Source organism: Maylandia zebra, linkage group LG11, assembly GCF_041146795.1.
Source record: "Maylandia zebra isolate NMK-2024a linkage group LG11, Mzebra_GT3a, whole genome shotgun sequence".
Classification (NCBI taxonomy): Eukaryota; Metazoa; Chordata; class Actinopteri; order Cichliformes; family Cichlidae; genus Maylandia; species Maylandia zebra.
The window spans coordinates 13,520,521-13,641,439 of record NC_135177.1 but is presented as its reverse complement, the minus strand read 5'-3'; the positions used below and the strand labels follow the sequence as shown (position 1 = coordinate 13,641,439).

The window sequence follows — 120,919 nt, the reverse complement described above, 5'->3', positions numbered from 1 at the left end:
AGGGTCAAATCATTGGCATGCATTGATAAAAGATAACATCTAAGGAGATGCAGAAACTACTAAAATTGGATTAAGAACTGTCCAACGCATTATTAAAAGGTGGAAGGGTTGTGGGTACCCAATCGTCTTCGAGGAAGAAACGTGACCGGAAAAAAATTGATTGTGATCGGATATCACTTAAACATTTGGTGAAATCTAATTTTAAAAAACAACAACAACAACAGTAGAACTCAGGGCTATGTTTAATAGTGAAAATAAGAGCATTTCCACACACGCAATGCAAAAGGAACTCAACAGATTGGGACTGAATAGATGTGGAGCCCAAAAAAAAACACTGATCAGTGAGGCAAACCGAAAAAAAAGAGGCTTCAATTTGCTAGGGAGCATAAAGATTGGACTGTGGAGCAATGAAAGAAGGTCATGTGGTCTGATGAGTCCAGATTTACCTTGTTCCAGAGTGATGGGCGCAACAGGGTACGAAGAGAGGCAGATGAAGTGATGCACCCATCATGCCTACTGTACAAGTCTGTGGGGGCAGTGCTGTGATCTGGGGTTGGGGTCTGTGTGTGTTTCAGGTACTGCCCTCTCAAAGACTGAATGAACCAGCATTACAGCCATGGGTCATTGTGAGCATCACAGGGAAGGTTGAAGCCGCCCACTGCACCTGTAAGGCCGGAGTCCCGGAGACCTGCACCCATGTCGCTGCTCTTCGGTTTAATGTAGAAGCAACAGTGTTGATCTGTGGCACAAGGACTGTTACAGATGAACCTGCATACTGGGTTTTGCTGGGTAATGTGACCAAGATACAGCCAGAGGTTGGACATAAGATAGACTTCTCCTCTTCAGCTGCCCAAAAAAGGCTCTTGATCAAAACATAAACAGACCATCCGTATTGAAAGGTAAAATAAAAAACACTATCATCATCAATACAAGATGTTGGTAAAAAAAAAATTATCCAACACTGAATGGAAATAAATCTTGTGACATTGCAGAAGCTCATTGAAATAATGCCACAGCGAATGCCTGCTGTAATCAAAGCTAAGCCAGGTAGTGTATCTTAGTAATTGTGAGACTTCTTCTTCAAAATGGTTCACTTATCTCATGGCCTCACTGGTCCAACTTCCAGTAGATTTGAATGAATCACAAGTAAGCCTGCAATCTGGGACAGAAGTACTCTATTGTGATAATATTTTAGTGTAAGGTCTTTAAGCTATGATGGGATTTTTCATTGTCATAACATCATAACTAATATTGGTAAGTTAATATCACAGTAAGTTGATAAATCTATGAATGATTATCTGTCTCTCTGCATTGGTCCTGTAACAGGCGACCTGTTCGGGGTGTCTCCTCTCGCTCTATGGCAGCTGGGGTCAGTTCCAGCCTCCCCGTGACTTTAAATTGGATAAACGGAAGAGAATTCCTTTCCACGTGTTCATCAAAGAGCACCTATCAGTATATTTATATCACTTTTGCCAGTTTCGCACACAAAGACTTCAAGTACAAATTTAATTAGAAACAGAGCCAGAGTTTAATTTGTCTTTCTGTTTTCATATTTGTGAGGAAGATAATTTTTTATTTTGCCCCTCATCAGCATTTAGTTCATTTCACCAGGAGATTTGTTTTTATTATTTTAGGGCTTTTTATTTTATTCACAGTACTCATCCTAACTTCATTGCATTAGGACTAACAGATCATTAACATAATCCACTTTAATTAATCCCCAGGCACGAACACAAACACTTTTAAAGGCAAAATGAGCTCTTTGAGACTTAAGTCTGATTTAAATTATAACCTTTTCTAGCTACCAGCTCCTTTGTCCCAATGCTAATCCCGGGAAAGCTATTTTACTTATAGTGGGCACAAATGAAAATGTTTTGGCTTTCTTTTGCTGAAATCCCACACTGGGTTGCACCAAAGGTTTGTAAAAAAAAAAGAGACATCCATTCTTTCTCTTCTGCAGTGATCAAATCTAACACTATATAGAGAACTGCCCCACCACCTGTGCCCTGAAACCATAAGATCATGAGACTGAAAAGAAAGCGTTTGAATTTCTTGCTGACATTGGAGGAAAACAAAGCTTTATTTGGAGTTTCACTGAATCTGTAGAAACAAATGATTTAATACAGAGAGTTAACCTTTATATATAATAAAGGCCGTTAAAAAAAGAAAAGAAAACATTTCTAATCTGTAGATTTAATATCTGCAGCATCCTGATGTTATTGTGTCTGCCACTGAAGTCCATTATGCAAAGTCAGGGAGACTCCCAGGTATCAAACAGACAACACTTTGTGCTTGTCAAAACCTGTTTTGCCCTTTTCACACTGCACACTGCAGCAGCCTGCCATGTTAGCCACTTTTCACCCAGTTCTCCCAGTTTCTAGCACGATCAAAGATTTTTGAATGATGTGTCACATTCAGTGTTGAGCATGGTGTGATATGAAACAACATGCTTTTTATTGTTGTGTCGTTTTTGTTTTTTTATTGTGTAATTTTATGAAGATTAGTTTGCAGAGGACACCTTAAGGGCACATTAAAAGTCTACAGATGCATTCATACAGTAACGCTCAGTAAAATTAAGCATTTTAACAGTACTTTAAAATACGAATGTCTAAATCCTAAGACACAGATTTTTCTCACTGGAAATATATTTAAAGGGTGTTATGTTTAACAGCTTTTTGTAATTTTTGCCTTTTAACAGTTGAAGTTGTTGGACTTACAGTGCTAAACAAATTAATTAGATCTCCACCCAGTGTAAGTTTAATGTCACAGAAGCCCTAAATTAACAATACTGGTAATTGCCAAAATCATTTTTAATGTTTCTGTAATGGGTTAATCCAGCAGCATATTAATCGAAATGATGTTTTTAGTGCAGTTCTCAGAGCACTGGCTTAAATTTAGTCATATAAACATGATTTATTGCAGACTAAATGATAATCTTTTTTAGTTTTAAACAAGTTTTGACTCATTGCTAAAATATTTGTGATTTCTTAGTTAAGCTCTGTATATCCACTGAAATGGAAATGTGGCATTTCCCATTGTTATACCAGACCTACTGTTTCTTCACTGATCTGTTAACACCAAAAAGCTAACATTGCATTTGTCAAAAACAACTTAACTAACAATGAATTTATGGTAACAAGCATCTGCTGTGTAACCAATGTCTAATAGCATTAGCAGATCGTGAGCTACTCATGTAACTTTAAGTAAGAAAGTACTGCCAAACAAATTAAAAACTCTATGCTGGTTAGAAAATTACAGTGACCCCATATTTTAAGAAATCAAAACACCTTTTTTCCATGAAAAAACTTTTTTTGTGACTCATTTTTAGTGATTACCATCCAAACCACAGAGAGAGTGAGGGACTAAGAAAGCACTGCGGGATGGACAAGCATTGCTACCTTTGGTCTTAACAGCAACACAGATATACAATAATGTGCCGTAAGTTTTGGATTGAAGTTTGTGGTTCGTAGATTGAAGGATATGTGCTGAGATATACTTCTCACTAAGTCAGCTCTGGTGGGCTGAGAGTGCAGTGTGAAAAGGGCTCCAGGTTTTTTAAAATAAAAACTTTAACTGGTGATGTTGGAGGTTTTGGGCTCAGCGTTCAAAGAAACAAAGCCGTGCCTTCAGGACTAGTATTCGTACTCCTCTGCACTACGCCGTCCGAAGTCCATCCAGCCGAGATAATCTCTGTCCTTTATCCTGTGGTTGGGGGGGAGACCACTGGCTCTGCTGCTGAGGGAGGATCTGGTGTGGTAGGCAGAGCCTAGAGGAGACATGGATGAAACAAACTAAACAAAAGAAAACATTCACTGCATTTCATAAAACTTATGTTGTTCTTCTTTTTTTTTTTAAACTACCCATACTGTATGATAATAATATACGGTCTATCTTCCAAATGGCACTGTTGATCTAACTCATGCTGACTCGCTGTGTTTCTATTTCTGTCCATGAGCTCAGCAGGTCTCGTAGTCACACAGCGTTTACTTGAAAGAAAAAAACCGATGCGCGGTGACAGAGGAAGCAGAGAGTGAGGTCAGGAGGTAGGCAGACGACTATGATAGAGGGCGCAGGCAGAAATGTTAGGGGAGTAGCAAGCGTGGAAAGATGAAGAGAGGAGGCCAGAGGGAGGTGGGAAATGCCAGATGGTGGGACTGAAACACAGCATGAATGAACGCAAGCTGCAGAAGGATGGATGTGAGGAAGAGGGAAATATGAGCATGTAATGAGATGACAAGTAAAGGGAAAAGGGAAAGGCGGTCATTTTATTTTCTCTTCCCATCCTTTGTTCTCTTATTCTGTATCGGCAGTCTGATCACACCTTTCCTAGAGATGAGTCTGGCCAGAAGCTGGTTCAGGCTGTCTGGAGTGTCTGCGTCCTCTTGGTGCTGGCTGTAGTTGATAAAATGCCCTGAGAGGGGCGCTGGAGCGGAGCGAGCCTGCCGTTTCAGGCTGGGAGAAGGGAGAGATCCGCTGCCTGAGAGAAGAGCCGTACTTTCAGCTGTCTGTGGAGAAAATGACACATTTATGAAATAACACATTTAAAAAGTAATAAAAACAAAACAAAAAAATTCAAATGAAAAAAAATATTTATCCTCCAGTGCAAAATTGAATCCAATTGTACCACGTGGAGGCAATTTAGACATTAAAGTTTGTAATCAGGGTCCTACTCCACTTCCCTTAATTGGCAATGTACGCGCTGTTTAGCTCTGTGTGTGTGTGTGTGTGTGTGTGTGTGTGTGTGTGTGTGTGTGTGTGTGTGTGTGTGTGTGTGTGTGTCTTACAATTGATTGTGAAGGCAGACTCAGGGAACCACTGGACAAAGCAGCCAGGATAACACAAACACAGATGCCTACATTCATGGCTGGATGGAGAGACAGGGAGAGAATAACAGTTAAACAAACTCAATAGCACATTTCCAGTTAGTCTTTATTTGCTCTTTACTGCCTCTCATCTGCCCTCTTCTCTCTTTCTGTCTCACCTCAGCTTGCTAAGGGAAAACAAACCAATGCAGGCAATATTGGCTTTGCAAAAAGCAGCAATAAATCAATTTAAGGTCATTTAAACACATCGGGTGAGAAAGAGATGATTCTTTAATGGTTCTGCCTCGAACTACAGCAAACATTATTTCATGTTTCATAAATACTCTCCTGCTCTGCCTGTGACAGAACGGCTTCATGTTTACACACAGACACATACATGTATATGTATGTGCTGTTTGGAGTTGCGGTCTCTATAGTCGAATGTTGATCTATGTGCTGTTTTTTGAACGGGGCTCACAGGACAGTCGGTGTCACACAGAATCAATACATGAAGTTTACTCACACTGAAAGCAGAGGCATGAAACCTTTTTAACCCCTCATGTAAATACATATAATATTATTAAACATAATAATAAATACATTTATAGATGTTTCTTATTAATTTGGTTAGAAGATCATTTTGATGATTTATTTATTTTATTTTGATCTTGAAGCCTGCCAAAGCAGCATATTATCTTTGATGAATAATGTTTTACTCCCGAAATTTATTTCCAAAGGAAAATGAGTTAAAGTGGATAATTAGATAAAACCAACAGCAAAAGCTGCTTGGAGGCTTTCAATCTCAGATAAATCAAAAACCCCACTGCCTCAGTCTGTCACAGTGTTACAGCGCTCTGCTGCGTCTCTCTGTGTTAATATATTTACTAAGACAAGGATGATCTTTTTACAGCCCATAAACACCAGAACATAGATATGCAGGAGAGCATAACTTTGCCATGGTTTCTACCTTTGCAGAACAAATAAAAAAATAAGTGTTTTAGATTTTTCATTTATTTTATGTACTGAGTCTTTGTTCTTAGTCTAGATCCTTTTGTACCGTTAACAGTCCAGAACGTCTTCTAGTCGTTGTTCACTGGTCAAATCATTACAGACGTGCAGGTGAAATCGCCCTCCTCTGCAGTTTTAAACCAACTGAAATGGAGAATTTCTTCTTGTGTGATTTTATCACCATAAGTCCAGTGAAACGTTTGGTTTGAATAATTTGTTTAAACGGACACAGCGGTGGTGTAAATAGCCATTCTGCTCATGCTAATATAATTCCTTTTAGCAGCTGGTCATTGTCTCTCAATCATTATGTAATAGGCTGGTAATGATGTGATAATGTAATGTATGTGACAGCTCTCCTCTCCTCTCCTCAGAAAACAAAATGAGAAAATAACACTTTTACCCATCACTACTTAGTTTATACACAGAGATTAAAAATAAAAATAAAAATAGCTCCTATGAAATGTGATGAGGAATTTCTTTCCTACTTTCTTTTAACTCCAACTCTTGGAATGATAATTTTATCCACAACAAAGGTCAAATGATGCTCACAGAACCAGCAGCTTCTGTGAGCATTTAAACACAAACACAGAGTTTTCCTCCAGATAAAAGTTAGGGGCAAAATTAAATTTCTTATGTGGTCATTTGGACACTCAGACATAATTCTCTTTCAGCTCAGCTTTCAGCATGGATCTATTTTTACTCATCTGTTACTTTTTAAAGACTTTTAATCATAAATATTGTATAATCTTTTAATAATTCTGTTTGGCTCGTGTATGAATATAATTTTCTTTCATTAAAACCCACCACTCACTTAAATAAAGAGAAGAAAAGATCCACTGTAATAAACATTTCATTTGTGCTCTAAAAAGGCAAAAGAAGAAAATGACATATAGATGGATAACTATCTATATAAATACCAGTCCAGTCTTTACTTGTCTACAGTATTCTCATTTTCAGTGTATAAATAACTGAAAATGAGGGGACATCCTCCTGTGACAGGAAAACAGAGAAATAAAATGAAGTTTTAAAATGAAACAAACTGCAGAGAATATTTTAAACCTTACCTGCAGCTGTTGAAGTAAACCAGGAGAGGCTGATTTGAAGATAGTGAGCTTTGCTCCACTGATGAGGCTGTGACTGAGTATGAGATTGAGAGAAGACCATACTTTATACTGACAGAGAGGGAGGGGGAGGAGCCTCGGCCTGTGGGAGGAGCCTGGTGCTGGTGCAGAAAGTGACAGCGCTGACGCCAGTGAAGACGCAAACATGCATGTAAACTTAGAAAGCATAATGAACGCTCACACACACTTCCACATGTACCCACGCCAATCTAGGAGAGAGAGGATTGGGACAAAGGTGGCAGCTTTAAATACACCTGTGACTGAAAATGAGGGGTTAGTATTTTGAATCCAGTAAAGAGACGCTTTGGGGATCTTTAACTGGTTTGCTGTAGATGATAACAAACTTGCAGGTCAGTGCCTTCGCCAGCTGCAGCGAGGCTCTAACAGCTTTAGCTGATCAAAAGCAGGGACACTGTTCATGTCTGACGGCCTGAAAATCATCCTGGGACTATCTTTTCTTTTTTCCACTGATGATCTCTGATGAAATTATGACAGAATGAAGTGGAGAAGAATGAAACTCTAACGAAGCCTTTTGGTGTCATGCACATGGATCCACTGTAATCTCGTGGATGTGTCATGCAATCAAACAGACGTGAGTGTTAAAGATCAGAAACACATACGGTACTTGCTTATATTATCTCCTGTCTGAGTGTGTACCTTCATCAGCGATGAATGTGTATGAGCTCTGTGTACAACAGCTTTTCTTTAAACAGTAAAAACATCCCCAGTGTCTTCTTGGCATCTTTAAATTGTTTAATTAAATAGAAGTGGGATCATTTTGTCAATCTATGAAGTACTTAATTAAAGAAAAAATCCGAATCACAGCTTGTGGGTACAGCACTTATACACGAAACAGTGATGCACTGGCTATGAGTGTGAATATGTAGGGTTTATATAACACATGTGGAAGTTTTGAAATAAAATTCTGCTTTTTAATGTTTGATTAAAAATAAATAAAGTAAAATAACATAAAAATTCAGTGTCTCTGAAGGCCAGAATGAAAGTAACAGCATGAGGATCCCTTTCATATATATTTTACAGATTCGAACGCTGGAATAATAACACCCTGAAGTGCAAACTGTGCTTTTAAAAGTTCATTAAAACCTAATGATCTATTTTAGCTATCATCAAATTGTCTGAGTCAAAGGATTCATTTTACAACGTTGTTGTTTGCTGGAGCTGAAACATACAGGACTCAGGTACATTACACCTGTTGGGTAGATATAAATGGCTGCTTGCTTGCAGCATTTTTGTGAATCCTGTTAAATTCTTCAGTAGTTCAGGTACCGCTGAGTTTACAGAAAGGTATTAAAGTACTTTTGAAACATATTTTCACTCTCTGGCTCTTCCTTGAAAATCTAACTCCCCTGCGGATGCATCCTGGACCTTTAAACATATAAAGTTCTTTATTGCAGCTCCCTTTTGTTATGAAATGTTGCTTAATGTCAGTAAAGCCAGTGGACCTGCACAAATTAAAATAAACTAATATTTGCACAATACTGTACACCAATCATTCACTTGCTGTATATGAACAATGGATTTTAGCCATTCTCTGTCATTCTCTGTTGCGCTGGTCTTCATTTCTCATTCAGTAACTGTGTCAGACTGTTCTTTTTCCATTTATTTTCCTATTCAGACTTTTTATTTTATTTTATGTGAGCTGTGACCTGGCACCGGGAGGATATTTAAAGTAATTTTTTTTTTACCCAGCAGCGCAGTCCCACCTCTGAAATGAGGAAAACGTATCTTTCAATTCAAACCTGCAAAAAAGAAATCAAAGATGTGTCAGAAAGTTGAGAGAGGATTGTGAGCTAGCTCCCTTTCACTCAAATTACACCAAGGTCTGACACTGTCAGATGTGGGAGGCTGCCAGTGGACAGTCTGAGTCTGTCCCGGGTGTGATTTAGCTCTTTAGCACTATGTTAATAAGGCTGCCATATGTCTGTCTCATAACACTGCCATGAACTTTTTGATCAGGCACGCACCTGTAGGCTGATACTCGTGCCCCTCTGCCCTCTGTCAAAGACAAACACCGCACTCACTTTGTGTTTTAAATAAGAATTCATAGATTTTGAGGTATCAAGTGGGCAGATGTCAAGAGACAACTGGAAGCTCACTAATCCACTACCCTCTCACAGGATTTCATTACAAAAGTCAGCCTGTAAGCCTCATCAGACAGGTTCTCTCTGTTATTGGGGAGGAAAAAAATGAATGTGAATTAAAAGCCAGAAAACAGAAAGAAAGTTTTTATGGCTTTTCTTCTCAAATATAGGAAAACAAACAGGGACTGCAAATTTTTAAGCTAACACTGACTTTTCAGACCATGTCAACATTTAGCAGCTGTGCAACACAAACCAGAATAACTGATTTCCACAAAGTAGAAGAAGATTATATATGTGTTTGTGATGTAATTAAAAATGACAGTCAACGGAAATAGTGAGGGTGAGGCCGAGGTCAGGAAGTGTTAAGAAAAAACATTAGGGCAACTCAAAATGCACCGTTTGACTGCAAAACATATTTCAGGAGCCCTAGCAGCCTTCTTGACAGCCACACTTCACCTGAGACCATTTCTGATGAGGCTTCAGTAGATGGATCAACAGAATGGCCAGATGTATCTCTGAGGTCCTGTGTCAATATTTGTTTTCTGCACAGCATGCCAGAATATAAAAGTCATAGGCCAACAGCACTTTGAGAATCACCGTGTTAGTGCAAAAATGCTATTTTATGTATTTTTCTGCTACCTTTGGCTTTTATCGTAGATTCAGTCAAAGAAATAGGAAAAATCTAACAGTGGGAAATTAAGTGGTTCTTTGCTGAGTTTTCTGTTATGTGCGGACACAACGATGAATGATCGTTGAGTTAGGTGATCCCTTGAGTTAGGTGTGTCATGTGTCATGCTAGAGTGATTCATAGGTCAGCGTCAACTGATTCAAGCAACAATAAAAAAAAAAATCTATGAAAATGATGAGGTAAAATGAGAAACGACTGCTCACCCGCCCACCTCTTAATGTGAAAACTGCAAATGCTACAACTAACTTTAGACCAAACTGTGGAAGTGGGTTTGTGTAATGAAGTGTTGTATTTACAAGCTCAGATTACCTCTTGTGCATCAGTCACACACAAAGTTAGAAATCGGGGTATTTTTCTGCCCATGCTGCAACACCAGGCCCAACCTAAAGGACCGCTCCGCCGACGACGGCTGAATCACTTCACCAACTAAAGTTTGCCTGTTGGTTTGAAGTTTGAACTCTTTCAGTTGCTTGCATGTTGGTGCCTGTGCTGCTCTGTGTCAGTCTGAGTGAAGGCATTTGCTCTCTGCTAACTAGCTGCTACTTTGTATCTGCCATCTGCCTAAGCCATGTGCAAATTTTCCATTTCTTCTGGTTCCCACTCTGCATGCTCATTATGGTGATTTATGCTGTGGTAAAATATAACCAGGCTGAAATGAACCCCGAGGGGTTCTTGCCTGCTTTGGCTGAATGGATGAGTGCAAACTTTGGTTAAGGGTTTATATTATGTGTTGGGCTTTAGTGATGTAAACGTAACATTAGTTTTTCATTACTCCCATCGTCATGTTTATGTATTTTTGGATTAGTCAATCAAACATTTCTCATAGAAAAACCTACAGCTTAGAAGTCGACAACATCAGTCAGGCATAGTTAGAGTCAGATTGACATATTATTCTTCATCTAATTTCCAACAAACAGCTCAGCTCCAGTTCTGTGGTTGATGCTGTCGTCACTCTCTCTGCCATTCTGAGCTTAAACACATGCATTCATGAGTCTGGCTCTATGAACCATTTGATAATAAGAGATTCTTTGCAGACTGTTTGAAATTCATACCTAGCATACCTGCTTCTGCATATTGGATGAGCTGCAATCTCATTGCAGTAGACAGACAGTGGATATTCTTCCCCGTGGTATTAAGTTCACAGGAAGGGGATGGCTACATAATGTCTTCATGGTTTTGGATTCTGCTTTGGTTATGATTGTATTTTTGTGGATCTCTGATGCCGTAAACTTGAGTTGATCCTGGACTTTAAATGCCAGCTCTTTATGGAACTTGGAGCATAATAATTACCACAGGAAAGACAAGAAAAAGCTATTATAACAGCATAAATATTGCAAAAAGCAGCATCCAATACCAGTTTTGGTACTGAACACAGATTTGTCCTGATGCCAAGTTCACTAAGAATCACTTACAACATGTTGCGTTAATCTTCAGTGATTATTCTGCCTTTTTAAAAAATAAAATACCCAAACAAGGTGTTCCACACAGGCCTGTGGCTCATAATGACATCACTTCTCAAAGGAAACATACATGCACACAGATTTTTTAAGGAATGTATTCATATTTATTCTCTCTGTCTCTCCTCCTGCCAGCGGGTACTTGATTTAATTGCACTCTTGTGGTGTATGGGTCACAAACCTCTTCAGTAGATGGACCCTCCATTCTTTAATTAACTGGTGCGTTTTCTATTGTTGGACATGAAGGGAAGGTTGGGTGCAGAGATGAGCACAGAGGTGGGGAGTGAGAGGGGGCAAAAATGATGATGATTATTAAGCATTAACTACATACACTTAAAAACATGCTGATTGCTGATGGAAACAGTTAGATGCTTTTTTTTTTTTACTGGTAAAGGTTTTTTTTGCAGCCATGTGAAGACAAAGGCAAAATAATGAAATAAAAAACTGGGAGCTCAAGGAATGAGCAAGAATTTCATCTTCTTCAGCATCTGGATAGTTTCAGTGGCTTTTTTTAACCTCCAAAGTCTTCTTCAAATGTACAGAAGTTTCTCCTTTTCTAAACTTTTAGCCAACTATGACCGAGGGTGTCATGATGAAGTATCTTTTATCTGGAGTTTAAACACATGTAATCCTGGAAGCCACTGGTATTGCAGCTGGGACAACATGAGCAAAAGCTTCCAGGCAGACCCAGCAAAATCATTTTTCACAGAAACAGGAAAGGAACAGGAAAAAACTTCAGAAAACTTTGGGACCATCAGGTGGGAACACTGCAGCACACAACTGGAGATCGTTTGTCTGCTATTTCCTCACTACAGGAAACAATAAGTTTGATTTCAGGTGATAGAGCTGTCTGACTGGGACATGCAGGAGGTATAATTCGAGATACCGACTCGCTTGCTGTGGATTGTGGTACCAGAGCTGTTCTCTCATTGGTACAATCAGACCGATGGGGGCCATTCAAGTTAAAGGCCATTAAATGTGGAGGTGCAGACGTGCGCTCTGCACATTCATCTTAATCAGTTCTCACAAAGCTGAAATTCATGTGTGAAAATGTCTTTAGTCAGGATTTTTCTCAGTAGACATCCTTGAGGTTCTTCTACCCTTTGACAAGGACAACAGCGTTTGTACATGTATTATGAGAACTTCTTATTTCTGGTTAATGTAAAAAAACATGCAGTTACACCTATCTCACTGTAGGGTATTAAACAGAGTATTTTTCTTCTATTTCCTTGTTTTATAGTTTTCTTCTTTTAAAATCTTCTTTTATCTTATTCATCTTCTGATATCTTTTATAATCTGCTTCTTCTTCCGTCTTTTTCTTGTTGTCTCTTCTTCTTTTATTCCCAACCTCTATTTCTTCTTCTCCTTTCAATGTTCTCCCTCTCAGCCTGTTAACAAGCTCACATTTTCTCGTTAACCTGAAACATGAGGGAATTCTGAATGAATAGTAAAACCTGTATGGGCAGGCGTGATATAAAAACATGAACATGTTTTTTGTTGTTGTTTTTTATTTTTATTTTTTTAAGGCAGAATTAATCTGCAGGAAAAAAGAAAGACATTTGCAGCTCCAAGATATGAGAAAGTGCAGTCCTGCCCTTCAGGCAAAGCCATAGTATTTTCCACCTACTGTAAGTTCTGTTCCCCAATACCAATGTTTTGCGACAGAACTGTGGGGGCATTGCGACAATAATGAACAGTAGTTGAGTTATTGTGCGCCTGTGCTGCTGTGTGATGTTATTTGTTCAAGACTGCTTTCTCAGAGGAAATAATCTTACTGAACTTTGCTGCTCTCTCTGATTTTCCACATCGTGGCATCGAAGCTTTCTAACAAACCTCTAAATCATATTTGTCATTTGCAGGATTGTCTTAATCTGGATAACATCTTGGAACATGGTGATTAAATTCTTTTTCCGATTTGGGGAATTATATGAAAAGCTGTAAGCTATTTGAATTCAAATGAACAATTTGTGAGTGCGGAGCTGCGAGGTCTTATTGAAGCATCTTAAAAATGAGTTTCTCAGGGGAAATAACGTGAGACTACATTCAGCTGCTTTTTTTTCTCTAATAGGTCCTTTAATCAGTACTAATGCTCCTCTCTGGGCCATAAAAAACAGTGTGTGAGTGTGTAAGTGTGTGCATGTGTACTATCCTGCAGTATCAGTTACATGTGTCGCCCTGTCTGTGCCACTGTGTGTGTAACAGTAATGGTAGAAAGTTCTGCAGCAAGTTAAACAGGGGAAAACTGTGCCCTGTTGATGGCAGAAATATTCATTCGGAAATGTTATTAGATTTTTTTGGGATGTGGGAAATATGTTTAAGTGTTTGAAATTACAGTATTAGCAGACAGGAAGTGCAAAATGCTGTCCTGGGGTGGACTCATTTTGTCTTACATAACCAGCAATAAAACATTTTTAAAAGATGACTGTGTGCTAAACATCACAATCAGGGATTTAGGGAAATATTTCAACCAATGTCTTATCTTATGATGTCACTAAGTTTGAGCAAAATCCTCAAGGCATGAAGCCATTATGTAGCCACCTGCTGTTTGTGTTCTATTATGGGGTCCAGCCAAAACTGAGCTTTGTGGTTTGTTTGCTCTTCTCCAGAGCTCAAACTGGTTCAAGTCAGATTTGTTATCCAGTTAATTTCCTTGATCTGCCTTTATGGTAAAAGCAGGATAGTAACTTCCTTGTGGAAAAATAGGAATTAGGAAAAATGAGGAAAAATAAGTGGTTGTCTGGTGATTACATTACATTTTGTTCTATTCAGGAACCAACTGGTCAACCAGAGGCTGAGCATGCAGCACCCTCGACCTCTGGGCAAACACTTTTGTTCACAAGAAGATTGCACAGTCATCTGTTGGGAGACTACCTGTCTCCAAACAACTCACTGCAATCACTCTCTGACAGACTGCTGAAGGTTTTCAAAGAACTGCCTTCTAATTAATAAACAGACAGATAACATGACAACATGTTGCAGTCAGTCTGAGTCAGTCTGCACCAGTGAGTGCAACTTGTCTGCAATGTGTCTCCTTGCAATAGGAGTTGACTCAACTGGTTGCCAACTGATTCTTTTCTGGTTGTACTGCTATATAAAATCAAGATTACTGCATATTTGCCCAGTTTTGAAATGAATTTGCCATCCTCCAGCAACTACATTACTATGCGTGGAAGAATTTCTAACTTCCAGTTTCTGGTTGTACAACAATGTCACTGGGAAATTTCTGTGTTTGTAGATTTGTGATTTTTGACAGTTTATTACAGTTAATCCATATTATCACAAACAGATTACATGTAATCGGCAGCTTGACCCCAGCCAATTACAAAATGATGAGCTGATTGCAAACTGATAGCAGATTGAGATGATTGCTGTCACGGCTGGGGCAGCAGTCGTGTGGTGGAGTTAAATGAGGACCCAAGATGCAAGAAACGGCTAGATGCAGGTGAGCGTTTTATTTACAAAGGGTGAAATATATACAGAAATGAGGGTGGCGAGGACTGCACAAAGACACGAACCTAAACTGGGACTGTTTTACAACACAAAACTCGAGGACCCGAACAGAGCACAGAGGACAGACACAGGTAGGGCTGATACAACACTCAAGCACTAAACACAAGAACCAAATCCTAAAAACTAAAACCAGAATAAACACAAAACACAAGGTGAAACCAAAAGGAAACACAAAACGCTGGGTCAAAATGACCCAGGATCATGACAATTGCCTTTTTATTGATGCACTAAAGTTTCACTGAATATGAGAACGGACACCGAGTGGTCGTAGAAATAGTTCCTATCTTCAAAACAACCGTTTCAAAGGCAATGAGCTTGGAAATTTATTGCACATTTTGATTAAATGTGCTTGTATCACAGTCTCCAACCACTGTTTTCTCTAATGTGACTGTTCTTCTGGAGTTATTAAATGCCTCCACCCTCCAAGGACAGGAGAGGTGATAATGGTGCATTTAAACCATGTGCAGCCAGCCCAGCCACCTTTTCAATCTTAGGTCTACCACAAAGCTGCTCTGCATGTAATGGCAACTGTGAGAGAGAATATGACGGTGGTGTTGGGTGCTGGGATAGATTTAAAATCACTTAGAAGCCTCACTCTGTTTGTAATGTTTATTCTGAATCAGCAAGGTAGAGAGAAAGGATCTCACTCCTCTATTCCAAACACACCCTCTTCATCGCACCCTCTTCTCTTCTATTTTAGACAATTGTATTGCCAGCCTGAGGCGGTCTGTCACTGGCAGGAAATTGAGAGTTTAGCTGGCTGAATGGAGAAAATGTGTTGAGAGAATTGTGGCAAGCCGCACACACACAAACAGCTGCAAATACTGAGAGAAATGCGGCGTTAACAAGACTGATAAACTGTAGAATACGTCCACATTTACACTATGTGAGGCACCGATATGCTGTAATGTGGAATTAATTATATTGTATTCGTGCTCGCATGTTAAGCTATGCTTAATGTCTCTGTGTGTGAGGGTGAACGCGAGGCTTTCCTGTTGACATCCGTGTTTCCCTTCAGATAACTGCGACGGCCCACACCAATAAAAACATGACAGACAATTTGAGCAATGACTGAAATGGGGCATCACACCTGTAGACGCCAACCAGAGCCTCACTGTTGTCACATCAGCTGCTCGGTCACTAGATTTAGATTAAAACATAAATAAATCCATGACTCTGATGTTTCTCGCTGGGCAGACGCAGCTCTTGCTCTGAGTCTGAGAGGAGCGGCTGTGCAGTATGTGGGTGGACGAGGTGAGGTGGAGTCAAAACGCATCCTATTGCTTCTCTCTGAGTGATCCACTGTTGTTAACTTTCTAACTTATGTGCATGTGTTGATGTAAGAGACCTGGAGCTTCACCAGCAGCTTTAGTGAAATGCAAAAGTAGCTACAATTTATGAGTTATCTCTGATATATGAAAAGAACAATACAGTGAATATGTAGCCGGCATTGGGTTGGTGGATTCCCACAGGCATATCTCCAAAACATGATGTTCACTGTCGTGGCTCATGTTTGTTAGTTGCGTTGCATCAGTTTTGAGCTGGCTAAATGGACAAAGACAGTGTGATGAAGAGCTGAAAGACTTTAAAACAGCAAAACACAATCAGCCAAATTCATATTTTTGTAAACTTCTGTGTACTGTACAAGGGTTATTCTATTCTGAACAGCTGAATATTTTTCTAGGATGTCCTATTTAAGAAGCTGAAAAACGTTCACGTTCCCATTTGTTTCCCATTTTATTTTATAGCAATGAAAAAATGATCCATGCTAACATTGGCCTAAATAAATCTGTTTTTCCCTTCTTATCTTTTGCCTGGTTGTGCTCAGCCCACCTGCTGTGAGCCCGCAGCCCTGCCCCACAGTTAGAAACACTGCTGTAAGGAAAATGAAACATTGTAAAAAATTGTATCTTACTCTTGATGCCATCATTCCCATAGAGGTTTCATTCCAAAGATGCTTTCTCTTTAGTGAAGATCATCCCAAACATTACTGAAATCTTTCTGCTGGTTTTTCATTTGAAGTCAGTCTGCTATTTTCTTCTTTTTTCGACCTTTAGCTTGTTGTAGGATGAACCCTCGATCAGCCAAGCCATCGTTTAATATCACTTCTCATCATTCTTGCAAAAAGAATAGCCGAGGCTTTTCATTGGGATCTCAGTGACAATTTGGATCTTTGCCCCATGTTTCTTTGTCATACACTCAGAAAAATAAAGGTGCCAACTGGAACCAAAAGTGGTTCTTTAGACTGATGCCATAGAAGAACCTTTTTTGGTGCCACAAAGAACCTTTCAAACAATGGTTCTTTGAAGAACCATTTCTTTCAGTGGTTCATTGAAGAACCATTAAAGGTGCCCCAAAGAACCATCAAGAAATGGTTCTTTGGGGCACCTTTAATGGTTTTTCAAAGAACCTTTTTAAAAATGGTTCTTTAAAGAACCATTTTTAAAAAGGTCCTTCAAATGGTTCTTTAAAAAACCATTTTAAATCTTTCAAAATAAAATGCATCATAAATTGAATTTGAGTAGGGTAAAATAAATACGAGCACAGCATAGACATATATTAATGGTTTATTGTCATTTTGTAGTATACCAAAAGACAAAAAGGCATTTTAACCCTCAGCACCACATCACTACTAATACATGTCACATATTAGTGTTTTAAACAGTAATAATTAAATATATTTGCTATACTATAAATAAATATATACAAATACTATAGCTACAGATAACACAACAAATAATACATGTATTGTTTAATTAATAAAACATCAGAAAGTGATAAAACACATTAGAAATAGCAATAGCTTCATAACAGACCAATAAATCAACACATTTTCATCAGCAGATGTTTGCATGTTCAATAAAAATATTTCAACAAGTTTATGATTAAAATGATCAATGAACTTCAGCCTTACGCTATGTAATGTACGTTTCATGTTGTACTCATGGTCCTTTGTTAGTCCAGTTTAGGACAATGTCTCTGACGTATGTATCATATCAAATATGTGTCATATCAAAACAAGCCCACACCTGCAGTTGTTTCAGTTTTTCACTGGTGTTTCCTGTCAGCTGGTCAACCTCACTCAGGCGGACATCCATATCAGTCAACCAAACGACAAGCTCCTCCCTTTGTGCTTCAAATCCCTCCCACTCTGAGACAAGGAGCTGAAAGAGAGAGAAAAGAGTCAATTATAAAGAAGAGAGAAAAGTGAAACCCTCCTCAGAAGGTCTGACTCACATACCTGCAGTTGACCTGTGATGGACTCCAGTTTGGCGTTCACGTCATCCCTTGTCGATGCCAACAGCCGAGTCTGCAGGGTGCCCTGGAAGAGCTGAGTTAATGTTCGACTCCTCCTGGTCAGGCTCTCGAGCTGGATGATCCGAGGTCTCCCCTCTCGCCGCTGCCTCTGAACACAGAAACACAAACTGCATCTGAAGCAGGAGGTGCAGATTTTTTTTGCTATTCTTTTCTAAATCCAGGCTAGATCAAGTGGAGGTATTTGGAAAACTTTTTTGGCCAGTGGACGACTGTTGTCTTGCAGAAAGTCAAATCAAACATATTCGATACACAATCAATTCACAAGAACACATTATAAAAAATAAGTCCAGTTCTTGCCTGATTTCAAGTGAAATCTGCATGAAAACAGGGTGACAGAAGTAAAACGAGTGCACAAAGCCTCACTTTGTACAAGCCTGCTATTAAAGTTCTCCTCTATGCAGACGACTTTCCTGTTTTCAAGGAACAACTTGGATCTGCTGTACGAATCTTATTGATACACACTAAATGAAACAATAGTGTGCATGACTCCAGATTCTGATCCCTCATCCTAATATGGTCCCAACATAGCAACAGCAATAAAGCAGATGCTGAGGCTTCAAAATACAAAGTCCATAAACCAATGGCTGACATGGGTTTTATCATAAGGGTGATAAATATACAGATTTCAGTCTGTCTTAGAGATTTGATGTTCATTTACCTGCAGATGCACTATACGTGCCTGCTCCGTGGTTTTTCACAACATTTTGCACATCACTATTAAAAACAGGAAGTAGGTGAACTAAAACAAGTCATCGTTCTTTGTGAGAGGACCATATTAATGAAACAAACCTCAATGACATCATAGGGATCCCTAAAGATGCTCCTGCTGCTTCTCTTCCTCCTCATCCTAAGCTTCCTTCTCCTTGTCCTCGCCTTCCATCCAATTGTAATTCAACCTAATTGTGTTTCTCCCCCTCCTCTTCCTCATTTTGTTGGAGCTGTGAACACAATTAATGTGAATCTGGATTAATTTGTGCAAACAAGAAAAATCTACAGCTTTTTGGTCAGAGGTGCTCTTGTGATTTAAGCCGAGTAGAGTAGATTTATGTGTTGATGCTACCTGCTTCAGCTCTGGCTGCTGAGTGATATTTACACCCTGGCTGGATTACAAACTTTAACCATGTGCTGAACTTTGGCCCAGCGTTGATACCTCTTGTTAGTATAACGACTTCTTCTTAGCTTGTATGTATGATGGTGGATAAATGAAATATACAAAGAAAATTTAACTATATTACAAAAGAACATCTATCTTGGAAACATCAAATGACCAGAGCATAACTTGTCAACTAGTCCGAAACTAAGTTATGCAGGAACAGTCAAAGACACACCTTCTCATGTCACATTTCTATTCATTTCTATATAATTCGATTAGACAATAAAGAGTTATCTAATCTAATTATTCATTCAAAACTCTTATGCATAGCTGTATTTTATACAGCTCATACAAAATTCAAAGTACAGGTTCATGTGAGTATTTAATGTACGGCTCAGATGTATAGAATTTGAGAGTTTCTAGAGCAGACACAGAGCTCACGCCACAACAGGCTTCAGGCGCCATTTTACTGACTTTAACAATATATTAAATTTTAATTTCGGTCTAGCTGACATTAGGTTATGTACACAGCACGCAATTGAACCACATATTTTAGAAGCCAAAAGTTCAAATTAGCTGGGAGCAGCTTCACTTAATTATAACAGTGGTTTGACGTCAACGGCTAACGTATCTAGCTAATCGCTACTGTTAGCACAACATTAACAGCAAGCTACAATGACGAGTAACAAAAACAAAACAGTAATAAGGTTTTAATGAAAATGTTTTACCTTTTCTAACAGTCCCAGAATCCACAGCTTCAAAGTCCAGCAGGTACTGAAGACTGTTATCCGTTTCGCTGTCACCGTCCGTGAGTTTTTTTTCCCGAAAGGTCAAGGCCCGCCGCTCGCACACTCTGTCTGCGCATGCGCATCCCAACGACTGACCCCTCCGTCCGCTCCCGGGAGGTTATAGTATGACGTGTTCTGACGTCACTCTCTCTCTCCCTGTCATTTATTTGGCTCGAAACACATATTAACAAATTGCTCAGTGATGAACAACTACTCAGATCATTTACCTAAGCAGTGCGCTTTGTCAAAACGAAGTGTGTTCATTACACTGACATTCTGTTCTGCAATTGTTATTCACTTGTATTTTATAATTTGACTTTACATACTGCTGGGTGGTTTGTAAAGTTTACAATAACTAGTATTATCATTATGCTATATTTTCAAAAATATATAATAATCTCAAAAGTAATGCCTTGGAGTAGAAAATAGTAATGCTTTATTAAAATGTAAAACTAAAGTACAGTATTTGAATGTGTGTATTGTGTCTACTGTTTGCAAATATTTCTAACTTTTATTTGAATATTCAGTTTCCTACCATCTTCTCTTAAAGGGTAATTGCCAGGTATCCCGCCCTCCCCCTTCGCACACACATGCACACAAAGAAAACACACAGTATAATTCACAGCCTCATTATAGTGAATAAATATTTATGCCATTTACACCATCAAACTTAGATTGCTAAGGATGAAGAACCTTTTGTTCTTTAAAGAACCATTTGTAATAGCTGAAGAACCATCCACAAAATAAAAAGGTTCTTTGACGTATGATGGTTCTTTAAAGAACCATGAAGACATCTGAAGAACCATTTAAGAACCATAATTTTTCTGAGTGTAGGCAAATGTTAATGGGACTCAAATTAAAAACATGTCATTTGTTGGCATTGTTAGAACACAGTACAAATGCTACCTGTTAAGATGTTAGTAACACTGCAGGACTGACTGATCTCTGTGGGCTGGCTCAGTAGGTGAGCCATCATCAGCTGGATAATGAAATAACAGCATGGACACATCACTAACTCGCACACACACAAACACAGTGTTGCTGCCTTCTATCTGTTCTTACAGCTCAACATGTGTGCAAAATCGATATGAGTCCCAGCACCACCATAAGGTTCAGGAGGGAGTGACTTTAGAAAGATCACACCATTCTGTGATTAACCAGCAGTGGACGGCTATATTGTCCACCCCTACAGTGTGTGTGACGCGCTGCTGTGTGTGGGTGATTCTGTATTTTGCGCCACGGTCTTTGTCTGTGTGTCCGTGTGGTCCTCCAGGCAGCACGGCACCAATAAAAAGGTGACAGAGACAGACCGTTTAAAAGATGGATTGAAAAGGGGAAATGACGGCATCGCACCTGTGTGCGCCGGCCGGGGGAAGAAAGGGAACGACAGACATGCGATATTACAAAGTGCGTGAAGACAAGCGTATCACTGTTATTGCCGCACTTTCTTAGAAATGTTGGGTTATACACTCTTTTGTTTCTTATTTTCCAATAACTGTGGTGAGTTGGGGCAAATAGAGATGAAGCTGAAAGCGCATCTCTCTTATAAGCTGGTGTAATTAAAGTTCATGGCTGGTGGTTTTCCCCCCAGAGTTCTTCCTCAGCGTGTAGCACTTTCTTAATGCCCAGAAACTTTAAGGTGGAATTTGAAGCTCCAAACTTTGCTGATGGAGCCACAGACAATGATGACATCCAGATGAAATCTGAAATTTCATCATTGTTTCAAACTGCCACATGCAATAATGTAGTTAGACAGTTGGTGCTTTTTTAAAAGATTTGCTCGTTTTTTTTAGATCGCGCTGGAACACTCGACGTTCAGTGTTCAACAGATTTATTTGTTTTAAGAATGATGAGCATTTGAGGTTTGCATGTTTGTGACTTTTCCTGTGATGCTTTGGAGGAAGTCAGAGGAAGCTTAACACAGACTGTGCTGTTTTTATTCAGAGCCCTGAAACACAACAAGTCCTCCAACCTGAATTACCATAGAGGCTGCCCCTACATTCCCATGTCAAAGTCTAATGTCGCTTTAAGTCTCCTGATTACAATAGTAACAGATTACTGTATTTCACTGTAATACACAAAAGCTCACTCTATTTGTTTCTTTGTCCATCAGCTCATCCTACACCATCAGGAGCTGAACAACCAAAGTTGGCACACAAGTCCATGAAGGTTCATATTTGTATCAGATACCATGATGTTACCAGGCACCCTTTCATTCACCCAGCAACAGACTAAAATAAAGCACTTGTGCAGCTATAACATATTAGAAAAGCATTGTAACAACTTTATCCATTAATAATAACATCCCGTCCTTATAAACAAAAACTGAATTATGTATGATATGTTACGAAACCATCGCCTAGTAAAAATCACCTGTTGTTTTTTGTTTTCCTGCATTTTTAGGCTTTATTGGACAGCAACAGTAGAGTAGACAGGAAAAGCAGGGAGAGCGTGAGGGAGACTGACGTGCAAGCAATGTCCTTTTTTCAAGCCGAGGCCCCTGCAGTCTTTTGGCATATGGGTTTGCTGCTCAACCAAGTGGGCGCTGCTAAACAAAAAAAAAAAGGCACCTATTTTTAGTATAAATCATGCTTATCTAACAACCACCTAGAAATGCACTAAAATGACCATTTTAAGCATATAAACAACATCTACCAACCTTATTTAACCTCCTGGCATCCATGTATGTAGACATCATATTTTGGGATGTCTAGAGCAAAATAATACATTTTGCTCTACAAGGGACTGATATCCAGATATGAGGACATTATACTGCCACTGTTCTATCAACATTTAAAACAAATGTCCTTATATGTGGATGTCATTTCTCTCAGAAACAAAAATCAGGTAAAAAAAATTTTTTTTTAAATCTGGAAATTCTTTGTTTTTACATTCATCAGGTCCCAACATGCCCAAATATCAAAGAGAAATTAAAAATGCATGCTGTGGAAGAGTTCAGGTCTTAGGAGGTTAAATATGTCAGTTTGCCAGCTGCACAACCAGGCAAAGCAATACAAAGAAACACGTATTAGTATCTAAAAAGGTATCCCCAACTGACATTTTTGAAGTGGTCAAACTGGCATTCTTATAATAAAAAAACATATACACTTAATATATACATGTGTAACAACAGTTAAACCCACTTCTTTAGGCTGTGGAGAGGTTCTGCAAAAAGGATTTAAAGCAGAACTTTTTTGCAGACGAAAGTTTCCTGTTTTTTACACACACATCTTTACAAACTTCTGGTTTGTTTTGATGTAATGCTGAGAGCTACCACTAGGAAAAATTGGCACTTTGAGTGGCAACACTCTCCGTGTAAGATGTCATAATACAGAACAAGAACCGTGCTAATATAGAACAACGACCTGTTCTCTTTGTTGTTTTCCTGTCTTGCTCTATGTACTTTAATGTGAGCAAACATAGTAAATTAAACAATGTTACTATATTCAAATTATAGCACATAGTGTTGCATTTATAGTCCTGTCGGTCTTATGTAACACTGTACACTGGTACTGTGTTGTTATTGAGTAGCTTTGGCTGTATTCTTAGGACAGTGTACACAATCAGGGTTTCTCTCCCTTTAGCTTAACCACAGGGGTGAGATATGTTTGTAAAAGGACTGCAGGCAGGAGGCACTTCATACTTTTATTTTATGTTCACACACAAAAAATCTAACAGTGCTGTCACCAGTGTTGGTTTAGTGATCAGTCTTCATAATGCAGACGACCCTTGCGTGTGAATCAGTGGATCAACAGGCTATTGTTACTCTGGTCTCTATGTAATTTGATACAGAGCAGCTGGATCAGTAGCGCAAATATTCCTCAATGATCCCGCTCTCTTATGATGTATTGATTTTAGTAATAGGGACAGTGGTTTCTCATTTACCATTTAACCTCTATATTTTATCTCTGGGTATCCCTTCTTTTTCACTGCAGTGCTATATTTAGTCAACAGTTTGGGCAGCGGATTTTAAATGTAGTAATCTATTTTTAACAACTCTTGGTTATCAGCTTTAATAGAAGTAAATATCTGTTTGGCATTTTTGGAACTTTTGCATTCTAACTTTAGAGAAGTCGATCAAAAATTATGAATGCAATACGAATTGCAACAAGCTAATTCATTATGGGACAACTACACAAGTACAAATTGGCACCAAATTGCCACTGTAGTCATACACTGGACACTGGATGGCATTATAGTGGCAGGCAATTGCAATTTAGCAAATATACTTTGTTAAGCAACTTCATTTATGAGTTTTTTCACAAGTTGTAACCATTTGAAGTTGAATAGTGAATATAAATTAGTCTTATATATGTCTTTGGCATTTCGTGTTTTTTTCTGATCAAACATCAAATAAAATCTTTTACATTTCATATAATATTTGTACATCTATTGAATGTTGCTACAAGTATCATAGGTTAGGTATAAATGACAGCATTTCTACACATTTTACCATTATTAAAATTGCCAGAGGAGTAAGGTAGAAGTGACAAAAAAGATGGTACGTCCAGTCTTTAAGTAAATGCACAGTAAAGACATATAAAGATAAAGTAAGGTGGGTGACTTTCTCCATAAGTTACTACTATAAGTAACATACTGCAAACTTTTAAGCAAACTAAACTGTAATGTGTACATTACTTTTTTGTATAATAATGCTAACTCTGGTGTTCGGTGAATGTTAAAGTGCAGGAACCTGTGAAGAGCTAATAAAAGACAAGGACAGTTCACTTTTTAACAGAATCTAAATCAGTCCAGCTTTTATATGAGACTAAAGACATATCTTTTATGTTTGGGACCCCAGGAATCAAAGCCTTCCAAAGATGACTGCCGTATAATTGAAATAAAGAATAAATAAAGAATAAATGCTGTTTTTAAGCAGCAGGTATTTCATAGGCAAAACAGTTGAAGCTGATCAAAAATAATAAGTTGAACTAACTCAAATGAAAGAAAATGTTAGATGAACTCAAGATATTTCACTTATTTGGACTGTTAAAAAAAGATTACTGAATTTATTTAATTACTTGGATTTACTTGTATAACTCCATAGGCAGGCGGAGGTAACGCAGACATCAGTGGATCATTTGTCATCATGCAAACTGTTGTTTCAGACAGTTTCGTAATTGATCCACACTCGGGAGCTGACTCCTGACGTCAGCTTATATTAAGAAGACTTTTTTAAAAAGTAAAAATTAAAGAGCTGGGACTTTGAATCTTGATCGCTGTGGGCTAAATTGACAGCATCTGGCTTTTTCTCTGATCAAAACAGATTTACATATTTGTGTCACGACTGGGAATGCTTAATCTCCAGACACGGATGGGCATCAGGTACTCAGCTGGTATGTGCCTCAAACTCTATATGCTGCTCATTCTCACAGTTAACCAAAGGCTAATCAAACCACTAATGCAGTTTTTAATAAGCCAAAATACTCTGTTTTTCTCACACATTTGTGAAAGAGGGTCAAAGAGGGGAGATTGCAGTTAAAGCGCACGTCTGAGGTCGTGATTGGAGAGACAATTGGTTGGGGAAGGCTTGAAGAATAAAGGCACTGTTAGATGGTGAGAGGCTTAATTGGGTCTGAGTCACTCTGCAGAGTCATTTGTGTTTCACCGAGATCAAAGAAATGCTCATCTGACATACACCCTGACAGTGATACTCATTTATAAGACAAACACTCTCCGGTGTAATGGCTGTGCTGCCACATTCAGTTGGAGTGTTGTGTGTTGACCTTGTCTGTCTTCCAGTCTTGCTAACAATCTCTGGGATTGTTTAGGCGGTTTGTAAGAGAATTACCCTTGAGCTCCCAGAAGGGGTAAAAGTTGTCAGATTTGGTTTTCAGCATTTTGGGTCAGATTCCGTTTTCATTCAAATCATCCGTGACTGATGAGCTGATTCAGTGGATACAAACAGAGCAGCAGGAAGGGTGTGAGTAATGAGGAAAATAGGAGGCTCACTGTCAAGAACACAACAGAAGTGACCAAAAATAATCAAAAAAGTACAAAAAAACAATGGAGTAATAAAAAAAAAACATGTTCATCTTGAAAAAAGTCAAAATTTCAAGATTAAAATCTAAATACTATTTTGAGAATAAAGTTGAAATGTGTAGATTACAGTTGTTCTTTCGAATCCAACAACTTCTACAGCTGCTGTACCCTCTGCAAAAGCCTTGTGTGGATGAGTTAGTGAAACAACCTGATCAGCTGTCCTATGATGCACGGGGGTGTTACCATCAAAATCCTTGCATCGGTGTATTAATTTTGGCCAACTCTTTTAACTTTGTGTTTTTTCCATCTGACCAAATACATCTTTCTGCACCATCTCTTCAACATCCTTATACAAATCACCTGACTGTGTTTATCTGCTAAAAGAGAAACCATTTCCTTGCTACTAAAACCGCTTTTGAAGTGCGATTTCACGAACTCATCTACACAATGCATTCTGTAGATTGGGTTGTAGCCGTGGCAGATTTTGACTTGTAGCGGCAGCTTTAGTCTTCACATTGTGACTTTATTCTCAAAAATCGAGTACTCAAATAGTATTTTAAGTTTAATCTCTTTTCTCAGAATGAACAATAAAGTATTTTGTTCTTACTCTGGCCATGACATTCCTTTGTAGAAAACTTATCTATGTTTTTACATCATTAAGGCTAGCACAGTGACAGATTATAATCATTATATATGTTACAAAAAATTGTATTTATAGTAAGAGTTCAGAGTCATTGGGAAAATTATCTGGGAGGGAATGAACGCATCTTAAAAAAGAATTTAAAAAAATATTTTGATCTGATGTTGTCGGCACAAAACAAACTGCCAATCCATGTTATAAGTTTTTGCAAATGTCATTGTACATCAGAGGACTTCACTGATGGCAGAGTAAATGTACTGGCATGACGCACAAAATGAAAGACGTGTCAGTATCATAGCAACTTAAATGCACCACAGGAATTTTAACAATGTTAATGTTAGGGTTAACAAATGAAGACCGTTAGGGGTTTTTTCTCATCAGTACAGTAAGATTAGAAAAGAATATTTGGATATAGGTGCCACACATAGTCCACACTTCAGCCACCATCTTAAAGAACAAAGACACTGAGTGTGACAGATTTACAAAGATTGTGGGCCCCAGGCTCTGAAATACATTTCAGCTGCTATTCAGGGAAGTATGTATGCACAAGCATCAAACTCCTGAAGAGGACATGGAGGAAAATCAGATGTGTTTGAGTTCCCAGAGCAAATCCGAGGAAACAGCGTTTTAGTGGAACCCACTGTTACAATACAAAAATTGAAAACTCAAAAATCTCCAGTATCACAGGTAAAGGAATGATCAATATTCAAAAGGCAAATTTTATTAAGATTACAAAAATGCAAACAATATCATTAATAACAACGCTATTTTAATTTAAAAAAATATAGAAATGTAAGGTGTATGTACATTATATATATATATATATAAACACCCAGCACGCCCCTGCGGGCGGTTTATCCTTCAAGCTCGGGTCCTGGGAGCTTGAGGGTCCTGCGCAGTATCTTAGCTGTTCCCAGGACTGCGCTCTTCTGGACAGAGATCTCCGATGTTGTTCCCGGGATCTGCTGGAGCCACTCGCCTAGCTTGGGAGTCACCGCACCTAGTGCTCCGATTACCACGGGGACCACCGTTACCTTCACCCTCCACATCCTCTCGAGCTCTTCTCTGAGCCCTTGATATTTCTCCAGCTTCTCGTGTTCCTTCTTCCTGATATTGCTGTCATTCAGAACCGCTACATCGATCACTACGGCCGTCTTCTTCTGTTTGTCTACCACTACTATGTCCGGTTGGTTAGCCACCACCATTTTGTCCGTCTGTATCTGGAAGTCCCACAGGATCTTAGCTCGGTCATTCTCCACCCTTGGGGGCATCTCCCATTTTGACCTCGGGACTTCCAGGTTATACTCGGCACAGATGTTCCTGTACACTATGCCGGCCACTTGGTTATGGCGTTCCATGTATGCCTTGCCTGCTAGCATCTTGCACCCTGCTGTTATGTGCTGGATTGTCTCTGGGGCATCTTTACACAGCCTGCACCTGGGGCCTTGCCTGGTGTGATAGACCCCAGCCTCTATGGATCTTGTACTCAGAGCTTGTTCTTGTGCTGCCATGATTAGTGCCTCTGTGCTGTCGTTCAGTCCAGCTTTGTCCAGCCACTGGTAGGATTTCTGGATATCAGCCACCTCCTCTATCTGCCGGTGGTACATACCGTGCAGGGGCCTGTCCTTCCATGATGGTTCCTCGTCTCCCTTCTCTTTCTTGGGTTTCTGCTGCCTGAGGTATTCACTGAGCACTCGGTCAGTTGGGGCCATCTTCCCAATGTATTCTTGGATGTTCGTTGTCTCATCCTGGACTGTGGTGCTGACACTCACCAGTCCCCGGCCCCCTTCCTTCCGCTTAGCGTACAGCCTCAGGGTGCTGGACTTGGGGTGAAACCCTCCATGCATGGTAAGGAGCTTTCTTGTCTTTATGTCAGTGGCTTCTATCTCCTCCTTTGGCCAGCCTATTACCCCAGCAGGGTACCTGATCACGGGCAGGGCGTACGTGTTGATGGCCCGGATCTTGTTCTTACCATTCAGCTGACTCCTCAGGACTTGCCTGACCCTCTGCAGGTACTTGGTGGTTGCAGCTTTTCTAGCGGCCTCTTCATGGTTCCCATTCGCCTGTGGGATCCCCAGGTACCTGTAACTGTCCTCTATGTCAGCAATGTTGCCTTCTGGTAGTTCAATCCCCTCAGTTCTGACTACCTTCCCTCTCTTTGTTACCATCCGACTACACTTCTCCAGTCCGAACGACATTCCAATGTCATTGCTGTATAGCCTGGTAGTGTGGATCAGTGAATCGATGTCTCGTTCACTCTTGGCATACAGCTTGATGTCATCCATGTACAGGAGGTGGCTGACAACTGCTCCGTTCCGTAGTCGGTATCTGTAGCCAGTCTTGTTAATGATCTCACTGAGGGGGTTCAGGCCTATGCAGAACAGCAGTGGGGACAGAGCATCTCCTTGGTAGATCCCGCACTTGATGGTGACTTGTGCTACGGGCTTGGAGTTGGCCTCTAGTGTTGTACGCCACATCCCCACATCCCCATTGAGTTCCTGATGAAGGCTCTTAGGGTCCCATTGATCTTGTACAATTCTAGGCATTCCAGTATCCAGCTGTGGGGCATTGAGTCATAGGCCTTCTTGTAATCAATCCAGGCAGTGCACAGGTTGGTCAGTCTGGTCTTGCAGTCTTGGCTGATTGTTCTGTCTACCAGTAGCTGGTGTTTTGCGCCTCTGGTATTCTTGCCAATTCCTTTCTGTGTCCCGCTCATGTATTGACCCATGTGCCTGTTCATCTTAGCCGATATGATGCCTGACAGGAGCTTCCATGTAGTACTGAGGCAGGTTATTGGTCGGTAGTTGGAGGGGACCGGTCCCTTCTTGGGGTCCTTGGGGATCAGGACCATCCGGCCTTCAGTTAGCCATTCCGGGTGTCTCTCGTTAACTAGCAGCTGGTTCATTTGTGCTGCCAGACGCTCGTGGAGTGCAGTCAGCTTCTTTAGCCAGTAGGCGTGAACCATGTCGGGCCCTGGTGCTGTCCAACTCTTCATACTGGAGACCCTTTCTTGGATATCTGCCACTGTGATGGTTACTGGACCCTGTTCAGGGAGGTCGCTGTGGTCTATATATATATATATATATATATATATATATATATATATATATATATATATATATATATATATATATATATATATATATAATTTAAAACATTTATATTTTGGGATTTTTTTGTAATATTTTATAATATTATTTTCTTCTACTCAGCTGTTATAAATCTGAAGCTAAATACTCATTACCCGTGAGTAAAGAGTCCTGCCAGTGTTTCTTTAAATAGATTTACTCTATTAATCCATCTGTGTGGAACTAATCTTTAGGGCAGTTGTCATCATCATCAGTATACCCATTTGTGCATGTTTTTACTATATTAATCATCTGTGCATCCATTTATAGCTTCCGTCTTAGCAAAGCCCCATAAAGCACATCCAAAAATCCAACACGGAATTACATAGACTGAAATGATGCCGGTTAAAGCAGCCAAAAAGTGCTGTTCACTCCCCTCAGTGGACATGTCTAATGAAATCATTTTTCTTATTTAAGCCAAAAGGAGACAAACACTGATCCTTAAATTCTGCTGCATTATACTGAAGTTTACCCAAAACTCTTTGGGTAAACTCATAAACTCACTGGCAGAAGAAATAATGAATCGGAACAAACATTTGTTAAGCATAGATAAGTTGAAAAGTTTCTAAAATATGAAAAAGAAGATCTGATGTGAAAAGATAATTTTTTAGTTTCAGTTCTTCTACTGGCTGCTGTCAGCTCAGATTTCAATTTCAGCCCAACATAAAAGAAACTTGTTTCACTTACATCTTTGACCTGAGAGTGGAGCCACTGCTTTAGTCCATCAGACACCTCTGCCTTCGCTAGCAGCTTCGGACACATTTAGACACCATGACTGCCAGTATAGGTTTGCTCTGCATGTTCAGCTGTGTCTTTGATGTGGCCTCAAGATTTTTATTTTGTTTTCAAAAATGGAGGAGTGAACCAAACTCTGTGGGGACGGAGAGGTCATAAAGAAAGTAAAATCAAAACACAAGAAAAGACAAACTCCAGAAACATCATGAATTTGTATAACTTGTATTGTATGAAATCTAACCTTCAGGAAGACAAGGAGATGTCACTTCACAGAGCAAACAGTTAGTGGTATCTGTTAAGGCCTTTATCTATAAGTTATGAGATGCATCGGGATCTGTGCAGCATAACACCTCTGCCTAGAAGTCCTTGAAAATGTCGTTGAACTTCTCAGGCTCAGAAAAGTTCAAAGTCTGTCAGCCTAATCATTTCAGTATCCCACACAGAGACAAGTTTCAGGGTGTTGAATCAATATGCAGTTTTTAGTTTTTTCCTAAATAACAACCCAACTTTAAAAATAACAACTGTTCAAAACAGCCAAAGTATATTAATTTGACATCATCTGAAGATGTGGGAAACACTGACATCTAAATGTTAAAGCATTATTTAGACAAAACACTAAGCCAGCATAAACACTGTTTTCTATGGTTTAAAAACTTCTGTACTGAACAAAAGTGACTTCAGAGTAAGTAACAGAGTAGGAAGCAGAGCCAGGTAGAGTTATTGGCACATTTGCCGTGAGTTTCTAATCAACCTCATCCTCCGCCAGACACACTGAGACTCACAGCTGATAGGCTGTGCAGCAAATTAGGAACACAATCTTCCCGAGTTGCTGTGGAGCACACGTGCTTTCAATTGTTATCAAGTGTGTGTGTGTTTGTGCACGTGTGTGGATGTGTAAGTGTGTGTGTACCATGTTTATATATTTGTGGGGACCAAAGATTGGAAGTTTACTATACTTGTGGGGACCAACAGTCCATATGGGGACAAAATCCCCGTCCCCACGAGTTTGAAGGCATTTTTGAGACTCAAAATGCAGTTTTAGTGTCAGGGTTACAATTGGGTTAGGGTTAGGCATTTATTTTTGATGGTTAGGGTAAGGGTAAGGGGCTAGGGAAAACATTATGTCAATTAGATGTCTCCACAAAAATATGAAAACAATATGTCTGTATGTGCTCAACCTGTCTGGTCTGAGAAGAGCTCTCAGGTTTAAGAAGTCTCTGCTACGCTGAAACCACTAGCAAACTTAACTGATGCAGCCTTTGCATTAAAAAAAACAAACCCGCTGCTCAAGCCCAGTAGGGGGTCAACTTAGGTGAGGTTTGTCCTATCAGGGCCAACTGGTTGCAGCAGATGACTTCCCTTCCCTGACCCTGGTTCTGCTGGAGATTTCTTCCTGTTAAAAGGGAGTTTTTCCTTCCCACTGTCACCAAGTGCTTGTTCATACTCGGGTCATCTGATTGTTGGGGTTTTTTCTCTTCTTTCTTGTTGGGTCTTTAGCTTAAAATCTAAAGAACCTTTTTGCAATTAGTGCTATATAAATTTAATTTAATTTAATTTAATTTAATTTAATTTAATTTAATTTAATTTAATTTAATTTAATTTAATTTAATTTAATTTAATTTAATCGCATTGAACTGAAATGCAACCCTGGCAGAAATGATGGGTTTATGTATCTCAAGAATAAATTAAGTTAAAGTCTTGCAGCAGCAGCTCCAGCACAGGTTGGGCTGGAGCTATCAATGATTGATATCTCATCTGCTGGTAAGCAAATATAACTGAAAGCCTGCAGCAGAGAACACGCTATCATTCACTAAACCGATTTTTTTCTTTAATCTTTGATCCTTTTGATGCGTATGGTTATGAGCTCCCATTAATAATCACAAGCACTGCCCTGCTGACAAGAACAAACCCGCTGATCGATCAGGGAGCCGCATGATGGAGTCGGGTTATTAGTGGCACAGGTGAGTCGTAGATCACATTATTGATGTTGAAGATTAATGATAATTGTGCAGAAAAAAAAACAACTCCAGCATGAGTGTTCAGCTCATGTAGCTGTATATCTGACAAGATATCCACTTTGTTTTGACTAAATGAGGTGCCAAGATTTCAAAAAAGGCTTTTGCACGCACATCATGGTGACTGTTGTGTTTATTATAGGGTGTATTTTGTTTGAATTTTAGGTGTAAAGAGTGAAAAATATATATCCACTTGATACCAAAAAACAGGTCTCTCTATCACATGTCAGATGTTAAAGTTTCACTTCATACAGTCATGCTTGTAATTCATATAGTGAGTTTTGACTCTAGAGTCTGACGCTTCAGTGGTGTGTCTTTTAACGATTAATTTCCAAATGATATTAAAATTCAAACACTCTTCACTGATCTGAAGTATTTGGATACTTCTGATTTAAGGGCAGCTCCCCCAAGAATAACACTAATGAACATGTTTGATTAAACCATGAGTGAAAAATATGCAGCTTCATAATTTGCAGAAGTACAAGAAATTCTGCTCACCAGTGCACAGAAAGAAACAATAACACTCTCCGGGTCATACAAAGTGAAGCCGTGCAGTGTAGCAGAGACATAATGGGAGAGCCTAATGCAGACTGTGGTTTTTGACCCACCCTGTTTTGCAGTGACAGATGGAGATGAAGAGTCCACTCATGATCCGAGCAGTCCTGATTAGCAAAATGGCGTGCCTTTGCATACTAACCACTGTCATGAGCTCAAAGTCAAGTGGTCGTACTGAAGAGTGAAAGCAGCACAGGCACACAGAAGTTTGTATTTGTTGTGACTCACTTTCTTTTCCATGAGCGTATTATTTTATAAATGTAGGAATTTGCTAATCTGTGTATATACGAATGTATCCTTTTACGATGCCTGCGTGAGTGTGCTGACGTCTGGTCCTTATGAATTGCGTAGCAGATGATGTCATGTGTGCTGTGACGAGGACACACGTTTAAATAAGGGCCTGAGTTTTTTCTTCGCTCTTGTAGTTTTGAGGATTTCTGACTAAATGAAAGTGGAAACATTTTTTTAATGGTTGGATACACACATATTTGCACAATCTCTTTAAAAGAGGAGGAGGTATTTCTCTTAAGGGGAGGCCTTAAATTGATTAGGCCTCCCGCTGCTCAGTAGTTACTCTTTGGATGTTTTTTATTCGATATGTCGCTTTAAATTAGATTCCAGTGTCCTGAAAATGCAAATCACAATGCCACAATGCATCAGGCAAATACCGCAACAAGGGCTGCAGAGCCCAAGAATTAATATAGATGTATAGGTCTTGGAGCTATTGCCTTATGCAAAGAAAAAACTAAGCCTCATATCACAAAATGCAGAATAGTGTGTGTTTCTGGCATAGCAATATATAAGATGTCAACAGACTCTTATTAAAGTGAATGGAAAGGTTGCATTTGGATTTCAAAGAATTTTTTGTGTTTTGCTATTAGCTCATTAAAATCAGTGCAATGTTAAAAGCAGCATTATTCAACATTTGTAAAATTAAAAAGTAGCACTCTATAGAAAATAGATTAGCAGTGTGTGTGTATTTTAGGCACACAATCTCGTCTTCCTTCCATCGGGCTTTCCTTTTGTTTTTTTGTGCGTTGGCTATTGAAAGTGGCCATAAAGACATTAGTCAGCAACTGCAGAAGGTGGGAATCATAAAACATCAGTTCAAATGAGTAAGATGTGGCCCCAGTGTGTGTAAAGTACACAGATCAGCCAGGCCCTTTTGATATCCAGCTGGCCATAAAGGTGAACAGATAAGAAAGCCAACAAGCTTCATTCATAAATGTGACATACAGATGGTTGATATGAAAATCTGTGTGAGACGGTAGAGTAATAATAAAACTATCACTTTGTCATTGTTGATTTGTTATATTAGGCACTATGCTGGCCTCGCTGCAAGGTAAAAGGAAAGCTCGTGTAGTGGTGTGCTAATTATGTTTACTTTAGTCAGCAAGCCGAAAATACATTTTCCATTAAGAGTGATTTCTGATAAATCTTAATAAATATGCACTACCAGTCAAAAGGTTGGACACACCTTCTCATTTAATACTTTTTCTCTATTTTTACTACTTTCTATATTGTAGATACACACTGAAGACATTAAATATATGAAGCATAATATATGGAATTATGCAGCAAAGGAAAAATTGATAAATAAATATGTCATATAATTTAGATTCCTCAAAGTAGCCACCTGTTGCTTCATAGACAGTGCTGCAAACCCTTGGCCTTGTCTCAGTGAGCTTCATGATGTAGTCACCTGAAATGGTTTTCACTTCACAGGTGTGCCTGGTCAGGGTTTGTTTCTGGAATTTCTTGTCTTCTTGATGGGATTGGGACCATCAGTCATGTTGTGCAGAGGTCAGGCACACAGCTGACAGACCTAATGGACAACTGTTAGAATTCATTTCATGGCAAGAACCAATCAACTAAATAAAGACAAACGACAGTCCATCGTTACATGAATTGAAGGTCAGTCAGTCCAGAAAATTGCTAAAACTCTAAATGTGTCCTCAAGTGCAGTCGCAAAAACCATCAAGCACTACTATGAAACTGGCTCACATGAGGACGGCCCCAGGAAAAAAGAGCCCAAGCGTCACCTCTGCTGCTGAGGATACATTCACCAGTCTCAGAAATCGCAAGTTAACAACATACCACAGAGCAGAGCCCAGATAAATGCAACACAGAGTTCCAGTAGCAGACACATCTCCACATCAACTGTTCAGAGGAGACTGTGAATCAGGTCTTTGTGGTCAAATAGCTGCTAAGAAACTACTAAGACAAAGCAACAAGCAGAAGAGATTTGTTTAGGATTAAGAAACAGACGGAATGGGCATTAGACCAGTGGAAATCTGTGCTTTGGTCTGATGAGTCCAAATTTGAGATCTTTGTTTCCACTCCCTGTGTCTTTGTACAATGTAGAAAAGATGAATGCATGGTCTCTACATGCATGGTTCCCACCGTGAAGCATGGAGGAGGAGGTTTGATGGTGTGGAGGTGCTTTGCTGGTGACACGGTTGGAGATTTATTCAGAATTGAAGGCACACTGAACCGGCATGGTTACCACAGCATCATGCTATCCCATCCAGTTTGGATTTAGTTGGACCATCATTTTTTATTTTTCAACAAGACAATGAGTCCAAACACACCTCCAGGCTTGTAAGGACTATTTGACCAAGAAGGAAAGTGATGGAGTGCTGCGCAAGTTGGCCTGGCCTCCACAGTCACCTGACCTAAATCCTATCAAGATGGTTTGGGATGAGCTGGACCACAGAGTGAAGGCAAAAGGACCAACACGTGCTCAGCATCTCTGGGAACTCCTTCAAGACTGTTGGAAAACCATTTCAGGTACCTTGTGAAGCTCATCGAGAGAATGCCAAGAGTGTGCCCAGCTGTAATCAAAGCAAAGTGTGGCTATTTTTAAGGATCTAAGATATAAAACCCGTTTTGATTTCACACTTTGCTGTTTGTTGCATGTTGGTGCTGATAAAATGATTTAAAAAAAATACCATTAAGCTCTTGTTAAGTCCATTTGTGATGTACAGTTTAGATCAATGTGAAAAACATTATGCACTGGGAAACAATGACAGCTTGTGAAAGCTCAGAAACTAGCAGGTTTGCCTATATCAAGTAACTGCTGGATACCTTCGAGTTTATGTTTTGAGCAACATACAGCCGACTTTGATCTCTCAGTTTAGTTTTATTTATATAGCGCCATATCACAATGGTTGGCTCAAGGCTCACCCAGTGAAACTCCTTTTCCTGTCAGTCTAAAGAAGCTCAACTACAAACTGTAGCAGTTACATTGAGATTTCTTAATATAAGGAATAGAAGATCAATTTCAATCATACATCCCAGTTTTTCTACATGATAAAGAAATGCTGCTGTAGTAAGTGAAAGAAATCGGTCAGAATTACTCAGTGGGGTTAGGTTGAAAGAAATATTGCAGGAATACTGCCGGCAGCTCAATGCTCAGATTGTCTGTAAATATAAAATGAATTTTTCTTAATTCCCAACAGTGTTTTTCTTACTGAAAACGTTTTCTGTCATTTCATTATGTTTCTGTTACTTAATCAAGTTGCATAATATGACTGTAGCAACATTTCAGAAAATGCAGTTAAAAGGCTAAAATTTGCGCCCTCCTTCATAAAGCGATTCAGTGGGGTGGATTGGAGTCTTTGCTGGTCAATTCTGGCCCCCCAGCCTTATGTTTGACACCCCTCATTTAAATGATCAATATCCTGACTTTAACAGATTTCCGTATAAATGCATTACATTCTGTAATGTCTCGTTCTGTGTGAAAACAGAAAAACTAATGATCATGTACAATCTTACAGGAGAATATGGTCATTTTTATATCTGATCCTGTAAGTTCCCACTACTTTATTTTGCGCACAGCAACGTAAAGTAATCTTTAAAAAATACAGCAAGAAACTGTAACAAAAATACGGCAACGTAACAGTTTCACAGTAGCACAGTTACAGCTTCCTGAGGTTTAATTTCAAAGGCATGAAACTTGTTTTACTCTGATTTGAGTCAGTCCTGCAGACTTGTGTGCAGCATCTATAGTGTTTATTTTCTTTTTTGTCATATCAGACTTGTGTAGCTGCTGCCAAGGGACATCAATGTGACCTGGCAGTCTTGTCATCATACTGTAACAGCAGACGCTAATGTGTGACCTTGGCTGGGTTATTGTGGGACATTTGCATGAGAGCCATAGAGACAAATCTTGATGGTTTTTACCAAAGGGGGGGAAAAAACCTCCTTCTGAGACTATTTAATATTAAAAGTTTATGTCTTCATGTGTACTTGAAAAAATGCAAAGCACATAAACCCATAAAACTACGTCGCAATGATTAACAAGTGTTCAAGTGTAAAAAGGAAAGAAAAGACAAGTTAATGTGTTTCACTTACTCTAAATGTGACTGCTTGCATATTGCTGCAAATACACTTATGTTTATATAATGCTGGTACTGATGCCTTTCTCATAACTGTTCTGTCAGATTCACTTAAGATGCAATATCTTATTTTTGCATGCTTCCTCCACACAATACATATTTATTTTTTTAGGCACGGGCAAAAAGCTTCTTGCATTAACAGACCAAAACTGAATTTCATTTTTCAACCTTTCGTCTGTATCCCACTTTAAGTAGTACTGTATTTAATAAATGTCTAAATCATTCTGACAAACATAATCCTCTTCACTCACGCACAGAGATGCACACAAATAAATAACAGTGCCATCTCCTTTTTCATGTCATGTCATCTTGTTCTACATCCTTCTGATGACGCAGGTGATACGAGCAGGGTCTGCTAAATATAGCTTTGCACTGGAAATGTCACCACTGTCACATTCCTAGATTAAAAACCTCATCAAGTTTTCAAACATAAACCAGTTACATCCTGGTGGCCCAAAGTAAACTCGTGAAATCAGCTTACATCCTCGCTGTACATCAGCATGAATCATCTTTCCGTTTCTTACAATTGCCACCCGCGGTGTGTTTTGCTGAATAACGCCTGCAATACAAAGTTTGCATACGTGAGTGCATGTAAATGACAGATGTCAAATAAGCCATGGGTAATCATGACTCAAGGGAAATGTAACATCAGTTAACAAGTAAAGCAAAGAATCAGTGCTGTGATAAAGCTAAAAAAAAAAAAAAGATCTGACCTTCTGACGCAATTTATTAAAGGTCACAGATAATGAGTAATATTTGTTGAACATAAATAGTTATGGGCAATCTTTATGAGCATTTGTTTGCTACTGAATCAACATTAAAAGAGGTTTTTTTTTCTGACACATCTCTTACAATTATCAAAATCAGTCAAAATAAACAAAGTTTTGGCTCCTGTTCTCTCTTTGCAACTGTTAGATATTTTAGACGTTTAGGGACATTACTTAAACATGCATAAACCTAAATATTAATAACTGATAACTAGCCATTATTTTTATTTAATCTGTAAAGTCTCCTAAGCAGTCGGCTTTGGAGACTTGTGTCAGTCGGCTCTTTAATGTGTTATGGACACATAAGCATACTCTGTTTGGACAGAAGTACCGGGACACCCACACATTAAACCTACAGAAGCTGCTCAGCTGCCGGGTGTGTGTATGTTGCTTACCTGGGAATCAACAACAGGATGCACTATGAGAAGGAAGCATGCCGGGGATGCATGTGGGCAATGTTCAGCTGGGAAACCTTGGATCACATGTTAAATGCACCTTGGGTACTTTTAACATGTGAAATACACATTTGATTGTTGCAGACCATGCACACCCTTACGGTATCTGTAATGTCCGTGGCCTCTTTCAGTAGGATAATGTCCCCTGACACAAAGTAGAAATGAATCAGTAATGGTAACTGTCACGGACCCGGCTCTGGAGGACTCGGGGGTCCGTGAGCAGTTTTGACTGTTGTTGTTGTTATTATTATTATTATTATTTGGTGATGTGTGTGTTTTTCTGCACAATGCTGTGTTAGTCTGTGTCCCACTCGTATGTATAGGCGTATAGGCAGGGTGTGGATGTGTACGTGTGTATGTCTGCGGGTGTGGCTGGAGGATGGAGCACAGCCACCTGCAGGCCTGATGGGTGTGGCCCTGCGAAAGGATTGGCCACACCTGAAGTTCCTGCCACACCTGTTGGTGATCAGGGCTCGTCGGGGGAGCTACTTAGGAGAGTGTTGGAGCTCCCACTGGTGTGGGATTATTGAGTTATTGTACCAAGTTAGTGTGTCAGCATATGTCTGTGCTGTTTGTATATGCCCGCTGAGGGTTAGTGTTGACGGCTGCTTCTATGGTTTCCCTGCAGGAGGAAGAGTGGTCCAGAAAGGCAGCACGCACGGGGTGTGCGGAAACACAACAGCGGGGAGCACGAGCACGAGCACAGACGTCGGAGGGAAGCACGCACACGGGGTTCAAGGGAGCAACGGGGAGTTATTGTGTTTACAGCCTTTCACTGTAAATAAAGAGCACTGTTGGCATCGCAGAGTCTGCGTTTTGGGTCCTCCTTTCCCCACATCCCCATGGTCTGCCAGCCAGACCGTGACAACAACAGAGAGTTTGAGTTGTTGACTTGGCCTCCAAATTCCCCAAATTTCAATCCAATCGAGCATCTGTGGGATGTGCTGGACAAACAAGTCCAATCCATGGAGGCCCCAAGTTGCAACTTGCAAGACTTAAAGAATCCCTTGCTAAAATCCTGGTGCCAGGAGTCTAGTGGAGCCCATGCCTCAACGGGTCAGGGTTGTTTTGGCAGCAAAACAGGGTCCAGCATATATAGGTGGCGACAACAAGACTTAAATCACTAAAATAGTTTCAGATTGAGTAAATAAAAGTTGTGTAAATTTCCACTTTATTCCCTTGCTTTCTGACTTTGTAGGTTTGACAAAATCAGATTTTTGCAAATGATGTTTAAAGATTTAGCCTTTTTTTTTTTTTTTATCAATGCTGAGAAATGTAGGCCGATTGCATCCCGGAATAGAGGCTTCAGCATGACACGGACGGTGGCACTCTATCATGCTTTTGTTTAGGTGTTGTGTCGCTATTTAATTGTGATTCAGTCTTTGTGAAATCATTTTTGTTGTGCAAGCATTCAAAGGGTGTCAGGAGTAAATGTCAGCTAGCGTTTGTGTCCCAAGCAGACTGAGAGAAATGCAATTCTATTTCATTTGAGTTGATTCAATTTGCTGTCTGGCAAATTTTAATAATATGATTTAAATGTTGTTAAAGTTAAAAATGTCACAGTGAAACTGTAATAACTGGTGCAAGCAAGGAAGAAGACCTGCCTCACACAGAAGAGGAAGACATTAACCCTCATTTTGTTGTTGCCTCTGGATCAGCTGCTAATCACATGAAGGATGCTGCTGGTGAACAAACGGAGGGAAGATATTTTGTGGTCATATTCTCTCAAACAATACGAATATTACAGTGATTACATAACAGTGTGGAAATACTCTAAAAAGATACAGCAGTATGATTGTTATGATTATTAATATAGCAGTTATTGCATACATAACGTTATCAACCTAAATAAATGAAGCTAATGTCTCAGCATGTGTCGGACAGAGCTACTATTACAAAGACTCTACATAACCTGGACCGGGGTTATCACGAAACTAGAATTCCAGACTACTGATAATGCAGGAAAATACTTTTCAACACCACAGTGGGGAAAATGACAAATTTAAGAGGCTTTTATTTAAAAAATTAAGTTCTTTAGTATCTCCAGATTTCTAGTCTTTAGGTTCTGGTTAAGTGCCTTCACTGTGTTCCCTGTTATGTCTGTGCCTGTTTCCGTGTCCCACAGTTCTTGTCTCTATGTCTCAGTGTCAAGTCCATGTCTCTGTGTTATGCTTCCTGTTCGACTTTGACAGTCTGTATTTTTTGTCATTGTGTTCTGCTTTGCTTCCTTTGTCTCGTTAAGTCTGATTAGTCCCAGCTGTGTTTCCCTCCTGTTTCTCACTCCCTTGTTACTGCCTGTGTATTTAAGCCCTGTCTTTTCTTCTGTTTGTTGCTGGTCTGTCTGTGTTTCTTCTGCTTGTTATCCCGCTATGTTTCATTCATATTCCAGGCTCTAGGTTCCTTGTTGTCTGTCTTTAGGTTCTGTATTCAGGGCTGGACTGGGACAAAAAATTGGCCCGGGCATTTTGACTAGAGACCGGCCCACCAGGATAAAGATTGAAAATGTGACGTCATTCAGGGGTAAAACCGCAAAGGATTCTGGGAACTTGTGGCAAGAGGTACTAGCGATAAAAAAACCCCCAAAAAATGCCAAGAAGCTGTTGTATTATTAACTGCAATAGCTGGTCGCATGACAGCCATGGAAAGCCGACGGGTAAAGAGATCGTTTTTTTTTTTATCGGATTACGTAGTTGAAGAGAAATTTTTTAAGCCATGTTTCCGAAGTAAGAGCCGACGGATGGTCTGGATATACCAAATATAACGTCCCAGAACACTCCAGCTCACATGTTAGTCTGCTCCAAGCATTCCCACAAAGATCAGAGTTTTGTAGTAGTTAATACGTCCTTTTTCTTAACATAATTGGTGATATAGGTTACAAGTCTGGCGCTGAACAGAAATTGTCGCGCTATGCTCCTTTATTTATTGTGCATAAATAGTAAATTGTCCTGACACAATATTGCGTTTCGCTTCTGTTATTATGGTACATTGACAAAAACATATACTTTTATTCACAGGATAAAACAGTTGTTTTGTATCACTAATTGTCCAGTGCGATTACAGCATACAGTATTATTGTCACTGCTACATTTCTGTAATGCTGCCAGAAATTATTTCCACTACTAATTAATTACCGTTGAGCTCAAAGGTTATATTAATAAACGGTTAACGAATGTGTATTTATGACGACAATTTGTGAGACTGGTAAACTTACCTTTGTTCGTACGATGGTCTTTCGTTCTACTCGGTGCATTTCAAGGTCCTGCACCCATCCGTCGGTAAACTGTACCTGGGCTTGTTGCAGTGACCTGAAGTTACTAAACTTCATGAGTGTATGCACTCACTCCAAGAACCGTATAATTATAAATCTGAGCGTGGTGAAAGTTGGCCAGCACGCTAACGTCTTTTGTCCACTCTGTGTGCTCGTAAGGGTCTGACCCTTTCACTCCTTTGATTTTTCCTCGTATCTTTTCTTTGTCTTTTCGTCGAGTCTGTCTTTGTACGGACCGGCATTGTTCTCCTTTTGTTCTGTACATTCCTTTTTTGTGCGGCAAAGAAAAAACAAGAAGGTATTGGAACCGGAGAATGAACGTTTTGCGGTGCTGCAAACGCTTGCATTTGATGCGGTACTTGGATTGTTTTGCCACGAGTTCCCGGCATGCAATGCGCGAAAATCACGTGATTGCTAAACAGGGGGGAGGGTGCATCCGGCCTCCTCGGCTGTAATTGGTCCAGCCCAGAGTCAATCATGACCAATTGGCCAATCCAACACCTTTCATTATATATACCCTTCCTAAAAAAAAAAAATCCATCGGCCCATAAAAACAAAAAATCGCCAGCGGCCCACCGGGCAAATGCCCGGTATGCCCGATGGCCAGTCCAGCTATGTCTGTATTCTATATCTCATGTTTTTGTTCCTCTGAGTCCTTTTATTTTCTCCTAGTTTAGGTTTCTGCTTTAGTCTAGTCATTGCTATGTTCTGCTTGTGTTTGTTTCTCATTTCCTTACTGTAAATAAATGTCGTGTCCAAATTCATGGGCTGCATCCTCCTGAGGCCGCATTTGTAGACCGATTACGTCACAGCGACGCGCCGAAGGCTGTCCAAATTCGTAGACCCCTCCGAATGCAGCCGACAAATGCGTGCTCCTTTTTCCGAATTTGAAGGATGGGTCGGGTGTGTCCTTCGTGGCCCACCATATCCCAGAATTCATAGCGCGGCCCAGCCAAGCTCCAGTTTCCAGCTAATGGCGGCCGCTACTAAGTTTTAAAATTACTCTTATTAATCTTTCTGGGTCACAAAATAAACTTTTAACATATTTTCAGGCGAGAATGTGGGTGTGTAAACTTCAAATATCTGCTTTGTTTGTCAAGATATTGCATATTTGCAAAAGTGCATGGAACGTTTTCGGTGACGTCTGTCACCCCACCGGCTCGATAGCTTGCCAGCCCAGAACAACTTCATTCACGTAACGATGGCGGCACAAGATAAACCGGGAGACGAATACACTTTTAAATGTAAGTATGTGAAAATATGGTGGTACAAAAGTTACATTTTTATAGCGGTTATGTTGTTAGGGTTGTGAATTTGCATAGACTTGTAATATTTATTTAAACAATCTTCATAAAGGTTCACTCGCAATAAGTCCTTTGTCGGTGCCTGCACTTGGGTCCTTTCTCTCACCTCTCTCCACGACTGCTGTTGAAGCCGTGACCCGTTTATGTCATGTGCTTTTTAAACTTGGTGCCACATTTCATTACCTTATCTTATGGAATTGGTAAGGTAGGCTTCAGTGCAGTACTTTAAGAGAAACATAACACATTCAAACACAAAAATTCTGTTATTCTGCTAATTTAACACTTCCTAGTAATATTACAGATGGGCAGGAACCACATTAACCTCATCATTCTGACACTGTTTGTTTGTGTCAGTGCTGTTCCAAACTATTATCTAATCTAATGGTATTTTTGAGTAATGATTAGTAACCTAATATGAGACTTTTTATATTACTAGCATATGTACTTAGCGTACATATGCTGCCTACAGTACCTACTGTAAACAAGCAAGTAGCAGAATTTTGGTAACTCACAGGAAGAAGATCTGGCAAGCTGGAGTCATTTTGACAGGTTCACTGTCAGTCCAAATAGATGCATATTAGGTTCATTTGTCAACAACATGTCATAACTGATGGGACCATGAAGGACAATTTCCTGCCATCACTTCACAACTTAAAGCTAAAGCACACTTGGGTTATTGGCAGGAGCACAATAACCCAAAACACACAGCAGGGCGACTTCTGAATGGCTAAAAAAAGGGGTTGAAGTGAGGTAGTCAAAGTGGGGACAAACCATAAATGAGCTTCAAAACTTGCCACACCAGGTAGGTTACCACTGTTTCTGTCTAGTTGCTGTTATACTTTTCTCAGCTTCAATCTGGAACTTTAAGACAAACACATACACAAATATTTGTGTATAAATTTCTTTCCCAGTAACTGTGAAAGACTCGTTGCCAGTTATCACAAATGCTTGATTGCAGTTCTTGCTTCCAACTCATCACTGTGTTAATGAGAGAGAGAGGAAAGCACCAGACAATTAGCAGCCTGTGAGTGCCTGCATGTAAACACAGTCAACGGAAGTGGGTCACATTCCTGCTGCTGGTGACTTAACAGGTGCCTGGAGGGCCTTATTTTTCAAACAGGAAACACAAAGTTCTAAAGTGAAAGAACCTGGAACAAGGGATATGTGGAGTGTAAAATTAGTGTTACAGTGCAGACAATACAACCCAGCACCTGTACAGATGTGGTGATCAGACTAAGTCGTAACAGGAAAGACATTAAGATCATACAGCAAATAGTTGCTGGAGGGGGGAAATCAGCAAATTAGTTTAAGGAGTATATTTCTAAAGCGGAAGCGAAAGGATGGATGGAGTATATTTCTGCAGCATATTTACAGAATTAGAAGCATTACACTTTTGTGTCCACACTCTGCAGATATGAATATGAATGAGGGACCAGTTTTGTCTCAGGTTAATTAACATGAGTCATGAGAGGAAACTACTGTGGAAAATGTGGCGTGAAACAAAATGAATTTGAGAAGAGTTTTTAAAAGAAAACTTGGCTGACTGGTGTCATAGAGTCAGTTGTTGCATTCTGTGATTCTGGCTCAAAGTACCCAAAGTCAGTGATAAACATTTAGTCAGGCAACAGAGAGATTAACTTGTATATGTGTCTTCTTTAGAGTGTTTGAAGGTCTTTGACTGAGGTACTCAGTTTACTGTCTAAGCTTTGCAGCAAGGTGCTATGTTGATGAGCCCAACTTACTTTCTTTCAATGAGGAACTCTTGCTCAAATAGTTCTGCAGGCTTTCTGAAGGTCTCTCAAAGTTTTTCTTTTCACATTGTTTTTCACACATTTTCAGTCCATGCCTTGTATTTGATCATTTTCAGTAGTTGCTTTTTTTTTTTCTTTGCCTGCTTGTTTGTTAAGTCATATAACAGTGGCCTATGAATGAATCAATCATTAAAAGTGCACCTAACTCATGGGATGAACCAGTGTTGTGTCTGCAAACGACTTAACAAAGAACCAAGTATCTTTAGACACTTTGTTACCAGCAGCTTTTGAGAAAAATACATAATTAGTTCCAATTTCTTAATTTGTACATATAAAAGATACCAAAAATAAAAGTTTAAAAAGCATAAAAGAGTATTTTTATAGCAACAAGATAATTCCAAAAGAGTAAGTAAAAAGAAACCAAGCGTGTCAGCATGCTTGGTTTCCTTGAAAATTTGAGTAAAGTGTAGGACAAGAAAAAAGGGGAAGGCCTGAAAAGCTATCCACGGCAGATGAAAGTCTCAGTCATTTCTTTAAGAAACAGGAAAACAGCGAGTAAGGACCTGAGAGTCTGAAGCCTCATCAGAAACTGTCTCAGTTGGAGGTTGGCTGGAAGCAAAGGGATAAAGTGAGTGATGAAACCAAATTTGAAATTTTTGCTGGTAACTGTCATGATTTCCGCTGCATTTCAGACAGTGGTGTTTGGATCATATCAACACTGATGGAATGATGAAAGCAGAATAGTACGATTTTGAACCACCATGCAATACCTGGATAGAAAAACACAATTCCCCACATTCCTAGATAAAATGAATGGTGGCACAAGACCTTTGCCCAGTACTGTATATCATATCCTATATGATATAGTTACAGTTAAGCCTTTTGTGACAAATGTGATGTTGAATGTGCTGTAAACATTTATGTTAAATGATATATTTTTACAGCAATGCCTCTGCACCCCAAGGGCATACACTACACTTGTGGAAAAGGTGCATGCTTGTACAAATTCCCAGCCAGTGAAAGTGTGAGCTAAAAGTCAGTAACTCAACACCTCTTGGATTCATTTTCTTCCAAATTTAATTTGGTAGGGGAAGAGATGAAGCTAAGTAAGTGGCCCGTATCATTTTCATCACAAATCACACAAAAAAATATTTATCTGATTTTGTAGTGTTTGTTTGAGGTTTCTGGAAGAGGCCTGAGTACTCTGCTTTCTGTCACAGTGGAAAAGATTGGAGTATTCACCCCATCGGGATTCGCCTCTTGAAGCTACGATCACATGAACTGTTGCTGAAGTCGAGGTTCTTACCGAGCTGTTGTTAATTACACCGTGATTGAGTTGGAGATGTGGCGCTACTTTACATCAGGACAGATTCACCAAGTCAGTTTGAAGAGCTGCCTGCATCTTTACTCGGAGGGAAGCCGGGGTTTTTAGGAGGTGTTTTGCTTTCTCCATCATTTCCACTAAGTTTGCAGTAACTTTGATCTTCCTCCACAGATGATGAACTGTAACCAACTATTGTTAATCTAAACTCAAATATAATCACGACACAAGCTTTTCTTATCTTTACTTTTCCATCTGTTCATGTTCTGGCTGACTCAGATCTGCAGAATGCTCTCATATCCTCTGTGGGAGCGCGCACACAAACACACACACACACACACCGGCCATTGCTTCTCCAAGCATTAAAGCCCACCTCACAACTAACCGGTGCTCCCCATCCATCTGTGCTCTCTTTTCATTCAGTGAGCAGGATTGCTCTGTCTCGGCTGAGATCCCTCCACCATGATCTTTAAGAAATCATTACGTTAACATAGTCACATTTTCCATCTCAGTTTGGATCATCATATTTACTGCAGGACACCCGAACATGTTCCTTTGGCTGCTCTAATATTCGTTATTACTGACGGTGTAACTTATTATGCTGGTGTGTCTGAGCATCACTGAAGCAGCCTTAAAGAAAGAAGCCTGGGAGAGATCTGCTGATCTTTATCGAGGCCAAGAGGAGCACATGTGGGTTTACTAGACCTTCACTTAATCTTTGATTGCTGGTTTACTTTCTTTCTGAAGGCTTATTGGCTTGGCTGTGGTTTGTGTTTATGCCAGCTGTCCATTCTGGGTCTGAGAGACAGCGCCACCCTGTGGAATACAACTGTAAGTAGAACCAAAGCTGTAGAAACTCAGTGCCATCTACTGTTCTTTGGTGTTCATTTATGGGGAGAAATGCCCGCAGTAATACTTAAATTAGTAAACAGGTGGATTGCTTAAAAAGTAGTTACAATGAAAGGGCTCCACCCCGTTGACTAGACGATCTCTAAGGTGTTACACGTTTCGTGGCAATATGCTCGCTCATTTGTATAAAGAAGAAAACGAGGCAGCAGAGTCAAAGGAGTGCAGCTGTTATTTTTTGAGTGAAGGGTCTGGCAACTTAGGTGTGGAGAGAGATGCATGAGAGAGGCCTGGACCAGCTGTTGTAGTCCAAGCAGGGGGTGAATAATTCTGCATAATTTAGTGGGTTTTGGTGAGATTTTGTAGTTGTACTAAAGTTAAGTAAAGTTATGTGTCGAATTGAGCTTTTCACTCCCAGGCTGCTGGCTTATGGTTCTTAGGGTATTTAAAAGTAATGGGAGGCAGAGGCCTCAGCTTTTTTTAAAACCAACTCCCAGTTTGGATTCAGGAGACAGACACCCTCTCTGCTTTTAAGATTAGGCTTAAAACGTTTATTTTTGACAAAGTTTGTAGTTAGGGCTGGATCAGGTGACCCTAAACCCACCCTCAGTTATGCTTCAATAGCCCTTGGCTCCTGGGGGATTCCCATGATGCCCTGTGTTTACACACCGCTCTGCATGTAGTCATTATTTATTACTAATTTCTGGTGGCTTTGTCTCGCCTCCCCTCCCTCAACCCCAACCAGTCCCCAAACCACTAACACTCAATATATGAAAATATGAAAGGTGATTTTTGTTTTATTAAGTAAAATGTGGCCATTAAAATGTGTTCAGAATTTGCAAATTGATGATCTCATAAATGATAACGCGTTACTCTCCCCTACACCGCATCCATCAGCCTTTATAGGTAACATTAAGTATTAGTGTCGGTAATATTGGCTCTGTATGTACTTGGTATTTGCACAATCACACAGCACTACTCTTCACCTTAGAACGTCGAGCAGCTTGAAGTGACTTATTGTGATTCGACACATAAAAAAAAAAGTGTACTTTTAATGGAATGAAGCAAAACAAAGTCTTTATTTATTTATTTATTTATTTGACAGTACAGTCAGTTCTGTAGAATAGAACTCATCAGTTTTCCTCTCTTTACCCAAAAATAAACAACTCAAATGCCTCTTCGTTTTTTTCAAGTTAGCATGACTATCTGTGTTGCATACATTTACAATGCAATAATAGTTCCCTTTCATGAGGTTAACACAAACGGAACTTAAATCAACATACTGTACACAAATGTATGGCCCTACAGCGGATTACTGTTTGTCATAAATTACATTCAGATGAATTGACACACACACACACACACACACACACACACACACACACACACACGCACAAACACACATACGCCATCTCCTTGTTTCTTCAGTCTTATCATTTGTTTTTTTAAATACTGAAAATGGTCTGATTTTGACAAACACCTTGCTCTGCCATGAAGCATTGAGCAGCATCAGTGTACTGTCGGGTTTTTACCCACTGTTAGAAATGGAAATGTTTTTAAGATTTTAATATAAGTGCCAAAAAAACTGATTAATATAATGAATGAAAGGATTCCAAATGCTTTTATGAGATTTCAAAATAAATAAAATCCTCAAAATTCCTTCATTTAAACAGCTGTCATGACAGATGTGCTTACTTTTTACAATCCACATACTTCAATGATTGCTAAGTATCCGTTTCCCCCCCCTCCACCAAAAAAAACTTTTGCTTGTTTAGTCATTTAATCATCAAGAACCACAGCAGGTCAGCATCCATTCATCCCACTAAACACTCACTGGTCCAGGTGCAATGCCCAAACTCGAACTCTAATGGAAACAATGTGCACAACAAAATGTCAGAGTGGCAATGAACAAAAGAAAGTCTGTTTGACAAATCGGATGGGTGAAAATATGACAGTTGATGTGCTTAAAAATCCCCCGCTTCATAAGCGAGCATCAAAGTGTGAGTTCAAACGGCAGCAACTGGACCCGGTTCAGTGACACCAAACCATCAGCAGGAAACTGTTGCAGACGAAACAACAAGCTGTTAAAACCAGCGTGAATATTTCAAGTCGCTCCATTTTTTAAAAATCTTTTTTTTTTTTTTTTACAGTTAGATTCAGAAATCAAGTCTTGTTTAATATTGCTTTAATCCTTTTTTACTCCCGCGCATGCTTGACAGAATAAATAACAAAGGTGTCAGCATGTATGCAAATTATTCTGCTACAAGGGGCACATGCAATATGAGCAAAAAAAAAAAAAAAGAAATGAAGGAAACTAACTTCAAGCCTGCACGACAATGGTCCCTCCCAGTATTCACCAGCATATAACTTTGGTTTACGGTGAAAGCTCAGCGGTTAGCATGTTGCAGAGGTTTTTGCAATGTGGCAGCTTCCATCTGGATTTTGCAGGACTTAAAATGTTATCGACCACTTCATGCATCGAAATCTCAATCAAATCACCCAACATTCATTGTCGTCCTCCAGCTGACTAGACAAATACAAAAACAGAGGTGAGCCAAAATTGTGTGGGGGGGGGGGGGGGGGGGGGGGAGTACTCGTGTTCTCTGCAGGTCTGTAGTCACAGTGCTTTAGCAGATGTCTGTATCTAGACCTGGTCTGTATCCCCCTTCACATGTGCATCAAACGCCCCCCAATTTTTTTAAATGACAAAAACAGAGCCACAAACACCTTAAATTGGCATAGGTACATTTATGTACCCTCTCTACTGCATACCGTACAATAATAATAATAATAATAATAATAATAATAATAATAATAATAATAATAATAATAAAGGCAACATAAAATATGAAGTAATCAACTAAAACAAACGCAGATCCATATTCTACAGACATACAGTATGTTTGTTTTTAGGCACATAAGAAAATTCAGTCACAGCAAGAGGACATAAAGCCCCAATCTGGATTCTCTCTGAAAGTATAAATTACAAAGAGGGGAGGGGTTGCTGGCAGAAAATAATCTCGATCTCTAGAGCCATGGCCACTGCTACGTAGCATAGCTTTCAGCTAACTCCACTGCATTGCAACACACACATAATGCAGGAGTAGCATTCATAAAATGCAGTCTGGACTACATCTGTCACAATTAGAGACAAGCACGATCTGAAAGGTTTTAATAAAGACATTAATAGGACCACTGTTTGTATGTTAGTTTAGTCAGATTGCCTTTGTCTCTAACCGCGACTTAAATATCGAGCAGATTACATTTAATGAGTCGTCACTGCAGAAATCACAGTCATTCAAAACTTTTTTCTTCCAGTTCCTAAACTGAAGCTCTTCTAGTTTCGCTTTGGCTGACGGTCTTTGGCAACACTGGACTGGACACGACAAACACTCCTTGGCTGCACATCGAGTTAAAAGTTAGAAAGCAAAGCCAAAAACTGGAGGAGTATCTTGTTTGTAGTATCAGCAGGTTTACATAGGACATACACATTACATCTGGTGTATGGCCATGTGTAATCTTAAAAGTAAAGATTACATCTGGTGGTGTGAATGCACCGACTGTGTAGTCCAACAGTACAGTGTAGAACCCCAGTTTCTGCATAAATCAAGAAGAATTTGTTACATTTTTCTGCAAAAACAGGTAACGTGGGCGACACGTGCACCAGATTGGGCCTTTAATATTATACTATATGACACAGTATACTGTATGTCCAATATACTGGGCAGTTACAACAGACAAGAAGGCAACATCATTAGTCTGGCCTGACAGAATATGAGTATAACACAGTGTAACAGTTCTTAGCCAGTATTTCCATCCCAGCTCACTTATCATGACTGTTTAGAAAGATGAATAATTGTAGTTGGACTGTGTCACTCATCTGTTTTTTAACCTTTTTCGTCCGGGAGAGATGACTGCGGTGTAGTTGCTTATGCTGTTTTGTTTTGTAAATGAGTGTGTGTGGTTGTGCACGTGTGGTCGTGTCATAAGTACTGTACTGCTCTGTAAAATACGCGAGACTGTGTGTTGTAATATGATGTAATACGCTTAATGCTTCCATTATGTCCCGGTTTCTTCATCGTTGTGTTGGTCGTGTGTGGTCGAATCCCCCACCTCGCCTTTTGGCCTGGTGTGTCTCTGTATTATCGTCTGCGATGTGACCATTTCCAGTGCATTTAGAGTCTGTGGTACGTGCACGCCTTTTGTGACCAGTGTCTTCTTTTTTGTTTGCACTTTGCCCGTTTCCTGTGTGTGCGCTGTGAGTTGTTGTGTATGTGAGGTTTGCATCGTATGCGGTATGAGTATCTCTGTGCTGGGGGGGCCTCCTGGGTCTTTCATCACCATGCTGGCCCCCACCATGGCGGGATAGCTTCGATTCCTCCTCAGTCCTGGAAGCCCCCCACCCAGTGCGCTGTTCCCCAGTCCAGCAGAACCAAAGGGGCCTAACAGAGTACTTCCAGATGAAGCTGAAGCAGAATGTGGGGAAAGGGTGCGAAAACTCTTCAGTTTGTCCACAAGCCGCAGATTGATCATCTCTGTTTGGTTGTCATCGTCCACCTGGCCCTCCTTCTCCCTTTCTGCCTCCCCCAGCACTTCCCTCAAAATTGTACGAGCCGGCTTAGAAGCGAGGAAGGTATCGTAGAACGGCGGGTCGTCATCGGAAGGGCTGAACTGAAACATGGGGCCTGTAGCGATCGAGGAAGCCGATTTGGAGTGAGGTGAGCTGGGTGGGCTGGATGGCTGAAGGAGGAGGAGGGTGTCTGGACGTTTTCCCAGGTGCTTGACTCCACCCTGCTCCGGTCTCTCTGTGCACCTCTGTGCTTGAACCCCTCCCAACACTGCCGAAGCATCCAGCCCTCGGTCCCAGCTGCGTGGGTTGTACACTGAGGCAGAAATTCCATTCTCCAGCAGGAGGCGCACCAGGCCTAGAGAGGTGCTGGTGGTTTTAGTGGAGTCCCTAAGGTTGGTGGAGGACTCGGCGAGGGAGAGGGAGAGGGAAAGGCGGCGAGGTGTGCAGCAGGGTGTGTAGGAAGGCGTGGGTGGGGCTGAGAAGGGTACAGGGGAGGCAGTAAGGGAAGGCGTGCCCGGGCAGGTACTGCTCTGACACGCAGCCATGGCTGGGCTGGAGAGGAATGGAAGGACAACAAAAGAAAAATGATGAGTAAGCATAACCAAAATTATACAGACACCACCAGCCTTTAATATGACTATTAAATCTTATCCTGTTCTGGAAGACTGAGCCGTGCACACAAGTTTAAGCTCAAGTCTGCACATTGATTTGTACTCTTAAAACTCAGAAACATCAAGTCTGATTGACACATTGTTCACACATTAAACAATTTAATCACACAGAAAGTTAGTTAATCAAGCCCCGTATACATGGTGAAGAAACATTAAGCACAGCAGTCCAATTTGTAGCCCTTAACCGCTCTGCAGGGAGTACACCGTCACGTGACATTTATCTAATAGGAAAAGTGCCAGAAAAACTGAGACTGTAAACTAACTGACTCCAAGATGAAAGCTGACCTTAAGCATTAAAAGTGAGTGATCTCCTTTCAGCCAATTCTCAGAACACTTTGTTCAATCAAAAAAAAAAAAAAAAAATGGACCTCTTTGCTTAGTTTATTTCCACCGAGTATAACACAGTTAGATTTAATCAGATTGGATCAGTGATTGGATTCCTGGATGTCAGGTTTGTTAGTTACAAAGCGGCTTCCTAACAGGGAAACTTATGAGGCAAATAAGAAGCACACTGTCCAGTGACTAACTAGAGGACACAGCTTTTAAAAATGACATGTTTGTGTTTGCAGAGCTTTTTCACAGTTTAGTGCTTGTGAAATTTGCCTCACGCAGCTGCCCACAAGTCGCTGCCCACTAAGTTTGACCAGACAAAAGAGAGACGGTGCAAATTCCCCAAAGTTATTCTGCTTCACACACCAGCAAATCTTTAGAAATGCACTACCATGCATTTCCTCACCCATGCGCACACTAGTAGGTGCACTCAATGGGTCTGCTCTACTTCGGCCATAACAACCATGTGATACAACTCCAGTTCTTCTTCCTCGTCACATGACCTGTTAAGCCAATCAAGACATTGAGCGTTATGCGCCAGGTCTACGGCAACACAGAAGCCCTGTCTGGAATGAAAATCAGAGAAAACCTGGCTCGTTCAATTACCTACTACTTCAGGTCTGCCATTTAGTACAAAACAATATGTCTGACTGCCAGCTGTTGTTTATCATTACACAAATCAGGCTAAAGACAAAGGTTTATCAATGAAGTATTTAAGTGTTGATGTGTTTATTTATTCTTTACCTGGGGGATGCAGTGGTCAGCTGATCAGAGGGGTGGAGAATCCTGCAGGTGGTGAAGGTATATGTGGAGCTAGTGTGGGACATACACTTCCCTGGGAAAAGAACTGGAGGAGAAAGGAAGGGAAGGAAAAAAAGAAGAGAGGGGAAGATTTTTAGTGTTGACACAAAATAGACCAAACACAACGAGGCAAAAAAAATGTTAACAACAACGTGGAGAAAATAGACCGTGGGCATAGTACAGGACCCGAGCGAAAGCCCCAGCTAACATTAGCCCCCCCAGTATACTTGTTTCTGTTAGAGAAACTCGAAGTCTATCCCAGCTAATAGCCTTGGTTGTGAAAATGTAGTTGCTAAGGGTGAGCCTCGACAACAAGAAGCAGCAGCTGAATCAGTCACACACTCATCTGATGTGACTGAATATTCAGTTTGTATACCTAAAGCATAAAGATGCGTTTATTCCACTTTGATCTTTTATAAATTATGAAACACTTAGATGAGGTAGAAGAGTTAAGTTATGAGGCAGATTTTTCATTGCAGTGGTATTAAAGTTACAACCAAGGCCACACGGGGCTGATTCACTGCAACACTTTAACTTTTTAGTGTTAATAAAGAGATCCATGCCTCTCAAGTTGTGCTCTGCTTTTACATTCATATTAATTACAGTTATAGCACTACAAAGTCTGCGCCTCTTCTCCATTTTAAATGGTACCATGTTGACTTAATAAAAATAAAGCTTTGGGTTTTAAATTCTCTCTCTCATTTTTGGCTCGTAGCCGTAAAGTTAAAGCCACCCACTCCCACAAGATTTGTACTCTGGGACAAGAGAATATCAATGGCACGGCAGTCCTCCACACCAAAGCTGCTCAGTAGGCTCCAATATTAGCTAGCCGCAAGCGCTACGAGTTCATGTGACTCGAACAGCTGCCCCAACAGCACTTGACCTGCCAAATTTCTTTCTGTATCTGCGTGCTTGTGTGCTACAAAACAGTATAGCTTAGCATGAAATATTAAACCCTCCTGCTCCTAAATAGTGTCTAAAATGTTTTATAGAATATACCTAAAGATACTAAAGACTTTGCAAAAGATGAAAAACTTTGAGTGTAAGCGTAATTGGCTGAAATAAAGGAAAAAAAGTGGCAGCAAAAGAAAGTGTGAACTGAGAAGAAAGGCTGCAGATGGAAAATGACGGAAATGAAAGAACAAAAATAAAAACATGTACTCTGTCTCGTTGCCGTTCGCTGGCTGCATACACGGGGACAGCTCCTGGGGTGGGTGCGTGTGCAGGTGTGTACACATGAGCGTGATCATGCAGGATGGGATGTCACGTGTCCAATGAATCCTTTCTCCTGCCCCTAAACCCGCCACCCCTCCTGTTCACCCTCGTCCCCTTTATCCCCATGCTCCAGGTCAAACATGAAGGTGTTATGGTTTGATGCAGTGCTGTAACCCCAGCTAAGAGGCTCCCTCACCAGGCATGCGGTCCACAGTGTTTGGCTGTAAGGTTTGGCGCTCTTTGGGGTCCACATGCCCGTTGATCTCGGGAGAAAAAGGCAGCGGAGAGGAAGGGGACGTGTTGGAGAGAGGAAAGGGCATGCTTGCAACATGTCCATCATTTCCCTGAACTGCTTCTGCCGCCGCGCAGATCGTTCCATTCAGTGCGTCTGACTGGCTGATTTCTTCAATGTTGCCATTTTTGTTGCGGCAGACTGCGGGAGTAGAGGTAGAGCGAGGCAGATCCGTGGGAGCAGGGCTCTCCCCTAGCACGGCTCTAAATGAGTCACATGATAGTTCATCCTCCTCTGGTTGGTCCAGCTGCCAGCTGTCCTCCTGTTCCTGTTCCTGTTCGTGCGCCAAAGTGCGGAAGCCCTTCGTGACCACACCGGGCCGATGATCCAGCAGAGCACCCATGTGAGGCTGAGCCAGCTGCTGCCATGCGTGGAGCGTAGCAGAGCCTAGGAAAAAACACATCTTCAAGTTACACGAAAATCAACAGCAGCTTCAGCTATTTTTAACAAGTTCGTGACCTCCTTTAAACAAGCATACAGAAAAAGTACCACAAAATCTGTGATTATCGATTACAGATATGTTCTTATCAAGTTTTCAATGATCACAGGTTAAACAAACTACATCTGTTTAAACTCTAAAAGCACCTGATTATTGCAGGTGAACACGAAGACGTCACTTATGTTCAGTAGGTGTTGTTTATGTGTTGAAATGTGCTTGAAAACTAGAAAATTATTGTCAGTACGTTATATATACACATATATAAACTAGGCTAAGCTCCAAAGTAGAGACGAGAACGCATACATATGCAACAAATGCACATTCTTAGATTATAACACTGTCACAGCGTTTCTTTATGCAGCACACAGAGACTCTCGCACACAGCACTGAGGGTGGATGTCACGACAAAGGAGGAATGTCTATAGGCCAAAGTGTCTTCGCACACCGGACTGCTTGAATTTCAAGTCTAGAAAAATGGTTTTCTACTAGAGATGCATTTTGAGAGATGCCAGTGCAAAAGAACAAACGCAGAAGAAATGAGAGAAAAGGAAAGTGGAAAATGATGAAGACTTTATTCAAGAAATCATCAAAGAAAGCAAACAAGGAGAATAGAACAAGAGTAAAGTGCAAAGACCAAAGTGAACTGAAAGGCCAACAAATGACGAGTGGAAGAGGTGGACAGTACATACAGCATCATGACACTGATGAAAGGCTCAGAAATTTATGAAGACAGATGAACATTTAAGAAATAATCACCTGAGATTGTTTCTACATTACTTCTTATTTCTGCACCGCTGTTAGACTTGAAATGAAACATTTCCATCTCTTTTTGTTTTTTACATTTTCATAAGTTCACGTGCTTGGAGAACACATTTTTGTCCTATGACGCAAATGGTTGCAACTTCAAGTTTGGACACTAGGTGGTGCCATCGTACAAGATGTAAGGAAGCTTTCAGTTCCACTGGACAATACTGAGAGTGGATGGATGATTGAAGAGGTCACAACAAGTACATGTTAACAAAAACAGGTTTCTGAGATTATAAATATAGTGATAACTGCTCTGTATCTACAATCCAACACTAAGAATTCAATAAATAATAAATAAAGCTCCTCTATTAGAACAAGGCATCAGAAACATGTTCAGCATGTGTTCAAAAATACAGAAAGTGCGTTTCAAATACCATACAGGAAATCACTCACTGCAAATGTGTCAGTGAGCATGTGTTGTTATGTGCTAGGTAGGCTTTTTAACACATTATGGCTATGCACAACTTTATAGTTTGAGACACGCTCCAATATCCAAGTACAACACTTGAATAAAATATTAGGAAAAGAAATCATTAAATCGACTTTGTATAAGTTACTGTGTGCACAACGTTCATTGAACTATTCTCATTCTTAAACTGCAGCCTTCGAACCAGTGCACTGCTCCACACACAGCAGGCTAACCTATATTTCAAAGCTGCAGCGCAACTGCGTATGTCTAAAATAAAAGGAGTGCTGCAGATTTAAACTACCATCCTGTTGCACCAACCTCTCCAGCAGACCTGTGGCTACAGCCAGCGGAGGCTGTGAGCTTGAGAAACTGCTCAGCTCCATCAAACTGGAGCTCCTTCGCAGCTTGTTAGGATCTGGTGAGGCGCTCAGAAAGATCTTGGACTGATTGCATTTGTGAAAAATCAGGTATTGATTCTCACTCTGAGTTGCTTGACTTTGGGTTTCACAGCCCTGGCTGCATGCTCTGGGAGGAGTGAGGCTGGAATTTTGCACCTGGTTCTGATTTTCATTGTGTTTTTCCTTCAAAATCTCATTTTCATTGCGAAAGGCTTTTTCACTGCTGAAATTCTGATTTAGTTTTTCATCATGTGGAAGATTCGAGGACTTGTGACTCTGAGAGGAATAATCACCTTCTAGCGGCTTTACAATCTGCAGCTTCTCCGGCAGGTAGGACCTGGGTGTGAATGAGTACCCCGACCAGATGCTTCCAACTGAGGTATGTGAGGAAAGCGAGAACAAGCTTTCCGTTGGGGTTCCTGGTCCTCCTTTTTCCTCCTCTTTGGCCAGGTAAGCCAGCTTTCGCTCCCTCTCCTCCTCGAAGAATCGTTTTTCTGAGAGGTAGTTGTCCCGGCGGAGCGACAGGCGACGCAATGCTGCCTCCAAGTCCCTGCTGCCCGGAGTCCCAGGGGTACCAGGGGGGCGCTTGTTGGAGTCCTCTGACCTGAAGAGGGAGACAGACAGCGGTACAGTTTTTTGCAAAGTTAATCTCTATTTTGAGATAATAAAATGATCGTTTAATTTAATTCACTATCAAAAGGGGGAAAATAAGAAGAAACCTTAAATAATTGTGTTATTTCACTCTTAAGTGTATAAAAAATCCTCACAAGTCATTTGGAAAAATAATCCAAACGTTTGAATCAGAGAAGAAACTAAGTTTTTCAACTTACTGTCATATATGACAAATAAACACGGGAAATTATTTGTGAAACTGGAACTACAAGGTGTTTGCCAAACTTTGAAATGAGAACCTTAATCAAATTTCAAAACAGCTGCAAATGAGCACTCTGTTAATTACCTAACTGGGATGCTTCTAAATTAAATACATTTCATCAGGTCATTATGCTTCATCATTCAAATCTACGGTCCGTAGCGGGAGCGATGTCCATACCCGTCATCAGGCGTCTCCAGGATACTCCTAGTCCTGTTGTCTAGGATGATCCCACTTCCTGTTTCACTACCATAAATGGAGTTGGAGCGTGGCGTGCCCACCCTGCTGGAACGCCCTGAGGTGAAGCATGAAGTCTGATTGGAGCCTGGGATGTTGAGAGGAGAGGGGGCTAGAGAAGAACGCTGCTGACGCATCAGATTGAGGTTTTTCACCGTTTGGAAAACTCGCTTCGGATGCAGTCTGCAGACACACAAACATGGAGTTGATGGATGACTTTTAGATTATTACAAATGATTAACATCTGAATCAGATCATACTGTGGAGGAAAAAAAAAAAAAAAGGATATGTACCTCTGCTCTTCTACGTCTGGATCATCCATTTGGAGTTCCTTCCTCATGGTGCCCTCTATTTCTGCTGCCAGTGAGTCCTGGAGAAGAAACAAATTGCTACTTGGGAACTGAAGATGTTGTGATGCAGACAGACAGTCTCTCTTCTAACTACGTACATTTCTTTTGCATTGTAAAAACCCTTAAAAATTTAACTCCATCACTCACCATCGGGAACAGGCCCAGGGAATGGAAACGCCTCGCCGTGCTGAGCGGGAGAGTTTTATTTCTCAGGTTCTTCAGTTCCTCCTGAGCTTCATGCAGCATCTCCATACACTCTGCATACTTGTCTTGCAACTCCTGCAACTAAAAGTGAAGAAAGGAGGAAGAGCTTTACAGAGAAGAAAATGAAACGCACTGAAGCAGAGTGTTTCACCTCCAGCCTGGAGGTCATTTGTCTCCTGTTTATCTCTCAGTTACATTTAAACAGTGACAGGACTGATTTTCATACAATTTGCTTCTCGGAGAGACTGAGCTTTGCATGCTGTTTTATTATGATATAAAATATGTTTTTAAAAAGGACAATATACTGTGGGTGCTAAATTTGGTGATATAATAATATGTGAAGACAGGAGAAGCCATCAGCAGCATCTCTACTGGACCAATAACATGTGTTGATGGAAGCATGTGGAAGATGATTACTTTATAATTAGCATCCTAATAATAAAGTAATCATTTTTAAAATCATAAAATCTAACAAAAAATACAAATCTGATGGCAGGAATATATATAACTGTCACACTACAAATTTGCCTCATCTGGCAGAAGCTGGCAATGCAGAAAACACAGTGCTGTTGCCATGGTGACCAGGCCCTGGACTGCCCTACCTCAGCAGTGAGTTGTCGCTGGGCGTCTTTGGCTGCACCCAAGTGCTGAGTCAGCTCCTCATTTTCCAAAGCATACTGACAACACGGCAGACAAAACAGGACAACAGGTGTGAAACCGACTGCATTCAAAGTATTTTTAGCGTTTAATGTAATCTGAGACAGAGATCGGGACTTTCGTACAAGCTTGGCCTTCTTCTGGAGGTCGACTATCTGGGAGAGGAGGTGTGTGATCTCCTCCTGCTGTCTGGAGGCGTCCTCAGTCTTCCTAGCCAGCTCTTCAGCCAGAGAGGAAATCTGCAGGTTGGCATCGCCTGGGAATGAGAACAGGTGTTCAGCAAAATACAGCTTATGGCCACACTGCTTCTAAAGAGTGACTGTGATTGTGTGTGTGTGTGTGTGGGGGGGAACAAATAAACAAAAAAAGCCACTCACGTATTTCTTTGACACAGTCATTGACAAGTTGCTGCTCTTTTTCCTCATAGGAGATCGTTTCTGTCTCCAAATGACTCGCCTGGAGGGAAAATGAAAATAACTTCACATCACAGCAAAGATAAGATCAAGCTTATAATTCATATAAGACTTTCTTATATGAATGTTTTTTATAGGGAATCTATAAGATGGTAGTGAGACCTGCTATGATGTATGGTTTGGAGACACTGACAAAAAGACTGGGGGCCAGTTAGAAGATTTTCAATGGAAGTGACCAGAATGGACCAAGTCAGAAATGAGTATGTGGCAGGGGTGTGGTTTTTGGCTCAGCGGGCTCGAGGGGCAGTGTCAGGGAGGCTGAGGTCCAGGTGAAGGGAATTAGGCTGATGAACTCTCTTTTCCCTTTTAGTGATGTCGGGGACCGGCAGTGTGAGCGTGGAGCCAGCTGGAAAACTGGCCATGGCTGAACTAGCAGTGCCGATCTAAACACATTGGGTGTGTGACATATAAATAAAAGTGACTAAACAGTTACCGAACGCCGTGTGGGTCTGAGTCATTCACTGAGTACTTCAGACTGACAGCTCAGCTCAAGTTGAATATTTTGGAGACAAAGTTAAAGAGGCAAGGCTGGACATGAGCAGAGGAGGGACAGTGGATATACTGGACAAAGGATGCTGAAGACGGAGCCGTCAGGCAGGAGGAAAAGAGGAAGATGACAGTGGAAATTCATGGATATAGTGAAGGAGGACATACTGAGTAGTCAAAAGAAGAAGAAAAGTAGTTTTCTAGTGCATGCGCGTTAGACTATCATGCAAAAAAAACCAAACCTCAGATCGCAATGATTTATTCTCTTCCTCCAAATCCTTGAGTTTCTTCTGCAACGACTCCAGGGGGAAAAAGTTTGGTGATGACACACTTGGTTCACTGGGACGGACGCTGTGAACACACAGGAAAGAGTTGTGCTTGTTAGTTTAAGTCATTCAACAGACTTTATATATTTTCATTAAAAAACCTGTTAAAACCCAAAGAACCTTAAGTTAAAATGTGATATTATTAGAATTAATTTTTTGTTTTTGTTTTTTTGGAACAATGAGGAAATATACTGAGCAGCAAGGAAAGGAGGTAATAAAAGGAGACTTACGGTGTAGAGGTAATCGACTCGCCGTCGCTTTCTTCGGCTGCATTGGTGTAGAACTGTAACAGCTCATCTTTCATGGACAGGTCATGGCGCAGCTGAGACACCTATAAGGAGACGACTGACGTCAGAAGAAGATGGGGGGGGGGGGGCATGCAGGACGTTCAGCTCATCACAGACATACATTATTACACAGTTCCCACCACCAAATACTGAAGCACTGATGAGCACACATTCGTTGTTTACCTCCTCTCGTATGTGCTCCACTTGCTCCTCCAGCAGTTCATTCCTCTCACTGAGGGCTTTGTTTTTCTTCAGCAGTGACTGTCCGATGCGAGCCGCTAACTCCAAGTCACGCTCTTTCTGCAGAGACAAAGCTGCGTTTAGCAAAATGAATTTCAATAGTTTAAACATTTGCAAAGACCCGTGTTAGTAATTTCCCCCTGTTTCAGGTCTACGTAAACTAAACCCCTCAACCATTAGCCTAGTTTAATATATAGATGCTTGTTTCAGCTGCTCCTTTATTAGAAAAATGGGTTTCAAGGATCTGTATATTTGATTTAACACAGTTTTTACACCAGACAACCCTTCTTAGCGTGTATCAGAATTACTAAAACCAGCTTTAAATGTTGGGTAAATTCAAATACATCAGTGAAGAAAAGGACAAAACAAAAGAGAGTGGCAAAAGCAACACAATATCCACAAATCACTAAATATGAACCTCAAAAGGAAACCTTTGTACATCAGCCGCACTGGAAAACTCCCGTCAGTCAACATGAGGCAATAATTAAAAGCTTATTGTTAACTAGCCACTCCTGTTTCTATCACTACATCAACAGGACTATTTATTGTACTATTAAAAGCTACTAGCAAAGCAAATACTGCAATAGTTTCATGTGCTACAAGAAATAAAAATAACTGACATGATCAGAAATATACAGATCTGACATTAATTGCGTTCGCAGTAATGGAAGTCATGTGTTTGGTGATGGTGCTGTTTGTCTAAGCCATGCTTTCACAATGCTGTCCGGTTGCTCAGGTTCATACTTTAACAGTGACGTCACCCTGTTTTCCTCCCTGCTTTACATTCTGTTGGTCAGCGCAGTCAGCTGAGGAGGATGAAGTTACATTTGAATATCAGCCGATGGAAACAGCTTTTATGACGTTGCTTTCTTTGTCGCAACCCTGATAAATCCGCCCACGTTTTGACTATGACATAACACCATGTGACCGAATGGCCTTGCAGACCCTCTGACAGTGTCCTGGGTTCCTGGTTATTCTACTTTATTGAATTTTACCTCTTCCAGCAGTCGAGTGACAGCGTCAATGTCGCTGTAGGTCTTCGTCATCTGGCCCACTCTGTCAGCACACAACACTGCAGACACAGAAACAGTGAAAGCAACTGAGTGCTGAACATTTCCAGAAGCTTTAACAGTTCTTTTTTTTGACTATAATATAAATCATGTTATTAAATCATAATCTAGGCTGATTTCATGTATGCTTTCATATCATTCAAGCCAGAAAAAAGCACTATGGGCAGCTTTTTGGGCAATTTATTGCCTCTTTAAAGATTTTCCATTTTTGTCATACATGCAGATACCGCCAAAGAAAATTAAATATAACATTTAATATAATAGGAAGAGGATGGATGCTTTAAGGAGTTAGTTTCTATTTTTATACCTGACAAACATGACCTGTATAAAAGTAAATACTTATAAACATGTCCAGTTTTGGGATTTACTTACCTGGATGATTGAGCATGCATTAAGACATTTGTACAATAATGTGTTGGAAGAAAAGGCCTCATATACGGCTCATAGTTATAACGGGTGTGGGCTGTGGGTGTGGAGTGCATTAGCTTTATTTATCTACATGCATATGCCCGGTTTTACAGCCCTGTGCAGCACACAGCGCAGACTGGACTTGACAGCACTAAAGTCATGAAAGCATAAATACGCCAACAATGACCCTCTGCATAGCTCAGGGTTTTTGTTCCTAGCAAATGACTCAGAAAAGATAAGTTATTGAATAGTGACACAGAGGTCAAAGTGAAGGGCCACGCCTCAGCCATGCTGCTTATTATTAACTCCCTCAGTCCTCAAACAGAGGAGTTTACATCTGTATGACTTCATAGTTTAATTTGGAAACGATTCATAGACAGATAACCTGCATAAAACAACAAAACCAGCTTGTCTGTTCCTTGATACCAACTTGTTTCATTCAAATTGATTTAAAAAAAAAATTATAGCAACCTTTTTAGAAAGTATCTTCACTTGTGAGTGCAGATTTTATTTTATTTTTTTTAAGTTTCTACTGCATGAAAAGTGAGACTTTCATAAATGAACATTGCTATAAATTCCTGTGGAAATGCACATTAACAGCAGAAACTCGGGGGCAGGGAAGAATGCTTTCACACCAAGTTTCAGCCTGAAAGGACTGCAGTTCACCCCCATACCCCTGCTCAGGCCCAGGGGAGCCTTTAAAATGTAAATGTTGTAAGCTATACAAATGCAAATCATAGTAGTATGGAGCCATCAAGCTCCACTAGTTACACACATTTCTAAAAAGGTACCAACTCCATTTTAAGATCATCTCTTTTTGATCAGGCTTATTTTAGTTGTAATCCCATAAATTGTCACTGATAGATTTGCAATATGTCGGTAAGCTCACCAAGATAAATTATGTTATTTGTAACCAATAATAAATTGTTAATAAGTAATTTCATCAACATGCTAAACTGTGTGACGTTCTGGCAGAATGCAAAAGAGAGCCGGCCAATGTAAACAACAGATTTTCATGTCCTTGTGTGGTGCAGTCCTCATATGACTGCTGGAAACAAGGAAAAGGATGCTTGATGGAAATAGAAGTTAATAATGGATTAAATCCTTAACTAAGTAAGCTAACAAAGGTAGGAAACGTTGAAGCACTACCAAGGCATTTTATTTGATTAAATAAGGGCACCTTGGCTTGTTTGCCCTTTACTTTTTGCCAAAAGTTTCACGGGCAATTTCAAATCAGGTCTTTACCTAAACCCTGCATCTTATTTCTATTTATTTTTTATTTATTTATTTTTACTGTTTTTGTCGTTTGTGCCTTTTGTGTCATTTTTTACAGAGACAATGATAAGCGGATAGGTTCAGTACATATAATGTTAGGACTATTACCAAACCCACATTTGTCTGCTAGCACTACAAGTTTATTATAAGTTAATTAAACACGGGATCTCTAAAGTCAGGAAGTGTTGTTCTCTCACGATCCGGATTGCTTGGGTCACGTTTCAGCATAAAAGAAGTTGTTGAGTTACAGATATGGACTGAAACCTCAACTGGCCTTTTTGTGTGAAAACGAGCCGGTTGAGAAGGTTCAGGAATGTTATGCTTCCTTCTGGATGCCTCATTTTGGAGGTTTTCCAGGCATGCACATGTGGAATCATGCACCTGCTGCATCTCATCTCTATTGAGAGGAGTCTTGGGATCTCTCTGGAGGAACTGGAAAGTGTAGGGAGAAGAACGTCGAATATCCTGCTTTGCCTGCTGTGAGCTGACTTGCATAAGTGGAGGATGGATGGATGGCACTAGTGCACTGACATGCCAATATTCAAGCTACCTTGATAGTAATACTAAAAATAAATGGAAAAAAAGAAAACACAGTCCCACTTCAAAGAGGTTGATCACAAAAGGCTAACTATCTGTCAGACACAAGTGTGTCTCACACACACACACACACAAAGAGAAACATCCACGCTCAGTCTTTTCTCATGTTTGCGTTGCTGAACCACAAACTTACTGGAATAATTTGGTATGAGGAAACCTGTGTACGTGCACTCACGCACAGACACAGAGACACAACACCCACAAGACATTTATTTACTTGATATCTGGCCTAATAGAGGACTCTGCTGCGGATAGTGAGCGTGCAGCCTGTTTACCTCCCATCTATCAAACTCTCCATGCTGACTTGGTTCCATGGTAACACTCCACCCAGGTCAAACGGCTAAGCTGAAAAAAGTGAGGATGGTTTGACTAACAAAAGCTGATCTGACTACAGAAAGTCTGTCTATTACTGACTGACTTTAATAAGCCAGTCGGGTGAGAAACAGGCATTAAAGACAAACGGCACAGGTTAGAGAAGGTGACTGTAACCTGGATTATCAAAGAGGAAGCGTAACCTAATTCTGAGAGGTGAGCAGGATGTTTTCTTGATATATTATCCAAAGTCTGGGTAACTTAAGACACGCACACGCCATCTCTTTCTATTTATTTTGCTCCAAGACGATGACAAAGGAAAGGGGGCATCAGACAAGTGGTCCTATTCAGCAGCTGTGAAAACTATGTGGGTTTTGGAGATATGTAGGACTAAAGACAATCACCTTAAACACAGATATCTGATTTGGTGACTCTGTATTTAGAGCCATAATGTAATCAAACCTCCACGTGAGCACACCCTCGTGGCCTTCGGTTTTGTGTGTGCAGCAGAAGTAGTGGGTGCGCTTGAAGTCTGGAGTTACAGACATTATAATAACCTTAATTGTAGCACACAGGTTCATAGAAAAGAAAAGAAAACAGAAAGGAAGCCCTGTTATTGACATTAATACCCCAAGCACAGCCTGTGTAGACCATTAAATACCACGTCTTTAGCTGGAGCAGCACGTATTTATCTTAACAGCCACTGCAAAACATATCCATGTAACAGCAGCCGACGTAAACGCGCTGACCAAACACTTCACACATTATCGAACATTAATGCGAAGAGACTTTTTTTTTCTTGCTTAACAAATTGGCATTAGAGTGTATGTGCAAATCCCTCATGATGCACATCCTTCTCCCTCATCTCGTTTTAAGGATCCCTGAAACAAACCCTAGAAGGATTAAACACAGAACGAGCGCGTTTGCAGTTCAAACTGCAGCCTGCTGGCTCTTCATATCAAAAACAACAGTCACAGCTGAGATGAAAAGCCAAGCCCATATTTGAACTTGTCAGCCCAGCAGTCAGGTGAACCGTGCTGTGTTGAAGCCAAACACACAAATAATCAACATCAGGGAGAGTACCCGCTGGATGAAACCACAGCCACAGGAGATATGATAGCCTACAGATGCCTACAGGAAGGTTAAATGGCGTCTGTTATTTTTATATAGTTCCAAATCGTATAAACAGGTGTCTTACTGCACTGAGTGATAAGGATTAACAAAAGTAACATCAAGAGATTTAGTCACATCTCACTGCTACCTTCACACAGAACTTGCTGCTCTTCATCCATTTCTTCATCCCCTTCGGACCTTCCATCACTGGGAAAACTGGTATATTCTTCCTCCTTCTCCTTTTCTTCTTCTTCCTGCTCTGTGCTGTCATGTTTTGGCAAACAAAAATATTCTTTATCCTCGTTCTGCAAATCCAGATTGTCCTCATCGCCATACAAGAAGAGTGCCATCCTCTCCCCTGATGCTTCAGCTAACCAGATACAACGCCATGGTTTCTACCTGTGTGTGTTTTAATCTCCTAGTCTGTGTGTGTGTGTATGTGTGAAAGTATGCAAACAATGCCTGACTGACTCTGAGTTTCTCCCTAAATGTCATGTGCCTCTCTGTGCACTCCATGGTACATGTCTGGTAAAGCCTGTGTGCGTGGACCTGCTTGTAATTGAATTTCTAAGCGTGTGTGTCATTTCTATGGCAGCTCAGTGAGACAACCAAACTCCTCCCCTTTTTCTCTGTGGCCAGTCAGTGAATGGCCTTCTCCACTCTGCCACAAACATCGGGTAAACTGGCACACTCCCTCAGGTCAACAATGTAACAAACAATTTAACAAAAAATAGGTTAAAACAGATTTAATCAAGCAGATGAGGGCATTGAAAATGCATAATATTTATGCCTTTAAGTCTCATCTGTGTTATCCATCCAGTGGTTTACTAATGTGCGGTCGCTGTGGTTCAGACCAACAACAACAGAGACAACCAAAAGAGAATTCTCCTTGAACAATTCCCAACAAACACCAGTCACTTTACAATCCCCCCCCCCCACCCTTAAAATAACTTGGTACAGTCCTGCTCAGCTCTATGGTGACAATAGGGCAGGGCATAAAATAACACACAACCTGTTTCCAGGGCTGGGCCAGACACACAAACACACACCTTCACAGGTGAATGTTTTTGCATACTATAGTTAACGTGCAGACAGTGTTATCAAGAGAGTCAAGAGATAAGCAAGGGCACTTTGAGCTGAGCTGCTTAGAGATTTTCCATGAAGTCAATCAGAAGAAATACTGAAGAATAAACTCGTTTCATGAGACAGTGCATGAGACCTACTTGTACAGCCATACAAATTGACCCTACAAAACACAAGGCACTGTGAACCCTAATCTTGCATGAACTGCATTTACAAGGTGAGCTATAATAAAGCTACTTTGGGTTGTTCCCCTTTTCCCCAGGGGTCGCTACTGCGGGTAGCTTCTCATGTTTGATTTGGCAGATTTTATACACCAGATGCCCTTCCTGATGCAACCCCAAAGGCATCTGTGTCTCCTTCTGGCTTGTTAGCCCAGTGTGTGATGCAAAAGCAAAAATATTTCTTTTCATTGAATGGGGACATACAGGAAGTGGATGACTAAGACACAACGACAAAAGAGTTTGCAAAGAGTGGACAGGCAGAGTTTCAGTTTGGCATCAAATCTCATGCCTCAAGTTCCTGAGCAACAAGACAACCGCTGACATGAAACAAGCCGTTCAAAAACAAAACAAAGCTTCACAACATTTCAAGAGTTTAATAAAGACCAATAAATAGTTTGATGGCTTAAATTAAACCACAAATTAACCAGTAAATTTGTGACATCAGCTTAATGGTAAATTTATAACCTTTATCGCAACATTTAAATAGTTGCGGTGGAAGAGGTGAGGTAAAAACATAAACATTTGAAAGAAGATATTACCATAAGACACCATAATATTCATTGCATGTTAACAAAAAAGATTAAATATATATATATGATCTATGTCAGTGCCACATGTCTGAGCTGAGCTGTTGAGAGGGGCCAGTCTTCAAAAATGACACATGAAAGAAGCTCCGTCTTCTGCTCATTCGTCCGCGATCAACTGTTATAATTATAGTAATTGGTCTAGAACACTGATGACAGCTCAATACTGTCCCACATGCCTGAGTAACTCCGCTCAATGTTCCTATGGGTGCTTCACAGCAGGCAACAAAAGAGCTCTGGACAAACACCACTCAGTGTCTCCAGGCAGCGTTTACCTCCCCCATTGTTTTATGGTCGTGTTGACTCTTAATGCTCCAATAGTTCTCACACTTTAGCTCTCATGGAAACATAATATATTGTTTTGCAATAAGCTCTGAGTCTTTTATTCAAAAACCAAAAAACTTTTTGTTTCGGAAAATGTTGACTTTTGTTGTTAATCCACTTAAATGGTGCATCAAATGTACATTTTATATCAAATTAAGTTAAGAAAAACCCTCCCGAGAAATTGATAATCTTCAATAAGCAAACGTAAGACTTTCACACAAACTGAAATATGTAAGCTGAAAATTTTCAGCTTACATATTTCAGCTAGGGACCGTAGACAAGGTACATGGACGTAGCTACTGTGATATGAGAATGGGCGGGCTTGACCATTTCGTACCACGGATAATCCTCCTGTTTGAAACACCAACATTTACAAAATAGACTTAATTTTTTATTCAATATGACCAAAAATGACTGACTGAGCTCATGAACTCAGCAGGAAAGTTCATGAAGTCAAAACTGAGCACTGTTTTCACATAGACTTCTGTAGGACAAGACGTCTTTTTGCAACCACAGTAGGGCTGCCACGATTTGTCGACTAGTCACGATTACGTCGACGATCGTCGACGACTGATTTAATAGTCGACGCGTCGTTTGAAGCTTTGTAAGATCCCAAAAGACGCAGGAATAAGTAGCAGGATTTAAGAGTGTAATAACGGACTGAAACAGAAGATGGCAGCACTGCATGTACAAGGATGCCAGCTGCCGTTAAACCCCGAAGAAGAAGAAGAAGAAGAAGAAGAAGAAGCAGCTGTGTCCCAGAATTCATAGCGCGGCCCAGCTTAGTTTCCAACAATGGCGGCAGCTAGTTAGTTTTAATATTACTCTTATTATTCTTTCTGGGTCACAAAAATAAACGTTTAACATATTTTCAGCCGAGAATGTAGCTGTGTAAACCTCAAATATCGGCTCAGTTTATCAGGACACCACATATTTTCAAAAGCGCTCCGACGTTTTCGGAGACGTCTGTTACCCACTAGCTCGATAGCTAGCCGGGGGCTAGGTCACTAGCGCGGTGAGAACACCGGACTCCCGGCAAATTGTTTTCAAACCCACCGCCGTCTTTCGCTACTCAGGTTAAATACCGGTATATATGAGTCACTTAGATAAATTAAAAATGTTGTTGTTTGGCTTTTTTTTTTTTTTTTTTTTTAGTATTTTATTTGTTCCTGAGTAAATCGGTTTGTCTGAGAATAAAGTTATAGTTTTTACACAGCTGAATAAACTTCAAGCAGACAGCTGATTATCAGAAGTGTGAGATGCTGGAGAATATACTCCGTTGTCCTGTTATATTTTAGATAGCAAGGAGTTTATTAAACTTCACCGAAACAATCTGCAAATTTCATTAAAATTGAATAAACTATCATCTTGTCTTTATTTTTAGTTAGCACCTTAAAAGCTTAAAGCTGTAAGCTAATGATAGTTATATAAGAGCAGATGCTGCTGGTGCAATAAGCTGTAGTTTTACGTCCAGTGGATGATGATCTGATTAGTCGACTAATCGCATAAATAATCTGTGACTAGTCGACTATCAAAATAATCGTTTGTGGCAGCCCTAAACCACAGCTATCGCCACCTGGTGGCCTTGAGACATAATGCAGGTTTAAGGTACTTCCATATCCAGTCTTTAAGTCTGACGTCATTAGCTGTGTCCGGGTCCAAACTCCTCTTCAGGTCCCAAAGTCAAACAAACACTGCGGCATCACTGAGAGTTACAAACTGTCTGAATTCTTTCACCTTCAATAAAATGATCTGTGTGGCTACCAGGTGTAACAAATTTCCATCTAAAGATGATATACCAGGTTCTGACTGAGGGATTTGTGAAAAAATTAAAACGTAAAGCTCTGCTATCACTTCTGACATAAATGAAGACAGAAAACTAAACAGTAGTGACGTTTGTATGGTTACTGAAGTTGGGCTAGCTGGTATATAACGATGTGCTACGTGGTGGCTAGCTACACAGCTATGTTAGCGCGTTAGCATAATATAAACATACTGAAGCTGGAGGGTGAGCGCTAACTTTTTTCCACTCGATAAAAGTTAATGGAAGGTTCCCAATGATTAGGGACGAAGGTGTCTGCACGGTAGGATGCTGTAAACGGACCAAACTTCAGTCAGGAGAACAACTGAAATAATCTACCATCTACCGTACGAGGTTAGTCATTAATATACTGCTGCATGGGCTGGGCTGTAGTTACATCGTAAGGTTTTAAAAACTGAGCTTTAAAATAGTGGTAGAATAGTGGTAATAAAAATTGAGAGAGGCCGACAGTGATCACCACCTTTTTTTTTTTTTTTCCCTTTAGGGGCTTGTTCAGATTAAATAGGACAAGATACAAAAGCATTAAGAAACGTTGAAAACCCAACAACCTTAATAAACGCAGAGTAATTTGGACTCGGAAGCAGGGTTTATCACGTTATCACTTAAAGATTGGATTGGCTTCATCTTTTTCTGTCATCTGCGGCAGGCACACAGGCCCTCTGAAGTAGCTGACGTTCACAACATTGAATATCACTTTATGAACCTGCAATTTGTCAAAGCTCCAATTTGAATAACACTGAGGTATTAAACAAACATTGACGTTATAGTTTGCATTGTTTCTTTTTGTCTCTCCCCTCACACACACACAAAAAAATGGTATCCAATATCAAGTATTTTTCTGGGATTTGCTGTCGAGCTTGAAATTCAAATATTGTTAGAACCATCTCTTACATTCCCAATCGAAAAACAGGGCCCTTTTATTTAGCCCCAGCCCCAGTCTGAGCCCAGCTGTCCTGGTTGTCCTCTGTCCATGAAGCCATTTGTTTGAAGGCCTCTGGAAGTGCCAAAAAGTCGTTGTCAGGTTGATATCAACAAGACTGGCTTGGAGGAGCATGCAAATCATTGGGCTAAATATAAGCCAACCTACTTCCTCATCCCTCCCCAACATAAAACCAGCTGCGTATCTATTTCTGCCTCGACACTCCATGAAAAGCTTTATCAAAGAAGCCGTGTGTCCCTTCTCATCCAGCATTTAAACATTTTAACACAGTAAACCTACCGTCAGTGTCTACCAGGCAATATCAGTTCCTAAAAAAGACTGGAAATAAAAGCTATACCAGCTGGCCACATGTGAATAACATTTAAGCTGCGCAGCTCGAACTGGGAATCCATCTCAAACTGTTATGTAAGAATGCATAATATAGGACAATGAACTCATTTCTCCTCCAACATCCATATTAAGTGTGCAGTTTAATGATGTCAAAATACAAAAAGTGCACAAATATGTGCATGCGAACAACCAAAAGCAAAGCAATTACTATAGGTGAGAACTACACGTATAGCATGAAATCAGTTACATCCCACTTTAAATAAAGGGACCATAAGCAGGTGCATCATAATTAGGGAGCAAAAAGGACCAAGACGAGAGTAGAAAGACGGACATGTTTGTGAAGAAAGAGTAGGAGCTAAAAAGCACTAAAGGGTAACAAGCGAGCCACTACTGCACCCTGCTGATAGTGACACCTGTCACATGACCATGTGGATCAATCTGCAGATTCAATCTGGTATTTAATCATTTCAAGTCACACACTAAAGCTACTTTGAGACAATACCACAGGATGTTGTAACACACTGGAATTCAATACATAAAGGATCATTTTATAACGTTGCATTAGTTTAAGCTTGTTTTGTTTTTAGGTCTCCAACAGGGGCTGATATCAGCTAATATCAGCTCTTCATTAACGCTCCAGCAGCATTTTCTAATAAAACAAGTCAGCAACCTACAGTGAGGACACCGCTTGACTCCACAGCACCATCTGCACAGTGCACTGCTACATGTGCTACAGTGAGACCTCAATGTACAATAACGACCGAGTTGGCGCCGCTCTGCTGGACAAGCTACAGATAAAAGCTTTCATTTTTGTGCATATGAGCAGAAACATATACATGGATGCAAACTTAGCTAAGACAGGTCACAGATCGCAGCAAAGATCTAAACAGCACAGATCTAAACTCGAAACCTTATTTCTAAGCAATTACAGGTTTCTTCTAAAAAATCCTGCTCTTTGTTATGAAATTATCATTTACTGCAGTTATGTCATTGAGACTAGATTATTGTAATTTGTTACTTTGTCACCATCTCCACAACATAACCTTTATTCATTTTATCGCTATGTGCTAATGCCAGCTACCCGCTGCATCAGCAGGAGGGAGCTGGCGTTAGCACAACAAGATCTCTAGTTGTTGTCCAGAAACACAGGAACCACCATAAAGTCCAGTCACACCGCCAACACCTAACACCCACAACTACTACTTGGCTCTATATTAGGAGCCACTGACTCACCTTCCAAACACCACCTATTACAGCACCTACTGTTTATAATGCTGCTCCTCTCGGTCCTTTCCACAACACCTACCTTCATGGTTTTGCTGAGAATGCCAAGCCACAAGGTGACATTCACGTGATTTAAATAGGAAAGAAACTAGCATACATTCAAGCGGATCCCAAGAGTGAGTTACTTAAAAGACAGTAAATGTATATTCAGTGTGCACGACTTCCTCAAAGCACTTCAAATATGTGTGAAATTGAAGCCAAAGAATTCCCAGCTAACTTTCCAGGAAGTCCTCCATGCCTGTGCTTTGAATTGGTTTCTTTTTAGATAGATTGCAAACAATTTGACATGTTGACGTATGTAAAGTGCAGGAAACGGCTCTCTTTCTCCATTGTAGTTGCTCTTATCCCATTTTCAGTCTCAACTGTTCTGTACTAATAATGTCTTACTTGGATACAATCCCCACAACAGCCGTCTAAGTAACAGTCTTCCACTTGAAATCAGCTATCCAATAGAAGCTACTTACTTGCTACATAAAGAAATTAGCCTCTTTCCAACTCCAGGAAAGTGTCTGGCTTTTCAGCTTGTACATGTTAATCCACACTGAAGTGCTCTCTTACCATCAGTGCACTCTTCATAGTACCAGTCCAGCTCGTAGTAGTCTGCCTTAACAAACCTCTGGCCTCTGGTCTGGCCTCGTCTCTTCATCCTCACTGCTCTGACAGACAGATGTGCCAATGTCCCAGCATACTTAACTGTAGCATCCCAGTATGGTCAGAAACAAGCATCTGTCACTTTAACTGGTTTCCAGTAGAGTCTGGTGGTCAATAGGTCAGCATCTCAATTCTTCTTTCTCAGCATGCTTAGCAGATACCAGAATGGACACGGTTACTTTAGGTAAGAATCTGGTTCTCATGATCAGATTTCTTTTCTGTTCCACACTGAGTAACACCAGCCCGTTGCTGTGTTATGCTTAATTTAATGCACTGCTGGTGCCATTTTTGGATTTCATCAGTCAGAACCCATTATTTGCGTCATCAGCTGTCAGCTGGAAAAAACACCGAGTCACTTATTTGTATTTTAGTCCGTCAGGTAGTCTTTACCATTTTCAGCAAATTTTCCATCTTCTGCCAAATATGTCCCTCATCTTCCTTATTTTCTGTCGTCACATTTCCAGAGTCACTCCAAAACAAATCAGAGCAAATAATCAGGTCCATCCACTTATAGCTTCATGTCAGGCCACCTTCGGCTGCTGTCAGCTGTTACTCTGGCCATGTTCGCAAAATGACCTTTTCCTTCCCTTTTGTAACATTCTTTAGCTCAACACATGGACAACCGCATCTCCAGCAATGACTCAATAAACACAGAGATACAGAGAGCAAGGCAGCAGCAGCAGTCACGGGTTTTGCAGCAGAAATGATGAGAATGACGACACAGTGGGATGGGTGGGCTAAAAGGATGTCTGTAGCCAATGAGGGGGGGGGGGGGGGGGAATTTCACCAGCTTCTTCCCGCCCACCATTCACATGTCAGCATTTCGCCCTCCCTCCTCTCCTCTACTTTGTCCTTCTGCGTCGTTGTTATGGAAACAGCCTCAGACTCCAAAGCCTACGGCTGAGCAGCATGTAGATGCAGAGAAGGCAGTGTAGCGTTGGCAGGGGTGACGTGGCTAACTCAAAATGAATGAACCAAAATGGGGATTCTGGGATTTGTCATATAGGGAGTGATGAAGCGCATGCATGGGAGGCAGAAAGCACGTGAGAGGAACCAGTGAGAAGCACATTATGAAACTACAGCGTAAAGCAGCTACATGCTCACAGGATGGGCTAAGACAAGGCTAACAACATACTGTGAACCTGCTGCTTGCTAAAAACAGCCAGTGTTTCTTACAGTGTGAAAAAAAGCAACTGCTGCTAACTAAGTGACATGCATGGTTTTATGCTAATGTGCCAGTAGAGTCATATAACTGCTTACTCATGTAATGTAGTAAGGTTGCATAAGACCCCATTACAGGATCAGTTAGAGCTGCTTGCCAAGTGAGCCTGCACATTAATACATGTATTATCATTGCATTTATACGTATCTGTGCGCTGCTATTTGATTTCAGGTATGCAGTTGAATCAAAAGATAAAATAATAGGAAACAACGCAATCCCGAACATACAGCTATTCTAATTAAAACCTCAGTCTTTTTAAAAATGACATCTCCTACATGTTATCTGTTACTCTGTTGACAAAATATCCATCACCAGCTGAGGCTGTGAAACAAATTTACCAATCAGACAGTCTACAGTCTTTGTTACGTGTGCATTTTATGTCATCACAGCATGGATTTGCCTTCGATCGGTCAGCTGCCTCATGTCACAACCTCCTCACACTCATCCTTCTCAGGCACCAGATCGAATCAATGTTTACTCGGATGATGCAACAGCGTGTACTATATCCCCCTCCCCCACAGCGCTCCTGATTAAGATGCAAGTTGGGCTGGACTTTTCATTATATAAATGCTTAAAAATGGTAACACGTTGGCACTTTGTGATGGTCTGTACAATCAGACACTCAAGATCAGTTGAGCTTTACCATTAAAGATCTTAGCTCATGTATCACTCCTGCTTAGGGTGCCGATACAGAGCCATCTCCTTGAAGCAGATGGGGATAGCTAGTAAAAGTCCAAGTGGAGATACAGATGATGACAAATCACAGTGATGGTATTGACTGTACAGCAAAAAACTATTTTCATGATTTGTAATAATGGCTCTTCTGCCCCCTCGCTATCACCTGATAGGCTGGTTCTCTGTGATGAATGTCAATACTAAATTGAAGGTGCAGGCAATGGGGCACCGGGTGTATTTGCAGCTCTTGATTAAGCCTATTTATAAGATGCTTGGTTTATTTTTAGAACATGTTTTACCCTGAGTTACTATTCCAAGTAGACATGAGTTAGATATTAATAATTAATTGTGAAAAAAAAAAAAACACTTTACACTCCCTTGGTTTGCCATGTGCAGTGTTTGCACATGTTATCACGAGCCTGTGCATGTTTGTTTAATTCAAATTGTGTGTATGTGGGTCTGTACGTGCGCAAGCTGGCACATATTGCAATCAAAAGCCACAGTTTGATAAGGCAAGTGCTGACGATGGTATAAAAAAAAAACCCCACACAACATGCGCACTGAGTGCACGAAAAAGTAAAACATTAACCAGAGTGAGATAGACAGCAGTTATTAATTTTGTTTTGGCAACCACGGTCACTTGGTTCACCCACACTAACGGAGACATCAATGGAGTCAACACCCTCTCTCATTTCCACAACATTAACGTTGCCATAACACTCAGATCTCTCATTGTCACTCTCCAACAACAGGACACGCGTGTTATTATATTTTGAAAACGCAGCATAACGAACTTACAGAAGTATTTGAGGGTCTCCTCAATCTGTTCAGTAGTCAGGTCAACGGCAGTGTCAGGGCCCAAGAGGGGAGTGTGCAGCCAATCATCTTGGTCATAACCGAAGATGGTGTCAGCCCTCAGCTTGTACACCGGCAGTTGTTCTTCCAATAAGCTGATAATCTCGAGCTCCGGCAAATCAGTATTGTTACACACATCTGCACAAGGAGAGAAGACAAAGTGAAGAATAACTGCTGCTTTCTTTGGAAATATTTACTTTCACATTTTCATCAAGTTAGTGGACACAGGAAACACCAGAACTTCTGAGTTATTCAATTTAGTAATCAGGACAATATATTTCATTTAGTACACTCATGCAGTCTTCTGAACCGGAGGGTGTATGAGGCCCTCTAGTGGCCCACTGAGGAACTGGTTAGGTTTTAATTGCAGGAAAAAGAAAACCAAAAAGGAGACCAGCTAAAAGTTGAGTTGGTATCCCTAATTAACCGTAGCTTTGCGATTGTAAAGGCTTGAAATGAGCTAGATGTCAGACATTTCTAATCATTTTTATAAAATACTGGCTTGCCAAACAGTTTAAATTAAGTTTGAATCCAGTGTTGTGCCACATCCTTATCTAAGACAATAAATAATTTCTCTGCCATAATTAAGCCCATTATTACCCCGAAAGAGATAAAGATGCCATGCATACCAAACAAGATAAAACAAAATCAGGTCTCCAGTCTCTCTGCAGCCAACTGATACGAGATTAACCTGCTCAGACATAATAAATAAACAGATGTAAGTAGGTGTCGACTAGCTGCAGGGCTTCCCTAGTAACCTGAGATCAACAGTCTTAATTTTTTCCTATATTTTCCTGTGAAAAATAAAAATAAAAGATGTGAAATGTATACATCTCTTACATAGTTATAGCCCAAATTGGGATTGCTCTCTGTATGGCCTCTTTCTTTATCATTTTAATAATTACTGGGTGTTTTCAGCCCTTGTATGACAGCTGCAGTGATTAGAGATAGTAAAGGGAGATGGATGGATGACATTACACGCCACAAAAGTTCCAGTCAGCTGGGATTTAAGAGGGGACTGAAGGATCGAGGCACGTGAGCCCTAACCACCGAGCCACTCAGTTGTGCTCTCTTTTTTCCCCCTGCACAAAATCAACAGCAGCCTTCCTCTGTGAACCACTGATTCACAATTGTGCTCTGCTGTGCAAACTTAAATAACCTTACCTAAGCTTTCAGCTATGCAGCTCTCTGTTCACACATCACTTTAGTGTGCTATTAAAAGCGTCATCCATTTTTGGCTCTATTAGAGAACACATTCTCTCTGCTTACACACAAATCAAGTTTTTTCTTTTTCCCTCCTCCACAAATATAGAACAGAGAAGCTCTTGGACTGACAGAAGGAGACTAAACATGGGAATTAACATACAGTAAAAATAAAGTTCTTTGTTTCTTTGTTCTGTCTCTCTATCTGCCCGTCTGTCTGTCTGTCTCCCCAACAATGCGCTCTTACAGTTTTTCTAATGCAGACTGAATGACTGACTGTGCTGAAAAGGGGAACACACACACTCACAGCAGAGGCTGGGGAAACATTTAGCAAGCACAGCCAGAGAAATTTCAACACAGATGTAAGTGCTGAATACCCAGTTCCATCAGAACAAGTGACATTTCACAATTTTCTGGATTTTGCCACTTTGTGCTGCCTCTGGTTTGTGTAAAAGTTCTCTGAGTAAGATTATGATTGATTAGCGCATCTCTGGCAGATCATTTGGTTTTACGCAAAGTACAGCAGCAAATAAAATTATATTGACACTGAAGTTTTGTAACTGAAGTGTATTAAAAGCTTTCCTGCAGAGCACAATCTGACATTATAGGAGCATGAATTCAATATACCTAAATGTACTGCAATATTTGGATTCTGATATGAAACATGAACAGTAAACTGGGTGATGTTTAAGAATGGTAACACTGCAAATATCATCCAACAAGGTTTTGAGCTTTGTTTAAAGGCAAAAAGAAAGGCAGGATGAAATATGCGTGTGTGTGTTTTCTGATATTAACCTACATAGAAAATGTATAAATGTTACAGCCATTGCTCCTCCTCTCTCTGCAGCTGTAGGTACCAACTGCCTGTGATTTGATACTACTGAGCATTTAGGCTCAGACTACTTTGTGTCTCCATGGTGTGGTGGTTTACACATTCGCCTAACAAGAGAAAGATCCAGGTTTGATCCTGGGAGGAGAAAAAGTCCCTTTCGGTTGCATCAGGAAGGGCGTCCAGTGTAAAAATTGAAACAAATGGGGCTCCCTCTTAGAATAGGTGAGCAATGAAAGCAGATCACCTGGACCTCTTGGGAAATGCAACAATTATACATATAAAAATATTTTTGAAATTATTTTTTCATGTGACAGAAAGAAGATCACACAACTGACCTTTACATTTACTATGGACCATTTAAAAAAAAATCTGTATTTTTTTTTGTATCGCACCGTCTCTTCATAAGAGAGTGGATAGTAAAACCTTTTGAAGTAAATACAGAGGAGGCACAAAGCACACAAGCTGTGAGGACACCACAACAAGAAAGTTCAAGTTCAAATGTAAAAATAGGCCTGTCACACAGTCCGTCTGAGCGATAAACACACCGCCTAACACAGCGAGCAGGCTACGAAGACACAGAGAGGGTTTTATCATATTAAAGGAAAGCTACTGACTGACTAGGATCAGCTGAAATGTTAGCAGTCACGAGTTGTTTGTGTCAGACCGTTCAATCTCCCAGACATGACTTTCAAATCTTTAACTAGAGAGCATAGATCTGAAATGCAACATGGCTGCCTCCTGTTGACCAAAACAATGCACTTCTGCCCCCTGAGGTCAAGGCTTGAAAAGCCAGGGTTTTTTCCCCTTCTTCCTAAAACACACTCACTGACAGGCTTTTAGCCGTTTAAACCTGGAAATCTTATCTTTTACTATAAAACTGAACCCACATGACGACATGTGACACTTTTGATTTTTCACAGATTGAAAGAATTCAAACATAAAAACATTTCCTTTGCAAAGCCAGCTCTTTAACACCCCTTTCAATATACAAGGTTAAAAAGACAAGAAAGCAACAGTCCCCGACAAACAGATAACAAAAGGGATAGCCAGAAGATACGGCGAGCAAGCTGTCCAGATGTTAGTCAGACTGCTCATAACTATCACTAGAGATGAGCTGAAACTGCTAGAAAACCATTCTCCACACAGCGTACTCACTCATGGTGCCCGAGCACGACAACCACTGCCCCCCTCTTGCCCTCCAATTACATTTTCCAGCGATCCTGGAGAGGGCAAGGTCGCAGGAAATAACACAGAAAGAGAGAGAGGTGCCGGGAGGGTGGGAAATGGGAAGAGCAGAGTACTAAAAGTTTTAGAGGACAGTACAGAGTGCAGGAGACCAAAAGAGAGGCGGAAAAAGAGGGAGGGAGGAGCGGCCGGAGCCAACCAAACTGGTCCCATCATGCTTGACATGCCAATGACGAGAGATCACATGGACCGCCCCACTCTCTCACTTTTCCACACTCTGGCAGCCAACAAACCCAGCTGGGCTCTGCACACAAGCTGAAAGCCACACACACACTACTTTCCCTATCCTGTATAAACCAACTGTGGCCACACCAGGTCTGATGCTGCTCAAGCTCCATTACTAAAACACTAATATCAAGAGATTGGGCCTTTCAAGATTTTAAAAGTGTGAGTGTGCGTGTGCTTCGAGGTGTGGTGAAAACACAGCCTGAGCCAAAAGATAATAAACTCAACATAAAGGAGATTTTGCTATATTAGAGAGCAAGTGTTAAACTACCACAAAAACAGACCAGCGGAAAAGGTTTCTCCTCGTTACAGCAGTAATCACAGTGTGTGCGCGACAGGAGCAAAGCTCCAGCAGAAAACCTGCCAAAACACCACTCAAGATTTTTCCCTGTAATCCCACAGATCCCAGCTTTTGGCACCAAACAAAGCTCGATATGATTACATGTTATCCTAAGCTGATGCGTAATAGTCTTGGAAGCAGACTAATAGCTGCACTAATCAGTTTAGAATCACTAGTTACCAAACTTCACGGTAATGTGAACGATTAGGGTGGTGCACAAAGTAACCGATCTTTGAGATGTTTCATTTTAGAAATGAGGTAATTTCAAGTAAAAGGAAGTACAGAAGTTGGTGGGTGGTTTGATGCAAACTATAATCCACTAACACTTAGAAAATTGCCTCCATTTAAGTTGTAGTGCTGCTCTGTGGAGTTGCAGCAGAGTGTTATCCAGATTTAGATTGCAGCACAAGCAGCTGCTGGTCACAGAGGGTGCACTCGTGAAATAAAGCGCAGTAGTACGTCAGTGTTATCAAATGTCACCGGCAGCTCACACATCTACACGTGGGTGGCGAACCAGGGTTTTCAAATGTCACTAACCCTGTGAATCTGCGCCTAGTGTGTTTGCTAAGGTGTTATTTTCTTTGTAAATAAAAAGTTTATTACTAATAAAATAAAATCCCTCAAGTCCTACCTGACAGGTTGAAAGTAAACATCTTGAATGACAAACGTAACATGGGATTGGCTGTTGGATTTCCCAATAAATCATTACAATTTCCATCAAAGAAGGATTTAACTGTGGATTATAAATCACAAATATTTGGTCAAGTGACTCCCACTCTTCCAGGACAAAAACCATGCAAAATTCCACACAGCAATGCTTCTCGTTTGGTTTGTGCAGTTAGTACAAAGAGATTTTTTTTTCATGTGCATATATTTTCTGTGGTTGCCTACTATACTTCTGATAACCTGAATCACAGAGCAAAACCAACTTCCTTTGTGTAGAGCTCAATCGTGCCTACTGGTCAAGGGATGTTTGCACGAGATCTGTGGTTCTGCTGTGGGGTCTGGCACCGGATCATTTGAGTCCTGTGGGATGAAAGATAGTGGTCTCTATCGAAGGGGCTTGTTCCGGGGCAAGCTGAAGATGCTGCATCAGATTGGGATCAGCGCTTTGGTGTCTTGGTTTCTGAAGCTGTTTGTGAACTCTCCAGCTGGTGGAGGAAGCAGCTGTCGGGGAGTGCCGGTGATGTGTGTCTAAGTAACATCCACGAATGTTGAAGTTACACCAATCTGTTCTTAGTAATAGTGCGCTTAAAAGTAAGAATCCACATAATACAAATCTGTTTACTTGGATACAAATGTGAGCTGGCGATTTTGATTAGTTGGTCATCCTGTGGAATGACACGGCAACGCTGCATCACACCGCAAGCGACATGGCAACCAGAGACCACAGAGAGTCAATCCCGTTCGGTGACTTCAAGCGACTATGGGCAAAATATTCGCTGACGAGACAAAGTAGCTGTGACTGGAGATATTTTTTCAACTTATATATCTATACAAATACAGATGCAGGCAACAGGAGTCTGGAACGTTCACAAGTGACCAGCCGTTGGCTACAAAGCGATGCACGACAAGCCAATCGTTTCCAGTGTGGACGCAGCTTAAAGGACAGCTTTAACAGACAAGAAATGGAGGGCAAAGGAATACTTTTCTTTAGACATTAAAATACATAAAATATGTAAACGCTTAACCCTAACCCTTAATATCATCAGCCAGAATAGTAAAGAGGCATCAGCTTCACAGAACATCAGATACAGTATGTAAATATCTGAAATCACTTATTTGTGTTCCATTTGTTTCCAGATGAGATCATCTGTCTACATCTGGCACAAACTCAGTGCATATTTTATAAATGTTAAATTCAGATTCAACTCAATGTTAAATATTTTTCAAGTCCACAGAATTGATAAAATCCAAACGAATGAGGTTCAGTTTGTTCTGTAAAGTGTGCAGTCAGCCAGTTGTTCTTGCTGGATTATTCATAGTTTTTTTATGTACAAAAACATTGTAGCCATAGCAACCCTCAGTTTATGTGTATAGCAGCCCCTCCCCCCCTGTCAAAATTTTCCACTCCATGATTACACTCCCTCAAACAGTGACTGCACTGGTCAGACTGACTAGCTCACAGAGGCTAATCTCCACACACAGTGTTTTGAGTGCTTTACTGAGGCTCTGGTGGGTCAGCACAGGTCCAAACTCGTCTTTGTGAAAACACAAGAAGAACCCTGCACTCCTTTGAGAAAAAACAAAAATAGCAGCACAGTGGATGTTTCTGCGTGCTGTGACTGGGTGAGAGCCAGAGGACCATACCCATCAGATCAGATTCAAACTCCGTTTTTCCACTTGCCATAACTTTGCCAGCCGCTTACCAAAGTTATCCGTCCTCTGCCACTTTTCTATGTGTCTGTTTGCTCCCAATCGTCCTCTCCACATCAGACATCCCATAATTTCACTGTTACTCAACTCTTTACATCATCGGAGGCTGGTAACCACGGAGAATTCATCTCACACCCAGAAACTGCCGCATGGCAATGAGCTGCTCTATTCAGCTCATTGTGTTCATTCATTCGCCCGTACCCACTCCCACACCAGCTCTCTCTTTCTGTGAGAGACTCAAAGAGAGAGTTGGAGAAGCAGAATGACAGACGGAAGGCTGAGAGAGGGAAACATGAGGACACAAACAAAACAACTGCAAATTTGAACACAAACCAGCAGGTGGCAGCACTGTCCTGAACACCTCAGCCAACTTTAAAACTGGGCTGCTGTAGATCCTACCACAGCTTTGATTTTGTAAATACAAGTGACCTGTTAAAGAATGAGCCTGTCAGCCTGAAATCAAGAACTGGGTTTCACGTATATGTTAAAGAAAAAGAAAAAAGAAAAAGAAAAACACCATCCTTTGATTCAAACAGCATGCATTAATTATGCATTAAAGCCAACAGTTAAAGGAAAATTAAGTTAAGTTAATAAAGAGCAATAATATTATAGATTTATAGGGCTGTTTAGGGTATAACAGACTACCTACAAAAGTCGGACACTGACTTTTAGCGAATAAGCTGTCATATGAATGTACACAGCACTGTGGGGTTTCAGTCTTCTAAAAGTCCATACCAGAGAATCACCGATAGAGGAATGGGTGATTTAAACATCTGATATATCGGCAGATATTTTCTACTTTAGACACACAAAGCATAAACATAATCCTTCACTTTTATTATGTGAAGTAATTTATTAGTCCTCACTAAGATCGCATTACAGTGCAGTTTAAAATTAATCTTTCTTTAATTATACAAGTCAGGGATTACTCGTTTACGCTTACGAGCTGCCAGCAGGGAAGTGATAGAGTGCCCTACATAACACTCATGACATGGTTAAAGGGCGTTTCTCCCATCTCTCTCTCTCTTTTTAATTTATAGGTGATTGTAAATGCTGATACTGATATATCAATAAATGGCTGCTATTGACCCCCATTGACATCGGTCGGGCTCTAACAGTAAATATAACACTTTTCAGACATGCAGTTCTTTCCATTAATTCTTCTTTAAGCACTTCGGCCTGTTTTCCATGAAAGTTTAGATTTCGCAACATTTATGTTTCACTTTCAAAATGATTGCATGTTTTTCATGGGATTTGCTCAGCTCTCTTAAAAACATGATTGTTGGGCAGAATACACTAAACACCAGTATCGTCAAATTCATAACAATTCACAACTTTCCATTCGGTTCATTCAGTTTGTAGTGGATCTCTAAAGGAACAAAAACTATCATCCCTGCTGTAGACCAAGAATGGCCCTGTTCTCTAGAATGGATAATATGAATCGCCATTTATATTGGGTGGGTGTTAATTTACTTTGGTGGCCTGCCCAAGTAAATTCTATATATGGGGAAACCCTACACTGCACCAGCTACAGTACATGTGTGTACCTGGTCACCAATAAGCCATAAGCGCAAACCTTTGATTTGGTCATGCTGAACGAGCAGAAGTGCTCTGTCTGGTGAGCTGGCAGTCGATTTGACTCTAAAAGTGTAACTAAATCTAAATATGAGTATGACTTTCCTACATGACCTTTTTGGTAACATAAAAATAAGCGAGACCTTGCTGTTCAAAATAATACAAGGAACTGAGATCATGCCCAAGGGTGGAAAAAGAATGTCTTTGGGAGGGTCTTTTCCTGTTGCTCCTGTGAGTATGAACGTTACACACTATTGTGCTGTATAAGTGCTTGGCATCATTTATGAAGTGCTGAAGTAGCTTTTTAGCCAGGTTCTACTTAGCTCCCTCTCCCTCCCTAATGATCCGCAGAATCCCAACCTCCTTTAATCTAGACTTCTGCATGATTAGCATAGCATTTTGTATGTAATACCAACTCAATTAAAAGTGTCTGGTGGGTGTTCTTCCCAGACTGTAAAGAGAAAGGAGAAGGGCCAGTGCACAGCAACATTTTGGACACTAGTGTCATCCTGCTCTATTGAGGAAACAGTCCACTGAGAGCTCTTCTCTCTTTCACATACTGGCTCACACACAGCTGAAGTCCCCTGGAGCTGCTTCACTGACAGGATGTTACATTAGAGAAGGGTCACAGAAAAGGGACAGTTTCTCACAGCTCCAAAGGCCTCACTCTCATCCAAACCACCTCCATCAGCCTGCAGTCTTCCTAACACCTTACTCCAAAACCATTAGAGACTGGGGGCTGGCATTACTGTAAACTTTTAATTGGGTTAAATTGTGCTGTACTGTGTAACTTCTATAATACATTAATGCAGCCAAATGGACTTGTAAAGGACCAAAGGAGATCATTTCTGACAGATGAATTATACACATGTCTGCACACAGTGCTGATACAACAGCGCCAAATGGGTTCCAGTAAGTTTTGTCTGCCAACAGTTATAACATATGCATGCAGCAATTACCAGTAATGGTCTCAGCATCTGTGTAGGTGGCCGTGAACTTCTGAAGTGCAGCCTCACTGACATACTCCTCCTCTTCCTCCTCCTCACGGGCCAATCGGCGCGCTTGGCTACGGAGCTGGGATGCGTGTATGTGTTCGGAAGGCTGTTTAGGGGGCGGGGAGCAGGAACAGGTGGGGGGAGTCTGAGCCCTCGGGTCCAGCTTGGCGCTGAGTGATTACCGATTAAAAACAGGACCGGCCATGGACCAAACTTGGACCCGCCGAAGCAGAAACTGAATTAGAAGTGTCCTGAGCGCATTTATTTGACAGGGGAGGACGGAAATGGTCAGGTTGTCTCACCAGCAAGGCACAGACGGGGCAGCTGCGAAACCAGACTCCTGTGATCGTGCAGAGACAATGTCTGAAAGACAGGACAAAGAATTACATTTAGCAACGCTTATGTTAAAATCGCAGCGTTTAAAAAGCAAAATCATGTAAAACAAAGCACAACATCTCACCAGCTCAAGTTAAAACTGTGTGTTTTTAAATATTATTTAGTTTGCCCTGTGAAAACACATTTAGATCCTCTCTTTTTCTCAATCACACAAGGGCAAGCTGTAGTATTTATGGACATGGTATCACACTTCTCTGCACGATGGATGATTGGCTAAGAAGCAGTGCACATGCTCGAGTGTAGACAGTGTCATAGACATGACTTTAACCTGTCTTATCAGCTGGTCAGGTATACCGCTATGACCTAATGTAAACCAGTTAAATTGGCATGTAACTAAAATTATGCCCGAGGAGGTTATAATTAGGTTTTTATTTTTACTTTAACAGGTTGTGACTCGTGGGTAGATAAATAAATACATGGATTAAATGAAATACTAGAAAACCCTCTCAGTATACTGTCAACGCCATCCAGAGCATCACCTCAAAAAAATGCTTCTAAATCACATACTCCAGTATAAGGAAAACCAATGTGCCAATGTGACGCAGTGGATAACTACCATTAAGTCACTGTTTAATTAAACTACAACAATTCAGCCACAGCATCTATGATAAAAGGAAACCTGGGAAACAAGCTAAAAGGCAGACACAAGTCACATCACTCTCCAGGCTGCCAAAGCAAGAGGAACTCATCTACGTTTCTCTTTAAGCCATTCAAACACACTCACTCCTGATCATCATTAATTAAAAAAAACAAAAAAAACATGGAGGTGTGGTTTTAAAACTCCCTTTCCCTCCCCTGTATTTCCCCACACTCCTCCTTCTCTTTCTCACCATCTGTCTTTTTTTCCACCAAGGCCTCCTCTCAGAAGTACTGAGTAAGATCTCATTGTGGGAAGCAGAATTTAGGTCACAGAGTTTCCATTATTTAAGGGCAAATGTACATCATAAAAGGCCTAAATATTGTTGCTAATGACAACAGTCTCTGCAAAACATACACCAAGCCACAGTTTGTACTGCAAGTCAAAACCTAAATGTTTTAATTAATGTTTGAATTTTAAAAAAAGTCTTAATTTAGTTATCACAACTTCTAAAGAAATTAAAATTGTTGTAAATCAATGCAAACACTGCGTCATGCATCTTTATTATTAGCAGCTGATGCTAATACCAGGTGATGCCAATATTGATATTTTTATTATCTTTGTTTTGCTTTTGATGCCATTTATTCCTCTTTTTTTCGGTTTTATGCACTGGACCAATACTTAAATGGCACTTTTCTGTTCTTATTAATCACTCAAAACCTTTTTTTTTTACGTTTTTTTCCCCCTTTTAATGCCTCGTCACACTGTCCTAGAACCACTAACCAGATCAACACTGATGCGGCACAAAAAATAAACGCCTGTCATTCTATAAATGTCATTCTATTTGCCGATATTAGTCAACAAAAGCAGAAAAACAAAGCAACGCTGTTATTAAATAGTTTCATTCAAGTGTTTTCCTTTTGAGATAATTGAACTGTGTCACATTTAGCAACCTGAATGAAGGATGTGTCATTGCTATACAAGTGTAATGCTGACCGAGCACTACTGTACTTTGAAGTTAAGTTTCAGTAATAACTAGGTCAGCAACACAAGGATCAACTATGTTATGGCCACAAAATTCCACATGGTGGGAACAACATATCATCGTGCTGTGGAGCCAGGGCTCAAGGACAAGGTGTAGTTTCCACCAACTTCATCGTTTTCATTATGTCACAGGTTTTGCAACAATGATACAGTAAGGTCAAGAAGTTTTTGGACGACATCGCTTTCGTATTTTTCTGTCTTTACATCCCCTCATAGGATCTTAAATCAATCAAACAAACATAAAATTGAAAGGCAGATTTTCAGCTTTAATTCAAGGGGTTTAAGAAATGATTGCATTAACTGTTTCAGAGTGACAGTCATTTTTATATGTAGTCCCCCATTTTCAGATGCTTAAAAGTAAATGGACAAACTAATATGGGTGGATAACAAGGGTGTTGACATGTTAGAATATTTTAAGCATGTTCTCTAGTTGTAGTAGACAGTGGTTTAAGGAGGTACAAAAAACTACAAATACCTGGACAGGATTGATAATGCATAATATTATATATAATAATATAATAGCCATAACAATGCTGTCATTAAAACCTGTCCTAAGTCGGAGTCAGTCTGCCATCGTCTGTGATTGAATGGGATCAAGTTGGGAGTAGGGCTGGGCCATATCATACCGTTCACGGTAATACCGGTATAATTTTGGGCAACGATAGAAAAATGAAATATCGCGATAGAATATGGGTAAGACGCGCATACGCAGTGCCTTTGTTTTCATACGCACACGTCGGAAAAAGCATGGCGGCGAAAGCAAATCGTTGAATGAAACGCAACTTCAGTGGTGTGGAACTGGTTTAGCTTTCGTCCGTCAGATACACAACAAAGCACTAGTTTTGGTAGCGCATGCTAGCGGGCCGTCGTTATTACCGTGTTTTTTGGAAAATATGGCACACTAAAAATCAATCCTTTGATTTTTCTGAAAATCGACAGTGCCCCTTATAATCCCGTGTGCCTTATGTATGAATTCTGGTTGTGTTTACTGACCTCGAAACGAGAAAAAAAAAAAAAGAAAAAAAGAAAAAAAAGAAACGATTTTATTTGGTACACGGCGCTCGAAAATCTGTCAAATGTTTCAGTACGACTTTGCTAAGCCACGAGCCTGGACTGCTTGATGGATTATCGGAGCATTACTACTATCGTAGTCAGGAGCCTGGCGGAGTGATACGTACTGTGCTTCAACATAATATTACCGTATTGTGTGTGTATGACCTCTTTTTAAGTTTTGTGGATATTATACATGGTTATGCTGAGGATATGTCGGCCAATTTCCACTGGAAATGCCTTTTGGTTAAACTGTGTTGAGAATAGATTCCTTAACATACATCAGAGTTAAAGAGAATATAGTTTGTGATTGCTTGCAACATTATAATATTGCGGTTAATGGGTGTAAGAATACAAAATAGAAAATAGGCTTGGAATGGGAACAAAGAACTGAGGTACAGGGCAGGAGAACAATCAACCCCCACCCCCAGGACAGTAGCAAGAGTTACTGAGGGTGAGGAGCAGACAAAGGGCAAACGGGCACTACCATAAAAGGAGATGGGGGTCAGGGTGTCAGCACCCTTGGCCACTGTACTAGTGTATTTCCATTTGTGGGGATGTTTACTGTAGGGGGGAGGAGACCAGAGGTTATAACTGTAACTGTTGTGTGGAGTTCTAGAGATCAGCCTTTAGCATAGAACTGCAGTGTGCTGATCTCCAGATGCATCTGTAAGAATAATTGGTAATAAAAGGATTGTGCAAAACATGGAAACATCTCAGCGTGATCTCTACCAGGACCAAAAGAATCGCAGAGACCGGCGTTGTCTCAACAATTGTCAGCAAGGAATTTGAATTTGCACTGTTACATTTTTATATAACTTTAATTCACATAAAACACCTGCTTGTTTAAGTGAAAATACATTGATGTTTTGGGGGTTTTTTTGCACTAATAAAGTTGTGGAGTTGTAAAGTATTTTGTCTAGTGTCAGTTATATCGTTATTGCAAATTTTCAAATGTATATCGTGATAAATATTTTTGGTCATATCGCCCTGCTCTAGTTGGGAGTTACATGCAATCGGTTTCTCATAACTCACCAATTAATTGTGATAAATAGTCAGGACTACATAGACAGAAATTCACCATATGAAAATAACCAGCTGGCAGTCAGTTGAGTCGAGTCCACTGAAGGTGTTGAGACTGATTCAGACTGCTGCAAACATGTTTATGGCAACATTATAAATGGGAATGTTTTAAATTAGATTAAATTATTTGCAAACCTTTGAGAATCTCTGAGAGTAATTGCAGTCTCTCCTAGTCAGTCTGTTTGCAGAAAGGTGCCTCCTATCAGGTGACCTGTGCAATCACCAGGCAGGTTGTTTTATTAATTAATTAATTAATTTATTTTAGTATATCCAAGGTGGTTGCTGTCCTACCTTTACTCGTGTGACTAAACCATTAGCTTACTTCGAATTAGCAGGTATCTTTGTCAAGCTGAGTGTGTCCAGTTTTGGATTGTTTTTCAGTTGAGGTCATTTAATAAGTTTGCTCAACTAACATTATCTCAGGATGGTAGTGCATGAGAGAGGCCATTTTATTACTGGTATTTTAATTTCTTTAATAAAATACTGATATTTGGTGTCCCAGTATGGATGCAATATCACATTGCAAAACAGCATGACTTCACACTGTGTTGACTTTTTCCCCTCCTATCCTTCTCTTCCATTGTGTTTTAGTGTGACTGAGCTGGTCAGTGTATTCATTGCTTTTAAGAGGCAAAAGTACAAGAATTGTTCCACTGTATCACATATAAGATGACTGCGATAAATACATGCAAACACACATCTTCATCACTGATTGTATTTGGTTAATAACAGTAAGTGTAAAGGTGGGTTTACTATGAGATTACAGATGTGTTAAGTGGACATTTTAAATCATTTACATCAGCTGTCTGGAAGGCTTTACGTGTGGATCCCTAGGACTTGAGTTAGCAAGTCTTTAGATAAAACTTGCGACACCCCAAAAAGATTTTGTAATCTTACGCAGAGATAAGAACTATTCAATCTTAGCCCTGACAGTCTGGAAAAAGACAAACAGCTGATTTGTCAGTGCAGTCTGTTAATCAGTTACTATTGACTGGGCTTGAAAATGCAACAACATGGACATTACAACACAGACCACAAATATTCAACAGCTGCTTTAAGAAACCAGAGCTGCACCACCCAAACCTTTTAGTAATGCTAAAAACGTCTTCCTTCAAGACTGAGTCAAGGCCAGCTCAGTGGCCTAACCCTTCCTTTGTTCCAACTTAACCTTAACAACTCTTAGATAATAGGCAACAACAGAAAAACCACGTATACCACACGCCAAGAGAACAACAGAAATGTGTCGATTCGAGTGAATCCCGATAGCATTACACTTCACATACTTTTAATGCATGGGAACTCACAGGAGACACCAAAATATGTTTATTGTTTTCTGACACATGTGGTGTAACCTCACAGTGTTCCAAGGTGAGTAAGCTCTTTCCTGACATCCAACTGAGGACAAGCCTCCTTTAATGTTCGACTACTTGGAAAAGAATAGCAGTGCTTTAATCCAACGCTGACTGACAACAACTGATTCTTACTACATTCAAATGCGCGCACACACACACACACACACACACACACACACACACACACACACACACACAAAAAATTCTAACCTACCACCTTTTGATCGAGACAACTGTGAATCAAAATAAGCTACGCTGAACAACCAAGTTGGCGAAACAAGACATCCAACTGCGCTATTTGCTAAATATCAGCTACCTGACGGAGATTTAATACCGCAGTTTTCAAGTACTATGAGAGTTAGAATTGGGATACACAACACAACCTATTAGCCATACCATTAGCATGTCTGCTGTTAAGCACACCACAGTCAATACATCAATTCACAATACATGCTTTTTGCAGCACTTTTTAGCAGCTGAGTGTTCACTTTTGTCCTAGCTAGAGGGGATTTCCTTACTTTTAGCAGCAGACCACGTAAAGCACTTAGACTTGGAGCTGTGCAGTTTTCAGTGTTTTGCTATGTGCAGCATGTGTGTGTTCTGGATAATGGAATATACAAAGATATCCTGACAGACATTTGGTGGTCATCAGTCTAGTAGCAGGAGAGAGTGCAAAACAAGCTGTGATCATGAATTAGAGCGTAAACGCAGGAAACGTTGTGTCCTCCATAAACTACTTCCTATCAGTGTTTTTTGACTCAAGGGACCAATTGAGCTGAACTTAAATCAGCTCTAAGACATATTTCAAAACCTCTTTTTTGGCTATGCTCACAAACATGTAAGAGCCTCAGTAGCAAATGGGTGAGGTGTCCTGAACCAGACATAAATGTGTAAAAACTGGTACCATAACGTCTCTCAGGACTGCAGGCCGACATGTTAAATCCCTGAATAAATAATAATGACATGAAGGTGACAGAAATCAGGCAGCCATTGGTTTTGACTAAAAACCAAAACGCCCACATAATCGTGTTATTACACAACAAATGCACAAAGGGATCAAGCACTGTTGAATACAAAGGGTAATGCTAATTCTTAAGCCGTGTTTAACTGGTCAGAAGCTTACCTAACAGGTTCAGTCAAGTCTCAGATGCGTCTTTAATTCCCTCTTGCTTACCCCTTACTCTTTTTCCTGCAAATGAGATTATGTGAAACCTTTCATTTTTCCCCAGCATCATCTTCTCTAGGTTTCAGATATCAGCAATATCAAATATTGGGCACAAACAAAAATGTCCACCCATTTTCACACCTTGGCTCAGGGGCTTAGAGGATTTCAGGGGGTCCTTTTGTCCATCTTTGGGGGGATACTCCCACTGGGTTTAAATCTGGGACTCTCCACCATTTGACCTTAGAACTGAAGAAGCTTTTCGGATGAGAGGTGAAACGTCTTCAAGCAACTTAAAGAAGTCCAGACGCTTTTCTTTGCAAGCTCCTTTGACTACGATGACCTGGATGACTGAGAACCTTCACAGACAACTAACCCTGTGAACACACTGCTTTTGTAGAGATTTAGTAGTTTGATGGTAAAATATGACTGCTTATATCTTACAAATGTATGAAAAAGGAGAACTAGAGAATCTTACACCCCAGTGGCTTTTCAGACCACACCCATCTTCAAACTCTGCCTGATCTCTAGGACACACCTGTGAAGTTTCATGGCTGTAACTTACACTGTTGCAATCACTCACACTCCATGGTGTGACAGACATATAAATGCCTGCCAGAGAGTACTCAAAACTGTCTTTTCTGTGCTCTAAATGCAGTATCTTTAGTACCCACACACTGTTACAGTTGGTGTTTTTTGAAACACAGCAGCTCCAGGCAGGATCTCATTTGACTAACAAATGAAATCACCTTTGTAGATGCAGGGACTTTGATTTAGCATTCTGCCTGCTCGGTTCAGTTTTATATTATTATGAGTACTGAATTTACAGAACCCTGTCCTACAGAGGTGGTCGTATCACTACAGCATTTTTAAGTCCCCGTGCTTCACTGGTACGATTTGTTAACTATGAACAGATCAAGACTTGCATAAAACGAACACAAATAAAGGAGAGAATCTCTTCTGGCCTTTCATCTCTCTTCACTGTATCCTTCTCTGACGTACTTCCTACAATGCGAGCGCCTTTCAGTGACACATAGCAACCAGTCCTTTGTGTTCCTACAGACTCAAATCATGTCGTCAGATAACAGAGATCTGATACCATTACTCATATGGACTCACACAGTCTCAATTCAACCGTCTTCACAGGGAGGAAAGAGGAAGAGGAAGACAAAGAGAGAAGTTGAGGAAAAATGTCACATGACTGGCTGAAGAGGGTTAAGACAGCTTTTTCAAAAACCTTTCCCTTCACTCATCCCAGCCATCGGCTGGAAAGACGAGACCACATCCAGAGAAAGAATGAGAAGGAGAACATGGTGGAAGAAGGATTAGTTCTTATTCCATCTCTTAAAGTGATTTATCATTGTTATTATTCTATAGACAAGAGAAAGACAGTGTTATAGCAACAAAACCATGGCCAAGAATGTCATGCATACAGTTAAGCTGTTTACAGTAGGTGACTCACATTGGGATAGCCCACAGTTGGAATGGAAAACAGATCTTTCAAAAAAGAAAAAAGAAAAGAAAGCCATCCATGTCGACACTTTGTACTGATTGCACTGTACTGTAAATCCCTCCCACGGCCAATCTGACAGTCTGAAGTGATTCTGCAAACTGTGACAGCAAACCAGAGCAGAGTACACAAGGCCTGGTATTTGCACACTTTGTAGTATTTGTAAAACAAGAAGAACTTCTTAGCGCAAAGAGCACTGTGGGGAGTATCTAATCCAGCAATCCTTTATCTTCTTTGACCAATAAAAACAAACTATTCGTTTTTTGGGTTGGAGTCTGATACACACTTCAGCCCGATTCACAATAACCACCAGCACATATGCTTTGCAGAGACAGCTCAGCGAACTGTAACCCACTAAAAATAACTCTCTTCCTGTTTGCCATTAAAGGGTACCCTATTATGCTTTAGGCTTTCTGCTATCATATTTATACTCAGGCTTTTTTTCTACTCTAGGTTCTGTATGGTGTGTCAAAGTGAGCTGATATCCTCATTATGACCATCTCAGATACAGAGCTTGGGCTCTGAGGAAAAACACAGCCACACCCAATCGCTGTGCATAACTTTTGCTTGCCGGGGCTAGCCAATCAGGAAAAAAGTTAACCTAAAGAGATAGTAGCGAGCTAAAGCTGTATGTTTCAGACACTAAATGAATTAAATAAGATTAAGGATTATTTTAAACTGAATCATTCAAAGAATAAAAATACTGAGGTAGAAATTAGCATAATAATTCACATTAAATAGGCTTTTTTTATCCATAGTTTGTGTGCTTTTAACAGCAAATGTCACTATCAAGTAAAGTAGTCAGATATCACCTGTGATGTGAATCGCTGTTTGTTTTTTAGACAACAGTATTAAACAGCAACACAGATCCTACAGGATGTGCTCGTCCTGCTTTTTTTTGTTATTGTTGCACACTGTACGATATGAAATAGCCCACCAGCTGAAGGCTTTCAGTACATCAGCTTCATTTGTGCCAATACAGATAAGCTGAAGTTCACTTCAGCTGAACCTGCTGGGTGAGACATGATTTGGATTTAACATTTTTTCCCCTTTCTCCTGCTCTTCTGTTTTATCTCACAGAATCAACGCAAGACAAAAAATGAAGGTCTCGAGGACAGAGTTAAGGTTGATGTGGCTCCTCTATTTTATATATTTATAGTTTTTTTTTTTAAAGTTTATATATTTTTTAGAATGGGATAAACTTTACTCGGCACCAGAGTTATTCTTGTGACAGTGCCAGTGTTCAGGCAAACAAAGGCCAATGCCAAAGGCAAACAAGTGATAAAAATCACAATGACAAAGAAGAAAAGTGCCCATTTTTGTTTGTTTATTTAAAATCTGGAAATACTGTTACTATATTTATTTTTTAATAATATTATAATATTTATAATTTAAAACAAACACCAGACCATATTTTCATGAAGTACAATCCCAGTGAAGTAAGAGATGTTTGAAGGTCCTTAACACTCAGAGTCTCATTCATAAAAGCAACCTTTGACTTATTCTGGATTTTTCAGAGCATTTGTAACCAGTGTTACATCAACATGGAGGTCTGGGTGCTGACTGATTATGAGTTGGAGAAATATTTCTTATCCAAAATAAATCAATGTACATTTTGCAGTCCTTAAGAAAGAGGCTCATTCTGGCTTATTGAGGGGCTTGGCTATTACTACTAACAGCTCTTTGAGAAAAAAAACAACAACCAGAGACACACCTCAGTCAATCTGTCAGTAACGCCGTGTGAACTTCCTTGGCAGACACAGCGTTAACAGTGTGTTCTGCTGTGTGTCTGAGCAGTGAGACAGTACGCAGACCATCCACAGATCATGTGCTGTTAGTTGGCAAACTAAGTGGAACCTTAATTTAGCTTCCTAGGAACGACAAAGAAACGTTGCGCCTGAAAACTATCACTTCATAACAATAAGTGTGTTTGTATAGCACTTTTCAAGACACAGAGTTACGTAGCACGTCACAGTTTGGATAAAATGCACACTTTAAAGTATACATGTTCAAATACAGACATACAGACACGTAATCAGCCATGTGGTCAGGCATGCATTCCAACATGCATATTTCCATACATACAAAGAGCTGTAAACGACATCCCAAAATAAAGAGGAAAAGATTAAGAGAAAGCTAACCAATAAAAATGTGTTTTCAGCTGTTGTTTAAAACTAATAATGGAATCGGCTGACCTGATAGGCTGAGGAAGGCTGTTCCCCAGTTTGGGTGCCACAACCTCAAAGCATGAGCGCCTCTCATTTTAAAAGTAGAGCGAGGAATAGTTAGGAGACTTTGGTTAGAGGATCAGAGACACCGGCTGCAGTGATAAAGTTTAAAAGGCTCTGCTATATAAGCAGGGACCTGTCCATGTGGAGCCTTATATGCTAACAGGAAAGATACCTAGCTTCACTGGAAGTCAGTGAAGGGATACTTACTATGTGTGAACAACTTGGTATAGCAGCCTACTCAAACATGGTATATATGATGCAAGAAGCCTCTAGAGAGTATATAAATGGAGCAAGAGTTTAGTGTACTATGGATTGAATTTACAGTACTGTGTTGCTGTGACTTCTCTGGTGGGCTCTTCCCTAATTGAGTGTATTGGCAGAGTGCCCCTTTTTCTGACTGGATTTTGAAGCTCAATTTGATACATTTTCTGCCAATTTGTTCCCAAAAAACTTTATATAGGGGTTTTATTCACAGAGGCAACGATCCAACTCTCTAAACTGAGAAATGATAATAATAACCTCATGTCACTTGACATTAAGGGCAAAAGTTGAGGTTGTGGTAATCTGTCAGCCCGCTCGTGAAGACCGAGGGACCCTCGGCTGTTTTTAATGAATGAAGACAGGTTTACTGTGATAAGATTAAATCAACCTAAATCTTACCTTAATCTTATTAAAAGTGCCCACCCCAAAGCAGCAGCGACAGGCAAGGACTAGAAACAGTGGCAATACATGAGACAGATGGCTCTCGTGCAAACACGGCTTCATTATTAGGCTGTCGATCTAGCTCAAGGGATTAGTTCGGTTACAAAAACGGTCACTTAAAACAAAATCGTATAAAGGAAATGCAGTGAAACATCGCACCGCATATTAACGCACAGAGGGTTCACGTCGTTTTTTTAGGGTGACAGTTCAGGGGTACCAGTTTGTGGCAACCTGCACCTGCTCCACATGATCGGCAAACTTTCGAACCTGCACACACAGCACCGTGAAACACTTCTTACCGCTTCTGTGGCGCAAATTTCCCCGAAGAGTCCAAATGATTCCGGTTTCTGTTTTGGGGTGGGGGCGAACACCAAAGGACACTTTAGCGGCTCCGTCGGACCCTGCTCACACTGTGGCGGTATAAAATGATCCGTGATGCTGCCGGTCACAGTACCAGCTCAACACGAGTCTGGAAATAAGACAAGCAAACCAGCGACGGGTGTAATCTGAATCAAAACCCCGTGTCTGTTCACAAAACTTGTGCCGCTTTCTTACTTCCTCGGCAAGAGTGAGCGAATGTGTGGCGCTTGAAACAAAGCTGCTGACCGAGCACAGCTGAATACAAGCGGGAAAAACTCACTACATACTTCCGGTCTGTGAGATTTCAAAATAAAATACTTAATGTCAGTATTCGTTGTCAAACTACATGAGGTGAACCTCCATTGACGAAATATCGACTAGAACATGCAGTAAAATCAGTATAAATTTTATAAATGGCTCGTGTGTCGAAGATAAATTAGATCTAAATGAAAATAAATCAAATCTGAATTGAAATTAAATTTATCTGACAAACCATAGATTTATATTACACCGTCCTTCTTCACATTTCAGAGGACATAAAAAACTATAATTAACATAATACAACGGATAGTGAGAAAAATCATTTACCTAGACAATGTCTGATTTTTTTTTCTTCCCCATTTTCATTTTCAGAGTAGGACTTTACTTATTTTCTTGTTTATATTACAGTGTATGGACACATACACATTTTTCATAAATTTAAGTGGCATTGCATAGGAGTTACTATTTCATTCCCAGATGAACAGAATCAACTTTTTGGGATTTACTTACATTGATGATTGAGCATGCGTCAAGACAATCTATTTCATTGAACCAGGAAAGCTGTCATTGTGTATTTACAAAGTTCAAGGGTCAAGGTTCTTTATTTGTCACATGCATAGTTATACAAGTATAACACACAGTGAAATGTAACCTGACACGCTCCTCGACATGTGCAAAAATAGGGGGGGGGGGGGGGTAGAGGAAGAACATTATATATATATAGTATATACATTAGGTGAATGTGCAGTAGTAGCAGCAAGCAGGTGAATTCTGTACATTAATAAGAATAGACAATCTGACTATTTTACAGAATAGACAATATAAACATATTTAAAATTAAAGAAATTTGAAATGTACATTGTGCCTGGGTTTAGAGTGTTTGGAAGAGAGTCCTGTCTCAGTCAATTATAGATGATGTGAGAGGGCGGGTGTGTGTGTTTAGGGCCCGGATGGCTTGGGGATAGAAGCTTCTCTTGAGTCTCTCTGTCCTTGCTCGGATGATGTGGAACCTTCTACCGGATTGCAGAAGTTGGAACAGTTTGTTGCCAGGATGGGACGGGTCCTTCAGTATCTGCGCTGCTCTAGTCCGGCATCTCCTGGTTTAGGTGTCCTGAAGCGGGGGGAGAGCAATCCTGCAGCAGCGTTCTGCTGTACGGATCACTCTCTGGAGAGCTTTTTGGTCCTTAACACAGCTGTTCCCAAACCACGATGTGATGTTCTGTGAAAATGCTCTCCACAGCGCCTGTATAGAAAATCCTGAGGATCTTTGGAGAGACCCTGAACTTCCTCAGTTGACACAGTCGGGTTACACAGCCGGGTTAAGAAATGTAATGACTGTTGTCTTTACTTGAACTTTGCAATAACAAAAAACTATGGTAAATACATTGAAAGCATCACTGGCTTTTATTTTGTTGAATGAAATATGTTCTCCGGAATTCGTCCCTGGCATTTTTATGTAACCTAGCTAGTTGGGAAGTTTTAAATTTATGCAGATTTCCACCGTTCCCTGCTCTTATATGGAGAGAAATTTGCCGCAAAAGACTGACATACTTCTATCCCTAGCTTATTAAGTTATTCGTAAGCCAGCTTCAAACATTTTTTAAAAACAATTTATTTATTCATTCTCATTTCCAGACAGTTTGATTAGAGTGAGGAAACAAAACCGTTTGGTTAGGTTTAGAAAAACATTTCAGTTTCAATAAAGTCAATCACCTTTTACGAAGCCACAATGGAAAACGTCTCACACGTGACCACATTTCACACAGTTTTAACTTAATTCACCAGTGTCCCCGCTGCCCTGTGGGCTGGCAAACACTGTAAGGCCTTTTGTCTGCCAATATCATTTAATTAATGACGTCATTCTACACTCTCACATGGATTGTGTGTATGCCCGCATTTAGACCCCGAAGACCGGAGTATGACCAGAGTTAGAGCTTACCTCCGGAATATTCAGAAGTACTCTGAAAATTATTTTTATAACACAAATTTAAAACTGAGTTTTATAAATTTCTCTGTTATAGTTTATTATAAAACGCCATTACAGCCACTTTAATTTGGATTCCAAGCGCCCGCTGTCTGTTGTGTTCACTCTAGTATCCTAGCAACGTGGGAATATACCATTTGGAGGTGGATCAGGTTAAAACTAATACAGCGTTTTTCACAAAATCACAGTTTTGCTTATATCTTATTTAAACCGAAACATTTTATTAAATATAATTACTTATCTGTATGCACATATAATGACTATGACGAGAAGATACAGCCTTTATTTCATGCCAACATTTTCACTACCCCCCACTCTTCCATTTGGAACAATGCGACCCATCACTCTTCCGCTCACAAACAGCGGGTCGTTGAAGAGGTAGGTTTCAAGCTACTTTAATGTGAAGTGTAAAAAAATAACAAGCTCAGCATTAATCGCAAATGTTTTTTATGAGCCTGTGTATAGGCGTGTGCAGGTCTCTTATAATTACTTTCACTTCAACTGTTAACTTTTTTTGTTCAAAGAGTGCAAACTACCTGAGCTCCTGAACGTACAACAGACCATGAAGCCCCCGAGGTCAACCGTTATTTTAAAGTTTACGTTAATGCCTCATAACATATATGTTTTTTCACACATAAAGGTTAATTATTTATTTTAAGCATAAAATACACACTTTGTTGTCTTGTCTTTCTGGGTGAATGTTAAGAGTTCGTTATGAAAGTGGTTGACTCTAATGAAGCTGCTGTAGTAAAACAGGTGTTCCGCTAATTAAAGGTAATCAGGCGGATTTTTTACAGGTGTGGCTCTCCAACAAATATAGTACCCCACCTTTAAATATATATATGTATTTGGATGTTGTTAAAACAGATTTATGACAAGATTCCCAGAGGTCCCATTTATCAAAACGCGTGCAAGAGCAGATAATATTCCATACGTACTGTACAACTTGCATGGTATAGTTTGAATTACTGTAAGGCTTCTGTTTTTCACTGATGGGAAAAAAAAGTTTGAAGTGAATAGATATAAATTAGGCCTTTTTTTTCTTCTCCACAGCAAATGGAAAACTTCATTCTGTACGAGGAGCTTGGGGCAGGCCACAACTCAGTTGTCTATAAAGGAAGAAGGAAGGGCAATCTCAACTATGTTGCCATCAAATGCACTGACAAAACCAAGAAATCCGAGATTACTAACCATGTAGGACAATGTTTGAACTTAGTAGTACATCTTCTAGTTGTATTAGTTTTATATACCAATAACAGAGTTGTTTTTAACAGTCCAAAGAAGGCTGTGATTAGTATTGATATATCTAACTGTCAATCTATTTTCCGCCTGTTAGGGGATGATCTCCCTTTCTGAGGCCACTGCTCCCAGTACACTAGCATATATACAGTGTGCTTTTCATATTGAATAAGATCATGTGAATGATTAGTGCATGATATTTTTAGGTGGAATTTGGCATTGAGCTTTGCCGTAAAAAGCCTGCTTTATAAAAGTGTTCTGATGATTCACTTTTGTATAAGGTACGCCTCACCCAGGATCTGGATCATCCAAATATAGCCAACTTCTACGAGTGGTATGAGACAAGTAACCACCTGTGGTTGGTGGTGGAGCTTTGTACAGGTCAGTCATTATTCCTGGCAGTTGTTATAAACAGTACCCGAATATCAAAGAATATATTTGATGAGAACCACAACTTATAGCAGCTTAAGGCTTAAATTACTTTAATATTTTAAGTTTTTAATAATAAATGTCCTTTCAGAATGTGTTTTTCCCCATTACTCATATATATTCAGTGTTGGTATAGTCTGTAACCACATTTTTTTTAAGCAGTGCAAGGTGTGTCATTCTTTGTTCTCTTTGTTTTTACCTCATGTGCCAAACTTGCATACAAACATGTGCTGTAAATTTCAGGGGGTTCCATGGAGTCTGTAATTGCCCATGATGGAAGCCTGTCACAAGATGCGGTACGAAGGTTTGGATGGCACTTAGTCAAAGGACTGAAACACATCCATGAGTTAGGAATCATTTTCTCTGACCTGACTCCTGCTAAGGTTTGCACCTGCATTCATCTCTATGTAAGTGTATAACAGCAATGCTACCATCATATATGAATGTTGTAATATTTCTCTTTCTGTTGCTCATAGATCCTACTTGATGGCAGCGGCATTCTGAAGTTTGGTAACTTCTGTCTGTCTAAGGCAGAGGGAGACACGCTGCAGGATTTCCTTACCTTGTTCTCTGCATCTGAGGAGATAGAGGAAGGAGACAGCAATCAGAACACTGACAACTTAAAGAAAAGATTACAAGGTTAGTAATCATGCTGTTTCTGTATGCTATCATTTGTTGACTGTATAAAACCAGCTGATTAGAGATAAGAGAGGCTCTAAAGATATACAGCTGTTAGTAGCTGCTGTTGATCAGATGGAAATGTAAGCAAGGTCTTAATGTTGCATCCAGTGCTCTGGGTGTGCAACCTTAGGAGAGGTATTTCACTTAAGGCAATGACAAAAACAAGTCTTGTGTAGGGAATGTTGTTTTGAAATCTTGGTGAGATTAAAAAATAGCAGCATAAAAACTTTTTAAAAAATTAAAATATGTTAAGACTATACCATATTGTATACTTTATACTATCTGTTTTTTAAACTACTCTGTGTGCATTTATGTATGTATATTTTCAGGTTCTACAGCTTACAGTGCTCCAGAGGTTTTGGAAGGATCAGAAACTAATATGAAGTCTGATCTCTGGTCTCTTGGTTGTATATTATACTACATGTACACCGGTACTGATATGCAAACAGACTCAAACTAATGAAAATACTAATTCTGGCCTGTAATATGTTATACGGTACTGTTCTATATTGTTTTTGTTTCCCAGGTACACCCCCCTTCTTCTCTGACAACTACACTGAATTGAGAGAGATGATCTTGAATAAGGAACCACCACCTCCCAGGCAGACAGGTGACAAACACTTCCTCGCACACCCACATCATTATATACAGACACAGACTCGCACACAAAGATGTCACATTTCATATAGTGTTTGATATTTAGAAAAAAATAGTTTTAACAGATAATTGTTGATTTTATTCTTGTTGTTGTTTGTTTGGTTAATTTTCTTCTTTGTACAGTGGTTTCTGCAGGTTCTCCCTGCCAGGATTTCCAGAGTCTTCTGAAAGGGTTGCTCAACAAAAACCCTGAGAGGAGGTTAAGCTCATACACACACAACAAACACTTACAATTCTGATACAGTTGCTATAGTTTCATCATCTGGATGCTCAAATGCTTCTATAAATCGATGCACATGTTCAGAAGCATTGCTCAGACAGTGGGATTTAATAAATGAGTGATCAGTATGAATGAATGAATGCTCAGTGTGCTGAAAACAAAAAATCACCACACCACTACACCACCTGTCTGAACTGACACAAAGCAGTCTGGGTTCATGGAGTCATGCTAGTTATGCCAAAGTCTGACCTTGCCATCTGTGTGCCTTAGCAGAAATTAAAATTCATTATTCATAATCATTAATTTTTCCAGTATTGCGTTGTCCAGTTTTTGTGAGTCTGTTCCCATTGCTGCTTCAAATTTCTGTTCTTGGCTGATAGGAGAGAACACACATGGTCCTGTTTTGTTGTAGCCCATCTGCCTGGAAGTTGTAAATGTTTTGGATGCTCTTCTGCTCACCCCAGCGTGGTTATCAGAGCTCTTTTCGGCTTTAATGTCAGGTCAGCACACTCTGGCCATTCTCCTGAGACTTTTGTCATTATCAAGGTATTTCTCACGGGGTATTTTTGTTTCTCACTCCAGTTCGACAGAGCTGTGCAGACTGCAGTGAGATCAGTAATTATAGAAATACCCAAACCAACTCGTGTGGCATCAACAGTCATGCCAGAATCATGGTTGGAAATACGGCCTGATCATATTTTTCCCAATTCTAATGACATTAACTGAAGCTTCTGAGTGCTTGCATGATGGATGTTCTATTATTTAACTGTCCTTTTATTTTGCCAATGCATTGCAAGAAGGACTCCCTTTCTAAATTACAAGAACAAATAAACTTGCAGGCCTGTGTAATGGAGCTAAGTCTGACTTGTAGTTTAGTGTAGTTTGATTTTCTACAAAATTACCAAGAAATTACACAGTACTTAAAAATACTTATGCAGTATTTAAAAATACAGTATAATACATACAGTATAATACCAGGAATTTAGGCACTACCTAAATTTTTTTATACATGCTTAAATTTACCTACAGTTTAATTATGTCTCTCTCTCTCTTTTTTTTTTTTTATATAAAAAACTGACTTATTAACCCCTTATTCTTGGGATACTACTTGTAGGTAAATGTAACTACAATGTAATTTCAAATAAAATAATTAAAGTTCCATTTACAGGGGAGTTGCTGTAGTTCCTGGTTGTATTGTAAGGTGTTACTCATAATGCATTTGATTTTTTGATGTATCTTTAGGATGAACTGGCCACAACTGCTGGCTCACCCTTTCTGGAAACAGATTATAAAGGAGGAAGAGGATGCCGAAAAAGGTGAAGAGAAGAATGAAGAAAATGAAGAGGCAGAAAATGTCTGCAAGGAGGTTGTTTCTTGTAGTTTCAGGTAGGTTATGTTTTTTCATTTTTCTAATCTGTTTTGATTTTAAAAGTCCAACATAATTACCAGCATTTATTTTCCTTGTTATTTTTGGCTGTCAGTCGGGATGTGAATCGTGTTTGACAAAGGTTGATATCAGAGAATTTAGCTAATAAAGAAACAGCTTGCAGAAAGGGTTCTGTATCGCCATTTTCACTCATGTGCTTCAGCATAGACCTTTTCTTGGCATTATCCGATGGAGCTACATACAAGAACACCGATGTTGGATTAAGTTGAATTGATCTTTAAATTTTCTTTTTTTGCCTGCAATATCTGTCTGGATCCATTCAAGAATAGTGCAGATGATAGCTGGGTGCATTCATGAGTAGACTTCATGTGTCCTGCTTTCTGCAGGAAGCACTTTCACTTACACCAACTGACCGAGTAAAACGAGTAGTAAGAACCCGTCTGAACGGAAATACTTCCTTTTTCTCTGTTACACGTTAGAAGGGGTAACTTCAGCCAGTGCTCAGACCTGAAAAAGAAAGAAAATGACCATGAAGTCTTTTTAGTTCTCACTACCTCCACAGACACACAAACACATGTGACCTTTTCCATCCGTGGCAAGCAGCGAGCCTTGCCAACAGCCACTTAGCCCTCAGTCAGCTAGCTTATGGGATGTCTGAGAAACTAATATCATCTCTTACAACAACTGACAGGCCATGTGACAGAAGGACTGACAGCCAAAATTCTGTCAACCACACATCCTCTGGAGCCTTGAGCCAAAGCCAGACCCTGAATAGTGAAGTCGGAAGGGAGAGAAGAAGAGAAGGAGAACCTGACGATGACTCTAAGTTAACTGGGAGTCTGCAAATGTGCCGCACACTGCAGCCCAATAAGTCATTCACACTAGGTAACAGATTCGTCAAAGTCTGTGTGGTTTAGATTAAGCAACAAAATTTAATACTTAGCCACAGTAAGCTACTTAACTTTGAATTTTAATTTTTACTTTAACACTAGTCATTTTTGTATATATGAACATTGTATGTGTGATAGATTCTGTTTTTTACAATATTTATCTTCAAACCATTAATTAATCATTAATCTGGTTTTATATTCCACTGTTTCGCTTTACCATTTTTTTGTACTAGAATTTGTTTGTGTTTGGTTTTGGTTTGTTGTAGGTCTACATTATACTAGTAGTTTCTATTGTGCAGATCTGATTTCTGCTTATTATGATGTAAGGTTCATCTTTCACCATACCACAAATTTATGTGTCTTTAAGTACACACGTGCTTACTTCTCCAGATAATGTTTCAGACCTGAAGCCAAAGAGTGGTTTGGATGAGGACAGCACTGAGGCCATTTTTCTGCTCAGGTATTCTGTACTCACTCTTTCCTAGTTTCCCTTACAGAGTTTTGTTCCTGTTTTCAGTGCACAAGTTTACAGATAAATCATTCCAGAGGAAGAATGTGAATCTCGTGTCTCAAAAGTGATATGTAAGCTTTGGATTTACTCTTACAGTAGGAACACACCTAGAACGAGTGGTACTCAGATGTCTATAGTAAACCATACATTGCTCTCCATACTCTTCTCTTCCTGTTCTTGTAGCTCCCGTGCCAACTCAATCAGAAACTGCAGTTCATCTGACTGTCCAAATCAGAACATTGCACCTCAGGTTACTCTCACTACCAGTAACTGTACTGACACTACACCCTGTGTGAAGGATCTTCTCCACACTGAATTTGATCTCACTGTCACCCCAGTCCTCGACAACCCCAAGGTAAAGGCGTGTAATTATATGATATGATGGCTGTTTCATATTTCTTTTTTTAATTCATTAAAATACATCTGTCAAACCTCTGTTAGTCTTTAAGTCTTCTTAGTGGGAAACTTTCTTGCTCCTTCTTACATAAGAATAAGACATTTATTAACAACCTTTACTAGCAATGTAGAAAAAATGGCTACAATTGACTATTTTGAGCTCTGTTTAACAGATTTTGAAGAACACACCTGGGCGATATGATCCTAAAACCCTATGTGTACCTGCATATTCAGGTATGTTTTTTGAGCTGGCACAAAGTCAGTTTAGTGTCCTGAAAAAAAGCAAAAAAGTATCTCAGTGTATTGTCCCTGGTTTTTATCTTGAATCCTCTCTATTTTCCTGCAGGTGAGAAGCTACAGTCTCTGAGTGATGAAGAGTGGACTGTCTTTCTATCACAGCTTTGTTCATCCATTGAAGAACAGAGCCACTCCACTTCCACGGCCACTCGATCCAAACTCAACCTCCTGTGCTACCTCGGCTGTGTGGTTGGACATACAGTTATCGCTAACAGGCTGATTAACTCAAGACTGGTAGGAAAACATATTTGTTTTAGACTCCTGTTGAAATATGATCTGCTGGGTGGGTTTCTTGAGAACAGTTGCATAACTGTGCAGCTTAATAGAATGTATTTAATATCTCAACCCTACATGACAGCAAGGGATCCTTAGTGTTAGCTGAGGAAGATTATAGTTGGAAATCTTTCCACTGGCATGTCTACAATTGAATATTTATAATGAGCTATTGTTTTCCAGTTTGTTCATTTTCTACTGACCTTGTGCTGTCTTTTTTTGTCTGTTTGTTTGCCCTGTCAACAGAGAACTTCAGTAAGAGGATGTAGGTGTGTGGGTCATGCTTTTGCTCCCAGCTAGTCATTAGTCAAGTGGGAGTCATTAGTACCGCACAAGGATGCAGTTTCATAGAATTATTCAGGGCTCAAATAAAGATACCTCTTTCAATCTGATTTTGGGCACAGAGTTCCTGAAAAAAATGTAAGATTAAGATTAACAAAAGCACAGGAAAATTATATTTAGAATGTTTTTTATTTATGGTATTATTACTGATATAACCATACTTTTTCTATCTGTAATTAAATAAAGTAATGATAATTGTTTTTTATACGGCTCATCTTTTCCACTCAACAATTTGAATTTGAAAAAAGTTAATTTCTTTTTACTAAAACACCGAACACTCTCATTAACAATCCTTTTAGAAGTCACAATGAACTTAGATTCCATGCTTTGTGGCAATATATCATCATTTTCTACATATTTACATTGTTTGCTATCCTTTTCCTTCTTTCTGTCACTCTAATTTCCTCAATTCTTCATTCAGCTTCTAGTTTTGGTCCACCTGTTGCGACAAGCTCCTAACTGGGACATGTAAGTATACAATGTATGTTTGTTCTATAAACAGGGGACACTGTAACATTGCTTTTTTTTAAAGTGCTAATTTCTGATGTGGCAAAACATTATGATTAAAGAAAAGCTACTGAATAATTAGAAGAAGCACGATTCTACATCCTCTCCCAATTGCTTTTTTTTAACATTGTTTTATGAACTGCAGTTCCTATGATTATATCTAGAGTGGTTAAGCATGCTCTAAGAAATTTGATGTTTATACATTTTCTTTGCTTTATGTTGTGTTTTTCTTCTAAGGATGGTGGAAAACTTAAACACCATGACCAGTTTTATAAAATCAGTAACTGAAAATGTTTTTAAAAAATCCCGAGATGATATCCAAGCTGAAAATTCACAATTAACATAATAAATAAAAATGAAAAATGCCTTGCAGACGGAGCAAGGTTCTCAGAGTGATGGGACTACTGGCTCTGCACTGTAGTGACCTTGGATTGGACAGTCCTGTTTCTGAGGTCAGGAATATACACACATACTAAATAGAGTTATGCTTATTTCCTTTAGATTTTTTTATTTCCATGTATTCATTTATTTATTTACTTAGGGAGAACAGCTACTGCTCATTTGCTCATTTTTTTTTAACCTTAACCTAACACAATTTTCAAATGTTAGTATAAAATTTATACTAGGGCTCCTAGCTAATTGTCACAATTGTGTAGGTGTGCCAACACAGATTTAAAACCCCAAGACATTATCAATGCAATTAAATAGATATTTTATTTATGGAATTTTATTTATTTATTATGTATTAGAAATAAAAGTGTAACACTGGCAACTATAGAAAGAGCAAAACAGTCATTTTATTTCAGACAAGTTATTTAATGCGCTGAGTAACCAAAAAATTGAGAAGTCCTGTTTTCTTCAAAATGTTTCATGATCCTCAGACCTGCAGTACAAATTTACACCACAATGTGGCAGTAAATACCAGAAAGAGCACATTTATTGATGTAAAAATGTAAATTTATCCACAACAAAATACATAAAGGTTGATTTAGCATGTCTTGCTTAATTTTATTGTGCATGTGGCCATAATTAGTACTTTTGTTTAGAGGCATGCAAACAATAATAAAAGCTTTTAGCTGAGGAAGGAGGAAAAAAACTGTCCTGAAACAAGATGTAGAAATACTTTATAGTACCAGTATTTACCAGCTGGCGGCGTTAAAAAGCTACAAGACAACCATAGCCTGTGTACAGTAAATAGGAACTTTAGAGATATCTTGCGCTCTCTTGCTTCTGCTCACTCTCGCTCTCTCTCTCTCTCTCTCTCCCTCTCTCTCTCTCACTTTTGCTCTCATCAGTTCAGTTAAATTCAGAGTGGCTATATTGGCACGGTGCTTCTGAAAAAAATATTGCCAAAATAATTTGAGTGTACACAATAATAGTGGTATAAATATTTATACAATTTATTTAATCAAGTATAACGATTAATATATAACTGTTATGTATCAGTCTATGATATATCATTTTCATGTTTGTGTCTGGATGAATCCATGTAATGTGTGTGTTTTGGTCATTCAGGGACCCTTGGGTGTGCCTCGCTCCTCGCCAAAGGAGTGTATATATAATATAAAGAGTTGAAGTACTTACTGTAAACATTGCTGTTTCATTAAACATTAGAAATTGTAGGAGGATGTGTATCTCTGACCACTCAACTCCACTCTACACAAAGAGTGACCACTAATGTACTTAGTTAAGATTGTTATTGGTGTGCTTCTAACCGTGGAGTAGATATTCTGCCATAATTTCTTTTGAAATTGGCCAGCTCTACTTCGACTTTTTTTCTTTTCTTTCTAATGTTTGAAAATGGTTTCTTGACATAATTTGGGGAACTGATTGGTGCTTGTAAAGCAGTGTTGTTGTGATAATAGCCAGAAAATGTCTGAGAGGGAGCAGTTAATCTCAGCCCCAGCTCACACAAGGGACTCTTTTCTGGGCTCATCTTTTAGTTTTGGAGGGCTTTGGACTAGAGGGTGTCTGAGGGCTAGATTTGAGGTGATTAATAAATTTGAGTGTTCAATTTTTAATTTTAATTTTCCATGGATGTCTGCCTCATTCTGCTCTGCATCCATTTGTGGCTGTTTTTCTGTGTACATGTGCAGTAAAGTGCATCTGCAGGACTATACATGTAAACAATTCAGTTTTTTCGCATAATTACTGTGGTGACTCAGTGGAGCCTTTACTTTACTGTCTTACAACAAAAATTGACTGGTTAACACTTTAGCTGAAATTTGGAACTCAAATGAGGAATCAAATTTGCTTTTAATTGCATTTACAGCTTAAGCTTTTTTCTTTTAGTGTATTTACTGCCACGTTGAAACTCCCTGATGCTGTAATGCTCATACCAAAACAGACTTCCCTCTAGTCACTAAGAGACTGGAATCATTGATTCTAAAAAATAAATACTTAATTTTCAGCCATGGCAATCACTTTTCATCAAGTTAAAAGGTTTGGTTTGTCAAAGTGAAATGAGCATATGTACAGTGGGGCAAAAAAGTATTTAGTCAGCCACCGATTGTGCAAGTTCCCCCACCTAAAATGATGACAGAGGTCAGTAATTTGCACCAGAGGTACACTTCAACTGTGAGAGACAGAATGTGAAAAAAAAATCCATGAATCCACATAGTAGGATTTGTAAAGAATTTATTCGTAAATCAGGGTGGAAAATAAGTATTTGGTCAATAACAAAAATACAACTCAATACTTTGTAATGTAACCCAACCAGTGCAGGGGCCTCCCTACACCCCGGACTCTGCGTTGTGTTAGTTTGTGTTGGATTGGGGTGCACCGCAGAGAGACCAGTCGGACACAGGCGCTCGATTTGTGGCTCGGACCGTGCCGTTTATTCGGAAGCAGGGGCAAACACCACTCCAACTCTGCTGCTGGCCCTTTTTGAATCACAGCAAACACTCCGTGACTATCAACATTGCAAAATACAACAACACATATACACAGAATACACATTAAGTAACAATAACCGTGCCTTCTACAACATTCCACGGTCTCGGCGATGAATACAACACAAAACTGATGCAGTTCGCCACTGGCAGTGCTTACCTTTTTGAATCACAGCAAACACTGAACCAAGATGGCGCCCGCGCGAACAAGAAATCTGAAGTACGGTGTCCTGCAGAGGACAAATGGTCAAAATTGCTAAATTTTACACCATATATGCAGCTCAACAGCGACACCTTGTGACTTATTCCAGTCACTACCTTACATCCGCCCCTCCTTTAAGTGATGGCGTCCCAGTCATCAAACAAAACAAAATAAAACAGAACAGTCTCACTATGTATACAAGAATAACGGTGGTGGAAGATGTGCAGTGTAATGCGAAAATGTCTGTGTTTCCTGCAGCCCTTCTTGCTTTGGCCCTCTGCCACAGCTTCCATCCCCTTTCTATCTTCTCCTGATCCTCCCCTGGTTCATTAACTCTCGACCCATAAGTCAGTCTCTTAGGGGGATGCCGACTCCTTGGCAAGTTCCTCCTTGGTTCACTTGGTCTGGGAGGTGAGTGGGTGACCCTGACAGTTTCATTCCCCCTCCAATCTTCACTCTCTTGTCCTGTCCCTGTGTCCCTTTCCTCTGGTCCCTTGGGGGCAAGTGATCCATTTGCTGCTTCAGGTGAAACTCCCTCCACACCTCCTTCCAGGCTATCAGCCTCCCCGTCTTCGATCATGTCCGACTCTTCATCCTGTCTGATTACTTCACCAGCCTGCTCTCCACTGTCCTCAATCCCTCCTCCATGAACCTCCTCCACGTCAAGCTCCATTTCCTCTCTTGCCTCCTCTCCCACCTGCTCCACGGGAAGAAACATACACTGCGTGACTAGGTTGCGGTGGACCACTCTCTCTGTATCACCATTTTCCGATCGCACCACATACACCGGCATGTCTGGCTGTTTCTTCACCACAATGTATGGACGTGACTCCCACTTGTCTCCTAGTTTGCTTCGCCCCTCCACATGACACACTTTAGCCAGGACTCTGTCACCCGGGCTGAAGCTTTGACTCTTTGCTTGTCGGTCATAGTATCTTTTCTGGTGACCCTTAGCCTGGCGAGAGGCCTGATTAGCCTGTGCATAAGCCTGTGACAAGCAGTCATGCAGGGTCTGGACATAATCGCTATATCCCCCCGACCCATTAGTGGTTGACAGCCCAAAGACCAAGTCGACAGGGAGCCGTGGATGCCTGCCAAACATCAGGTAGTATGGTGTGTACCCTGTCGAATCATGGCGGGTGCAGTTGTAGGCGTGTGTCATTGCATCCACATATTCGTGCCACCGGGGTTTCAGGTGAGGTTCTAGCGTCCCCAGCATGTTCATGAGGGTGCGGTTAAACCGTTCAGTTGTCCCGTTGCCCTGTGGGTGATAGGGCGTGGTGTGGGTCTTAGTGATGCCGGTGCATTTACACAGCTCCTTCACCACAGCACTTTCAAAATTGCGCCCTTGGTCTGCATGCAGTTTTGCTGGGAAGCCAAACCGACAGAAAAAGTTTCTATACAGCACCCTAGCCACTGTGCTGGCTTTTTGGTCTTTAGTGGGGTATGCTTGTGCATAGCGTGAGAAATGGTCAGTGACCACGAGGACATTTTCGATACCACCTTTTGATTTCTCAAGAGTCAAAAAATCCACACAAACTAGCTCCAAGGGGGCACTGCTGTGGATACTGACCAGGGGGGCCCTGACCCCTGCGGTTGGAGTTTTCCTAAGGCAGCACCTCTCACATTGTTCGCACCAAGCCTTGATTTCCTGGAACATCCGTGGCCAATAAAACCTCTCCCTTATCATGTGCAATGTCCTCTCAAAACCAAGGTGGCCTGAGTCATCGTGGAGAGCAGTCTTCACTGATATACGCAAATCCTCTGGTAGCACCAATTGCTCAATTACTCCCCTTTGGCTGTCTTGGACGCAGCGGTACAGGATGCCATCCCTTACCGCTAACCTTCTCCACTCCTTTAAGAGAAGGCGCACGTGCCCTTCAGCACTCATTCGCTCGCTGCGGCTCGGCTTCTGGTTCATACTCTTATAGTGCAAGACGGGGCCAATAACAAGGTCTTTTTTCTGCCCTGCACGGAGCTCCTGTTTGGTCATGGTGGGCAGGGATTCCATCCCCACATCCCTGTAAGGCTCAGTGGATGTAGGTGGCCCGAGTTCCAGTTCCTCCCCTGTAGGCGTGCCATGGCCAGTGAGGCTTTGAGTATCCTGGGTAGCCTGTGTCACACCATGCCCCTGTTCGTCGACACCCACCCACTGAGGGCATGTCTGTAGGATGTGCATGACCTCCTGGTTAGACATGCGAGAGAGGGCGTCAGCGTTTGTGTTGCTCTGTCCCCTCCGATACTGGACATCGAAATCGAAAGCAGCCAGCCTAGACACCCACCGCTGGCCTGTGGCATCCAGCTTCGCTGATGACATAACATACTTGAGAGGGTTGTTGTCTGTCTGGACAGAGAATCTACGCCCATAGAGGTGGTCATAGAATTTGTCGGTGACCGCCCATTTAAGAGCAAGGAACTCGAGTTTGTGTGCAGGATACCTTGTCTCTGCTGGGCTCAAACCTCTACTGGCGAAGGCTATGACCCTCTCAGCTCCACCTTGGATCTGAGCTAGAACGGCGCCCAGACCCTCCCCTGAGGCGTCCGTCTGCAGAACGAAGGGCAAGCTATAGTCAGGATATCCCAGCACTGGAGCGCTTGTCAGCCTTTCTTTTAGGGTCTTAAATGCCTTCTCGTATTCATCTGTCCACAAAAAGGGTGGGTCGGTAGCCAGACTTTTCTTTCCCCCTCTCCTTTTCTTTCTGGGGTCACCAGCAGTTAGGCGGTACAGGGGAGCAGCTAGGGTAGAGTACCCACTTACATACCGCCTATAGTATCCAGCGAATCCCAGGAATTGCAACACTTCTTTGCGATTTGTGGGCCTCACCCAGTTTTTCACCTTGCTGATCTTCTCTGGGTCTGTCCGGATCCCCTCAGCAGACACTAAGTGACCCAAATACTGAACCTCCTTTCTCACTAGGTGGCATTTAGAAGGCTTTAACTTCAAGCCATGCTCCCGAAGCCGATCGAACACCAGCTGCAGTCTTTCCAGATGCTCATCAAAGGTTTTGGAGAATATGATGAGATCATCAAGATAGATTAGGAGGTGGGTGAAGTTCAAGTCGCCAAAGCAGCAGGTCATGAGTCTCTGAAAGGTGGAGGGAGCATTCTGCAGTCCAAAGGGCATACGATTTGCTTCAAACAGCCCCATAGGGGTGCTGAATGCCGTCTTGTGTTTGTCATGCTCCGCCACCTCCACCTGCCAATAACCAGAGGTGAGGTCAAGGGTGGAGAAGTATCTTGCCTGCCCTAGAGCCTCCAGGGCTTCCTCTATTCTGGGGAGAGGGAAAGCATCTCTCGTGCTACAGGAGTTCAGTTTCCTGTAGTCAATACACAGCCTTAGTGATCCATCTTTCTTGGTTACGATCACGACTGGTGAAGCATATGGACTTTTGCTGGGCCTGATAACTCCTGCTACCTCCATTTCTGTCAGCAACCTTCTCACATCCTGCCACTGTGATGGGGGGATCTTACGGTAAGGCAGTCGAAATGGCTTAGAGTCGACCAGAGGGATTTCATGTTGCACAGTCTTTGTATGGCCGTAATCCAGGGGGTGCTGTGAGAACACACCCATGTTCCTTTCCACAAGCTCTTTAAGAAGGGAACGCTGGTGCTCGTTTTCGACATCTGCTCCACTTAAATCCACTTCCTGGCTTGCCACAACGTGGTCCATACCCAGGCATGCTTCTCTGCCTCCGCTAATGTGATGGCTGCCCCGCACCCTGTCTGAAAAGTCCACAATACTTTCCACCAGAGATGCCCTGGCCAGATGCGTGTGAGGCTTGATAGTGATAGCATGCTGGGAGAGGTTCATCACTCTTACCGGGGCACATCCTTTCTTTACATCAGCAAGAACTCTGGCGACCAGGATGTCTTGGCTGAGCCGCAGGGAGGGGTGGCCTTCAATTAGGGCTGTATAAGTCTTTCTTTGTGGTCCAGCTTTTATTTTGCACATTAAATCCATCTCTTTCCCTGCTTGAATGTGCACCTTGCGACCAGTATAAACAACAGGGCCCACTGTGTCATCCATATCACACTGGTCAGTGCTCTCAATCTCTAGCAGGGAGGCGTGCCACTCCGGATGTCTCCTTGACCTGGAGGAGGAACTGCTGGCCGTAGGTTGCCTGGAGGTGACTTCTGGAGGCACGGAGGACATTAGTTCCCACAAGCAGAGGAACAGAGGAGCGGTACTCTGTGTTAGTGACAACAAAAGCAGGCACACCCTTAAACTCTCTCCCCAACAATTTTAGGTTGATGCGTAGCACACCATGGTAGGTGACACTCTGGCCCCCTGCACCTTCTATGGGTATCTTAGAAGGCTGCAGTTTTTGTTTATGGAGGGTGGGGTGGCTGCGCCAGTACTGATGCGTAATACTGGTTATCTGGGAGCCAGAGTCGATGAGTGCCCTGCACTTCATTCCGTTGACTTCCACCTCCCCCTCATTCCTGGGACCAACTAGGGGAGTGCTCTCTCCTCCGTCACCTTTGTTCACCTGCAGTGTGGGGACTTGCTGCTCGCCCATGGTTGCCCCGGCGACCATGGGCTTTATCTGTTTAAAGGCTGAGCTGAGTAAGTGTTTCCCTCCATGGGGGTCACAGGCTGAGGATCGTGTGCCCACGTCTGTTCAGGCCCCGGGAGCACTGCTCTGCAAACCCGGGCTATATGTCCTTGCTTCCCACACCAGTAGCATGTGACCACTGACATTGGGGTTGTAGCCCCAGGTGGTGGTCGGACTCTCAGTGGAGTGGCAGAGGATGGAGCATAAATTCTCGATTCAAGGTGGGTTAACTTGGCCATCTGCTCCTCCTGGCTCAATGCTAATTTCTTGACCATCTCTGCTAGCTCTGACCACTCTGAGGAATGTTTAGCCTTTTCTGCCTTCACATTCACACTACACTCTGATGCCACTTGTACCTGGGCATAAGTTTTCTTTGATTTGTTTTGAGGCTGGTATCTCTTTGTTTCTTTTGCTAAATTTCGGAGCTCAGCCTGCAGCTCACGGAAACTCAAAAGCCGGGGCTTCATTGGCGAGATCCTCGCATACACATCCTCATCATTAATCCCCCGTATGAACTGCCGGGTGAGTTTACTGTCACGGTCAGGAAAAGGCTTGCCTCCTCTTTGGTTTTCTTCCACAGCTCGCAGTGTTGCCTCCAGTGCTATAGCATATGAACAGGCAGACTCCCCAGACCTCTGAACACGCTCATAGAAGTCCGCTAGTAGATCTGAGGAGCTCTGTGTGTCGCTGTACTCTGCTCTCAGTTCTTCGAATGCCCTTTCAGGTGTTTGGTCATGGAGAGGTAGATTCAGGACCAGCTTTCGGGCTTCACCAGTTAGGTGACGCACCACCGTGGAAAAGCGGAGGTGAATGGGGAGCTCTATTGCCTCAAGAAGATACTGCATGTCACGAATCCAGTCCTCTACATGCACCTTGCTGTCAGCACTGCCAGTGAAGACTTGGACATTTTTCACTTGATGAGTCTGTATAAAACCACCGTAGGCAGCTAATGGGGGGTTAGCGTTGGCTGCAGCCCGGCCCGGAGCGCTTAAAGATGTATGCACCTGCTGGGGGGGTATGCCAGGGTGTCCACTAACTTGGGGGTCTAAAGCAGAGGTTGGTACGTGCATTGAGGCATGGGTGCCGGGTGGGGCTATAAAACCTCCATGGGTCATATTCACGATAGGGGGCATGACAGTGTTGGGGCTTATAGCAGATGAGTGGAGGGGGGCTCGAGAGTCGTGGACAGCAGCTAGTGGCATGTGGGGCAAACGGGGCGTCAGCCCATGCTTTGAACTTTCAAGGGTCTGCTCGGCTGCAGAGGGATTATTCATTGTGCCCACTCCCTGCACTGTTAGGGGGCTTGGCATGGCGGCTTGGGGGGCAGGTGTGGAATACAGATGGCTGGTGTATGCTTGGGGGCTGAATGGAACGGTCATCGTTGGGTAAGGAGTGTTAAGTGATTGGTTCAGGGTGGGATGCTGGGTACTGTGCACCGCTGGGTAGTTGGGATATGAGGCAACATGGGGTGCCGGTGTAGCAGTGGGCCCATGGACACTGGCCTGAGGGGAAAAAGCAGGGGGCATAGTTATCTGTACATCTGGCCGAAACACTGGAGGGGCTGTAGTTAGAGGGCTGTGGTTGGACTGGCTTGTCTGGTTGGTTGGCACTGACCTTGGGCGAATTTCAGATAGGTGTGAGGGCACCTGCATTTGGCCTCCATAGGGTGGCAGTGGTGGGGCATGAGCTGGAGCCACGCCAAGATCAGTCTGGGGTGAAAGCATGGTTGGTGGTGGGGTCTGTTGTGTGCCCAGCCCAGAGTCGGTGAGGTCCCTGATTGGGGTGTGATACTGTAACCGCTGGCCAGTGAAGCTGGGGAACTGGGTGACCAGCTTCGACTTCACTGATGACTGTTGGTCCACTGTACTGGCGCTAGCTGTAGCCCCTTCATTCAAAAGGTGAGGCTGTGCCCTCTTTGCAAAGTCTCTCAACATTTTCACTGTCCTGTATCTCTAATTTAGCTGCACCAGAAAATGTGTGTGGGCTACTTGTAGTATGCTTAACTGTGAGTAAGTACAATATATTTCTAGTAAAATAGAACACAACACAGATGTATGACAACTATCATTCTATAACGCAGAAAAAAAAAGAATTCACAAAAAAACAGCATTAAACTCAGAGCGTAGTTAAACAACTATCTTCAGCACAGAGGTTGTGAATGACACAAATCAGCAGCAATTGCTTAACCGTATTCAATGATTATCATTATAGACAGGGAACATCATTTAGCATTCTTTCTACAATTCAAGTCTCTGAGTCTTTTTTTTTTTTTTTTCAGGGACAGAAACCCTCAAATGAAACCACCCCAAGAGTTCACTTTCAAAGGATATGCCTGGGGAGATGAAAGTCCCAGTAATACAGCTGCACAGGCAGTTATATACTTAGTTCAGCACCCCATCAGATGGCGACACCTCTTACTATGGCTGCGTAGCTGGGGGGTGTCGGCATTGCTTTCTCTTCGGTCTCGAAGTGCCACAAATCCGGGTCACGGCACCAAAGATGTAACCCAACCAGTGCAGGGGCTTCCCTACACCCCGGACTCTGCGTTGTGTTAGTTTGTGTTGGATTGGGGTGCACCGCAGAGAGACCAGTCGGACACAGGCGCTCGATTTGTGGCTCGGACCGTGCCGTTTATTCGGAAGCAGGGGCAAACACCACTCCAACTCTGCTGCTGGCCCTTTTTGAATCACAGCAAACACTCCGTGACTATCAACATTGCAAAATACAACAACACATATACACAGAATACACATTAAGTAACAATAACCGTGCCTTCTACAACATTCCACGGTCTCGGCGATGAATACAACACAAAACTGATGCAGTTCGCCACTGGCAGTGCTTACCTTTTTGAATCACAGCAAACACTGAACCAAGATGGCGCCCGCGCGAACAAGAAATCTGAAGTACGGTGTCCTGCAGAGGACAAATGGTCAAAATTGCTAAATTTTACACCATATATGGAGCTCAACAGCGACACCTTGTGACTTATTCCAGTCACTACCTTACAGTAACATAACCTTTGTTGGCAATAACAGAGGTCAAACGTTTACTATAGGTCTTTACCAGGTTTGCACACACAGTAGCTGGTATTTTGGCCCATTCCTCCATGCAGATCTTCTCGAGAGCAGTGATGTTTTGGGGCTGTCGCCGAGCAACACGGACTTTCAACTCCCGCCACAGATTTTCTATGGGGTTGAGGTCTGGAGACTGGCTAGGCCACTCCAGGACTTTCAAATGCTTCTTACGGAGCCACTCCTTTGTTGCCCGGGCGGTGTGTTTTGGATCATTGTCATGTTGGAAGACCCAGCCTCGTTTCATCTTCAAAGTTCTCACTGATGGAAGGAGGTTTTGGCTCAAAATCTCACGATACATGGCCCCATTCATTCTGTCCTTAACACGGATCAGTCGTCCTGTCCCCTTGGCAGAAAAACAGCCCCATAGCATGATGTTTCCACCCCCATGCTTCACAGTAGGTATGGTGTTCTTGGGATGCAACTCAGTATTCTTCTTCCTCCAAACACGACGAGTTGAGTTTATACCAAAAAGTTCTACTTTGGTTTCATCTGACCACATGACATTCTCCCAATCCTCTGCTGTATCATCCATGTGCTCTCTGGCAAACTTCAGACGGGCCTGGACATGCACTGGCTTCAGCAGCGGAACACGTCTGGCACTGCGGGATTTGATTCCCTGCCGTTGTAGTGTGTTACTGATGGTGACCTTTGTTACTTTGGTCCCAGCTCTCTGCAGGTCATTCACCAGGTCCCCCCGTGTGGTTCTGGGATCTTTGCTCACCGTTCTCATGATCATTTTGACCCCACGGGATGAGATCTTGCGTGGAGCCCCAGATCGAGGGAGATTATCAGTGGTCTTGTATGTCTTCCATTTTCTGATGATTGCTCCCACAGTTGATTTTTCCACACCAAGCTGCTTGCCTATTGTAGATTCACTCTTCCCAGTCTGGTGCAGGTCTACAATACTTTTCCTGGTGTCCTTCAAAAGCTCTTTGGTCTTGGCCATGGCGGAGTTTGGAGTCTGACTGTTTGAGGCTGTGGACAGGTGTCTTTTATACAGATGATGAGTTCAAACAGGTGCCATTCATACAGGTAACGAGTGGGGGACAGAAAAGCTTCTTACAGAAGACGTTACAGGTCTGTGAGAGCCAGAGATTTTCCTTGTTTGAGGTGACCAAATACTTATTTTCCACCCTGGTTTACGAATAAATTCTTTACAAATCCTACCATGTGAATTCATGGATTTTTTTTTTTCACATTCTGTCTCTCACAGTTGAAGTGTACCTCTGGTGCAAATTACTGACCTCTGTCATCATTTTAAGTGGGGGAACTTGCACAATCGGTGGCTGACTAAATACTTTTTTGCCCCACTGTATGTTCAATAGTACAGTGGTTTAGGTGGAAGATTTTAATTTATCATGGGTCATCCATAAACAATATTTAGTGACCTTTTTTATGAATGTGCCTATGCACATGCTGACATAGATGCCATGGTACTTACATGGTCATGTTTAGTGCCACAAATGAGAGAAATTAGCCTTATGATAAAATATTGATATTACCAGTGGCCATATTGGCAGGAATGTATTGATTGTCTTGTTTTTGTTTGTCTGATTTTTACTATATACTGATATGTGATTTGTCAGATAATGTAACTTTAAAGCCTTTGCAGATTTGTCATCACTGTCTAGGGCCCATCATAAGCATTGCAGTTTATTGGTTTCCCTTGTTGAGTCATTTCTCTAAAGAGTCCCCTCTGAACTTTCTGTTAACTATGTACAAGCAGAAGGGAGAGACGCATTACCAGTGAGACTTACAAAACAAGTAGTTTCTGATTTGTAGTTTCATCATATCAGGCATCATTTTTTTGAGTCCTGGACATTGGCAGATTCTTGATGGAGTTTAAAAAATGGCTTCATCAAAGTAGAATCTACTGGGGGTGTATAAATGGCACAGAGATCTAGCTATGTGCTATTTGTCAGTGATGCCCAGGGCTTATTCTTATTTACCATGGTTTACTGTCGACATCTTACGCCAGAGAACTGTTTTATACCACACCAGTTGTCTTCTGGCTCTTTGCTGCTACTGGGATGGCTGTAGCTCAGGCAGTAGAGCAGGTCATCTACTGATCATCTACTGATACTGGTGGTTTGATTCCTGGCTTCCCCTAGTCTGCATGCCTCTTGGTCAAGATACTAACCCCAAATTGCTCTCCGATGCATCCCTCGGAGTATGAATGTGTGTGTGAATGTTAGTTAGAAAGCACTAAGAAAATGTGCTTGTTTGAATCGGTGAATGCACATGTTGTGTAAAGTGCTTTGAGTGCTCAGAAGAGTAGAAAAGCGCTATATAAGAACCAGTCTATTTACCATTTACCGAGTCATCACAGCGATATACAAAATGGACGACTTTGGCATCGCAGTTTCTCTTTAGTGAATTGTTAAAAACCAATGATGAGTGGAAAAAAATCAGCTACTAATGACAAGGATAACAAAAAGCATTATATAAATAATCTTTGTGTCTGTAGTCGTGTGTCCATCTATAGACGCAGCAGAGGTGTTTTGTGTGTTTCTGCAAGTGTGCTTTTTTTTTTTTTTTTTTTAAACCATGTTTATGCGAGGACTCAGCAGGGGTCTCTTTTATGATATTTTGTGTGTGTGTGTGTGTGTGGGGGGGGGGGGGGGTTGTTTGTTTGTTTTTTTTCCTTCTTTTGGTGCATCTGTGTTTGTGTTTGTCCTTATGTTATAGTGATGCTAACAGATGACCAATAAAAGATTTTTTTCTCTGGTGTGTGTGTGTGTGTGTGTGTGTGTGTGTTTTCTCAGCAGGGGTCCTCTCACTGATATTCTGCTAATCAGAGTTTTGGGGCTGGGCTTAGTTACCATGGTAGCTGCTATATGCTTTCATTACTCTTCAATAGACACACTCGTCTGTCTCTCTTCCTGTCTCACTGTTCTTTCTTCCTGTCCTGTTTGTTTCTCTTTTGTCTTTCTACAGTGAGTCTGTCATTGTCCTTCAGCCGTCAAATAGAATTAAATGAAAAATAAATGTTTTGTTTTAATGTTACTAATGCATGTTTCTTGCTTTCTTAATGTGAGATAGAGAAGCTGTGCTTTCAAAATCCACTACACATGATCTTCCCCAGATTTTCTGGGAGTTTTGCCACAAAAGCTTGAACTGTGAAGGGTTATAGGAAAGCAATGAATTTTAAAAGCTCACAGCAATCCTTAAGAAGACATATTCAGAGGGCAATGGCTCAACAAAGACATTTCTGGATTTCTAAATATCCTTTGTAAAAAAGAAAAAAAAAGTTTGGACTGACTGTGTTGTGTAATTATGTTAAGCCTGATTTTGATTAAAGTTAAATAAAGTTGATTAAAGTGGCACGTCTGGATACTCTTATGGGTAAACAATATAAAAGTCTTGTTTCCTAGAGATATTTGGTGAATGTGTTTTTAGATGCTGTGATAATCTGTGCCTCACATTGTTAGTATAAGATATGTGATCCATTAATCTGAATTTAGCCGTGCAACAAACTGACAAACTATCCAGGTGTGCCCCCGCCTTTCACGCTATGACAGCTGGGATTGAAATCTGGTGTACTGATTTATAAGTCAGTCTCCTCTGTCACCACTTTATGGGCTTGTATTACCTATTAATTCTGGCTGAGTCTTCAGTCTTCTATAAGGCTAATAGTCCACCGCAGTAACTGGTCATCGCACTGTTTATTGTGTGTGTGTGTGTGTGTGTGTGTGTGTCTGCGTTGTTGTTTATGTGTGTTAATTAAGTGCATGGGTTTGTATTTCCTTGTGTGCATTGATGTGCATAGTTTTCACCTGAAGTGCTGATGCTGAGATAATTGTAAGGTGTTCTCTGGGAATTATTTTTTATATGTCTTCATGTAGGCTTTTTTTTTCTCTACCTCTCCCCTCTCCCTGAGTACAGCTGCTTGACCAGTTTCTAACACACCCCAGCATATTAATTCCCAACCTTTTCCATTTAGAAATTGTTAGTGGTTTGATCTCACTAAGGGAGTGA

General features: G+C 40.8%; 4 protein-coding genes across 17 annotated transcripts in view; 1 reads left to right on the top strand and 3 right to left on the bottom strand.

Moving 5' to 3' along the window:
- Positions 1–1,570: 1,570 nt before the first annotated feature.
- Positions 1,571–7,027, bottom strand: ccka (cholecystokinin a). Its single transcript, XM_004568109.3, has 4 exons — positions 6,875–7,027; positions 4,785–4,864; positions 4,322–4,505; positions 1,571–3,766 (listed from the first exon to the last, which is right to left on the bottom strand). The coding sequence occupies exons 1-4, from the start codon at positions 6,972–6,974 to the stop codon at positions 3,633–3,635; spliced, it is 498 nt and encodes a 165-aa protein (XP_004568166.2). The 5' UTR covers positions 6,975–7,027; the 3' UTR covers positions 1,571–3,632.
- A 10,255-nt stretch (positions 7,028–17,282) lies between these two features.
- LOC112435699 (uncharacterized) lies at positions 17,283–20,696 on the bottom strand. The gene is made up of 4 exons (XM_076889807.1): positions 19,828–20,696; positions 18,796–18,944; positions 17,930–18,094; positions 17,283–17,852 (listed from the first exon to the last, which is right to left on the bottom strand). The coding sequence occupies exons 2-4, from the start codon at positions 18,850–18,852 to the stop codon at positions 17,685–17,687; spliced, it is 390 nt and encodes a 129-aa protein (XP_076745922.1). The 5' UTR covers positions 18,853–18,944; positions 19,828–20,696; the 3' UTR covers positions 17,283–17,684.
- Positions 20,697–49,626: 28,930 nt separating this feature from the next.
- trak1a (trafficking protein, kinesin binding 1a) lies at positions 49,627–96,239 on the bottom strand. Of its 9 annotated transcripts, XM_076889805.1 has the most exons (17): positions 96,081–96,239; positions 84,977–85,037; positions 75,827–76,021; positions 62,113–62,189; positions 61,061–61,177; positions 60,821–60,921; positions 60,507–60,615; positions 59,683–59,761; positions 59,431–59,561; positions 59,251–59,325; positions 58,592–58,729; positions 58,388–58,464; positions 58,038–58,277; positions 57,280–57,590; positions 54,838–55,320; positions 53,370–53,472; positions 49,627–52,176 (listed from the first exon to the last, which is right to left on the bottom strand). In XM_076889805.1, the coding sequence occupies exons 4-17, from the start codon at positions 62,161–62,163 to the stop codon at positions 51,114–51,116; spliced, it is 3,078 nt and encodes a 1,025-aa protein (XP_076745920.1). In that variant the 5' UTR covers positions 62,164–62,189; positions 75,827–76,021; positions 84,977–85,037; positions 96,081–96,239; the 3' UTR covers positions 49,627–51,113. The 9 variants fall into 9 exon arrangements, 8 of the variants coding, with proteins under 8 accessions (XP_076745920.1, XP_076745921.1, XP_023009725.1 ...); XM_076889806.1 differs by lacking the exon at positions 84,977–85,037 and having other exon boundaries at positions 96,081–96,184; XM_023153957.3 differs by lacking the exons at positions 84,977–85,037; positions 96,081–96,239 and adding an exon at positions 84,639–84,850.
- A 2,481-nt stretch (positions 96,240–98,720) lies between these two features.
- ulk4 (unc-51 like kinase 4) overlaps positions 98,721–120,919 on the top strand; it is a 107,212-nt gene continuing 85,013 nt past the window's right edge. For 3 of the 6 annotated variants that reach the window (XR_013100775.1, XR_013100774.1, XM_004568125.4), the window contains exons 1-17: positions 99,234–99,339; positions 99,440–99,580; positions 99,907–100,006; positions 100,298–100,437; positions 100,531–100,693; positions 101,065–101,166; positions 101,262–101,345; positions 101,516–101,591; positions 101,993–102,112; positions 102,855–102,998; positions 103,691–103,884; positions 104,280–104,349; positions 104,584–104,755; positions 104,970–105,030; positions 105,143–105,327; positions 106,130–106,176; positions 106,589–106,667. Coding sequence is in view for 4 of the 6 variants with exons in the window: in XM_004568125.4 (XP_004568182.2) it covers positions 99,337–99,339; positions 99,440–99,580; positions 99,907–100,006; positions 100,298–100,437; positions 100,531–100,693; positions 101,065–101,166; positions 101,262–101,345; positions 101,516–101,591; positions 101,993–102,112; positions 102,855–102,998; positions 103,691–103,884; positions 104,280–104,349; positions 104,584–104,755; positions 104,970–105,030; positions 105,143–105,327; positions 106,130–106,176; positions 106,589–106,667 (1,881 nt within the window). In the remaining 2 variants the exon portion in view is untranslated. Of the gene's footprint in view, positions 98,765–99,233; positions 99,340–99,439; positions 99,581–99,906; positions 100,007–100,297; positions 100,438–100,530; positions 100,694–101,064; positions 101,167–101,261; positions 101,346–101,515; positions 101,592–101,992; positions 102,113–102,854; positions 102,999–103,690; positions 103,885–104,279; positions 104,350–104,583; positions 104,756–104,969; positions 105,031–105,142; positions 105,328–106,129; positions 106,177–106,588; positions 106,668–120,919 lie in introns of those variants that run through there. The other 3 variants (XM_012923796.3, XM_076889804.1, XM_012923797.3) reach the window with 3 other exon arrangements.

What these genes read in the sequence shown, in the direction of transcription:
- LOC112435699 (XM_076889807.1), bottom strand. Translation starts at nt 18,852, where the DNA reads ATGAGGAGGAAGAGAAGCAGCAGGAGCATCTTTAGGGATCCCTATGAT. An exon ending in ATCCCTATGATGTCATTGAG is followed by an intron (nt 18,095 to 18,795) that starts GTTTGTTTCATT and finishes TTCTGTGTTCAG; the next exon opens with AGGCAGCGGCGAGAGGGGAG. An exon ending in CCATCACAGGTCAACTGCAG is followed by an intron (nt 17,853 to 17,929) that starts GTATGTGAGTCA and finishes TCTCTCTTTCAG; the next exon opens with CTCCTTGTCTCAGAGTGGGA.
- ccka (XM_004568109.3), bottom strand. Translation starts at nt 6,974, where the DNA reads ATGGTCTTCTCTCAATCTCATACTCAGTCACAGCCTCATCAGTGGAGC. An exon ending in GTTTACTTCAACAGCTGCAG is followed by an intron (nt 4,865 to 6,874) that starts GTAAGGTTTAAA and finishes CTCTCCATCCAG; the next exon opens with CCATGAATGTAGGCATCTGT. An exon ending in CAGACTCATCTCTAGGAAAG is followed by an intron (nt 3,767 to 4,321) that starts GTGTGATCAGAC and finishes TGTCTCCTCTAG; the next exon opens with GCTCTGCCTACCACACCAGA.
- trak1a (XM_012923793.5), bottom strand. Translation starts at nt 66,242, where the DNA reads ATGGCACTCTTCTTGTATGGCGATGAGGACAATCTGGATTTGCAGAAC. An exon ending in TCCAGAAGAAGGCCAAGCTT is followed by an intron (nt 59,326 to 59,430) that starts GTACGAAAGTCC and finishes CCGTGTTGTCAG; the next exon opens with TATGCTTTGGAAAATGAGGA. An exon ending in GATTGTAAAGCCGCTAGAAG is followed by an intron (nt 55,321 to 57,279) that starts GTGATTATTCCT and finishes GTTTTTTCCTAG; the next exon opens with GCTCTGCTACGCTCCACGCA.